The sequence below is a fragment of the Oncorhynchus masou genome, chromosome 8, assembly GCF_036934945.1.
Source record: "Oncorhynchus masou masou isolate Uvic2021 chromosome 8, UVic_Omas_1.1, whole genome shotgun sequence".
NCBI classification, from domain to species: Eukaryota; Metazoa; Chordata; class Actinopteri; order Salmoniformes; family Salmonidae; genus Oncorhynchus; species Oncorhynchus masou.
In genome coordinates, this window is record NC_088219.1 from 3,917,755 (window position 1) to 4,061,933 (window position 144,179).

The 144,179-nt window shown below is 44.8% G+C and overlaps 2 protein-coding genes across 3 annotated transcripts; both read right to left on the bottom strand.

Annotated features, from left to right (window-relative positions):
- Positions 1-17,187: 17,187 nt before the first annotated feature.
- On the bottom strand, positions 17,188-109,710 carry ltn1 (listerin E3 ubiquitin protein ligase 1). Its single transcript, XM_064971319.1, has 34 exons — positions 109,567-109,710; positions 108,894-109,100; positions 103,550-103,648; positions 103,404-103,463; positions 102,993-103,163; positions 99,997-100,049; positions 99,342-99,522; positions 98,746-98,919; positions 94,041-94,231; positions 93,452-93,599; positions 89,785-90,048; positions 88,254-88,568; positions 87,895-88,046; positions 87,061-87,154; positions 84,660-84,885; positions 83,756-83,827; positions 77,276-77,443; positions 76,453-76,606; positions 75,751-75,901; positions 75,287-75,524; positions 74,711-74,867; positions 73,052-73,162; positions 68,933-69,060; positions 64,285-64,420; positions 58,561-58,705; positions 56,201-56,414; positions 52,329-52,566; positions 51,395-51,472; positions 41,158-41,344; positions 32,999-33,164; positions 32,544-32,764; positions 27,328-27,522; positions 22,722-22,889; positions 17,188-19,117 (listed from the first exon to the last, which is right to left on the bottom strand). The coding sequence occupies exons 1-34, from the start codon at positions 109,606-109,608 to the stop codon at positions 19,055-19,057; spliced, it is 5,367 nt and encodes a 1,788-aa protein (XP_064827391.1). The 5' UTR covers positions 109,609-109,710; the 3' UTR covers positions 17,188-19,054.
- A 6,538-nt stretch (positions 109,711-116,248) lies between these two features.
- cct8 (chaperonin containing TCP1, subunit 8 (theta)) lies at positions 116,249-137,361 on the bottom strand. 2 transcript variants are annotated; one of them, XM_064971320.1, is made up of 14 exons: positions 137,198-137,360; positions 134,933-135,023; positions 134,229-134,308; positions 133,802-133,951; positions 132,369-132,549; positions 129,695-129,756; positions 128,953-129,090; positions 128,089-128,267; positions 127,264-127,330; positions 120,827-120,914; positions 120,497-120,684; positions 118,945-119,109; positions 118,449-118,658; positions 116,249-116,548 (listed from the first exon to the last, which is right to left on the bottom strand). In XM_064971320.1, exons 1-14 carry the CDS (start codon positions 137,255-137,257, stop codon positions 116,477-116,479), a joined length of 1,731 nt encoding a protein of 576 aa, XP_064827392.1. In that variant the 5' UTR covers positions 137,258-137,360; the 3' UTR covers positions 116,249-116,476. The 2 variants fall into 2 exon arrangements, with proteins under 2 accessions (XP_064827392.1, XP_064827393.1); XM_064971321.1 differs by lacking the exon at positions 116,249-116,548 and adding an exon at positions 117,336-117,460 and having other exon boundaries at positions 118,539-118,658; positions 137,198-137,361.
- Between the last annotated feature and the right edge of the window lie 6,818 nt (positions 137,362-144,179).

Below are 144,179 nucleotides of genomic sequence, written 5' to 3' on the forward strand. Positions count from 1 at the left end.
CCTGCCGCCTCTACACTCTAACCACTAGGCTACCCTGCCGCCTCTACACTCTAACCACTAGGCTACCCTGCCACCTCTACACTCTAACCACTAGGCTACCTGCCTCCCCTCCACTCTAACCACTAGGCTACCTACCTCCTCTACACTCTAACCACTAGGCTACCTGCCACCTCTACACTCTAACCACTAGGCTACCCTGCCACCTCTACACTCTAACCACTAGGCTACCCTGCCACCTCTACACTCTAACCACTAGGCTACCCTGCCGCCTCTACACTCTAACCACTAGGCTACCCTGCCACCTCTACACTCTAACCACTAGGCTACCCTGCCACCTCTACACTCTAACCACTAGGCTACACTGCCACCTCTACACTCTAACCACTAGGCTAACTGCCACCTATCCACTAGGCTACCTGCCGCCTCTACACTCTAACCACTAGGCTACCCTGCCGCCTGACGAATAGCTAATAATATCCAGTAGCGTATTAAAAACGGCCGAGCTGGTTGAGCAAAGTGCCTCTCCCTGATGGAGACGCTCTCCTGTCCATCGCACCTCCGCAACCCTTTCACACTCCAGGGCTCCATGTTTAAACATTTAACCAGGTAAAACCCATCGAGGTTCAAATCCTATTTTGCGACCTGACAAGAAGGCAAAACTGTGGAAACGGCATCGTGTCCAAAAACTACACACACGACAAAAAATGTCACAAGTTAAAAAGACACAACTGAAGATTAGAAACAACTGCAGTTGTCACAAACAGTGTTGTCGATCTTTAAAAAAACACAGGCAAAGACACCAACTCCGCTAACTTTAAAACATTCTGAAACATGTTCCAGCATGAAGGGGCTTTATGGGGGGAAACATATGGTTTTTCCCCCATCTCAGTTCTCGCTTTAGGAACAGACAAGGACAGCAGCAACTGTGACTGAAGACTGTATTGAGTGACTGGTCTGGTCGGTAAAGACCAGAGATACAAAGGGAGTTGTCCCATCAATGCTTCGTACATAAAGAGTGTACCAGTGCTTTAGCCTCCTGGTGGAGAGAGAGGTCCATTACACCATAGCATGCAGATCACAGTGATGGGTGAGCGATCGAGCATTGGTAATACATCTTAAAGCAACATGACACACTGTGTCCAGAGTTTTCAAGGTACTTGCTGAGGCCTGCATATAGACAATGTCAACATAATCCAACACCGATTTGACTGAAGTGGTTTGAACAAGATCCTTTCTGACTAACGTTGAAAAGCAAAATGTGTTCCTGTTAATGGAAACCCAATTTCAACTTCAGTTTCTTGGTCAAGGTATCAACGTGCCATTTAAAATTCAACTTTTTTAATCTAACCAAATCCCAAGATACTTTATAGGAAGTGAACCTATCAATTTGCTGGCCTGTTATAGTTCAAATCTGCAACTGACTCCATCAGTTCATTTCAGGGAAGAGAAAACCATAAACACACAAGTTTCAATTGGAAAAAAAAAGCTGCCTTTTAATAACATCAAAGGCCGACTGTAAGTCCTGAAAAGCCTCGTCAATATTAGACGCTACAATCAATAATTGTGTCATCGGCATACAGATGGAGATTTGCAGAGTCAACAGTCTTTACCTATATCATTTATCTACAGTGTAAAAAAAGGATCGGACCTAAAATTGAGCCTTGGGGAACTCCTTTTGTAAGCCTTCGAAACTCAGATTTCATACCTTCCTGTGCTATACACTGTGTTCAGTCAGAAAGGTAGTTCTCGAACCGATCCATTGCATCGACACTTAAACCACATTTTCTTTAGTCTATTCGACAGCAGGGTCAACGGTGTCGAAGGCCTTCGATATGTCAATAAAAAAGTGAAACACAGGGATTTTTCTTGTCCTGAGCATCTAGAATATCACCTACAACCTTACTTACAGCAGTAATTGTACTATGCTTGGCTCTAAAACCCAACAGTAATTGCACTATGCTTGGCTCTAAAACCCAACAGTAATTGTACTATGCTTGGCTCTAAAACCCAGCAGTAATTGTACTATGCTTGGCTCTAAAACCCAACAGTAATTGTACTATGCTTGGCTCTAAAACCCAACAGTAATTGTACTATGCTTGGCTCTAAAACCCAGCAGTAATTGTACTATGCTTGGCTCTAAAACCCAACAGTAATTGTACTATGCTTGGCTCTAAAACCCAACAGTAATTGTACTATGCTTGGCTCTAAAACCCAGCAGTAATTGTACTATGCTTGGCTCTAAAACCCAGCAGTAATTGTACTATGCTTGGCTCTAAAACCCAACAGTAATTGTACTATGCTTGGCTCTAAAACCCAGCAGTAATTGTACTATGCTTGGCTCTAAAACCCAGCAGTAATTGTACTATGCTTGGCTCTAAAACCCAACAGTAATTGTACTATGCTTGGCTCTAAAACCCAACAGTAATTGTACTATGCTTGGCTCTAAAACCCAGCAGTAATTGTACTATGCTTGGCTCTAAAACCCAACAGTAATTGTACTATGCTTGGCTCTAAAACCCAACAGTAATTGTAGTATGCTTGGCTCTAAAACCCAACAGTAATTGTACTATGCTTGGCTCTAAAACCCAACAGTAATTGTAGTATGCTTGGCTCCAAAACCCAACAGTAATTGTACTATGCTTGGCTCTAAAACCCAACAGTAATTGTACTATGCTTGGCTCTAAAAACCCGACTGGAATTCAGATATAACTGAGTTATTATGAAGAAAGTCTTTGAACTGGTGAGTTCTCCAGGTTTTCTAAAACCTTTGCCAGCGCAGAGTGTAGATACGGGACGACAGTTCTCCAACTGGGACGGATCTCCACTTTTATGTAAAAGCACGACATGGGCTGCTTTCCAGACTTTCGGAATGGTATTACTCTCCAATGAAATATTTAATATATGAGAGAGAGGGGCAGCAATGATCTCTGCACCAATTGTTTGAAAATGTGGGTTGAATTCATCCGGGCCAGCCTCTGTCTTTATATCAATACATTTGAGTTCCTTTACAACTTCTGAAAGCTCAATCTTGGTAAAAATGAAATAGATGACACGTAGGCCGGCACGCGGCAGTTTCATTCACAGACTCATTTGAGATGTTAGGAAAGAGTTCATTATCAAATAAATGTCCAGCTTTAGCAAAATGCTCATTAAACATGTCAAACAGTTTATCCTTGTGAGTCACATCCATTGAATTTGAGGTCAATTTCAACAGAAGGCCAGAGGAGTTAGTGTTACCATTCATGGATTTAAACGGTTTTCCATAATTTGGTCGGGTTATTGAGGTTTTCCTTGGTAGATTCGTAATAAAAGCTCGATGTGCATTTCTGTATTAACAAGGTACACTTATTTCTCAGAGCCCTGAATAACTGCCATTCGGCCTGGGAATTACCCCTTTCTGGCTTTGGCCCACTGTGTATTTATGGGATCCAATCAGATAATACTCCTGTAAACCAGGAACTGTCTCTACCTCCTTACCCGGTACTTTCTGAGAGGGGCGTAATAATCGCAGATAGTAGAAAACAAGGAATGAAAATAGGAGAATTCCTCTTCGATATCTGTAATAAGTGCAATCCTATCCTATCTATGAAGTTCATGAGAGGGGCTGCTCACAGAACTAACAAAAATGTTTGGCTATGAACCGAGAGGACACTTTGGGGATTTTAGTGTCTCTAATGCAAGCAACTGCACAATGATCACTTAAATCATTAGCGATAATACCAACGGCGGAGTATTTATGAGGATTGTTCGTTAGAATAACATCAAATAAGTGCTGATTTAGAGATGTCTTTGGGATTGAATTTTGTGACTTGCATTTATAATTTGAGTAAAATGTAAATTTATTGCACAGTATGGCCCCTTATGGCCTCGGAGTTTGGAGATAACCAATCGCAGTTTAAATCGCCCATAAGGACCATTTCACCCCCCCCCCCCCCCAACCACGCATCAGCACAGCCGGAGAATCCAGGGATTCTACTTTTGCAGATGGAGATCTATAACATCCTATCAAATCTAAAGTTCACAGCTTTTGATAACTGCAGTTTCAATGCTTAAAAACTCACTGTTTTGCTTTAGATAAAGACCTTAGTTCAGTAACCACACATCTGTCTTTAAAAAAATAGACGGATATACCCCCCCCTACCCTGGTACATTGTCGTTCACATCGATAAACATTATTACCATCCAAGTCTATAGACTGATTTAGAACAGATTTCTTAAGCCAGGTCTCGGACAGTACTAAGATATCTGGGCAGCAGTGTGAACCCAGACTTTCATCATGTCCATGTTCTGCATCTGACTCCTCACATTAATATGCATCAGTCCCAACCCTGATCAAGTTTTAAAATCATTTGGAGAGGGAAGTTCATCCATAGCCAATGGGACTGGGTTTGGGAGACTGTTTCCTGATTCATAGCCAATGGGACTGGGTTTGGGAGAATGTTTCCTGATTCATAGCCAATGGGACTGGGTTTGGGTGAATGTTTCCTGATTCATAGCCAATGGGACTGGGTTTGGGTGAATGTTTCCTGATTCATAGCCAATGGGACTGGGTTTGGGAGAATGTTTCCTGATTCATAGCCAATGGGACTGGGAGAATGTTTCCTGATTCATAGCCAATGGGACTGGGTCTGGGAGAATGTTTCCTGATTCATAGCCAATGGGACTGGGTTTGGGAGAATGTTTCCTGATTCATAGCCAATGGGACTGGGTTTGGGAGAATGTTTCCTGATTCATAGCCAATGGGACTGGGTTTGGGTGAATGTTTCCTGATTCATAGCCAATGGGACTGGGTTTGGGTGAATGTTTCCTGATTCATAGCCAATGGGACTGGGTTTGGGTGAATGTTTCCTGATTCATAGCCAATGGGACTGGGAGAATGTTTCCTGATTCATAGCCAATGGGACTGGGTCTGGGAGAATGTTTCCTGATTCATAGCCAATGGGACTGGGTTTGGGAGAATGTTTCCTGATTCATATCCAATGGGACTGGGTTTGGGAGAATGTTTCCTGATTCATAGCCAATGGGACTGGGAGAATGTTTCCTGATTCATAGCCAATGGGCCTGGGAGAATGTTTCCTGATTCATAGCCAATGGGACTGGGAGAATGTTTCCTGATTCATAGCCAATGGGCCTGGGAGAATGTTTCCTGATTCATAGCCAATGGGCCTGGGAGAATGTTTCCTGATTCATAGCCAATGGGACTGGGAGAATGTTTCCTGATTCATAGCCAATGGGACTGGGAGAATGTTTCCTGATTCATAGCCAATGGGACTGGGTTTGGGTGAATGTTTCCTGATTCATAGCCAATGGGACTGGGAGAATGTTTCCTGATTCATAGCCAATGGGACTGGGTTTGGGTGAATGTTTCCTGATTCATAGCCAATGGGACTGGGAGAATGTTTCCTGATTCATAGCCAATGGGCCTGGGAGAATGTTTCCTGATTCATAGCCAATGGGCCTGGGAGAATGTTTCCTGATTCATAGCCAATGGGCCTGTGAGAATGTTTCCTGATTCATAGCCAATGGGACTGGGAGAATGTTTCCTGATTCATAGCCAATGGGACTGGGAGAATGTTTCCTGATTCATAGCCAATGGGACTGGGAGAATGTTTCCTGATTCATAGCCAATGGGACTGGGAGAATGTTTCCTGATTCATAGCCAATGGGACTGGGAGAATGTTTCCTGATTCATAGCCAATGGGACTGGGAGAATGTTTCCTGATTCATAGCCAATGGGACTGGGAGAATGTTTCCTGATTCATAGCCAATGGGACTGGGTGAATGTTTCCTGATTCATAGCCAATGGGACTGGGTTTGGGTGAATGTTTCCTGATTCATAGCCAATGGGACTGGGAGAATGTTTCCTGATTCATAGCCAATGGAACTGGGTTTGGGAGAATGTTTCCTGATTCATAGCCAATGGGACTGGGAGAATGTTTCCTGATTCATAGCCAATGGGACTGGGTTTGGGTGAATGTTTCCTGATTCATAGCCAATGGGACTGGGAGAATGTTTCCTGATTCATATCCAATGGGACTGGGTTTGGGTGAATGTTTAGTGATTCATAGCCAATGGGACTGGGTTTGGGAGAATGTTTCCTGATTCATAGCCAATGGGACTGGGTTTGGGTGAATGTTTCCTGATTCATAGCCAATGGGACTGGGTTTGGGAGAATGTTTCCTGATTCATAGCCAATGGGACTGGGTTTGGGAGAATGTTTCCTGATTCATAGCCAATGGGACTGGGAGAATGTTTCCTGATTCATAGCCAATGGGACTGGGTTTGGGTGAATGTTTCCTGATTCATAGCCAATGGGACTGGGTTTGGGAGAATGTTTCCTGATTCATAGCCAATGGGACTAGGAGAATGTTGCCTGACACCAAAAAGCAGAAGAATAAAACACCTTGATTTATTTATTCTTAAAATCGCACTTGCTTTTAGATGATTTTGAATAATCCAAACTACAGTTTTGAGCCAGATCAAACCCTGTAGATTTTATGTCCATGTCACAGTAGGAGTCAAATGGTAACACAACGGGATCCCTCTGAAAGATAACAGCTGCTCTACTATCAGTCAAAGCAGGGTGGCGCTAGCGGTCTCTCTGGGGTACGGAGATGAGATTGGCTTTGATCATTTAGACAACACAGTGAGCTATAACCCATGTAGGCAGAAATTAAAACAATTTGTACAAAAATACCCATTTTAACCACTGAATCCAACATTTCACTAAAACAAAAAGAAAACATTTTCTCCCCTGCCTCTCCCTCGTCTCTCCCCCGCCTCTCCCTCGTCTCTCCCCCGCCTCTCCCTCGTCTCTCCCTCCTCTCCCCCCCACTTCTCACCCGTCTCCCCCCCACTTCTCACCCGTCTCCCCCCCACTTCTCACCCGTCTCTCCCCCACTTCTCACCCGTCTCTCCCCCACTTCTCACCCGTCTCTCCCCCACTTCTCACCCGTCTCTCCCCCACTTCTCACCCAGTCTCTCCCCCACTTCTCACGCAGTCTCTCCCCCACTTCTCACGCAGTCTCTCCCCCACTTCTCACCCACTTCTCACCCAGTCTCTCCCCCACTTCTCACGCAGTCTCTCCCCCACTTCTCACGCAGTCTCTCCCCCACTTCTCACCCAGTCTCTCCCCCACTTCTCACCCAGTCTCTCCCCCACTTCTCATCCAGTCTCTCCCCCACTTCTCACCCAGTCTCTCCCCCACTTCTCACCCAATCTCTCCCCCACTTCTCACCCAGTCTCTCCCCCACTTCTCACGCAGTCTCTCCCCCACTTCTCACGCAGTCTCTCCCCCACTTCTCACCCACTTCTCACCCAGTCTCTCCCCCACTTCTCACGCAGTATCTCCCCCACTTCTCACCCACTTCTCACCCAGTCTCTCCCCCACTTCTCACCCAGTCTCTCCCCCACTTCTCACCCATTCTCTCCCCCACTTCTCCCCCAGTCTCTCCCCCACTTCTCCCCCAGTCTCTCCCCGACTTCTCACCCAGTCTCTTCTTCTCTTTTGGATCTACTCGCTGTGTTCTATCTATTCTCTGATATAATATTCTTTAGAATCATCTAAACCTCAATGTCTGGCGTGGTTTTTCTCCCAGACCAACGAGTACCTCAGTCCGACCTGCCTGTCTGCTACAACAGAGTAGCAGCCTGAGGCACAGAGAGCAGGAGCGTGACTGGGACAAGTCCTGTCACCTGCAACTGGGTCTGAATGCTAACTAGGCTAGATCAGGACTAACCTCATTCTAAAACGGGTCAGTAAGGTCTGAATGCTAACTAGGCTAGGTCAGGACTAACCTCATTCTAAAACGGGTCAGTAAGGTCTGAATGCTAACTAGGCTAGATCAGGACTAACCTCATTCTAAAACGGGTCAGTAAGGTCTGAATGCTAACTAGGCTAGGTCAGGACTAACCTCATTCTAAAACGGGTCAGTAAGGTCTGAATGCTAACTAGGCTAGATCAGGACTAAACTCATTCTAAAACGGGTCAGTAAGGTCTGAATGCTAACTAGGCTAGGTCAGGACTAACCTCATTCTAAAACGGGTCAGAAAGGTCTGAATGCTAACTAGGCTAGGTCAGGACTAACCTCATTCTAAAACGGGTCAGTAAGGTCTGAATGCTAACTAGGCTAGGTCAGGACTAAACTCATTCTAAAACGGGTCAGTAAGGTCTGAATGCTAACTAGGCTAGGTCAGGACTAACCTCATTCTAAAACGGGTCAGTAAGGTCTGAATGCTAACTAGGCTAGGTCAGGACTAACCTCATTCTAAAACGGGTCAGTAAGGTCTGAATGCTAACTAGGCTAGGTCAGGACTAACCTCATTCTAAAACGGGTCAGTAAGGTCTGAATGCTAACTAGGCTAGGTCAGGACTAACCTCATTCTAAAACGGGTCAGTAAGGTCTGAATGCTAACTAGGCTAGGTCAGGACTAACCTCATTCTAAAACGGGTCAGTAAGGTCTGAATGCTAACTAGGCTAGGTCAGGACTAACCTCATTCTAAAACGGGTCAGTAAGGTCTGAATGCTAACTAGGCTAGGTCAGGACTAACCTCATTCTAAAACGGGTCAGTAAGGTCTGAATGCTAACTAGGCTAGGTCAGGACTAACCTCATTCTAAAACGGGTCAGAAAGGTCTGAATGCTAACTAGGCTAGATCAGGACTAACCTCATTCTAAAACGGGTCAGTAAGGTCTGAATGCTAACTAGGCTAGGTCAGGACTAACCTCATTCTAAAACGGGTCAGTAAGGTCTGAATGCTAACTAGGCTAGGTCAGGACTAACCTCATTCTAAAACGGGTCAGTAAGGTCTGAATGCTAACTAGGCTAGGTCAGGACTAACCTCATTCTAAAACGGGTCAGTAAGGTCTGAATGCTAACTAGGCTAGGTCAGGACTAACCTCATTCTAAAACGGGTCAGTAAGGTCTGAATGCTAACTAGGCTAGGTCAGGACTAAACTCATTCTAAAACGGGTCAGTAAGGTCTGAATGCTAACTAGGCTAGGTCAGGACTAACCTCATTCTAAAATGGGTCAGTAAGGTCTGAATGCTAACTAGGCTAGATCAGGACTAACCTCATTCTAAAACGGGTCAGTAAGGTCTGAATGCTAACTAGGCTAGATCAGGACTAAACTCATTCTAAAACGGGTCAGTAAGGTCTGAATGCTAACTAGGCTAGGTCAGGACTAACCTCATTCTAAAACGGGTCAGTAAGGTCTGAATGCTAACTAGGCTAGATCAGGACTAAACTCATTCTAAAACGGGTCAGTAAGGTCTGAATGCTAACTAGGCTAGGTCAGGACTAACCTCATTCTAAAATGGGTCAGTAAGGTCTGAATGCTAACTAGGCTAGATCAAGACTAACCTCATTCTAAAACGGGTCAGTAAGGTCTGAATGCTAACTAGGCTAGATCAGGACTAAACTCATTCTAAAACGGGTCAGAAAGGTCTGAAAGATATATATATATATTTTTTTTTAATATGTCTTGATTGCCTATATATGTCTTTCCACCCCAGTTAATACTTGGTGGAAGCAACCATTACAGCTGCGAATAATTTCTACCAACTTTGCACAACTCTTAGGGCAAGATATGACCCTTGTTTTTCTCCAAATTGTTCAAGCCCCAGTAAATTTGTTTGGGAATCATTGATGGACAGCAGTATTCAAATCGTATCTATTATTTTCAAGCAAATTGAAGTTAGGAGTGAGACTAGAGCACTCAGGAACACTCGACACCACTTGGAAAGTCGGCGTGTCTGTCTACAGCATGAACATCCCAGGGTTTTCAGAAGACAGAGGTGGGTTTTCTATAACTTCTTACCTGGGCTTTGCTTCTTTCATATTTCTTTTCATCCAAACAAACTCTAAAAAGAAAGTACGAAAGTCACACTGATTATTCTCCCAAACATTAAAAGGGTCTAGCAAACAACATTTCAGCACATTTTTCTTCTTCTTCAGGTTGTGAAGACAGTGGAATTAGCGTCGCCATTGAACACAGTGGGAGAGGTGTGTCATGGTAATTAAGGCAATGAGGGATGGGAAAAGTGGAAATGTTAAAAAAAATAAAAATAAAAATGTTTTACAGCATGTCAAGATGTTAAATACAATTAATTACATCATCTAATATCAACATGATTAGATAAAATAAAATACATCATGTTAATATCATTAAGTTATTGTGTGCAGGGTGTCGTCTTTCAGATGGGACGTTAAACGGGTGTCCTGACTCTCTGAGGTCACTAAAGATCCCATGGCACTTATCGTCAGAGTAGGGGTGTTAACCCCGGTGTCCTGGCTAAACTCCCAATCTGGCCCTCAAACCATCACGGTCACCTAATAATTCTCAGTTTTACAATTGTCTCATTCATCCCCCTCCTCTTCTCGCCTGCTGTCACTATTCCCCAGGTCGTTGCTGTAAATGAGAATGTGTTCTCACTCAACTTACCTGGTAAAATAACAGTAATATAAATGCGTTAAAAATGTAACTGGATCTCCTACATAAAAAGACGGACACCTAGTGGTTTGAATATTGACTGAGCTCAACCCAGTGAACATATTTTGGGGCGGCAGGGTAGCCTAGTGGTTAGAGCGTTGGACTAGTAACCAGAAGGTTGCAAGTTCAAACCCCCGAGCTGACAAGGTACAAATCTGTCGTTCTGCCCCTGAACAGGCAGTTAACCCACTGTTCCTAGGCCGTCATTGAAAATAAGAATTTGTTCTTAACTGACTTGCCTAGTTAAATAAAGGTAAAAAAAAAAATTTGCCCACAGCTTATTAGCCTACAATGCATAATGATAGATATATTTAAATTTATTTATGCTTTATTTAACTAGGCAAGTCGGTTAAGAAACAAATTCTTATTTACAATGACGGCCAAACCCAGACGACGCTGGGCCAATTGTGCGCCACCCTATGGGACTACCAAACACGGCCGGATGTGATACAGCCTGGATATCGAACCAGGGACTGTAGTGACACCTCTTACACTGAGATGCAGTGCCTTAGACCGCTGCGCCACTCGGGAGCCCATATCGTGTTTCCCATGTTGATTATGTTCATTCTACATTATTGCATGAACCACAAAAAGATATGACATTGAATCAAATCCCAAAAGGGTATTAAATGCAACAATTATTGATGATTATTAACACAATGTATTTTATTGAATCGTGTTGACATCAGATCATGTAATTCATTGGCCCATGTATTCGACGTCTCACTTGACATGCTGTAAAACGCATTTGTTTCCATCCCTCAGTGCCTTAATTACCAAGACACACCTCTCCCACTGTGTTCAATGGCGGCGCTAATTCCACTGGTTGTCTATACTGACCTGGGCAAAAAAAAGAGAACTGCGTGCTGAAACTTTGCTTGCTAGACCCATTAAATGATTAGCAACATAATTGGAAACAGTATTGTTTTGGCAGCATCATGTTATGGGTATTATTTGCACTGACAAGGGACTGGGGAGTTTGTTAGGATCAAAAGCCCAGGTAAAAAAAAGTTCACAGGAAATACAGTCTTTCAGAATTCAGAAAAACCCTGGGATAGTTTGGTGTAGAGTTAGTTAGTATCTTATTCAACATGATTCACAGCTGTAAAGGCTGCTAAAAGGACCTTCTACCAAGTATGAACTCTGGGGTGTTTGAATACATATGCAAATCGATACATTCACAATGGACAATTTTCAACAACAACAGAAAATTATTCTGCGCACTTTGAAAATGTAGGTTGTGCAGATTGATAGGGGAAAATCATCTAATGCACTCTCTTCAGGACGGAATGTTAAGGCAGCAACATGTCAAGACCGTGGCTATGGAGACGCTCTCACCCAGGAATTTCATGATATGTAGACATGACGTGACCATGCTGCCATCTAGAGTCCATAGCCTGGTACTTCACCCATCTAGAGTCCATAGCCTGGTACCCATCTACGGTCCATAGCCTGGTACTTCACCATCTAGGGTCCATAGCCTGGTACCCATCTAGGGTCCATAGCCTGGTACTTCACCCATCTAGAGTCCATAGCCTGGTACCCATCTAGAGTCCATAGCCTGGTACCCATCTAGAGTCCATAGCCTCGTACTTCACCCATCTAGAGTCCATAGCCTGGTACCCATCTTGGGTCCATAGCCTGGTACCCATCTAGAGTCCATAGCCTGGTACCCATCTAGAGTTCATAGCCTGGTACTTCACCCATCTAGAGTCCATAGCCTGGTACCCATCTAGAGTCCATAGCCTGGTACCCATCTAGGGTCCATAGCCTGGTACCCATCTAGGGTCCATAGCCTGGTACCCATCTAGGGTCCATAGCCTGGTACCCATCTAGAGTCCATAGCCTGGTATCCATCTAGAGTCCATAGCCTGGTATCAATCTAGGGTCCATAGCCTGGTACTTCACCCATCTAGAGTCCATAGCCTGGTACCCGAGTCCATAGCCTGGTACTAAACCCATCTAGGGTCCATAGCCTGGTATCCATCTAGAGTCCATAGCCTGGTATCCATCTAGAGTCCATAGCCTGGTACTTCACCCATCTAGAGTCCATAGCCTGGTATCAATCTAGGGTCCATAGCCTGGTACCCATCTAGGGTCCATAGCCTGGTACTTCATAGCCTGGTACCCATCTAGAGTCCATAGCCTGGTATCAATCTAGAGTCCATAGCCTGGTAGCCATCTAGGTTCCATAGCCTGGTACCCATCTAGAGTCCATAGCCTGGTACCCATCTAGGGTCCATAGCCTGGTACTTCACCCATCTAGGGTCCATAGCCTGGTATCCATCTAGGGTCCATAGCCTGGTACCCATCTAGGGTCCATAGCCTGGTACCCATCTAGGGTCCATAGCCTGGTATCCATCTAGGGGCCATAGCCTGGTACCCATCTAGAGTCCATAGCCTGGTACCCATCTAGAGTCCATAGCCTGGTACCCATCTAGGGTCCATAGCCTGGTACCCATCTAGGGTCCATAGCCTGGTATCCATCTAGGGGCCATAGCCTGGTATCCATCTAGGGTCCATAGCCTGGTATCCATCTAGGGTCCATAGCCTGGTACCCATCTAGGGTCCATAGCCTGGTACCCATCTAGGGTCCATAGCCTGGTACCCATCTAGGGTCCATAGCCTGGTACTTCACACATCTAGAGTCCATAGCCTGGTATCCATCTAGGGGCCATAGCCTGGTACCCATCTAGAGTCCATACACGAGACAGAAATCCATCTAGGGGCCATAGCCTGGTACCCATCTAGAGTCCATAGCCTGGTATCAATCTAGAGTCCATAGCCTGGTAGCCATCTAGGTTCCATAGCCTGGTACCCATCTAGAGTCCATAGCCTGGTACCCATCTAGGGTCCATAGCCTGGTACTTCACCCATCTAGGGTCCATAGCCTGGTATCCATCTAGGGTCCATAGCCTGGTACCCATCTAGGGTCCATAGCCTGGTATCCATCTAGGGGCCATAGCCTGGTACCCATCTAGAGTCCATAGCCTGGTACCCATCTAGAGTCCATAGCCTGGTACCCATCTAGAGTCCATAGCCTGGTACCCATCTAGGGTCCATAGCCTGGTATCCATCTAGGGGCCATAGCCTGGTATCCATATAGGGTCCATAGCCTGGTATCCATCTAGGGTCCATAGCCTGGTACCCATCTAGGGTCCATAGCCTGGTACCCATCTAGGGTCCATAGCCTGGTACCCATCTAGGGTCCATAGCCTGGTACCCATCTAGGGTCCATAGCCTGGTACTTCACACATCTAGAGTCCATAGCCTGGTACCCATCTAGAGTCCATACACGAGACAGAAATCCATCTAGGGGCCATAGCCTGGTACCCATCTAGAGTCCATAGCCTGGTATCAATCTAGAGTCCATAGCCTGGTAGCCATCTAGGTTCCATAGCCTGGTACCCATCTAGAGTCCATAGCCTGGTACCCATCTAGGGTCCATAGCCTGGTACTTCACCCATCTAGGGTCCATAGCCTGGTATCCATCTAGGGTCCATAGCCTGGTACCCATCTAGGGTCCATAGCCTGGTATCCATCTAGGGGCCATAGCCTGGTACCCATCTAGAGTTCATAGCCTGGTACCCATCTAGGGTCCATAGCCTGGTACCCATCTAGAGTCCATAGCCTGGTACCCATCTAGGGTCCATAGCCTGGTACCCATCTAGGGTCCATAGCCTGGTATCCATCTAGGGGCCATAGCCTGGTATCCATCTAGGGTCCATAGCCTGGTATCCATCTAGGGTCCATAGCCTGGTACCCATCTAGGGTCCATAGCCTGGTACCCATCTAGGGTCCATAGCCTGGTACCCATCTAGGGTCCATAGCCTGGTACCCATCTAGGGTCCATAGCCTGGTACTTCACACATCTAGAGTCCATAGCCTGGTATCCATCTAGGGGCCATAGCCTGGTACCCATGTAGAGTCCATACACGAGACAGAAATCCATCTAGGGGCCATAGCCTGGTACCCATCTAGGGTCCATAGCCTGGTACCCATCTAGGGTCCATAGCCTGGTACCCATCTAGGGTCCATAGCCTGGTACTTCACACATCTAGAGTCCATAGCCTGGTATCCATCTAGGGGCCATAGCCTGGTACCCATCTAGAGTCCATACACGAGACAGAAATCCATCTAGGGGCCATAGACTGGTACCCATCTAGGGTCCATAGCCTGGTACCCATCTAGGGTCCATAGCCTGGTACTTCACACATCTAGAGTCCATAGCCTGGTATCCATCTAGGGGCCATAGCCTGGTACCCATCTAGAGTCCATACACGAGACAGAAATCCATCTAGGGGCCATAGCCTGGTACCCATCTAGGGGCCATAGCCTGGTACCCATCTAGGGGCCATAGCCTGGTACCCATCTAGGGGCCATAGCCTGGTACCCATCTAGGGGCCATAGCCTGGTACCCATCTAGGGTCCATAGCCTGGTACTTCACCCATCTAGAGTCCATAGCCTGGTACCCATCTAGAGTCCATAGCCTGGTACCCATCTAGAGTCCATAGCCTGGTATCCATCTAGAGTCCATACACGAGACAGAAATCCATCTACTTCTTAATTGACTGTAGAAAAGTAGTCATTAATTCAGTCGTCTACATCGCTGTGTAATCGAGCACATAAGCCTATGATCTGTGGATCTGTGAAATGCACTGTAAATAACATGTTGACTTGAAGCTGTGTGTGTGTGTGTGTGTGTGTGTGTGTGTGTGTGTGTGTTGAAGGGTCTCAGTATAAATATGTATGCATAGATCAATAGGCATTAAAAAGGTCAATGCCAGGCGATGAGGGATCGCTCAGTAAATACACTGTAATTCATTATGAAGGCTTATGTTCTCACACACACACACACACACACACACACAAGTTTCAGTCTTCTATCCTCGTGAGGACCTAGAATTTATTCTATTCTCTCTTAGCCATACACCTAACTCAAACACTGACACCTTACCCTAACCCCTAAGCTTAGAATAGCCTTTTATTCTAAAAGGGGACATGGGAGAATTCACCTTGTTTTATTACCTATATCCTTTTGTGGACATCTGGGGATTTTAGGTCCCCACAAGGATAGAAGAACCAACACACACACACACACACGTCATCTTTATGATACCACGATGACACACCCACGATTGACTGTGACAACGGAAACATCTCCATCAGACAGACTAATTAAATACCACAGAGGGGAGGGGAGATCCAAGATGGCTGCCTATGAGCCACTTGGCACCAGCAGTCGCACAATAATTAGTCTCTTCCTGGAAACTGGTAACCAGGGTTAGTTTCCTGTAAGAGCCAAAATGGCCAACACCATTAAATTTTTTTTTTTAAACCTACAAGAGGAGTATGATTCTTTAAATATATATATATATATATATATATATATATATATATATCTTGAGAAAAAACTTCTGCAAAAGTTTAGCAACCACAGCACTTTTTGAAAGTGCTGACAAAGTAGGTGATGTGATATGTATACGAATTCATAATGTACCATGTATCGAAAGCTCTTTACCATTTGAAAACTGTCAGAAAAGTACGGTCGGTTGTCCCTATACATATATTCAATGGCCTTCGGGAAGTCTTGTCACTGCCAGAAGTAATAATATACATTTTCTTTTCAGCGTTCGCAGAGTAGACATTCGAACATTGTGCAAAATCCACGGGATTATTGAGAGAGACAGTTTGAGCTCTCCTGAGGTAAAATGGTGCCCAAAGTTTTCTCCTAAATAACTGAGTAACTTGGGAGGCCAACTGTCAGCAGCCGTCAAACATGGCTGAAAGGAAGGAGAGAAAACAGTCATTCCTCATCGCTGGCAAAGAACTGCTCTTACAGCAGACGGACTCATCTGACACATCATTAACCATAGAGGACATCCGTGTGTGTGTCAAAGAGAGAGAGAGATGTATTCAGAAAGTGTGTGTGTGTGTGTGTGAGAGAGAGAGAAAGAAAGAGTGTGTGTGTGTGTGTGTGTGTGTGTGTGTGTGTGTGTGTGAGAGAGAGAAAGAAAGAGTGTGTGTGTGTGTGTGTGTGTGTGTGTGTGTGTGTGTGTGTGTGTGTGTGTGTGTGTGTGTGTGTGTGTGTGTGTGTGTGGCGAGAGCCAGTAGAAGTGAACACATTTTCTCATTGTGATTATTCCTCAACATGTATCTTCTAATACTAATTTGATTATGGAGACTAACTAGAAAATTAACTAGAAAAACAGCTGTCCTCTGGCCCGCGAGAACAGCTGTCCTCTGGCCCGCGAGAACAGCTGTCCTGAACAGCTGTCCTCTGGTTGACAGGGTCACTAGAACAGCTGTCCTCTGGTTGACAGGGTCACTAGAACAGCTGTCCTCTGGTTGACAGGGTCACTAGAACAGCTGTCCTCTCGTCACTAGAACAGCTGTCCTCTCGTCACTAAAACAGCTGTCCTCTCGTCACTAAAACAGCTGTCCTCTCGTCACTAAAACAGCTGTCCTCTCGTCACTAAAACAGCTGTCCTCTCGTCACTAAAACAGCTGTCCTCTAGTCACTAAAACAGCTGTCCTCTAGTCACTAAAACAGCTGTCCTCTAGTCACTAAAACAGCTGTCCTCTAGTCACTAAAACAGTTGTCCTCTAGTCACTAAAGAGTAGTCAAAATATGTGCTTTGTGTCAAGGGGGGGGCGACAGCTGGAGAAGACGGATACAGAGACACACAGAGCCAGAGTTGTCTGTTTTACTGGGTTAATGAAGCATCATTTCAACACCACGAGAACAGTCAGATTACAACCAGACAGACAGAGGAATAGACATCATTCACGCTGTACCACATCAACAAGGCTGGAATAAAGAGCAGAGCAGATCCACTACCCCCCAGCGTGCCAGTCTGCGCTGTCACGCCGCCAAGTCTGTTGGCGTTGTCATGCCGACTCCTTGTAAATCTCTCATGTTTTGGCTTGACAATGAGCAATGGAGTTTGCAAGAGCACAAACAGATCCGGGGCGAGGCTATAGTTATCTCTCTCTCTCTCTGTTATTATACTGCGTTAAAATACAATCAAGTAATAGTATCTTTGTCATCATCACAAGAGAGATTTAAGTTTCTGATATATAAATCCTCTTTATTTTATCTCATATTAATCCACTTTGTGTTTCATCAGGCTGTATTACATTACATCACTGCGCTCTGTCAATCACACCAAATGACGAAGTGAATTGATTGCATCCTTCAGACTGAACATCCTGGTCGAGATCGCGCACCGACTTAGAAGCGCGGGCGTTGCACTGCATCATCAACCAATGGTTGCGTGCCACGTCATTGACCGTGCAGTCGGGCATCAGATTGCTATAACATGTGATGTGGTTAAACACATATCCTGACGTTGTGAGATTTGGCATGCGTCAGTAGTCTAGTCGGGGCAGGAAACACAACCCGTCTGTCCTCCGGTCCTCCGTCTGTCCCGTCACCGTCAGAGCTGATCCAATTCCTGGCTCCTTGGAACTCATTGGCTACTGGACATAAAACATTATTACATCTAAAAAAAAGATGTCTTTACGACTCAACTCTTAGCTCGAGTTAGAACCGCTGTCAAAAGAGCTTCTATTAGCGGTGGTTGCCAACTGTTGGGTCTAAACCCAAAGGTTTTGAATGGTGTCACGGGTTTCTGAGTGAAAATATTTATTTATTTTTTAAACATGTTTTTTTTTGGGGGGGGGGTTGTTGTTGTTGTTGAGATACTCGTCTGAATTGAAACAACTAATACCAGGTAGAAGGTATGTAAAAGATTATCGTTACATTTAAATAGTTTTAATACTCTGAAAATTAAAAATTTCTTCAATCTCAGTATTTTCAATTTAAAGCTATTAGCATATACAACCAAACTGTCTCTGTGCATCCATAGCAATGGAACAGTGACTGTGTATCCATGGTAACATAGTTTCAATATAAAGCTATTAGCTGTGTGATTTAGCAGGTTGTATTCTTCGTCAAGATCGTGAGCAATATGGAATTAATGACAAAAGGGGAAATCTAAATATAATTGCTACATTTACTGTCAAAATAGTATTTAAAATAGTTTTCCAAATTGCATTTTGGCGACAACAACAAGAAAATCACAATGTGAATATTGGATCGCGACAGAAAACCTGGATCAATTTGGGTCCCGGGATAAAACTATTGGGAAGCACTGATCTATAAGAAGGTTGTGGTGAGAGATACGTACAAATATACAACCAAACTGTCTCTGTGCAGCCATAGCAACGGAACAGTGACTCTGTGTATCCATGGTAACATAGTTTCAATTAGGTCTCTCTACACAGAGGGCAGGTGGACTTGTTGCTAGGAGAACATCTCTACACAGAGGGCAGGTGGACTTGTTGCTAGGAGAACATCTCTACACAGAAGGTAGGTGGACTTGTTGCTAGGAGAAGGTCTCTCTACACAGAGGGCAGGTGGACTTGTTGCTAGGAGAACATCTCTACACAGAGGGCACGTGGACTTGTTGCTAGGAGAAGGTCTCTCTACACAGAGGGCAGGTGGACTTGTTGCTAGGAGAAGGTCTCTCTACACAGAGGGCAGGTGGACTTGTTGCTAGAAGAAGGTCTCTCTACACAGAGGGCAGGTGGACTTGTTGCTAGAGGTAAACCACTTGTACTGGAGAAGAGAAGAGAGAGAAAGAGAGACAGCATGAGTAACGTGATAACGATCAGGGCTGTGGCGATCACAAAATGCTGTCAGCCGGTGATTGTCAAGCTAATAACAGGTCAGTCTCACGGTAATTGACCGTTAATTAACATAAACACATTTAGAATCTCCTGGGCTTCCACATATAGACAACAAGCCATGTTAAAAAGACTAATAAATCCATGTAATTTAGCCCACGCCTTTACAATAAATCCATTCTTTATTTTAGACGGGGTCTATAGAAACATGATATACAGAAAATGTAGTCTATTTCAGAAGAACAGAATAGGATGCTCTGAGTTGTCCTTATGTTCGGGTCCCGATCTGCCTATGCCAAATGGCTGTTCATTTAACAAACAAGATTTACTTACAATCCCGCAGCATTATTTTATATTATTTTATACTATGAAAAATACAATGAACAAAGCTGAATAAAATAAAATGATAATGCCTCGAATCTTCTTTGTGGCCGTAATGCACCCTAAAAAAAATCAAAGGCCTTTTTGCGGCCTGGAGTGCTGCGTTGTTCCCTTCTCCCCAAGAGTCCTGCGTTGTGCCCTTCTCCCCAAGGGTCCTGCATTGTGCCCTTCTCCCCAAGAGTCCTGCGTTGTGCCCTTCTCCCCAAGGGTCCTGCATTGTGCCCTTCTTCCCAAGGGTCCTGCGTTGTGCCCTTCTCCCCAAGAGTCCTGCGTTGTGCCCTTCTCCCCAAGGGTCCTGCGTTGTTCCCTTCTCCCCAAGAGTCCTGCGTTGTGCCCTTCTCCCCAAGGGTCCTGCATTGTGCCCTTCTCCCCAAGAGTCCTGCATTGTGCCCTTCTCCCCAAGGGTCCTGCGTTGTGCCCTTCTCCCCAAGGGTCCTGCGTTGTGCCCTTCTCCCCAAGGGTCCTGCGTTGTGCCCTTCTCCCCAAGAGTCCTGCGTTGTTCCCTTCTCCCCAAGGGTCCTGCGCTGTTCCCTTCTCCCCAAGAGTCCTGCGCTGTTCCCTTCTCCCCAAGAGGCCTGCGCTGTTCCCTTCTCCCCAAGAGCCCTGCGTTGTTCCCTTCTCTCCAAGAGCCCTGCGTTGTTCCCTTCTCCCCAAGAGTCCTGCGTTGTGCCCTTCTCCCCAAGAGTCCTGCGCTGTTCCCTTCTCCCCAAGGGTCCTGCGTTGTTCCCTTCTCCCCAAGGGTCCTGCGTTGTTCCCTTCTCCCCAAGGGTCCTGCGTTGTTCCCTTCTCCCCAAGAGTCCTGCATTGTGCCCTTCTCCCCAAGGGTCCTGCATTGTGCCCTTCTCCCCAAGGGTCCTGCGTTGTGCCCTTCTCCCCAAGGGTCCTGCGTTGTGCCCTTCTCCCCAAGGGTCCTGCGTTGTTCCCTTCTCCCCAAGGGTCCTGCGTTGTGCCCTTCTCCCCAAGAGTCCTTCCCTTCTTATCCAAATCAGAGGTACTTATTGAAGATATTGGAAAAACTGGCCACTTTTTGTCAGCCAACGAGATGAGTAGGCCTAACGGACAACAAAAGCACTAGCCTATGTCAATAGTACAAATAGTACCTATCCCCTCCAATAGTACAAAAGTTGACCTATTCTGTACGAGAAATAAATATTCCAAACATCGTCTGGGACAGTTGTGGGATGTGATCGATCCCAAACTAATTCAACCACTAGCATTAAAAACAAAACTGTTTTAGCCAATGAGGCTGATACAACAGATCAGAACATTTAGCTTAAAATGTTGATAAACTGCTAGGATATTTCCCCACGTTATAAGCGTAGCAATGCGAACATGATAGTAGGATATAAGCGCGAATGTTCGATTAGTGTAAAACACCATTATCAAAAGTGACCGCAAATAAGATATTACATGAGATGCTTTATTATAAAGGTGCATTTGAATGGTGAGAATTATCTTATCTTCCCCAAATGTTGAAACTCACACGTTGCTTATATTAGTTAGGCTCTACACCCCTTGTAAAGCGGATTAATGTGCTCCATTTTAAGATTATTTGGCCACGTTGGTTGTGATACAAACCTAATTAAAACATATAGGCCTATACTGCACGACCAAGCAAAAAGGCAGAAACTGCTGCTCATTTGCTACATTAAATACATGCTTAATCACGTGGACAAGTGTCCTGCATCGTATTGTGTTTAGGAGACAATGGGGGTCATGTTAGTCAGTAACTGGATAAAGTTACTGTGAAACCAAAGGTAAATTAAAAGCCATTTTTCTCAGTTCCACGCGATGAGCAGTTACTACCTTTTTGCTTGATAGGACAGAATGAGGCTACATGAGGCGACTATGATGCGAACAAGTTACCAAGAAAAAAAAAAAAGAAAGGCTTTGTTTCTTATTCTGGGCAACATTCAAGTGCTAATATTTCATTCACAAGTGCTAATATTTCATTCACAAGTGCTAATATTTCATTCACAAGTGCTAATATTTCATTCACAAGTGCTAATATTTCATTCACAAGTGCTAATATTTCATTCACAAGTGCTAATATTTCATTCACAAGTGCTAATATTTCATTCACAAGTGCTAATATTTCATTCACAAGTGCTAATATTTCATTCACAAGTGCTAATATTTCATTCACAAGTGCTAATATTTCATTCACAAGTGCTAATATTTCATTCACAAGTGCTAATATTTCATTCACAAGTGCTAATATTTCATTCACAAGTGCTAATATTTCATTCACAAGTGCTAATATTTCATTCACAAGTGCTAATATTTCATTCACAAGTGCTAATATTTCATTCACAAGTGCTAATATTTCATTCACAAGTGCTAATATTTCATTCACAAGAGCTAATATTTCATTCACAAGAGCTAATATTTCATTCACAAGTGCTAATATTTCATTCACAAGTGCTAATATTTCATTCACAAGTGCTAATATTTCATTCACAAGTGCTAATATTTCATTCACAAGTGCTAATATTTCATTCACAAGTGCTAATATTTCATTCACAAGTGCTAGGCTAACATTGTCACCCATCAGACTATTCTTGATTTAATCTCGTCTTTACATATACTAAATAATATACACGTGTGACATTTGTTTTGATTTAGAATGGACCATTATTGCGCACCTGTGTCAGTGGGGAAAATACGTGAAATACGAAAATCTCTGCACTTAAATAGCTGCTTTTTTTGTGGTTTATTTTCATGCCAGCCAGGTAGGCTATAACTCCTGTTGTAAAGAGAAGCCATGTGCTTACTACTAGGACAGTTGAGAAATAAATATAAGAGGCCTAGCCCATAGAAAACTGATGGGATCCTCCTCTTTTTAGTAGAGGTGTGTGTGTGTGTGTGTGTGTGTGTGTGTGTGTGTGTGTGTGTGTGTGTGTGTGTGTGTGTGTGTGTGTGTGTGTGTGTGTGTGTGTGTGTGTGTGTGTGTGTCCTCACTCTGAGGAACACGAGCTCATGGGGTCTCATGAATTGTTTGATTTTTTTTTTTAAATACATTTTGTATTGATGTCTAATTACAGTGACTAAATGTGTCATGTGGAATTTGACTGCCTTCATGACCGCCGGGGTGGCGTGTGTGCGTGCGTGCGTGCGTGCGTGCGTGCGTGCGTGTGTGAATATCAGTCTCTCACCAGACAAGCAGAGTGGAATTTTTTCTTGCAGGTGCGGCAGGCCTTCTTGGGCAGAGAGTAGTTGGATCCATGGATCACAGAGAAACAGATCATACAATCCTCTACTCCCTCGAACCTCTTATCCACGTTGGTCTTCCACAGAGCCAGGCCCTCCATTATACTGCCGTTCTATCATAAACAAAAACAGAGACGGGGAACATGATACTTACATAGCGCAGCACTTAACAGCACAAGTGTGAGGTGACCCCTCAATGGAAAGGGGAGACTCTACGACCCCTACAAGTGTGAGGTGACCCCTCAATGGAAAGGGGAGACTCTACGACCCCTACAAGTGTGAGGTGACCCCTCAATGGAAAGGGGAGACTCTACGACCCCTACAAGCGTGAGGTGACCCCTCAATGGAAAGGGGAGACTCTACGACCCCTACAAGTGTGAGGTGACCCCTCAATGGAAAGGGGAGACTCTACGACCCCTACAAGCGTGAGGTGACCCCTCAATGGAAAGGGGAGACTCTACGAAAGGGGAGACTCTCTTCTACGGAAGATAGTTTTGTGTCTACAACAAAAACGGGTTACAAATTTGTAAAAATAAATATATATATATATACACACTACATGACCAAAAGTATGTTGACAACTTTTGACCAGGTACTGTGTGTGTGTGTGTGTGTGTGTGTGTGTGTGTGTGTGTGTGTGTGTGTGTGTGTGTGTGTGTGTGTGTGTGTGTGTGTGTGTGTGTGTGTGTGTATATATATATATATCTCACACACACTGAACAAAAATATCAAAACAACATGTAAAGTGTCTCATGTTTCATGAGCTGGGATAAAAACATCCCAGAAATGTTCCTTACGCACAAAAGGCTTATCTCTCAAAGAATGTTGTTTACATCCCCTGTTAGTGAACATTTCTCCTTTGCCAAGAGAGTCATAATAGACACATCCACCTGACAGGAAGCTGGTGCTGGGGACAATTAAAGGCTACTCTAAAATGTGCAGTGTGTTACCTGGTGTGTGTGTGTGTTACCTGGTGTGTGTGTGTGTGTGTGTGTTACCTGGTGTGTGTGTGTGTTACCTGGTGTGTGTGTGTGTGCTACCTGGTGTGTGTGTGTGTGTGTGTATGTGTGTTACCTGGTGTGTGTGTTACCTGGTGTGTGTGTGTGTGTGTGTGTGTGTGTTTACCTGGTGTGTGTGTGTTACCTGGTGTGTGTGTGTGTTACCTGGTGTGTGTGTGTGTGTGTTTTACCTGGTGTGTGTGTGTGTGTGTTACCTGGTGTGTGTGTGTGTTACCTGGTGTGTGTGTGTGTGTTACCTGGTGTGTGTTACCTGGTGTGTGTGTGTTACCTGGTGTGTGTGTGTGTTACCTGGTGTGTGTGTGTGTGTGTGTTACCTGGTGTGTGTGTGTGTGTGTGTTACCTGGTGTGTGTGTGTGTGTGTGTTACCTGGTGTGTGTGTGTGTGTGTTACCTGGTGTGTGTGTGTGTGTGTTACCTGGTGTGTGTGTGTGTGTTACCTGGTGTGTGTGTGTGTGTGTTACCTGGTGTGTGTGTGTGTGTGTGTGTTACCTGGTGTGTGTGTGTGTGTGTGTGTGTTACCTGGTGTGTTTGTGTGTTACCTGGTGTGTGAGTGTGTTTTACCTGGAGTGTGTGTGTGTGTATTACCTGGTGTGTGTGTGTGTTACCTGGTGTGTGTGTGTGTGTGTTACCTGGTGTGTGTGTGTGTTACCTGGTGTGTGTGTGTGTGTGTTACCTGGTGTGTGTGTGTGTGTGTGTGTGTTACCTGGTGTGTGTGTGTGTTACCTGGTGTGTGTGTGTGTGCTACCTGGTGTGTGTGTGTGTGTGTATGTGTGTTACCTGGTGTGTGTGTGTGTTACCTGGTGTGTGTGTGTGTGTGTTACCTGGTGTGTGTGTGTTACCTGGTGTGTGTGTGTGTTACCTGGTGTGTGTGTGTGTGTGTGTGTTACCTGGTGTGTGTGTGTGTGTGTGTGTGTGTTTTACCTGGTGTGTGTGTGTGTGTGTGTTACCTGGTGTGTGTGTGTGTGTGTGTGTTACCTGGTGTGTGTGTGTGTTACCTGGTGTGTGTGTGTGTTACCTGGTGTGTGTGTGTGTGTGTGTTACCTGGTGTGTGTGTGTGTGTGTGTTACCTGGTGTGTGTGTGTGTTTTACCTGATGTGTGTGTGTGTTACCTGGTGTGTGTGTGTGTTACCTGGTGTGTGTTACCTGGTGTGTGTGTGTTACCTGGTGTGTGTGTGTGTTACCTGGTGTGTGTGTGTGTGTGTGTTACCTGGTGTGTGTGTGTGTGTGTGTTACCTGGTGTGTGTGTGTGTGTGTTACCTGGTGTGTGTGTGTGTGTTACCTGGTGTGTGTGTGTGTGTGTGTTACCTGGTGTGTGTGTGTGTGTGTTACCTGGTGTGTGTGTGTGTGTGTTACCTGGTGTGTGTGTGTGTTACCTGGTGTGTGTGTGTGTGTGTTACCTGGTGTGTGTGTGTGTGTTACCTGGTGTGTGTGTGTTACCTGGTGTGTGTGTGTGTGTGTGTTACCTGGTGTGTGTGTGTTACCTGGTGTGTGTGTGTGTGTGTGTGTGTTACCTGGTGTGTTTGTGTGTTACCTGGTGTGTGAGTGTGTTTTACCTGGAGTGTGTGTGTGTGTATTACCTGGTGTGTGTGTGTGTTACCTGGTGTGTGTGTGTGTGTGTACCTGGTGTGTGTGTGTGTTACCTGGTGTGTGTGTGTGTGTTACCTGGTGTGTGTGTGTGTGTGTGTTACCTGGTGTGTGTGTGTGTTACCTGGTGTGTGTGTGTGTGCTACCTGGTGTGTGTGTGTGTGTGTGTATGTGTGTTACCTGGTGTGTGTGTGTGTTACCTGGTGTGTGTGTGTGTGTGTGTGTTACCTGGTGTGTGTGTGTTACCTGGTGTGTGTGTGTGTTAACTGGTGTGTGTGTGTGTGTGTGTGTTACCTGGTGTGTGTGTGTGTTTTACCTGGTGTGTGTGTGTGTGTGTGTTTTACCTGGTGTGTGTGTGTGTTTTACCTGGTGTGTGTGTGTGTGTGTGTGTTTACCTGGTGTGTGTGTGTGTGTTACCTGGTGTGTGTGTGTGTTTTACCTGATGTGTGTGTGTGTGTGTGTTACCTGGTGTGTGTGTGTGTTACCTGGTGTGTGTTACCTGGTGTGTGTGTTACCTGGTGTGTGTGTGTGTTACCTGGTGTGTGTGTGTGTGTGTGTGTGTTACCTGGTGTGTGTGTGTGTTACCTGGTGTGTGTGTGTGTGTGTTACCTGGTGTGTGTGTGTGTTACCTGGTGTGTGTGTGTGTTACCTGGTGTGTGTGTGTGTTACCTGGCGTGTGTGTGTGTGTTACCTGGTGTGTGTGTGTGTGTGTGTTAGTGTGTGTGTTACCTGGTGTGTGTGTGTGTGTGTTACCTGGTGTGTGTGTGTGTGTGTTACCTGGTGTGTGTGTGTGTGTGTGTGTGTTACCTGGTGTGTTTGTGTGTTACCTGGTGTGTGTGTGTGTGTTACCTGGTGTGTGTGTGTGTGTTACCTGGTGTGTGTGTGTGTTACCTGGTGTGTGTGTGTGTGTTACCTGGTGTGTGTGTGTGTGTTACCTGGTGTGTGTGTGTGTGTGTTACCTGGTGTGTGTGTGTGTGTGTTTTACCTGGTGTGTGTGTGTGTGTGTTACCTGGTGTGTGTGTGTGTGTTACCTGGTGTGTGTGTGTGTTTTACCTGATGTGTGTGTGTGTGTGTGTGTTACCTGGTGTGTGTGTGTGTTACCTGGTGTGTGTTACCTGGTGTGTGTGTGTGTTACCTGGTGTGTGTGTGTGTTACCTGGTGTGTGTGTGTGTGTGTTACCTGGTGTGTGTGTGTGTTACCTGGTGTGTGTGTGTGTGTGTGTTACCTGGTGTGTGTGTGTGTTACCTGGTGTGTTTGTGTGTTACCTGGTGTGTGTGTGTGTGTGTTACCTGGTGTGTGTGTGTGTGTTACCTGGTGTGTGTGTGTTACCTGGTGTGTGTGTGTGTGTGTTACCTGGTGTGTGTGTGTGTGTGTGTTACCTGGTGTGTGTGTGTGTGTGTGTGTTACCTGGTGTGTTTGTGTGTTACCTGGTGTGTGAGTGTGTTTTACCTGGAGTGTGTGTGTGTGTATTACCTGGTGTGTGTGTGTGTGTGTGTGTGTGTGTGTGTTACCTGGTGTGTGTGTGTGTTACCTGGTGTGTGTGTGTGTGTTACCTGGTGTGTGTGTGTGTGTGTTACCTGGTGTGTGTGTGTGTGTTACCTGGTGTGTGTGTGTGTTACCTGGTGTGTGTGTGTTACGTGTGTGTGTGTGTTACCTGGTGTGTGTGTGTGTTACGTGTGTGTGTGTGTTACCTGGTGTGTGTGTGTTACCTGGTGTGTGTGTGTGTGTGTTACCTGGTGTGTGTTACCTGGTGTGTGTGTGTGTGTTACCTGGTGTGTGTGTGTGTTACCTGGTGTGTGTTACCTGGTGTGTGTGTGTTACCTGGTGTGTGTTACCTGGTGTGTGTTACCTGGTGTGTGTGTGTGTGTGTTACCTGGTGTGTGTTACCTGGTGTTTGTGTGTTACCTGGTGTGTGTTACCTGGTGTATGTGTGTGTGTGTGTGTGTTACCTGGTGTGTGAGGTATGTACTGAGCTGTAACATCCAGTTCCTCCATTGTTGTACAGCGACCCCCACCCTCCTGCCGCTCTCGACTGTGATCGAGCCCAGAGGATAGTTCTGTGGTAGCTGGATCACCAGCTCTATGAAGATATCATCCACTGAGTAGGTGGCGATCACCTCCCGCGCTGCCGAACGAGCCTTCACCTGGGACACGGGGAGAGAGAGAGAAGTTAACTCCTCTCCGTTGATGATATCACAACAACAACAAAAAGATTTAAAAACTCTCAGACTGTGTGAGTTCGACTGTTCTCTCTGCTACCATACGGCAAGTGGTACCAAAAGGAGCCAATAGGACCCTGAACATTTTCTACCCACAAGCCATGAGACTTCTATAGCTAGTGAAATAGTTAACCAAATAGCTCACCAAATAGCTCACCAAATAGCTCACCAAATAGCTCACCAAATAGCTCACCAAATAGCTCACCAAATAGCTCACCAAATAGCTATCCAAACTTTCTGCATTGAACCTTTTTGCACAAACTTGTTTTTGTACTCGTCATGTACGCTGCTGCGACTATTTATTGTTTATCCTGTTGCCTCGTCACTCATTGTGTTGTGTGACAAAACGGCACATTTTTAGAGTGGTCTTTTTTGTTGTTGTTGCCCAGCACAAGGTGCACCTGTGTAATGACCGTGCTTTTAAATCAGCTTCTTGATACGCCACATTTGTGTACAAAAGAGAGAAATAAGCATTTTGTGTGTAAGGAAAATGTCTGGGATCTTTAATTGAAGCTCATGAACACTTTATATGTTTATATTTTTGTAAAACAGATGTATCTGTTAACAGGGTTACTAAAACAGCTGTAATTTATTACATTTGTTTATTTAACCTATAACTAGGCAAGTCAGTTAAGAACAAAATTCTAATTTACAATGACGGCCTTTCGGGTTACAAGTCCAGCGCTCCACGAGGCTCCCTGCCGCCCCTCCACTCTAACCACTATTTACTGGTATCAGAATGTATTAACTCGCTTTGTTTGCTCTGACTCGGTACATTTATTAGCTCGCTAGCGATTAGCGTTAGCGGCTAACACGATTTAGCCACAACTTGCTAAGAAAAGACAAACTAGCTGCTTCCAGATGTAAGAAACACACAAACGAATTCTAGAACACTATTTATATTTAAGATGCAAAGTGGAAACAGCATCGTTGTCATCAACATTGTCTCATGTGCTGCATTGGCCACGCAGACTGGGCGCAAGTGTATTGTGATCGAGCAACAGCAAAGTTTACACTGTGTAGTGATGAGCATTCTTTTTGGTGAGCCGGTTGATTTAGTTCCATTCACGTAAAAGAGACAACTCATTTGAATCCCAAATGGCTCTTTGTAAAAAATAAAATTAAAAATCTTACGACAAAAAACGGGGTACTACGTCAGCCATTGCCAGAAGTTCTATGTACCCATGAGGGGGCTGGGCTTCATGCAGGCTGTACAGTCTCACGGACCAACCGTGAGAGAGAAGCATCCATACATGTATTCGGGTAAAATAATCTAGTTAGCTATATTTTCAGGTATGACACGTTTCTAATTCAGTCAGAAAGTTGTTAACTAACGCTCTGGATAACATGTAAAATGGTCAGAGTGAGCTGTTCTCTCATTTGTGTCTGGAAGAAGATAGCAAGCTAGCCAACGTTAGCCAGCTAGATTGGGTGCTTGACTGCTGTTGTTAGGTCAGAACGGTCGGATCAGCCCTACTCCTCAGCCAGAGCGTCCAGTGTGCGCGCTGAATGCACAGAGAGCGAAACACTCTGAATTCACAAACATACGATCTGACAACACTCTGAATTTACGAACTGACAAGCTGACAACGCTCTGAATTCACAAACATACGATCTGACAACGCTCTGAATTCACAAGCATACGATCTGACAACACTCTGAATTCACAAATGCCCATTGTAAATTTAATCTGGAGTGCCAGAGTGTACAAACACACATAGTATAAACCAGCCTTTAGTCTTGAAATCTTTGCTTGTTTAGTACACTACCGTACTCACTCTGTTTAGCACATGGCCTCACATGTGGATCCTTAAAGAGATGGGTGGGGCTAAAGGCGTAAGAGGGTGTGAACGATGCTGAATGGGTGGGGCTCAGGCTTAGGGGGTGTGAAAGATGCTGAATGGGTGGGGCTCAGGTTTAGGAGGGTGTGAACGATACTGAATGTGGTATACATTTACATTTAAGTCATTTAGCAGACGCTCTTATCCAGAGCGACTTACAAATTGGATAGACAAAGAAGAGCTCTCCAGTAGGTGGACTAAAACATTCAAGGGTCATTTTCTCAAGTGGGGTTACAATTTTATACTTTCCCAGTAACCTATATTGTTTTCTTGCTCTGTCTTTTATCCAATGTCAAAAAAACACAATTTCAAATGTTTCTACATAAGACCGAATCAAGCCAGTCGGTCACATATAGCAGTAAGAGAGGCAAGGGTTACCTAGCGGTGTAAACGCCCACTCAACCAGGGGTCTGGCAGCGTTTTGAGCTGTTTAAAGGGTTGAATATAGGAGACATGTGTGCTAAGGTGAGTTGAAATCACCACACTGTGTGAGTTTCTTAATCTCTTGTATGTCACTGCACCCAGTGTGCTTACAACGGGGACAGGGCAAATGTCACTAGACAGCACGTCGTGTACGCAATGCCACATCTGGCGTGGGTCTGGGGGGGGGGGGGGTCTGACAGGGGCCGTTTCATTTAGTATCCGTTGGGTGTCGGCTTAGGCCGTGATTGCATTTCCCCATAGTATGTTGTACCAAAGTTGACCGAATAAGAGGGAACGTAACGTCATGACTATAACTACTCTTCCTTGAAGGAGATGAAATGAGTTAGAGCGCCTGTTTAATGTCCCCCCGCTCCGCCCGTTCCTGGGCTTGGTGAAGAGCTGTTTTTTTAAATTGAAAGAATAAATCCAAACCTCAAACGTATCATCTGTGGAAAGCGGGGCTTCTAGGGAGCTGCGGATTTTCATTGGTTTTGTCAGGCGTGTATCCTTCAACTGAAGTCGCGAGAGTGTGACTCTCTCCATATTATGTTGGAGCTCGTTTCCCTCCTTCAGGGAACAGTAGTTACAGAGCCTTCAGATAGTATTCATACCCCTTGACTTATTCCACATTGTGTTGTGTTACAGCCATAATTATTTATTGAAAATTATATATAGAAAAGAAATCTAATTTACTTCAGTATTTCACACCTTTGGCGGCGTTTTACAGCTTTTGTTGTCATCGGTATGACAATCAGCGTTACACATCTGGATTCTTTCTCAAGCTCTGTTATGTTAGATGGGGAAAGGCGGTGAACAGCAATCTTCAAGTCTTTCCACAGATTTCCAATGGGCTTTTGGCTGGACCACTCCAAGGACTTTCAACATTCTTGCTCAGAAGCCATTCCAGCGTTGCTTTGGCAACGCTTGGGGTCATTGTCCTGTTGGAATGTGAATCTTCGCCCCGAGTCTAAGGTCGTTTGCATCAAGGATTTGCCTGTATTTGGCTCCATTCATTTCCCCCTCTATCCTTACCAGTCTCCCAAGTCCCTGCCGATGAAAAGCATCCCCACAGCATGATGCTGCCACCGCCATGCTTCACAGTAGGGATGGTGTTAGATGGGTGATGAGCTGTACCTGGTTTTCTCCAGACATGGCGCTTGCATGCATTCAGACCAAAGAGTTACATTTTTGTCTCCTCAGACCACAGAATCTTTTGCCTAATGATCGGTCTTTCATGTGCCTTTTTTTGTGAACTCCAGGAGTGCTGTCATGGGGCGGCAGGTAGCCTAGTGGTTAGAGTGTAGAGGAGGCAGGGTAGCCTAGTGGTTAGAGTGTAGAGGCGGCAGGGTAGCCTAGTGATTAGAGTGTAGAGGTGGCAGGGTAGCCTAGTGGTTAGAGTGTAGAGGCGGCAGGGTAGCCTAGTGATTAGAGTGTAGAGGTGGCAGGGTAGCCTAGTGGTTAGAGTGTAGAGGCGGCAGGGTAGCCTAGTGGTTAGAGTGTAGAGGGGGCAGGGTAGCCTAGTGGTTAGAGCGTTGGACTAGTAACCGGGAGGTTGCAAGTTCAAACCCCCGAGCTGACAAGGTACAAATCTGTCGTTCTGCCCCTGAACAGGCAGTTAACCCACTGTTCCCAGACCGTCATTGAAAGTAAGAATTTGTTCTTAACTGACTTGCCTAGTTAAATAAAGGTTAAAAAAAATAAAATTTAAATAAAAAATGTGCCTTTTTCCTCAGGAGTGGCCTCCGCCTCTCCCAGAAACTCCCAGATTGGTGAAGTACTCCGGACACCGTGGCATTTTGGCCGGTTCTCCCATAGAGTCCAGGCCACTCTCCCAGATTGGTGAAGTACTCCGGACACCGTGGCATTTTGGCCGGTTCTCCCATTTCAGCCAAGGAACTCTGCAGTTATGTCAGTGTGGTCATTGGGTTCCTCCACGATCCAAGACTTTCTTGCCCGGTTCTTCAGTTTGATCGGACGGCTGGCTAGTTTCCTATTTTTTTTTTTCAATTTCCCCAGTGATGGAGACGACCACTGTGCTCTTGGAAACTTTAAAAAAAAAAAAAAAATACTTAAAAAAAAAATGGTTGTATACCCCTTCCTCAGATATATGACTCATCACAGTTCTATGTCAGAGATCTACAGGCAGTTCCCTTGTGACTTCATGAGATGGTTTCTACTCTGATATGCACCAGGTGTTTCTATAGAAATCATGCTCAAACTATTTAAATTGGCCACAGGTGGAACTCCTATCAAAGGAAATTAGATGCACCTGGGTGTCCATTTGGAGTGTCATAGAAAAAAAAGGGGGTTTGAATACTTATGTAAATTGGATATCTGTATTTCATTTTCAATTATCAAACATTTCTCAAATCATGTTTTCACTTTGTTATTACGAGAAGAGAAAAAAAACTGTACATTTGATCCATTTTGAATTCAGGCAGTAAAAACAAAAGGGGGTATGAATACTTTCTGAAGGCCCCCTCTACCACACACTCACCCTCTCCCTCTCCCTCGTCCTCTCCCTCGTCCTCTCCCTCGTCCTCTCCCTCGTCCCCTCCTCGCCCCCTCCCCCTCCCTCCCTCCCTCCCTCCCTCCCCCCCCCTCCCTCCCCCCTCCCTCCCTCCCTATCCTTCTCCCTCCCTCCCTCCCCCCCCTCCCTCCCTCCCTCCCTCCCCTACTCACAGTCATGCTGTCGAAGGTCTGTGTGCTGGCGTGTACAGAGGAGATCTCCTGAGCAGAGAGGACAGGCGAGACGTATCGTCCTGTGAACTTATCCACCGTGTGGCTAACTCTCTTCTCCTGACTGGTCCACCACAACCTAACCATGGCAGGCAGGTCCTGTACCGCACTGTAGTACACACAACACGCCAGGTGGGAGAGCTCATATTGGATACCGGACGACTCTGTGGAGACAGACAGAGAATTAAAGACAGAGAAAGAGAGAGAAAGAGAGAGACAGAGAAAGAGAGACCAAGAAAGAGAGAGAGACAGAGACCGAGAGAGAAAGAGAGAGACAGAGAGACAGACAGAAAGACATAAAAACAGACAGACAGAGAGTGAGAGAGAGAGGAGAGAGAGAGAGAAACAGAGAGACAGACGTGTGTGTGTGAGTGTGTGTGTGTGTGTGTGCTACCCACTGTTGACGTCCAGAGAGAGGCTCTCTGTGAAGAATGTCTTGGTCTCCTTGGAGACAGGCTCCACCCCCTGGCCGATGTAGGCGGGGTTTTCAGGCATCAGTCTGAACAGGTGGAGGAGGAGCTTGTGGAGGGACTTCTTTAGATAGAGAGAGTACTGGACACGCAGCTGGAGAGAGAGAACACACAGGTCAGCTTCTTTAGATAGAGAGAGGACTGGACACGCAGCTGGAGAGAGAGAACACACAGCTCAGCTTCTTTAGATAGAGAGAGTACTGGACACGCAGCTGGAGAGAGAGAACACACAGGTCAGCTGCTTTAGATAGAGAGAGGACTGGACACACAGGTTAGCATAGAACACTTCTTCAGATAGAGACAGTAGACTGACACACTAATCCTTCCTTTGTCCTTGTTTCCTTGTTTCCTCCCTACTCAAAGCTCAACGGCGTTCAGAAAGAAGGGCCCGGGATCCTCTCCTGCAGTGAGCTTTGAGAGGGGAGGGGAGAAACGAGGAAAAAGACTACTGACAGGGAGTTTGAAGTTTTTCCGATTTTGAAGAGGACAAGATGGAACGATATGACACTCACACCAGGGTTACGGTAATAATATCTATATGTACACAACTGCCTCAATTACCCCTGCACATCGACTCACACCCTAAACTGTTTTAATGTACAATTTTCAAGTTTAAAAACATAGAGATGGCAGCCAAAGTCTGAATACAGTGAGGGTGAAAGACAGTAAACAAATAGACCTGTTGGGGAATACTTGGCGAGTTAGCTGGCTGGCTAGCTAGCCCCGCCGCTATAGACTTGGCTGGCTAGCTAGCCCCGCCGCTATAGACTTGGCTGGCTGGCTAGCCTCGCCGCTATAGACTTAGCTAGCCTCGCCGCTATAGACTTAGCTAGCCTCGCCGCTATAGACTAGGCTGGCTAGCTAGCCTCGCCGCTATAGACTTAATTGGCTAGCTAGCCTCGCCGCTATAGACTTAGCTGGCTAGCTAGCCTCGCCGCTATAGACTTAATTGGCTAGCTAGCCTCGCCGCTATAGACTTGGCTGGCTAGCTAGCCTCGCCGCTATAGACTTAGCTGGCTATACCCTGGTATTATGGAGACAGACCCCCAGATATACCCTGGTATTATGGAGACAGACCACCAGATATACCCTGGTATTATGTAGTTATGAGGGGACAGACCACCAGATATACCCTGGTATTATGTAGTCATTAGGAGCCAGAGCACCAGATATACCCTGGTATTATGTAGTCATGAGGAGACAGACCACCAGATATACCCTGGTATTATGGAGACAGACCACCAGATATACCCTGGTATTATGTAGTCATGAGGAGAGAGACCCCCAGATATACCCTGGTATTATGTAGTCATGTGGAGACAGACCACCAGATATACCCTGGTATTATGGAGACAGACCACCAGATATACCCTGGTAGTATGTAGTCATGAGGAGACAGACCACCAAATATACCCTGGTATTATGTAGTCAGGAGGAGACAGACCCCCAGATATACCCTGGTATTATGTAGTCATGAGGAGACAGACCACCAGATATACCCTGGTATTATAGAGAATTATGGAGAATTATGGATTTAGAGAATTATTATAGAGAATTATTATGGAGACAGACCACCAGATATACCCTGGTATTATGGAGACAGACCACCAGATATACCCTGGTATTATGGAGACAGACCACCAGATATACCCTGGTATTATGTAGTCATGAGGAGACAGACCACCAGATATACCCTGGTATTATGGAGACAGACCACCAGATATACCCTGGTATTATGGAGACAGACCACCAGACATACCCTGGTATTATGTAGTCATGAGGAGACAGACCACCAGATATACCCTGGTATTATGTAGTCATGAGGAGACAGACCACCAGATATACCCTGGTATTATGTAGTCATGAGGAGACAGACCACCAGATATACCCTGGTATTATGGAGACAGACCACCAGATATACCCTGGAATTACGTAGCCATGAGGAGACAGACCACCAGATATACCCTGGTATTATGGAGACAGACCACCAGATATACCCTGGTATTATGGAGACAGACCACCAGATACACCCTGGTATTATGTAGCTGAGGAGACAGACCACCAGATATACCCTGGTATTATGGAGTCATGAGGAGACAGAGACCACCAGATATACCCTGGTATTATGGAGACAGACCCCCAGATATACCCTGGTATTATGGAGACAGACCACCAGATATACCCTGGTATTATGGAGACAGACCACCAGATATACCCTGGTATTATGGAGACAGACCACCAGATATACCCTGGTATTATGTAGTCATGAGGAGACAGACCACCAGATATACCCTGGTATTATGGAGACAGACCACCAGATATACCCTGGTATTATGGAGACAGACCACCAGACATACCCTGGTATTATGTAGTCATGAGGAGACAGACCACCAGATATACCCTGGTATTATGGAGACAGACCACCAGATATACCCTGGTATTATGGAGACAGACCACCAGATATACCCTGGTATTATGTAGTCATGAGGAGACAGACCACCAGATATACCCTGGAATTACGTAGCCATGAGGAGACAGACCACCAGATATACCCTGGTATTATGGAGACAGACCACCAGATATACCCTGGTATTATGGAGACAGACCACCAGATACACCCTGGTATTATGTAGCTGAGGAGACAGACCACCAGATATACCCTGGTATTATGGAGTCATGAGGAGACAGAGACCACCAGATATACCCTGGTATTATGGAGACAGACCCCCAGATATACCCTGGTATTATGGAGACAGACCACCAGATATACCCTGGTATTATGGAGACAGACCACCAGATATACCCTGGTATTATGGAGACAGACCACCAGATATACCCTGGTATTATGGAGACAGACCACCAGATACACCCTGGTATTATGTAGTCATGAGGAGACAGACCACCAGATATACCCTGGTATTATGTAGTCATGAGGAGACAGACCACCAGATATACCCTGGTATTATGGAGACAGACCACCAGATATACCCTGGAATTATGTAGCCATGAGGAGACAGACCACCAGATATACCCTGGTATTATGGAGACAGACCACCAGATATACCCTGGTATTATGGAGACAGACCACCAGATATACCCTGGTATTATGTAGTCATGAGGAGACAGACCACCAGATATACCCTGGTATTATGGAGACAGACCACCAGATATACCCTGGTATTATGGAGACAGACCACCAGACATACCCTGGTATTATGTAGTCATGAGGAGACAGACCACCAGATATACCCTGGTATTATGGAGACAGACCACCAGATATACCCTGGTATTATGGAGACAGACCACCAGATATACCCTGGTATTATGGAGACAGACCACCAGATATACCCTGGTATTATGTAGTCATGAGGAGACAGACCACCAGATATACCCTGGTATTATGTAGTCATGAGGAGACAGACCACCAGATATACCCTGGTATTATGGAGACAGACCACCAGATATACCCTGGAATTACGTAGCCATGAGGAGACAGACCACCAGATATACCCTGGTATTATGGAGACAGACCACCAGATATACCCTGGTATTATGGAGACAGACCACCAGATACACCCTGGTATTATGTAGCTGAGGAGACAGACCACCAGATATACACTGGTATTATGGAGTCATGAGGAGACAGAGACCACCAGATATACCCTGGTATTATGGAGACAGACCCCCAGATATACCCTGGTATTATGGAGACAGACCACCAGATATACCCTGGTATTATGGAGACAGACCACCAGATATACCCTGGTATTATGGAGACAGACCACCAGATATACCCTGGTATTATGTAGTCATGAGGAGACAGACCACCAGATATACCCTGGTATTATGTAGTCATGAGGAGACAGACCACCAGATATACCCTGGTATTATGGAGACAGACCACCAGATATACCCTGGAATTATGTAGCCATGAGGAGACAGACCACCAGATATACCCTGGTATTATGGAGACAGACCACCAGATATACCCTGGTATTATGGAGACAGACCACCAGATACACCCTGGTATTATGTAGCTGAGGAGACAGACCACCAGATATACCCTGGTATTATGGAGTCATGAGGAGACAGAGACCACCAATTATACCCTGGTATTATGGAGACAGACCCCCAGATATACCCTGGTATTATGGAGACAGACCACCAGATATACCCTGGTATTATGGAGACAGACCACCAGATATAACCTGGTATTATGTAGTCATGAGGAGACAGACCACCAGATATACCCTGGTATTATGGAGCTGAGGAGACAGACCACCAGATGTACCCTGGTATTATGGAGACAGACCACCAGATATACCCTGGTATTATGTAGTCATGAGGAGACAGACCACCAGATATACCCTGGTATTATGGAGACAGACCCCCAGATATACCCTGGTATTATGGAGACAGACCACCAGATATACCCTGGTAATTAATATGGAGACAGACCACCAGATATACCCTGGTATTATGTAGCCATGAGGAGACAGACCACCAGATGTACCCTGGTATTATGGAGACAGACCCCCAGATATACCCTGGTATTATGTAGCCATGAGGAGACAGACCACCAGATGTACCCTGGTATTATGGAGACAGACCCCCAGATATACCCTGGTATTATGGAGACAGACCACCAGATATACCCTGGTATTATGTAGTCATGAGGAGACAGACCACCAGATGTACCCTGGTATTATGGAGACAGACCCCCAGATATACCCTGGTATTATGTAGCCATGAGGAGACAGACCACCAGATATACCCTGGTATTATGGAGACAGACCCCCAGATATACCCTGGTATTATGTAGCCATGAGGAGACAGACCCCCAGATATACCCTGGTATTATGGAGACAGACCCCCAGATATACCCTGGTATTATGTAGCCATGAGGAGACAGACCACCAGATGTACCCTGGTATTATGGAGACAGACCCCCAGATATACCCTGGTATTATGGAGACAGACCCCCAGATATACCCTGGTATTATGTAGCCATGAGGAGACAGACCACCAGATATACCCTGGTATTATGGAGCCATGAGGAGACAGACCACCAGATATACCCTGGTATTATGTAGCCATGAGGAGACAGACCACCAGATATACCCTGGTATTATGGAGACGGACCACCAGATATACCCTGGTATTATGTAGTCATGAGGAGACAGACCACCAGATATAACCTGGTATTATGTAGTCATGAGGAAACAGACCACCAGATATACCCTGGTATTATGGAGACAGACCACCAGATGTACCCTGGTATTATGTAGCCATGAGGAGACAGACCACCAGATATACCCTGGTATTATGGAGACAGACCACCAGATATACCCTGGTATTATGTAGTCATGAGGAGACAGACCACCAGATATACCCTGGTATTATGGAGACAGACCACCAGATATACCCTGGTATTATGGAGCTGAGGAGACAGACCACCAGATGTACCCTGGTATTATGGAGACAGACCACCAGATATACCCTGGTATTATGTAGTCATGAGGAGACAGACCACCAGATATACCCTGGTATTATGGAGACAGACCCCCAGATAAACCCTGGTATTATGGAGACAGACCACCAGATATACCCTGGTAATTAATATGGAGACAGACCACCAGATATACCCTGGTATTATGTAGCCATGAGGAGACAGACCACCAGATGTACCCTGGTATTATGGAGACAGACCCCCAGATATACCCTGGTATTATGTAGCCATGAGGAGACAGACCACCAGATGTACCCTGGTATTATGGAGACAGACCCCAGATATACCCTGGTATTATGGAGACAGACCACCAGATATACCCTGGTATTATGTAGTCATGAGGAGACAGACCACCAGATGTACCCTGGTATTATGGAGACAGACCCCCAGATATACCCTGGTATTATGTAGCCATGAGGAGACAGACCACCAGATATACCCTGGTATTATGGAGACAGACCCCAGATATACCCTGGTATTATGTAGCCATGAGGAGACAGACCCCCAGATATACCCTGGTATTATGGAGACAGACCCCCAGATATACCCTGGTATTATGTAGCCATGAGGAGACAGACCACCAGATGTACCCTGGTATTATGGAGACAGACCCCCAGATATACCCTGGTATTATGGAGACAGACCCCCAGATATACCCTGGTATTATGTAGCCATGAGGAGACAGACCACCAGATATACCCTGGTATTATGGAGCCATGAGGAGACAGACCACCAGATATACCCTGGTATTATGTAGCCATGAGGAGACAGACCACCAGATATACCCTGGTATTATGGAGAAGGACCACCAGATATACCCTGGTATTATGTAGTCATGAGGAGACAGACCACCAGATATAACCTGGTATTATGTAGTCATGAGGAAACAGACCACCAGATATACCCTGGTATTATGGAGACAGACCACCAGATGTACCCTGGTATTATGTAGCCATGAGGAGACAGACCACCAGATATACCCTGGTATTATGGAGACAGACCACCAGATATACCCTGGTATTATGTAGTCATGAGGAGACAGACCACCAGATATACCCTGGTATTATGGAGACAGACCACCAGATATACCCTGGTATTATGGAGCTGAGGAGACAGACCACCAGATGTACCCTGGTATTATGGAGACAGACCACCAGATATACCCTGGTATTATGTAGTCATGAGGAGACAGACCACCAGATATACCCTGGTATTATGGAGACAGACCCCCAGATAAACCCTGGTATTATGGAGACAGACCACCAGATATACCCTGGTAATTAATATGGAGACAGACCACCAGATATACCCTGGTATTATGTAGCCATGAGGAGACAGACCACCAGATGTACCCTGGTATTATGGAGACAGACCCCCAGATATACCCTGGTATTATGTAGCCATGAGGAGACAGACCACCAGATGTACCCTGGTATTATGGAGACAGACCCCCAGATATACCCTGGTATTATGGAGACAGACCACCAGATATACCCTGGTATTATGTAGTCATGAGGAGACAGACCACCAGATGTACCCTGGTATTATGGAGACAGACCCCCAGATATACCCTGGTATTATGTAGCCATGAGGAGACAGACCACCAGATATACCCTGGTATTATGGAGACAGACCCCCAGATATACCCTGGTATTATGTAGCCATGAGGAGACAGACCCCCAGATATACCCTGGTATTATGGAGACAGACCCCCAGATATACCCTGGTATTATGTAGCCATGAGGAGACAGACCACCAGATGTACCCTGGTATTATGGAGACAGACCCCCAGATATACCCTGGTATTATGGAGACAGACCCCCAGATATACCCTGGTATTATGTAGCCATGAGGAGACAGACCACCAGATATACCCTGGTATTATGGAGCCATGAGGAGACAGACCACCAGATATACCCTGGTATTATGTAGCCATGAGGAGACAGACCACCAGATATACCCTGGTATTATGGAGAAGGACCACCAGATATACCCTGGTATTATGTAGTCATGAGGAGACAGACCACCAGATATAACCTGGTATTATGTAGTCATGAGGAAACAGACCACCAGATATACCCTGGTATTATGGAGACAGACCACCAGATGTACCCTGGTATTATGTAGCCATGAGGAGACAGACCACCAGATATACCCTGGTATTATGGAGACAGACCACCAGATATACCCTGGTATTATGTAGTCATGAGGAGACAGACCACCAGATATACCCTGGTATTATGGAGACAGACCACCAGATATACCCTGGTATTATGGAGACAGACCCCCAGTCATGAGGAGAAACTTAAAATGTCTGTTGTGTATTTCCATCTGTGGAATGTTTAGATAAAGCCTAGAATAAAAGAAAAGGGGGGACCTATAATTAAATTGTAAAAGAACGACCTCCTACACAGCAAATGGTACGTGTGTGTTGATTTATTTATCCCTATTTATGCACTGCACAGAACACCAGAATAATTATTACGTTTGTTTACATGTCAATTAATCGCTAAGGGATGGGTTACTCACTCACTCACTCACTCACTCACTCACTCACTCACCCCAGCTGTAGACTTACGTGGGAGGGAGAAGCCTTGAAGAAGGACAGCAGTAGTTTCCAGGCCAGCAGGTAGGCCAGGATACAGGAGTATTCCACAGAGAGAGGTTGAACCACTGCAAACTCCCCGACACACACTCCAACCATGATGCTCTCACACAACTCCTCACACGTAGACAGGAGGGTCATCAGAGCTGCCGGGGGAGACCTACACACACACACAGAAAGCACAGAGTTAAATATACACACACAAACACACATCGTTAGAAAACACAGACACAAAGATATTTTAGCAAATAACTCCAACTAAGGTCTGTTCTTCGGGCAGAGGCAAAGCCAAGGGAAACAGCCCTTACGAGTTAACACACGATAATTCCTGGGTTTAAGCCTAGCATTTAGTAATACCAGTACCAAACTAAATGTTTATATTAACCCCCACTGTACCAAACTAAATGCTTATATTAACCCCGCTGTACCAAACTAAATGCTGGGTTTATATTAACCCCGCTGTACCAAACTAAATGCTTATATTAACCCCGCTGTACCAAACTAAATGCTTATATTAACCCCCGCTGTACCAAACTAAATGCTTATATTAACCCCCGCTGTACCAAACTAAATGCTTATATTAACCCCCGCTGTACCAAACTAAATGCTGGGCTTATATTAACCCCCGCGGTATCAAACTAAATGTTATATTAACCCCGCTGTACCAAACTAAATGCTTATATTAACCCCCGCTGTACCAAACTAAATGCTGGGCTTATATTAACCCCCGCTGTACCAAACTAAATGCTTATATTAACCCCCGCTGTACCAAACTAAATGCTTGGCTTATATTAACCCCCGCTGTACCAAACTAAATGCTGGGTTTATATTAACCCCCGCTGTACCAAACTAAATGCTAGGTTTATATTAACCCCCGTTGTACCAAACTAAATGCTTATATTAACCCCCGCTGCACCAAACTAAATGCTAGGTTTATATTAAGCCCCGCTGTACCAAACTAAATGCTAGGCTTATATTAACCCCTGCTGTACCAAACTAAATGCTTATATTAACCCCCGCTGTACCAAACTAAATGCTGGGCTTATATTAACCCCCGCTGTACCAAACTAAATGCTGGGCTTATATTAACCCCCGCTGTACCAAACTAAATGCTTATATTAACCCCGCTGTACCAAACTAAATGCTGGGCTTATATTAACCCCCGCTGTACCAAACTAAATGCTTATATTAACCCCCGCTGTACCAAACTAAATGCTAGGTTTATATTAACCCCCGCTGTACCAAACTAAATGCTTATATTAACCCCCGCTGGACCAAACTAAATGCTGGGTTTATATTAACCCCCGCTGTACCAAACTAAATGCTGGGCTTATATTAACCCCGCTGTAACAAACTAAATGCTTATATTAACCCCCGCTGGACCAAACTAAATGCTGGGTTTATATTAACCCCCGCTGTACCAAACTAAATGCTGGGCTTATATTAACCCCCGCTGTACCAAACTAAATGCTTATATTAACCCCCGCTGCACCAAACTAAATGCTAGGTTTATATTAACCCCCGCTGTACCAAACTAAATGCTTATATTAACCCCCGCTGGACCAAACTAAATGCTGGGTTTATATTAACCCCCGCTGTACCAAACTAAATGCTGGGTTTATATTAACCCCCGCTGTACCAAACTAAATGCTGGGCTTATATTAACCCCGCTGTACCAAACTAAATGCTGGGCTTATATTAACCCCCGCTGTACCAAACTAAATGCTGGGTTTATATTAACCCCCGCTGTACCAAACTAAATGCTTATATTAACCCCCGCTGTACCAAACTAAATGCTGGGTTTATATTAACCCCCGCTGTACCAAACTAAATGCTTATATTAACCCCCGCTGCACCAAACTAAATGCTAGGTTTATATTAACCCCCGCTGTACCAAACTAAATGCTTATATTAACCCCCACTGTACCAAACTAAATGCTTATATTAACCCCCGCTGTACCAAACTAAATGCTTATATTAACCCCCGCTGTACCAAACTAAATGCTTATATTAACCCCCGCTGTACCAACTAAATGCTTATATTAACCCCCACTGTACCAAACTAAATGCTTATATTAACCCCCGCTGTACCAAACTAAATGCTTATATTAACCCCCGCTGTACCAAACTAAATGCTTATATTAACCCCCGCTGTACCAAACTAAATGCTTATATTAACCCCGCTGTACCAAACTAAATGCTTATATTAACCCCGCTGTACCAAACTAAATGCTTATATTAACCCCCGCTGTACCAAACTAAATGCTTATATTAACCCCCGCTGTACCAAACTAAATGCTTATATTAACCCCCGCTGTACCAAACTAAATGCTTATATTAACCCCCGCTGTACCAAACTAAATGCTAGGTTTATATTAACCCCGCTGTACCAAACTAAATGCTAGGTTTATATTAACCCCCGCTGTACCAAACTAAATGCTAGGTTTATATTAACCCCCGCTGTACCAAACTAAATGCTTATATTAACCCCCGCTGTACCAAACTAAATGCTAGGTTTATATTAACCCCCGCTGTACCAAACTAAATGCTAGGTTTATATTAACCCCCGCTGTACCAAACTAAATGCTTATATTAACCCCCGCTGTACCAAACTAAATGCTTATATTAACCCCCGCTGTACCAAACTAAATGCTAGGTTTATATTAACCCCGCTGCACCAAACTAAATGCTGGGTTTATATTAACCCCCGCTGTACCAAACTAGATGCTGGGTTTATATTAACCCCGCTGTACCAAACTAAATGCTGGGCTTATATTAACCCCCGCTGTACCAAACTAAATGCTGGGCTTATATTAACCCCCGCTGTACCAAACTAAATGCTGGGCTTATATTAACCCCCGCTGTACCAAACTAGATGCTGGGTTTATATTAACCCCCGCTGTAACAAACTAAATGCTGGGCTTATATTAACCCCCGCTGTACCAAACTAGATGCTGGGTTTATATTAACCCCCGCTGTACCAAACTAAATGTTATATTAACCCCCGCTGTACCAAACTAAATGCTGGGCTTATATTAACCCCCGCTGTACCAAACTAAATGCTTATATTAACCCCCGCTGTAAATGCTTAACTAAATGCTGGGCTTATATTAACCCCGCTGTACCAAACTAAATGTTATATTAACCCCGCTGTACCAAACTAAATGCTTGGCTTATATTAACCCCGCTGTACCAAACTAAATGCTTGGCTTATATTAACCCCGCTGTACCAAACTAAATGCTGGGTTTATATTAACCCCCGCTGTACCAAACTAAATGCTAGGTTTATATTAACCCCCGCTGTACCAAACTAAATGCTTATATTAACCCCCGCTGTACCAAACTAAATGCTTATATTAACCCCCGCTGTACCAAACTAAATGCTAGGTTTATATTAACCCCCGCTGCACCAAACTAAATGCTGGGTTTATATTAACCCCCGCTGTACCAAACTAGATGCTGGGTTTATATTAACCCCCGCTGTACCAAACTAAATGCTGGGCTTATATTAACCCCCGCTGTACCAAACTAAATGCTTATATTAACCCCCGCTGTACCAAACTAAATGCTTATATTAACCCCCGCTGTACCAAACTAAATGCTAGGTTTATATTAACCCCGCTGTACCAAACTAAATGCTGGGTTTATATTAACCCCGCTGTACCAAACTAAATGCTGGGTTTATATTAACCCCGCTGTACCAAACTAAATGCTTATATTAACCCCCGCTGTACCAAACTAAATGCTGGGTTTATATTAACCCCGCTGTACCAAACTAAATGCTGGGTTTATATTAACCCCCGCTGTACCAAACTAAATGCTTATATTAACCCCCGCTGTACCAAACTAAATGCTTATATTAACCCCCGCTGTACCAAACTAAATGCTAGGTTTATATTAACCCCCGCTGCACCAAACTAAATGCTGGGTTTATATTAACCCCCGCTGTACCAAACTAGATGCTGGGTTTATATTAACCCCCGCTGTACCAAACTAAATGCTGGGCTTATATTAACCCCCGCTGTACCAAACTAAATGCTGGGCTTATATTAACCCCCGCTGTACCAAACTAAATGCTGGGCTTATATTAACCCCCGCTGTACCAAACTAGATGCTGGGTTTATATTAACCCCCGCTGTAACAAACTAAATGCTGGGCTTATATTAACCCCCGCTGTACCAAACTAGATGCTGGGTTTATATTAACCCCCGCTGTACCAAACTAAATGTTATATTAACCCCCGCTGTACCAAACTAAATGCTTATATTAACCCCCGCTGTACCAAACTAAATGCTGGGCTTATATTAACCCCCGCTGTACCAAACTAAATGTTATATTAACCCCCGCTGTACCAAACTAAATGTTATATTAACCCCGCTGTACCAAACTAAATGCTTGGCTTATATTAACCCCCGCTGTACCAAACTAAATGCTTGGCTTATATTAACCCCCGCTGTACCAAACTAAATGCTAGGTTTATATTAACCCCCGCTGTACCAAACTAAATGCTAGGTTTATATTAACCCCCGCTGTACCAAACTAAATGCTTATATTAACCCCCGCTGTACCAAACTAAATGCTTATATTAACCCCCGCTGTACCAAACTAAATGCTAGGTTTATATTAACCCCCGCTGCACCAAACTAAATGCTGGGTTTATATTAACCCCCGCTGTACCAAACTAGATGCTGGGTTTATATTAACCCCCGCTGTACCAAACTAAATGCTGGGCTTATATTAACCCCCGCTGTACCAAACTAAATGCTGGGCTTATATTAACCCCCGCTGTACCAAACTAAATGCTGGGCTTATATTAACCCCCGCTGTACCAAACTAGATGCTGGGTTTATATTAACCCCGCTGTAACAAACTAAATGCTGGGCTTATATTAACCCCCGCTGTACCAAACTAGATGCTGGGTTTATATTAACCCCCGCTGTACCAAACTAAATGTTATATTAACCCCCGCTGTACCAAACTAAATACTGGGCTTATATTAACCCCCGCTGTACCAAAATAAATGCTTATATTAACCCCCGCTGTACCAAACTAAATGCTGGGCTTATATTAACCCCCGCTGTACCAAACTAAATGTTATATTAACCCCCGCTGTACCAAACTAAATGCTGGGCTTATATTAACCCCCGCTGTACCAAACTAAATGCTTGGCTTATATTAACCCCCGCTGTACCAAACTAAATGCTTGGCTTATATTAACCCCCGCTGTACCAAACTAAATGCTGGGTTTATATTAACCCCCGCTGTACCAAACTAAATGCTGGGTTTATATTAACCCCCGCTGTACCAAACTAGATGCTGGGTTTATATTAACCCCCGCTGTACCAAACTAAATGCTGGGCTTATATTAACCCCCGCTGTACCAAACTAAATGCTGGGCTTATATTAACCCCCGCTGTACCAAACTAAATGCTGGGCTTATATTAACCCCCGCTGTACCAAACTAGATGCTGGGTTTATATTAACCCCCGCTGTACCAAACTAAATGCTGGGCTTATATTAACCCCCGCTGTACCAAACTAGATGCTGGGTTTATATTAACCCCCGCTGTACCAGACTAAATGCTTATATTAACCCCGCTGTACCAAACTAAATGCTTATATTAACCCCCGCTGTACCAAACTAAATGTTATATTAACCCCCGCTGTACCAAACTAAATGCTGGGCTTATATTAACCCCCGCTGTACCAAACTAAATGCTGGGCTTATATTAACACCCGCTGTACCAAACTAAATGCTTATATTAACCCCCGCTGTACCAAACTAAATGCTGGGCTTATATTAACCCCCGCTGTACCAAACTAAATGTTATATTAACCCCCGCTGTACCAAACTAAATGCTTGGCTTATATTAACCCCCGCTGTACCAAACTAAATGCTTGGCTTATATTAACCCCCGCTGTACCAAACTAAATGCTTGGCTTATATTAACCCCCGCTGTACCAAACTAAATGCTGGGTTTATATTAACCCCCGCTGTACCAAACTAAATGCTGGGCAAGAAACATGGGGGAATAATGGCTAGCTTGGGACAGAGGTTTGACATTTGAAATGGAGTTAGGGAATCATGGCATTTTGCGTTAATTATCGTGACTAACTATCTAGCAACCAATCAGAATTCAAGATCCAAACTCACCGTTTTATAAACAGACATCCTGTGCACACACACCGATACAGATATACACACACACACACACACATCGTGAAAACACACATTTTAGGAACACACATCGCCTTCAGGAAGTATTCACACCCCTTGACTTTTTCCACATTTTGTTGCGAAACAGCCTGAATTTATAATGAATTTTTAAAAAATAGTTTTTTTATTTTTTATTTTTTTATTTTTGTCACTGGCTAATATAAGAAGTTAACATGATTTTTGAATGAATATAGTCATTTAGGTCAACATTGGATCATTCAGAGATCCTCACTGAACTTCTGGAGAGAGTTTGCTGCACTGAAAGTAAAGGGGCTGAATAATTTTGCACGCCCAATTTTTCAGTTTTTGATTTGTTAAAAAAGTTTGAAATATCCAATAAATGTCGTTCCACTTCATGATTGTGTCCCACTTGTTGATTCTTCACAAAAAAATACAGTTTTATATCTTTATGCTTGAAGCCTGAAATGTGGCAAAAGGTCGCAAAGTTCAAGGGGGCCGAATACTTTCGCAAGGCACTGTATCTCTAATTTTATACAGATTTGACCTAAGAACAGGTAGGTTTTCCAATGCCTTCGCAAAGACGGGCACCTACTGGTAGATTTTGTTATAAATGTTTTAATTAACCTTTAACCTTTAACTAGGCAAGTCTGTTAAGAACTAATTCTTATTTACAATGACAGTTGTCATTTAGTTAGTTTAATGAGTCCGCCAGATCAGAGGCGGTAGCGATGACCAGGGAACTTCTTTTGATAACCGCGTAAATTGGACCATTTGTCCTGCTAAGCATAAGAGTGCTTTTGGGTGTCAGAGAAAAAAAATATGGTCTTCAAAAGTACAATATTTTTATTAGGAATGTAGTGAAGTAAAAAATAAAAAGTTGTCAAAAAGTTAAAATTGTAAAAAAAAAATAATAAAAAAAAAAAATTGCAATAGTAAATTTCAATATCCCCCAAAAACTACTTAAGTAGTACTTTAAAAATATTTTTACTTAAGTACTTTACACCACTGGTTGCCGGCGTCCATCCTAACTCAGTTGCCGGAGAGGAAGGAAACTGCTCAGTGATTTCACCCTGAGGCCAACGGTGACCGTTAAAACAGCTAGACTTTAATGGCTGTGATAGGAGAAAACTGAGGATGGATCAACAACATTGTAGTTACTCCACAATACTAACCTAAATGACAGAGTTAAAAGAAGGAAGCCTGTTCAGAATATAAAATATTCCAAAACATGCCTCCTGTTTGCAACTAGGCACTAAAGCAATACTGCAAAAAAATATGGCAAAACAATTAACTTTTTGTCCTGAATACAAAGTGTTATGTTTGGAGAAAATTCCAATACAAAAACATTACTGAGTCCTACTCTCTATATTTTCAAGCATAGTGGTGGCTGGCATATAGTTAAGGAACTGGGGAGTTTTTCCAGGATAAAAAATAAACAGAATGGGGCTAAATCAGCACAAAATCCTAGAAGAAAACCTGGTTCAGTCTGCTTTCCACCAGACACTGGGAGACTAATTCACCTTTCAGCAGGACAATAACCGACAACACAAGGCCAAATCTACACTGGAGTTGCTTACCAAGAAGACACTGAATGTTCCTGAGTGGCCCGAGTTACAGTTTGGACTGAAATCTACATGAAAATTGTTGCCTAGCAACGATCAACAACCAATTGTGACAGTGCTTGAAGAATTTAAAAAATTATAAAATGGGTAAAAGTTGCCCAATCCAGGTGTGGAAAAGCTCTTAGAGACTCAGCCAGAAAGACTCACAGCTGTAGTCACTGCTAAAGGTGCTTTTACAAAAGTATTGCCTCAGGGGTGTGAATACTTATGTAAATTAGATATCTATATTTAATTTTCAATAAATTCACACATTTATTTTTATTTTTTTTAAGTTTTCAGTGTCATTAAGGGGGATTTTTTTTTATCCATATCAATCTATGCACAATACCCAATAATAACAAAACCAAAAGAGGTTTATGGATATTTTAGCATTTACATTTTTACATTTAAGTCATTTGGCAGACGCTCTTATCCAGAGCGACTTACAAATTGGTGAATTCACCTTCTGACATCCAGTGGAACAGCCACTTTACAATAGTGCATCAAAATCATTTAAGGGGGGGGTGAGAAGGATTACTTTATCCTATCATAGGTATTCCTTAAAGAGGTGGGGTTTCAGGTGTCTCCGGAAGGTGGTGATTGACTCCGCTGTCCTGGCGTCGTGAGGGAGTTTGTTCCACCATTGGGGGGCCAGAGCAGCGAACAGTTTTGACTGGGCTGAGCGGGAACTGTACTTCCTCAGTGGTAGGGAGGCGAGCAGGCCAGAGCAAACGTATTAAAAGTTTAAAAAACTGAAATACCTTACTTAAGTATTCAGACCCTTTGCTATGAGACTCTAAATTGATCTCAGGTGCATCCTGTTTCCATTGATCATCCTTGAGATGTTTCTACAACTTGATTGGAGTCCACCTGTGATAAATTCAATTGATTGGACATGATTTGGAAAGGCTATCTATATAAGGTCCCACAGTTGACAGTGCATGTCAGAGCAAAAACCAAGCCATGAGGTCAAAGGAGTTGTCTGTAAAGCTCTGAGACAGGATTGTGTCGAGGCACAGATCTGTGGAAGGGTACCAAAACATTTCTGCAGCATTGACGGTCCCCAAGAACACAGTGGCCTCCATCATCCATCACATGGAAGAAGTTTGAAAGACTCTTCCTAGACCTGGCCGCCTGGTCAAACTGAGCAATCGGGGGAGAAGGGTCTTGGGCAGGGAGGTGACCAGAACTCAATGGCCACTTCGACAGAGCTCTAGTTCCTATGTGGAGATGGGAGAACCTTCCAGAAGGACAACCATCTCAGCAGCACTCCACCAATTAGGCCTTTGTGGTAGAGTGGCCAGACCGAAGCCACTCCTCTGTAAAAAGCACATGCCCCTGCTTGGAGTTTGCCAAAAGGTAACCAAGACTCTCAGACCATGAGAAACAAGATTCTCTGGTCTGATGAAACCAAGATTAAACTCTTTGGCCTGAATGCCAAGCGTCACGTCTGGAGGAAACCTGGCACCATCACTATGGCGAAGCATGGTGGTGGCAGCATCATGCTGTGGGGATGTTTTTCAACGGCAGGGACTGGGAGAGTAGGCAGGATCGAGGGAAAGATGAACAGAGTATAGTACAGAGAGATCCTTGATAAAAAAACCTGCTCCAGAGCGCTCAGGACCTCAGACTGGGGCGAAGGTTCATCTAAAAACCTGTTTTTGCCTTGTCATTATGGGGTATTGTGATGTTATCATGGGGTATTGTGATGTCATTACGGGGTATTGTGATGTCATTATGGGGTATTGTGATGTCATTATGGGGTATTGTGATGTCATTATGGGGTATTGTGATGTTATTATGGAGTATTGTGATGTCATTATGGGGTATTGTGATGCCATTATGGGGTATTGTGATGTCATTATGGGGTATTGTGTACATTGATGAAGGGGGATAAAACGATTTAATCAATTTTATATATAATAAGGTTGTAACGTAACGAAATGTGGGAAAAAGTCCAAGGGTCTGAATACTTTCCGAGTGCCACTGTAGATAAGCTAGTCTATTGGCCATATTATGACCATTGCCCAAGCTAGTTTGAATAGCAGGAGCCACGTTATGACTGATGGCTGGAGGCAGCAAACAATGTACCCATGGCCTGCTGCCATTTACAATCTGATAGCAATGTTTCTGGGACCAGAAAAAAAATGTATTGGTGAATTATATTAATAATGCATTGAACTGCATCCATCTATTCTGACAAAATGCCTTACTGTACGTCATGGAAGGTAGAATCAAAAATAATCGATTAAAAAATATATATATTTTAAACCTCTTATAAAGATAGTTTTGTAGCATAACCTGGTAATTTGATATTTTGGGCTGATATTATGATCGTCTGTAAAAGTAGTTAAAACGCTGTGATTTCCACTTTCCACTAACAGATGGACGTTCCATAGAGAAACACACCCACTCGGGGCTGTTACACTCACAGACACGGTTCCTCTCCATCGTCCTCTGGCTTGGTGTCGTCTCCCTCTCCATCACACTCTGGGAGAGTAGGCATTACCCTGGGACAGACAGACAGACGGACAGGTCATGCTCCTTGACACTGAATCAACGAGCGAGCTCAGGAGGTTTGTCGTATGGGTAGGCATTCACGTACCGTGCAAGAGTTGTCAACAAGTTCGAACAAACATGTTCCGTGGCAGTGAACACACAGACAGACATTTGTAATACATTGATTTGTTCTCTCTCGTACTTGTCTAGCCTGTGGTAGACAGTGTGTTCTAATCTTACTTGTCTAGAATGTGGTAGACAGTGTGTTCTAATCTTACTTGTCTAGTATGTGGGAGACAGTATGTGGTAGACAGTGAGTTCTAATCTTACTTGTCTAGAATGTGGTAGACAGTGTGTTCTAATCTTACTTGTCTAGAATGTGGTAGACAGTGTGTTCTAATCTTACTTGTCTAGAATGTGGTAGACAGTGTGTTCTAATCTTACTTGTCTAGAATGTGGTAGACAGTGTGTTCTAATCTTACTTGTCTAGAATGTGGTAGACAGTGTGTTCTAATCTTACTTGTCTAGAATGTGGTAGACAGTGTGTTCTAATCTTACTTGTCTAGTATGTGGGAGACAGTATGTGGGAGACAGTATGTTCTAATATTACTTGTCTAGAATGTGGTAGATAGTGTGTAATATATCCTACTTGTCTAGAATGTGGTAGACAGTGTGTTCTAATCTTACTTGTCTAGAATGTGGTAGACAGTGTGTTCTAATCTTACTTGTCTAGAATGTGGTAGACAGTGTGTTCTAATCTTACTTGTCTAGAATGTGGTAGACAGTGTGTTCTAATCTTACTTGTCAAATATGTGGGAGACAGTGTGTGGGAGACAGTGTGTGGGAGACAGTGTGTTCTAATCTTACTTGTCTAGAATGTGGTAGACAGTGAGCTGAAGCGGTCTGGCTTTGAACAGCAACAAAGGAGTTAGTGTGTTGAGTAGGGTCTGCAGTGCCTCAGGTAGGCTTGTCTTTTGGTCTGCCACGAACCGCGCTGGCAAGGAATTATGGGTAAGCTGCTGCAGCGGGACGTAGGTCAGAGCCATGCCCACAGACCGCAGGACAGCCAATGGGAACAGTGGATCGTCTGGCTCCTTGAAGGCCTCTACGGAAGGGGAGAAAGGATAACAAGGGTTTAAAATTAGACAAGAAAATGTATTGTCGGAAATCTCACCTTGAGGGTTACTATGGGATTAGTATGAATGTGATACTGCTTCATAATGACAGTCTACCCCCCCTCACCTCATACACACCCTGACCCCCCCTCACCACCTCATACACACCCTGACCTCCGATCACTACCACCCCACCCTGACCCCCACACCACAAACACACCCTGACCCCCCTCACCACATACACACCCTGACCCCCCTCACCACCTCATACACACCCTGACCTCCGATCACTACCACCCCACCCTGACCCCCACACCACAAACACACCCTGACCCCCCTCACCACATACACACCCTGACCCCCATCACCACCTCATACACACCCTGACCTCCGATCACTAACACCCCTCCCTGACCCCCCACCACAAACACACCCTGACCCCCCCTCACCACATACACACCCTGACCCCCCACCACAAACACACCCTGACCCCCCTCACCACATACACACCCTGACCCCCCTCACCACCTCATACACACCCTGACCTCCGATCACTACCACCCCACCCTGACCCCCCCACCACAAACAAACCCTGACCCCCCCCCACCACATACACACCCTGACCCACCATCACCACCTCATACACACCCTGACCTCCGATCACTACCACCCCACCCTGACCCCCCACCACAAACACACCCTGACCCCCCTCACCACATACACACCCTGACCCACCATCACCACCTCATACACACCCTGACCCCCCCCCTCACCACCTCATACACACCCTGACCTCCCCTCACTACCTCATACACACCCTGATCCCCCCTCACCACCTCATACACACCCTGACCCCCCTCAACACCTCATACACCCTGACCCCCCTCACCACCTCATACACACCCTGACCCCCCTCACCACCTCACACACCCTGACCCCCCTACCACATACACACCCTGACCCCCCACCACAAACACAACCTGACCACCTACCACCTACCCTACCTACCCTGACCCCCCACCACATACATACCCTGACCCCCCACCACATACACACCCTGACCCCCCTCACCACCACATTCACACCCTGACCCCCCTCACCACCTCATACACACCCTGACCCCCCACCACATACACACCCTGACCCCCACACCACATACACACCCTGACCCCCCATCACCACCACATACACACCCTGACCCCCCCACCACAAACACACCCTGACCCCCCCCACCACAAACACACCCTGACCCCCCCACCACAAACACACACTGACCACCCCCACCACACACACCCCTGACCCCCCATCACATACACACCCTGACCCCCCCCACCACATACACACCCTGACCCCCCCCACACCACATACACACCCTGACCCCCCATCACATACACACCCTGACCCCCCCACCACATACACACCCTGACCCCCCACCACATACACAACCTGACCCCCTCCACCACATACACACCCTGACCCCCCCCCACCACGTACACACCCTGACCCCCCTCACCACCTCATACACACCCTGACCCCCCTCACCACCTCATACACACCCTGACCCCCCCTCACCACCTCATACACACCCTGACCCCCCTCAACACCTCATACACCCTGACCCCCCTCACCACCTCACACACCCTGACCCCCGCACCACATACACACCCTGACCTCCACACCACATACACACCCTGACCCCCCCACCACCACATACACACCCTGACCCCCCTCACCACCTCACACACCCTGACCCCCCTCACCACCTCATACACACCCTGACCCCCCACCACATACACACCCTGACCCCCACACCACATACACACCCTGACCCCCCACCACATACACACCCTGACCCCCACACCTCATACACACCTTGACCCCCCTCCCTCACCACCTCATACAAACCCTGACCCCCTCACCACCTCATACACACCCTGACCCCCCTCACCACCTCATACACACCCTGACCCCCCTCACCACCTCATACACACCCTGACCCCCCTCACCACCTCATACACACCCTGACCCCCCCCTCACCACCTCATACACACCCTGACCCCCCTCACCACCTCATACACACCCTGACCCCCCTCAACACCTCATACACCCTGACCCCCCTCACCACCTCACACACCCTGACCCCCGCACCACATACACACCCTGACCTCCACACCACATACACACCCTGACCCCCCCACCACCACATACACACCCTGACCCCCCTCACCACCTCACACACCCTGACCCCCCTCACCACCTCATACACACCCTGACCCCCCCACCACATACACACCCTGACCCCCACACCACATACACACCCTGACCCCCCCACCACATACACACCCTGACCCCCACACCTCATACACACCTTGACCCCCCTCCCTCACCACCTCATACAAACCCTGACCCCCCTCACCACCTCATACACACCCTGACCCCCCTCACCACCTCATACACACCCTGACCCCCCTCACCACCTCATACACACCCTGACCCCCCTCACCACCTCATACACACCCTGACCCCCCTCACCACCTCATACACACCCTGACCCCCCTCAACACCTCATACACCCTGACCCCCCTCACCACCTCATACACACCATGACCCCCCTCACCACCTCACACACCCTGACCCCCCTACCACATACACACCCTGACCCCCCACCACAAACACAACCTGACCACCTACCACCTACCCTACCTACCCTGACCCCCCCCACCACATACATACCCTGACCCCCCACCACATACACACCCTGACCCCCCTCACCACCACATTCACACCCTGACCCCCCTCACTACCTCATACACACCCTGACCCCCCCCCCTCACTACCTCACACACCCTGACCCTCCCTCACCACCTCATACACACCTTGACCCCCCTCACCACCTCATACACACCCTGACCCCCCTCACCACCTCATACACACCCTGACCCCCCACCACATACACACCCTGACCCCCACACCACATACACACCCTGACCCCCCATCACCACCACATACACACCCTGACCCCCCCCACCACAAACACACCCTGACCCCCCCACCACAAACACACCCTGACACCCCCCCACCACAAACACACACTGACCCCCCCACCACACACACCCTGACCCCCATCACATACACACCCTGACCCCCCCACCACATACACACCCTGACCCCCCCCACACCACATACACACCCTGACCCCCCCATCACATACACACCCTGACCCCCCCACCACATACACACCCTGACCCCCCACCACATACACACCCTGACCCCCCACCACATACACAACCTGACCCCCTCCACCACATACACACCCTGACCCCCCCCCCACGTACACACCCTGACCCCCCCCCACCACATACACACCCTGACCCCCCCCACCACATACACACCCTGACCCCCCCACCACATACACACCCTGACCCCCCCCACCACATACACACCCTGACCCCCCCACCACATACACACCCTGACCCCCCCCCCACATACACACCCTGACCCCCCCCCCACCACATACACACCCTGACCCCTTCCACCACATACACACCCTGACCCCCTCCCACCACATACACACCCTGACCCCCCCACCACATACACACCCTGACCCCCCCCTCCCATCCTTACCGGTGATCTTGCCAGGCATGGGCAGCATCAGGCTGTATATCCCCTCTATGAAGAAGTCGTTCCACTCTGCGGTCAGCTCTGAGGGCAGTAGGTCATCCACACCAGGCGGGGGCGCTGTGAAGAACTGGTTCAGCTGCACGATCAGCTCACAGGTCTCACACACCAACAACTGCACCCAGGGGTTCCACAGACACCCCACATTATCGCTAGTCGTCTGGAGGGAGGGCGAGAGGGAGGGAGTGTGTAATGCTCACATCCACTATAAGGCCATGGTACTTGCCTACGGATCAGCAAGAGGAACTGCCCCCCCCTACCTTCTGGCTCTGCTCCAACCCTACACCCCAACCTGAGCACTCTGTTCTGCCAGCTCCGCTCTCTTGGCCTTCCCACCCTTACGGGGGTCTTCTCTGCCTTCTCTGGTGCCTCAATGGCGGAACCAGCTTCCCCCTCAAGCTAAGAAAGCAGAGTCCCTGCCCATCTTCTGAAAACCTCTTCAACCAGTATTTTAAATAAACATCTGTCACTTTTACCCCCCCCCCCCCCCACACACTTTTCTTTCCCCTACTAGGACTGACTACTCCAGCTAACGTCTCTATCTGGAGATGAATGTACTGACTATGACTGGTCCACCTAGCTATCTGGAGATGAATGTCCTGACTATGACTGGTCCACCTAGCTATCTGGAGATGAATGTACTGACTATGACTGGTCCACCTAGCTATCTGGAGATGAATGTACTGACTATGACTGGTCCACCTAGCTATCTGGAGATGAATGTACTGACTATGACTGGTCCACCTAGCTATCTGGAGATGAATGTACTGACTATGACTGGTCCACCTAGCTATCTGGAGATGAATGTACTGACTATGACTGGTCCACCTAGCTATCTGGAGATGAATGTACTGACTATGACTGGTCCACCTAGCTATCTGGAGATGAATGTACTGACTATGACTGGTCCACCTAGCTATCTGGAGATGAATGTACTGACTATGACTGGTCCACCTAGCTATCTGGAGATGAATGTACTGACTATGACTGGTCCACCTAGCTATCTGGAGATGAATGTACTGACTATGACTGGTCCACCTAGCTATCTGGAGATGAATGTACTGACTATGACTGGTCCACCTAGCTATCTGGAGATGAATGTACTGACTATGACTGGTCCACCTAGCTATCTGGAGATGAATGTACTGACTATGACTGGTCCACCTAGCTATCTGGAGATGAATGTACTGACTATGACTGGTCCACCTAGCTATCTGGAGATGAATGTACTGACTATGACTGGTCCACCTAGCTATCTGGAGATGAATGTACTGACTATGACTGGTCCACCTAGCTATCTGGAGATGAATGTACTGACTATGACTGGTCCACCTAGCTATCTGGAGATGAATGTACTGACTATGACTGGTCCACCTAGCTATCTGGAGATGAATGTACTGACTATGACTGGTCCACCTAGCTATCTGGAGATGAATGTACTGACTATGACTGGTCCACCTAGCTATCTGGAGATGAATGTACTGACTATGACTGGTCCACCTAGCTATCTGAAGATGAATGTACTGACTATGACTGGTCCACCTAGCTATCTGGAGATGAATGTACTGACTATGACTGGTCCACCTAGCTATCTGGAGATGAATGTACTGACTATGACTGGTCCACCTAGCTATCTGAAGATGAATGTCCTGACTATGACTGGTCCACCTAGCTATCTGGAGATGAATGTACTGACTATGACTGGTCCACCTAGCTATCTGCAGATGAATGTACTGACTATGACTGGTCCACCTAGCTATCTGCAGATGAATGTCCTGACTATGACTGGTCCACCTAGCTATCTGGAGATGAATGTCCTGACTATGACTGGTCCACCTAGCTATCTGGAGATGAATGTACTGACTATGACTGGTCCACCTAGCTATCTGGAGATGAATGTACTGACTATGACTGGTCCACCTAGCTATCTGGAGATGAATGTCCTGACTATGACTGGTCCACCTAGCTATCTGGAGATGAATGTACTGACTATGACTGGTCCACCTAGCTATCTGCAGATGAATGTACTGACTATGACTGGTCCACCTAGCTATCTGGAGATGAATGTACTGACTATGACTGGTCCACCTAGCTATCTGGAGATGAATGTACTGACTATGACTGGTCCACCTAGCTATCTGCAGATGAATGTCCTGACTATGACTGGTCCACCTAGCTATCTGCAGATGAATGCGCTGACTGTAAGTCACTCTGGATACGAGTGTCTAATAAATGACGAGGATGGGTATATGTAGAGCCAGGACTATTTGCTTGTCATGGTCACATGGTCTGGGCAGCCATTTTACCTCTAGCCAGGCCAGCATGGAGCAGAGCAGGAAGTCCCACTGGCTGCCCCCGAGGATTGTGGGAAAATGAGTCACCAACCGGGACAGGAAACGCATCATCTCCACGCTGAGAGACAGCTGGGACGCGGTCGTCTTGGACAGGTCACTGGAACACAGAGGGTAAAGGGTTTTAACAGACCACTGGAACACAGAGGGTAAAGGGTTTTAACAGGAACACAGAGGGTAAAGGGTTTTAACAGGAACACAGAGAGTAAAGGGTTTTAACAGACCACTGGAACACAGAGGGTAAAGGGTTTTAACAGGAACACAGAGGGTAAAGGGTTTTAACAGGAACACAGAGGGTAAAGGGTTTTAACAGACCACTGGAACACAGAGGGTAAAGGGTTTTAACAGGAACACAGAGGGTAAAGGGTTTTAACAGGAACACAGAGGGTAAAGGGTTTTAACAGGAACACAGTGGGTAAAGGGTTTTAACAGACCACTGGAACACAGAGGGTAAAGGGTTTTAACAGGAACACAGAGGGTAAAGGGTTTTAACAGGAACACAGTGGGTAAAGGGTTTTAACAGGAACACAGTGGGTAAAGGGTTTTAACAGACCACTGGAAACACAGAGGGTAAAGGGTTTTAACAGACCACTGGAACACAGAGGGTAAAGGGTTTTAACAGGAACACAGAGGGTGAAGGGTTTTAACAGACCACTGGAACACAGAGGGTAAAGGGTTTTAACAGGAACACAGAGGGTAAAGGGTTTTAACAGGAACACAGAGGGTAAAGGGTTTTAACAGGAACACAGTGGGTAAAGGGTTTTAACAGACCACTGGAAACACAGAGGGTAAAGGGTTTTAACAGACCACTGGAACACAGAGGGTAAAGGGTTTTAACAGGAACACAGAGGGTAAAGGGTTTTAACAGGAACACAGAGGGTAAAGGGTTTTAACAGGAACACAGTGGGTAAAGGGTTTTAACAGACCACTGGAACACAGAGGGTAAAGGGTTTTAACAGGAACACAGAGGGTAAAGGGTTTTAACAGGAACACAGTGGGTAAAGGGTTTTAACAGACCACTGGAACACAGAGGGTAAAGGGTTTTAACAGGAACACAGTGGGTAAAGGGTTTTAACAGACCACTGGAACACAGAGGGTAAAGGGTTGTAACAGGAACACAGAGGGTAAAGGGTTTTAACAGGAACACAGAGGGTAAAGGGTTTTAACAGACCACTGGAACACAGAGGGTAAAGGGTTTTAACAGGAACACAGAGGGTAAAGGGTTTTAACAGGAACACAGTGGGTAAAGGGTTTTAACAGACCACTGGAACACAGAGGGTAAAGGGTTTTAACAGGAACACAGAGAGTAAAGGGTTTTAACAGGAACACAGTGGGTAAAGGGTTTTAACAGACCACTGGAACACAGAGGGTAAAGGGTTTTAACAGGAACACAGAGGGTAAAGGGTTTTAACAGGAACACAGTGGGTAAAGGGTTTTAACAGACCACTGGAACACAGAGGGTAAAGGGTTGTAACAGGAACACAGAGGGTAAAGGGTTTTAACAGGAACACAGAGGGTAAAGGGTTTTAACAGGAACACAGAGGGTAAAGGTTTTTAACAGACCACTGGAACACAGAGGGTAAAGGGTTTTAACAGGAACACAGTGGGTAAAGGGTTTTAACAGACCACTGGAACACAGAGGGTAAAGGGTTTTAACAGGAACACAGAGGGTAAAGGGTTTTAACAGGAACACAGAGGGTAAAGGGTTTTAACAGGAACACAGTGGGTAAAGGGTTTTAACAGACCACTGGAACACAGAGGGTAAAGGGTTTTAACAGGAACACAGAGGGTAAAGGGTTTTAACAGGAACACAGTGGGTAAAGGGTTTTAACAGGAACACAGTGGGTAAAGGGTTTTAACAGACCACTGGAAACACAGAAGGTAAAGGGTTTTAACAGACCACTGGAACACAGAGGGTAAAGGGTTTTAACAGGAACACAGAGGGTAAAGGGTTTTAACAGACCACTGGAACACAGAGGGTAAAGGGTTTTAACAGGAACACAGAGGGTAAAGGGTTTTAACAGGAACACAGAGGGTAAAGGGTTTTAACAGACCACTGGAACACAGAGGGTAAAGGGTTTTAACAGGAACACAGAGGGTAAAGGGTTTTAACAGGAACACAGTGGGTAAAGGGTTTTAACAGACCACTGGAACACAGAGGGTAAAGGGTTTTAACAGGAACACAGAGGGTAAAGGGTTTTAACAGGAACACAGAGGGTAAAGGGTTTTAACAGGAACACAGAGGGTAAAGGGTTTTAACAGACCACTGGAACACAGAGGGTAAAGGGTTTTAACAGGAACACAGTGGGTAAAGGGTTTTAACAGACCACTGGAACACAGAGGGTAAAGGGTTTTAACAGGAACACAGAGGGTAAAGGGTTTTAACAGGAACACAGTGGGTAAAGGGTTTTAACAGACCACTGGAACACAGAGGGTAAAGGGTTTTAACAGGAACACAGAGGGTAAAGGGTTTTAACAGGAACACAGAGGGTAAAGGGTTTTAACAGGAACACAGAGGGTAAAGGGTTTTAACAGGAACACAGTGGGTAAAGGGTTTTAACAGACCACTGGAAACACAGAGGGTAAAGGGTTTTAACAGACCACTGGAACACAGAGGGTAAAGGGTTTTAACAGGAACACAGTGGGTAAAGGGTTTTAACAGACCACTGGAACACAGAGGGTAAAGGGTTTTAACAGGAACACAGAGGGTAAAGGGTTTTAACAGACCACTGGAACACAGAGGGTAAAGGGTTTTAACAGGAACACAGAGGGTAAAGGGTTTTAACAGGACCACTGGAACACAGAGGGTAAAGGGTTTTAACAGGAACACAGAGGGTAAAGGGTTTTAACAGGACCACAGAGGGTAAAGGGTTTTAACAGACCACTGGAACACAGAGGGTAAAGGGTTTTAACAGGAACACAGAGGGTAAAGGGTTTTAACAGGACCACAGAGGGTAAAGGGTTTTAACAGGAACACAGAGGGTAAAGGGTTTTAACAGACCACTGGAACACAGAGGGTAAAGGGTTTTAATAGACCACTGGAACACAGAGGGTAAAGGGTTTTAATAGACCACTGGAACACAGAGGGTAAAGGGTTTTAACAGGAACACAGAGGGTAAAGGGTTTTAACAGGAACACAGAGGGTAAAGGGTTTTAACAGGACCACAGAGGGTAAAGGGTTTTAACAGACCACTGGAACACAGAGGGTAAAGGGTTTTAACAGGAACACAGAGGGTAAAGGGTTTTAACAGGAACACAGTGGGTAAAGGGTTTTAACAGACCACTGGAACACAGAGGGTAAAGGGTTGTAACAGGAACACAGAGGGTAAAGGGTTTTAACAGGAACACAGAGGGTAAAGGGTTTTAACAGGAACACAGAGGGTAAAGGTTTTTAACAGACCACTGGAACACAGAGGGTAAAGGGTTTTAACAGGAACACAGTGGGTAAAGGGTTTTAACAGACCACTGGAACACAGAGGGTAAAGGGTTTTAACAGGAACACAGAGGGTAAAGGGTTTTAACAGGAACACAGAGGGTAAAGGGTTTTAACAGGAACACAGAGGGTAAAGGGTTTTAACAGGAACACAGTGGGTAAAGGGTTTTAACAGACCACTGGAACACAGAGGGTAAAGGGTTTTAACAGGAACACAGAGGGTAAAGGGTTTTAACAGGAACACAGAGGGTAAAGGGTTTTAACAGGAACACAGTGGGTAAAGGGTTTTAACAGACCACTGGAACACAGAGGGTAAAGGGTTTTAACAGGAACACAGAGGGTAAAGGGTTTTAACAGGAACACAGTGGGTAAAGGGTTTTAACAGGAACACAGTGGGTAAAGGGTTTTAACAGACCACTGGAAACACAGAAGGTAAAGGGTTTTAACAGACCACTGGAACACAGAGGGTAAAGGGTTTTAACAGGAACACAGAGGGTAAAGGGTTTTAACAGGAACACAGAGGGTAAAGGGTTTTAACAGACCACTGGAACACAGAGGGTAAAGGGTTTTAACAGGAACACAGAGGGTAAAGGGTTTTAACAGGAACACAGTGGGTAAAGGGTTTTAACAGACCACTGGAACACAGAGGGTAAAGGGTTTTAACAGGAACACAGAGGGTAAAGGGTTTTAACAGGAACACAGAGGGTAAAGGGTTTTAACAGGAACACAGAGGGTAAAGGGTTTTAACAGACCACTGGAACACAGAGGGTAAAGGGTTTTAACAGGAACACAGTGGGTAAAGGGTTTTAACAGACCACTGGAACACAGAGGGTAAAGGGTTTTAACAGGAACACAGAGGGTAAAGGGTTTTAACAGGAACACAGTGGGTAAAGGGTTTTAACAGACCACTGGAACACAGAGGGTAAAGGGTTTTAACAGGAACACAGAGGGTAAAGGGTTTTAACAGGAACACAGAGGGTAAAGGGTTTTAACAGGAACACAGAGGGTAAAGGGTTTTAACAGGAACACAGTGGGTAAAGGGTTTTAACAGACCACTGGAAACACAGAGGGTAAAGGGTTTTAACAGACCACTGGAACACAGAGGGTAAAGGGTTTTAACAGGAACACAGTGGGTAAAGGGTTTTAACAGACCACTGGAACACAGAGGGTAAAGGGTTTTAACAGGAACACAGAGGGTAAAGGGTTTTAACAGACCACTGGAACACAGAGGGTAAAGGGTTTTAACAGGAACACAGAGGGTAAAGGGTTTTAACAGGACCACTGGAACACAGAGGGTAAAGGGTTTTAACAGGAACACAGAGGGTAAAGGGTTTTAACAGGACCACAGAGGGTAAAGGGTTTTAACAGACCACTGGAACACAGAGGGTAAAGGGTTTTAACAGGAACACAGAGGGTAAAGGGTTTTAACAGGACCACAGAGGGTAAAGGGTTTTAACAGGAACACAGAGGGTAAAGGGTTTTAACAGACCACTGGAACACAGAGGGTAAAGGGTTTTAATAGACCACTGGAACACAGAGGGTAAAGGGTTTTAATAGACCACTGGAACACAGAGGGTAAAGGGTTTTAACAGGAACACAGAGGGTAAAGGGTTTTAACAGGAACACAGAGGGTAAAGGGTTTTAACAGGACCACAGAGGGTAAAGGGTTTTAACAGACCACTGGAACACAGAGCCATTAAAGAGTTCACTCCATTTGAACATGGTGAACTTTCCATCACTAAATGGCTGCTGTGCATCTCATCAGAGAGAGAGAAATGGAGACAGAGAGGGAAGAGCACAACATGACAGAGAGTATGCAAAACAAACAGAGACAAACAGCTAGAGAGACGAGCCAGCCATACAATGACGAGCCAGGCAGACAGATCCAGCCAGGCAGATAAAGACAGACAGAGACATGGACAGAGAGAAAGATTAAAAAATAAATAAAATAGCTTTCTCGCTAAATTTGGTGCAATGGGATGTTGTACCATGGTCCCTAACAAAAAACTGACAGAGCGACAGTCAAACAGGCAGAAAGACAGACCCAGACAGATTCAACTAGCTAGCCAGCCAGACAGATTCAGCTAGCCAGCCAGCCAGATTCAGCTAGCCAGCCAGCCAGACAGATTCAGCTAGCCAGCCAGCCAGACAGATTCAGCTAGCCAGCCAGACAGACAGATTCAGCTAGCTTGCCGGGCATACAGATTCAGCTCGCCAGCCAGACAGACAGGTATGGTCCCTCCTACCTGCTGAATAGGAACCAGTCTTCTTTGCTGTTTCTCCATTCCATCATGGTGGCCAGTACAGCTATTAGCAGCTCCTCCTGCACTGGTGTCGAGGCCTTGAGACAGCACAAAAGCACCGACACACACCCACAAACACCTAGAGGACCACAGAGATTACACACACCCTCACTTTGATATCGGGCTTGTGTATTCATTCCCATATCTACTAAAAGAAACAGAACATCATGTTTTGGTCATGAATAGCTACAGTAGGTTCTCGCATTTCACAATGGCCTGTAATCACTAGTTATTACTGCTAAACAAAATGCCTTTTCAGGGGAGATTCTTGTTGTTTGGTTTACTGCTTGAACAGCCTCTGAGATCATATTTGGTTATCAATGCAAAATAGGCTATTTTGATGATTGGCCGATACACTGAGTATACAAAACATTAAGAACACCTGCTCTTTCCATGAAATCCACACTTCAAATCAGTGTAGATGAAGGGGAGGGGAAAGGTTAAAGAAGGATTTTAAGCCTTGAGACATGGATTGTGTATGTGTGCCATTCAGAGGGTGTATGGGCAAGACAAAATATTTCAGTGCCTTTAAAAGGGGTATGGTAGAGGGTGTCAGGCGCCTCGGTTTGTGTCAAGAACTGCAACGCTGCTGGGTTTTTCACACTCAACAGTTTCCCGTGTATATCAAGAATGGTCTACCACCCAAAAGGACATCCAGCCAACTTGACACAACTGTGGGAAGCATTGGAGTCAACATAAGCCAGCATCCCTGTGGAATTCAAATACAATTTCTGTTAGCACTGAAATCCCTCCGAAACACGGCCCCCGACGACGGAGGAAAGAACGATACGGCCCCCGGCGACAGGGGAAAGAACGATGCGGCCCCCGACGACGGAGAAAAGAATGATACTGCCCCCGGCGACGGAGGAAAGAACGATACTGCCCCCGGCGACGGAGGAAAGAACGATACTGCCCCCGGCGACGGAGTAAAGAACGATACGGCCCCCGGCGACGGAGTAAAGAACGATACTGCCCCCGGCGACGGAGGAAAGAACGATACTGCCCCCGGCGACGGAGGAAAGAACGATACTGCCCCCGGCGACGGAGGAAAGAACGATACTGCCCCCGGCGACGGAGTAAAGAACGATACTGCCCCCGGCGACGGAGGAAAGAACGATACTGCCCCCGGCGACGGAGTAAAGAACGATACTGCCCCCGGCGACGGAGTAAAGAACGATACTGCCCCCGGCGACGGAGGAAAGAACGATACGGCCCCCGGCGACGGAGGAAAGAACGATACGGCCCCCGGCGACGGAGGAAAGAACGATACGGCCCCCGGCGACGGAGGAAAGAACGATACGGCCCCCGGCGACGGAGTAAAGAACGATACTGCCCCCGGCGACGGAGTAAAGAACGATACGGCCCCCGGCGACGGAGGAAAGAACGATACTGCCCCCGGCGACGGAGTAAAGAACGATACTGCCCCCGGCGACGGAGGAAAGAACGATACGGCCCCCGGCGACGGAGGAAAGAACGATACTGCCACCGGCGACGGAGGAAAGAACGATACTGCCCCCGGCGACGGAGGAAAGAACGATACTGCCCCGGCGACGGAGGAAAGAACGATACTGCCCCCGGCGACGGAGGAAAGAACGATACTGCCCCGGCGACAGGGGAAAGAACGATGCGGCCCCCGGCGACGGAGGAAAGAACGATGCGGCCCCCGGCGACGGAGGAAAGAACGATACTGCCCCCGGCGACGGAGGAAAGAACGATACTGCCCCCGGCGACGGAGGAAAGAACGATACTGCCCCCGGCGACGGAGGAAAGAACGATGCGGCCCCCGGCGACAGAGGAAAGAACGATGCGGCCCCCGGCGACAGGGGAAAGAACGATGCGGCCCCCGGCGACGGAGGAAAGAATGATACTGCCCCCGGCGACGGAGGAAAGAATGATACTGCCCCCGGCGACGGAGGAAAGAACGATACTGCCCCCGGCGACGGAGGAAAGAACGATGCGGCCCCCGGCGACGGAGGAAAGAACGATGCGGCCCCGGCGACGGAGTAAAGAACGATGCGGCCCCGGCGACAGGGGAAAGAACGATGCGGCCCCGGCGACGGAGGAAAGAACGATACTGCCCCGGCGACGGAGGAAAGAACGATACTGCCCCCGGCGACGGAGGAAAGAACGATACTGCCCCCGGCGACGGAGGAAAGAACGATACTGCCCCCGGCGACGGAGGAAAGAACGATACTGCCCCCGGCGACAGGGGAAAGAACGATGCGGCCCCCGGCGACGGAGGAAAGAACGATACGGCCCCCGGCGACGGAGGAAAGAACGATACTGCCCCCGGCGACGGAGGAAAGAACGATACGGCCCCCGGCGACGGAGGAAAGAACGATACTGCCCCCGGCGACGGAGGAAAGAACGATACTGCCCCCGGCGACTGAGGAAAGAACGATGCGGCCCCCGGCGACAGAGGAAAGAATGATACTGCCCCCGGCGACGGAGTAAAGAACGATGCGGCCCCCAGCGACGGAGGAAAGAATGATACTGCCCCCGGCGACGGAGGAAAGAACGATACTGCCCCCGGCGACGGAGGAAAGAACGATGCGGCCCCCGGCGACAGAGGAAAGAACGATGCGGCCCCCGGCGACGGAGGAAAGAACGATGCGGCCCCCGGCGACGGAGGAAAGAACGATGCGGCCCCCGGCGACAGGGGAAAGAACGATGCGGCCCCCGGCGACAGGGGAAAGAACGATGCGGCCCCCGGCGACGGAGGAAAGAATGATACTGCCCCCGGCGACGGAGGAAAGAACGATACTGCCCCCGGCGACGGAGGAAAGAACGATGCGGCCCCCGGCGACAGAGGAAAGAACGATGCGGCTCCCGGCGACAGAGGAAAGAACGATGCGGCCCCCGGCGACAGAGGAAAGAACGATACTGCCCCCGGCGACGGAGGAAAGAACGATATGGCGCATCTCTATTTTCAGGTAGTACAAAAGTACGTGGAATGTCGAGGCACGTTACAAGGAGCCGCTCCTTCTGTGATGAAAAACGACGTTGCAACACTCTGCACTACCTCCGGTCTCCGTTAAGGTCAGGGGTTAAGGTCAGGGGTTAAGGGCAGGAGTTAAGGGCAGGGGTTAAGGGAAAATAGGATCTTGAATGGGACTCAACAGTTTGGTCCCCACAAGTATAGTAAAACACACAAATGTTTGTTCTTACATGATCAGCCATGGAAATAAAAGTGCTGAAAATATATGTTGGCTCACTATTTAAAAAGAAAATGGAGAACAAACTATAGGAGGAAAAATACCGGCGTTTTGGCGCAGGTACAGTAGATTAGCTATAACACTGCCTAGCAAAATAAAATATATATATAGAAAAATAGAAAAAAAATATATATATATATATAAAAATATATAATGTATATATATATATAAAAATATATAATGTATATATAAAGTATATATATATATATAAAGTATATATATAAAGTATATATATAAAGTATATATATAAAGTATATATATATATATATATATATATATATATAAAAGTATATATATATATATATATATATATATATATATATATATATAAAGTATATATATATATATATATATATATATATATAATATATATATAAAAATATATAAAATATATCTATATATATATATTTTTTGCAAAATAGATTCTAAGTATATATATATAATATAGCCCAAAAATAATATTGCAATATGTAACTGCATATATCCCCCCCCCCCCTCCCGACATCACTATATTTTATCCATATGATTGGCCGTTCAGTCAAGCACCACCGCGCGATCACGTCACAACTTCCTGAGCAAAAAGAACCCCATTTCGATTTACAAAAAGGAATTCTTCAATAGTGAACATAGGCCGGTAGGTAGACTAGTCGTCAGAGGCGAGCCAGCAACCGGAGGGTTGCCCGTTCGAATCCCGGGTCCGACGGGGAAATATCTGTCTAAGAATTGAGCTGGTTTCAACGAGACGGTCGTTGGTTTCAAGTCGTCAAACGTTTAGTATTCTCTTTTCCTAGCCTGCAACGACGACATCAAGCCGGTGACTCTACACACTTGTTGGATGCAATTTGCTGTTTGTTTTGGTTGTGTATCAAATTATCTTGTTGCCAATAGAAATGAATGGTAAGTAAATGTGTTGTCATTAGGAGTTACTTTTATTGTAAATAAGAATAGAATGTGTTTCTAAAACACAGGCCCACCTGTGGTTACACCCCCTGCCCAGTCATGTCAAATCCATAGATTAGGGTTGAATGAATTCATTGAAATGGACCGATTTCCTTATACGAACCGTAACTCAGTAAAAAAAAAAAAGGTTGAAATTGTTGCATGTTGTGTTTATATTTTTTTGTTCAGTATAATAACCAAATGTAGCCTACTGCTGAATCAAATGAAATTGTGTTTTATTGTCACATACAGCAGACACGTGCAGTGAAATGTCTTCAATAGAGAGAGAAAGCATGCCAACCTGCAGGCTTGACACCGATGCATTTTAACTACACCGTGTCAGGGCCAGTAGAAATTATTTTCTGTCCAGCGAGAGAAAGGTAACAGGCACTGGAGTGTCTGTGTGTGACAGAGAGTGAATCTATGTGTGTTCTTACTGTGGTCCTCCTGCCAGTTGAGTATGCCAGCGGTAGCCAGGGAAATGACACGTTCTCTCTCCTCTGTGGTCAGATAGGGACACAGCACCTGTAGAGTACTGAGCCTGCTCTCTGACAGGGGGAACAGACTGACACACACACACACACACACAGATATTAGAACCATTCTTAGTGCTCTCTGCAAACCTGACTGTTTCCTTGAATGAAAGGAGAACAGGCCTGTTCCCAAACCTAGTGTTCCCAAACCTAGTGTCCCCAAACCTAGTGTCCCCAAACCTAGTGTCCCCAAACCCAGTGTCCCCAAACCCAGTGTCCCCAAACCCAGTGTCCCCAAACCCAGTGTCCCCAAACCCAGTGTCCCCAAACCCAGTGTCCCCAAACCCAGTGTTCCCAAACCCAGTGTCCCCAAACCCAGTGTCCCCAACCCCAGTGTCCCCAACCCCAGTGTCCCCAAACCCAGTGTCCCCAAACCCAGTGTCCCCAAACATAGTGTCCCCAAACATAGTGTCCCCAAACCCAGTGTTCCCAAACCCAGTGTCCCCAAACCCAGTGTCCCCAACCCCAGTGTCCCCAACCCCAGTGTCCCCAAACCCAGTGTCCCCAACCCCAGTGTCCCCAACCCCAGTGTCCCCAACCCCAGTGTCCCCAAACCCAGTGTCCCCAAACCCAGTGTCCCCAAACCCCAGTGTCCCCAACCCCAGTGTCCCCAAACCCAGTGTCCCCAAACATAGTGTCCCCAAACATAGTGTCCCCAAACCCAGTGTTCCCAAACCCAGTGTCCCCAAACCCAGTGTCCCCAACCCCAGTGTCCCCAACCCCAGTGTCCCCCAACCCAGTGTCCCCAAACCCAGTGTCCCCAACCCCAGTGTCCCCAACCCCAGTGTCCCCAAACCCAGTGTCCCCAACCCCAGTGTCCCCAACCCCAGTGTCCCCAACCCAGTGTCCCCAAACCCCATTGTCCCCAAACCCAGTGTCCCCAAACCCATTGTCCCCCAACCCCAGTGTCCCCAACCCCAGTGTCCCCCAACCCAGTGTCCCCAACCCCAGTGTCCCCAAACCCAGTGTCCCCAACCCCAGTGTCCCCAACCCCAGTGTCCCCAACCCGTGTCCCCAAACCCAGTGTCCCCAACCCCAGTGTCCCCAACCCAGTGTCCCCAAACCCCATCGTCCCCCAACCCATTGTCCCCCAACCCAGTGTCCCCAAACCCATTGTCCCCCAACCCAGTGTCCCCAAACCCAGTGTCCCCAAACCCAGTGTCCCCAAACCCAGTGTCCCCAAACCCAGTGTTCCCAAACCCATTGTCCCCCAACCCAGTGTCCCCAAACCCATTGTCCCCCAAACCCAGTGTTCCCAAACCCAGTGTCCCCAAACCCAGTGTCCCCAAACCCAGTGTCCCCAAACCCAGTGTCCCCAAACCCAGTGTCCCCAAACCCAGTGTCCCCAAACCCAGTGTCCCCAAACCCAGTGTCCCCCAACCCCAGTGTCCCCCAACCCAGTGTCCCCCAACCCCAGTGTCCCCCAACCCCAGTGTCCCCCAACCCAGTGTCCCCCAACCCAGTGTCCCCCAACCCAGTGTCCCCCAACCCAGTGTCCCCCAACCCAGTGTCCCCAAACCCAGTGTCCCCCAACCCCAGTGTCCCCAAACCCTGTGTCCCCCAACCCCAGTGTCCCCAAACCCAGTGTCCCCCAACCCCAGTGTCCCCAAACCCAGTGTCCCCCAACCCAGTGTCCCCCAACCCAGTGTCCCCCAACCCAGTGTCCCCCAACCCAGTGTCCCCAGCACTTGTGTTTGAAAGACAATGACTGACACCTGGGATATCTGATCTCTGACCTGTCAGGGTTAAAGTGGTACTGATATCTGATATCTGGCCTGTCAGGGTTAAAGTGGTGCTGATATCTGACCTGTCAGGGTTAAAGTGGTACTGATATCTGACCTGTCAGGGTTAAAGTGGTACTGATATCTGACCTGTCAGGGTTAAAGTGGTACTGATATCTGACCTGTCAGGGTTAAAGTGGTACTGATATCTGATATCTGACCTGTCAGGGTTAAAGTGGTACTGATATCTGATATCTGGCCTGTCAGGGTTAAAGTGGTGCTGATATCTGATATCTGACCTGTCAGGGTTAAAGTGGTGCTGATATCTGACCTGTCAGGGTTAAAGTGGTACTGATATCTGACCTGTCAGGGTTAAAGTGGTACTGATATCTGATATCTGGCCTGTCAGGGTTAAAGTGGTACTGATATCTGATATCTGACCTGTCAGGGTTAAAGTGGTACTGATATCTGACCTGTCAGGGTTAAAGTGGTACTGATATCTGGCCTGTCAGGGTTAAAGTGGTACTGATATCTGACCTGTCAGGGTTAAAGTGGTACTGATATCTGACCTGTCAGGGTTAAAGTGGTGCTGATATCTGATATCTGACCTGTCAGGGTTAAAGTGGTACTGATATCTGATATCTGGCCTGTCAGGGTTAAAGTGGTACTGATATCTGACCTGTCAGGGTTAAAGTGGTACTGATATCTGACCTGTCAGGGTTAAAGTGGTACTGATATCTGACCTGTCAGGGTTAAAGTGGTACTGATATCTGGCCTGTCAGGGTTAAAGTGGTACTGATATCTGATATCTGACCTGTCAGGGTTAAAGTGGTACTGATATCTGATATCTGACCTGTCAGGGTTAAAGTGGTACTGATATCTGACCTGTCAGGGTTAAAGTGGTACTGATATCTGATATCTGGCCTGTCAGGGTTAAAGTGGTACTGATATCTGGCCTGTCAGGGTTAAAGTGGTACTGATATCTGACCTGTCAGGGTTAAAGTGGTACTGATATCTGACCTGTCAGGGTTAAAGTGGTGCTGATATCTGACCTGTCAGGGTTAAAGTGGTACTGATATCTGACCTGTCAGGGTTAAAGTGGTACTGATATCTGACCTGTCAGGGTTAAAGTGGTACTGATATCTGATATCTGACCTGTCAGGGTTAAAGTGGTACTGATATCTGATATCTGACCTGTCAGGGTTAAAGTGGTGCTGATATCTGACCTGTCAGGGTTAAAGTGGTACTGATATCTGACCTGTCAGGGTTAAAGTGGTACTGATATCTGATATCTGACCTGTCAGGGTTAAAGTGGTGCTGATATCTGACCTGTCAGGGTTAAAGTGGTACTGATATCTGATATCTGACCTGTCAGGGTTAAAGTGGTACTGATATCTGATATCTGACCTGTCAGGGTTAAAGTGGTACTGATATCTGACCTGTCAGGGTTAAAGTGGTACTGATATCTGACCTGTCAGGGTTAAAGTGGTGCTGATATCTGACCTGTCAGGGTTAAAGTGGTACTGATATCTAACCTGTCAGGGTTAAAGTGGTACTGATATCTGATATCTGGCCTGTCAGGGTTAAAGTGGTACTGATATCTGACCTGTCAGGGTTAAAGTGGTACTGATATCTGACCTGTCAGGGTTAAAGTGGTACTGATATCTGATATCTGACCTGTCAGGGTTAAAGCGGTAGTGATATCTGGCCTGTCAGGGTTAAAGTGGTACTGATATCTGGCCTGTCAGGGTTAAAGTGGTACTGATATCTGGCCTGTCAGGGTTAAAGTGGTACTGATATCTGATATCTGACCTGTCAGGGTTAAAGTGGTAGTGATATCTGGCCTGTCAGGGTTAAAGTGGTACTGATATCTGACCTGTCAGGGTTAAAGTGGTACTGATATCTGACCTGTCAGGGTTAAAGTGGTACTGATATCTGATATCTGACCTGTCAGGGTTAAAGTGGTAGTGATATCTGGCCTGTCAGGGTTAAAGTGGTACTGATATCTGGCCTGTCAGGGTTAAAGTGGTACTGATATCTGATATCTGACCTGTCAGGGTTAAAGTGGTAGTGATATCTGATATCTGACCTGTCAGGGTTAAAGTGGTACTGATATCTGACCTGTCAGGGTTAAAGTGGTACTGATATCTGATATCTGACCTGTCAGGGTTAAAGTGGTACTGATATCTGGCCTGTCAGGGTTAAAGTGGTACTGATATCTGGCCTGTCAGGGTTAAAGTGGTACTGATATCTGATATCTGACCTGTCAGGGTTAAAGTGGTACTGATATCTGATATCTGACCTGTCAGGGCTGCCACAGAGTGTGTTGATGGTGCCAGCTGTTTCAGCCACGTGGTTGGTGTGTATGTAGTTCTGTAGAGTCAGAGACCACAGTCCCCCCTCCTCTAGTGATCTGAGGTGACAGGTACAATAAGGACAAAGGTTTAGACAGAGACCATCAGTCCTGTTATTTCAATAGAACAAACATCTGTAGTTCTGTAGAGTCATTACATTTTTTTATTTTTTTATTTCACCTTTATTTAACCAGGTAGGCAAGTTAAGAACAAGTTCTCATTTACAATTGCGACCTGGCCAAGATAAAGCAAAGCAGTTTGACACATACAACGACACAGAGTTACACATGGAGTAAAACAAACATACAGTCAATACTACAGTATAAACAAGTCTATATACGATGTGAGCAAATGAGGTGAGATAAGGGAGGTAAAGGCAAAAAAAGGCCATGGTGGCGAAGTAAATACAATATAGCAAGTAAAACACTGGAATGGTAGATTTGCAATGGAAGAATGTGCAAAATAGAGATAGAAATAATGGGGTGCAAAGGAGCAAAATAAATAAATTAAATACAGTAGGGAAAGAGGTAGTTGTTTGGGATAAATTATAGATGGGCTATGTACAGGTGCAGTAATCTGTGAGCTGCTCTGACAGCTGGTGCTTAAAGCTAGTGAGAGAGATAAGTGTTTCCAGTTTCAGAGATTTTAGTAGTTCGTTCCAGTCATTGGCAGCAGAGAACTGGAAGGAGAGGCGGCCAAAGAAAGAATTGGTTTTGGGGGTGACTAGAGAGATATACCTGCTGGAGCGTGTGCTACAGGTGGGAGATGCTATGGTGACCAGCGAGTTGAGATAAGGGGAGACTTTACCTAGCAGGGTCTTGTAGATGACATGGAGCCAGTGGGTTTGGCGACGAGTGATGCGTATCTAATTACCATTTTATTTTTTAAACATCTTTCACAGAAAAAATGCTGTCCCGAAACTCCGCGTAAACCGAAACTCGCGTGAAGCCGAAACTCCGCGTAAACCGAAACTCCGCGTAATCCGAAACTCACGTAAGAATATCAAGAAATTTAGCCCAAATATGTCAAATGTGGTTTTGGGACTAAAATACTGTATATGTTTGCTGGTACATCTGTCCAAATGAAAGACAGCCAGCCATATGTCAGCTATGGGGATTGGACCTGTTTCTTTCAAATGTACCCTTCAATTTTCACCTAAAATGACATACCCAAATCTAACTGCCTGTAGCTCAGGCCCTGAAGCAAGGATATGCATATTCTTGGTACCATTTGTTTGGAAACACTTTGAAGTTTGTGGAAATGTGAAATGAATGTAGGAGAATAGAACACATTAGATCTGGTAAAAGATAATACAAAGAAAAAAAACATGTTTGTTTGTACCATCATCTTTGAAATGCAAGAGAAAGGCCATAATGTATTATTCCAGCCCAGGAACAATTTAGATGTTGGCCACTAGATGGCAGCAGTGTGTGTGTGTGCAACATTTTAGACTGATCCAATGAACCATTGCATTTCTGTTCAAAATGTTGTATCAAGACTGGCCAAACGTGCCTAATTGGTTTATTAATGCATTTTGATGTTCATAACTGTGCACACTCCTCAAACAATAGCATGGTATTATTTCACTGTAATAGCTACATGTTTACCTGCTGTAGAGTGTGTCCAGTATATCAGTGGCTGGTCCTTGATTGTCTATACGGTCTGTTAGGTCCCAGTCCTTCAACATAGTGTAGTACTCTGTTACTAGAGCAGGGCTGTAGTCCATCTCCCTGCACCACTGCACCGCATACAGTAGCTCACAAACTGAGAAAGAAAAGAAAAGAAAAGGAAAGAAAGAAAGAAAGAAAGAAAGAAAGAAAGAAAGAAAGAAAGAAAGAAAGAAAGAAAGAAAGAAAGAAAGAAAGAAAGAAAGAAAGAAAGAAAGAAAGAAAGAAAGAAAGGAGAGGAAGGAGAGGAAGGAGAGGAAGGAGAGGAAGGAAAGAAAGAAAGGAGAGGAAGGAAAGAAAGAAAGGAGAGAAAGTTGTTTCTCCAGTTTTCAACAAGTCAACCTTTTCTTCAGTCGTCTAACTGAATGGTATTGAAATTAAAATGAGACGTTCTAAAATGAATTGAATGTTCTGAATTGAATGCCCTGAATTGAATGTCCTGAATTGAATGTCCTGAATTGAAAAGAACAAAAGTCAACTGAACTGAAAATAACTGAAGTGAACTTCAAGCCTCACCTGTGTGTTTGAAGTCTTTCATGTAGTCTCCTGCCCCCTCCTGGTCGTCTGGACACACTGCAGCCATAGCAGCACCAGCAGTAACAGTCATATCTGTGTTATAGACCACTCTGGTCAGCAGGGCACACACACACAGGTGGGCAGGCAGTCTGCTTGAGCCTCTGACCTTCCAGACCTCCATACAGGGGTAGTCACAGACCATCCTCAGACGTCCAGACAGCAGGGGAGACCTCACCCACTGAGACGAGAGGAGAGAGGGGGATAAGGGGACAATATACGAGAAGGACCAGGAAAGGGAAGTAGGAGGTAACAAGCGTTACCAAATTACCAAATGATTGGTTTTGTTCCAATCATTGTGTTCCAATCAGACTGATAGCAGATTCCACTAATAGTCGTCTACAGTGAAGAACATGATGAGTCAGTTGGTTTGTGTTACATCTAGGAATGTGATTGGCTGGTCGTACCTGAGGGGGCAGGGCCCGTCTGATCTTGCTCCACTCTGATTGGCTGGGAGTCAGGAAGGAGAGGAACTGAGAGAGGAGGGCGGAGCCTCGCTGACCAACAGATCTCAGTGAGTCAGCTAGCCTCTGGACTGCTAGAATCAATACCTGCAGACTGATTTTAACAACACATAGAACATCAGACCTAGAACCAACACCTGCAGACTGATAGAACAACACATAGAACATCAGACCTAGAACCAACACCTACAGACTGATCGAACAACACATAGAACCAACACCTGCAGACTGATAGAACACATAGAACATCAGACCTAGAACCAACACCTGCAGACTGATAGAACACACAGAACATCAGACCTAAAACCAACACCTGCAGACTGATAGAAAACACATAACATCAGACCTAGCACCAACACCTGCAGACTGATAGAACATCAGACCAAGAACCAACACCTGCAGACTGATAGAACACACAGAACATCAGACCTAGAACCAACACCTGCAGACTGATAGAACATCAGACCAAGAACCAACACCTGCAGACTGATAGAACACACAGAACATCAGACCTAGAACCAACACCTGCAGACTGATAGAACATCAGACCTAGAACCAACACCTGCAGACTGATAGAACATCAGACCAACAGCTAGAAGCATGTAGAAAAACATAAGTTGAACCACATAGATAAACTCTGTTTACCTTTTGACTCCCAGGGAGGAGGTGAGCAGCTGGGTTTTGACCCAGAATGCAGCGCTGTATAGGAAGCTACCCTCCTTCACCTCTGACCCCGAGTGATGGACCAATGAGAGGACACCGGCATGACACGCCTGACTCAGCTTCTTCAGCAGGGAGTCTGGGGGGAGAGAGAGAGAGAGAGCTGTACTTAAGTCCATGTAAGGTATCTAAGGTGTATGTGTGTACCTGAGAGATGCAGGGTGTCATTTCAGTTAAACTCAGGGTATGGCAAAGTAATGGGGGGGGGGGTTACATTTGATAAAAGTTAAGCTCATTTACTAAATTTACATAATTAAATAAATGTAGACTGCAATATACATGAGCATCTCCCTCTTCCATGTAATGAAGTACGACCGCAACCAATCACAGCCACACAAACAGAACTGGGAGGTGGGTCAGACAGCAGAGTGAGCTTCCCTGTCACCGCTGAGTTTATGACTGACAGGCAGCTTGTCCTATCAATAGATTGCTAGAAGTCGACTGACAGGCAGCTTGTCCTATCAATAGATCACTAGAAGACGACTGACAGGCAGCTTGTCCTATCAATAGATAACTAGAAGACGACTGACAGGCAGCTTGTCCTATCAATAGATAGCTAGAAGACGACGGACAGGCAGCTTGTCCTATCAATAGATAGCTAGAAGACGCATATCTTTCATTCTAGCGGGAGAAGGCTTTTAAATGAAAAGAAGCCTAGTTAAATTTATTGAAATTTGAAAAGGTTGAAAGTCGACGCTAATGGAAAACATTGTGTGTCTGGTCCCGTGTGTGTGTGTGCGTGTCTTACCTGACAGGTGTGTGTGTGTCGGGTCCTGTGTGGTGAGTGTGAAGACCGTCAGCAGTAGCTCCTCAGCGGAGGCCAGGAGGAGGCAGTGTGTTACGGAGGTGAAGAACGTGGAGGCCACATCACAGATGAGACACACCAGCGGCTCCAGATTACCCCTCTCAGACAGACCTACAGTACAATACTATATACAATATTACTGCAATACTATACAATATTACTGCAATACTATACTATACTATATACAATATTACTGCAATACTATATACAATATTACTGCAATACAATAATAATATATACAATATTACTACAATACAATACTATATACAATATTACTGCAATACTATACAATACTATATACAATATTACACAATATACAATATTACTGCAATACTATACAATACTATATACAATATTACTGCAATACAATAATAATATATACAATATTACTACAATACAATATTATATACAATATTACTGCAATACAATACAATATACAATATTACTGCAATACAATACAATACTATATACAATATTACTGCAATACTATACAATATTACTGCAATACTATACAATATACAATATTACTGCAATACTATACAATACTATACAATACTATATACAACATACTAACATACTGTATACTGGATACTTAATGAGTACCCATTCTAACATACTGTATACTGGATACTTAATGAGTACCCATTCTAACATACTGTATACTTAATGAGTACCCATACTAACATACTGTATACTGGATACTTAATGAGTACCCATTCTAACATACTGTATACTGGATACTTAATGAGTACCCATACTAACATACTGTATACTACTTAATGAGTACCCGTACTAACATACTGGATACTTAATGAGTACCCATTCTAACATACTGTATACTACATACTTAATGAGTACCCATACTGTATACTACATACTTAATGATACTTAATACTTCATTCTTTTTGCGCGTTCAGAGCGTTTGTAAATGTGTTTCGCTTTGGGAGCGTTTCAGAGCGCACACTGGACGCTCTGGCTGAGGAGTAGAGTTCATACGAGCGTTCAACGGCAGTCAAGCACCCAAGCTAACTAGCTAGCTAGCTAGCTACATCCAGACACAAATAAGAGATCACCTCACTCTGTGATCATTTTATTCTCCCGAGCAGAGCTGGTTATCCAGAGCGTTGGGTAACTGCACTATTGTAAAGTGGCTGTTCCACTGGATGTCAGAAGGTGAATTCACCAATTTGTAAGTCGCTCTGGATAAGAGCGTCTGCTAAATGACTTAAATGTAAATGTAAATATTACTGCAATATAATACTATATACAATATTACTGCAATACAATAAAATACTATACACAATATTACTGCAATACTATACAATACTATACACAATATTACTGCAATACAATACTATATACAATATTACTGCAATACTATACAATATACAATATTACTGCAATACTATACAATACTATATACAATATTACTGCAATACAATAATATATACAATATTACTACAATACAATACTATATAGAATATTACTGCAATACTATATACAATATTACTGCAATACAATAATAATATATACAATATTACAACAATACAATAATAATATATACAATATTACAACAATACAATAATAATATATACAATATTACTACAATACTATATACAATATTACTGCAATACAATACAATGTACAATATTACTGCAATACTATACAATACTATATACAATATTACTGCAATACTATACAATATACAATATTACTGCAATACTATACAATATACAATATTACTGCAATACAATACTATATACAATATTACTGCAATACAATACAATAATATAAACAATATTACTGCAATACTATACAATACTATACACAATATTACTGCAATACAATACAATACTATATACAATATTACTGCAATACAATAATAATATATACAATATTACTACAATACTATACAATAATATATACAATATTACTACAATACAATATTACTGCAATACTATACAATACTATATACAATATTACTGCAATACTATACAATATTACTGCAAAACTATACAATATTACTGCAATACTATACAATATACAATATTACTGCAATACTATACAATACTATATACAATATTACTGCAATATAATACTATATACAATATTACTCCAATACAATAAAATACTATACACAATATTACTGCAATACTATACAATACTATATACAATATTACTGCAATACTATACAATATACAATATTACTGCAATACTATACAATACTATATACAATATTACTGCAATACAATAATATATACAATATTACTACAATACTATATACAATATTACTGCAATACTATACAATACTACATACAATATTACTGCGATACAATAATAATATATACAATATTACAATACAATAATATATACAATATTACTGCAATACTATACAATACTATATACAATATTACTGCAATACTATACAATATACAATATTACTGCAATACTATACAATACTATATACAATATTACTGCAATACTATACAATACTATATACAATATTACTGCAATATAATACTATATACAATATTACTCCAATACAATAAAATACTATACACAATATTACTGCAATACTATACAATACTATACACAATATTACTGCAATACAATACAATACTATATACAATATTACTGCAATACTATACAATATACAATATTACTGCAATACTATACAATACTATATACAATATTACTGCAATACAATAATATATACAATATTACTACAATACAATACAATATACAATATTACTGCAATACTATACAATATACAATATTACTGCAATACTATACAATATACAATATTACTGCAATACTATATACAATATACAATATTACTGCAATACTATATACAATATTACTGCAATACAATACTATATACAATACTACTGCAATACAATATACAATATTACTGCAATACAATACAATACTATACACAATATTACTGCAATACTATAAAATACTATACACAATATTACTGCAATACAATATAATACTATATACAATATTACTGCAATACAATAATAATATATACAATATTACTGCAATACAATATAATACTATATACAATATTACTGCAATACAATAATAATATATACAATATTACTGCAATACTATACAATAATATATACAATATTACTGCAATACAATACTATATACAATATTACTGCAATACTATACAATAATATACAATATTACTGCAATACAATACAATAATATACAATATTACTGCAATACAATACAATATACAATATTACTGCAATACTATACAATACTATATACAATATTACTGCAATACTATACAATATACAATATTACTGCAATACTATACAATACTATACTATATACAATATTACTGCAATACAATACTATATACAATATTACTGCAATACAATACAATAACATACTATATACAATATTACTGCAATACAATACAATAATATATACAATATTACTGCAATACAATACAATACTAATATATACAATATTACTGCAATATAATACAGAACTATTAAAATACAATAATAATAATAATATATACAATATTACTGCAATACAATAATACTATATACAATATTACTGCAATATAATACAATACAGAACTATTAAAATACATGTTGATATACCCAATATACTTATATACTTGATATACAGTTTATTAGGTACACCCTTCTAGTACCAGGTCAATAATAATAATAATATATACAATATTACTGCAATATAATACAATACAGAACTATTAAAATAAAATAATGTTGATATACAGTTTATTAGGTACACCCTTCTAGTACCGGGTCAGACCCCCTCCCCCTTTGCCTCCAGAACAACCTGAATTCTTCAGGCTTGGAAAAAGTTGCTCAAATGGTATCAAGGGACCTAACGTGTGCCAGAAACACATTCCCCACACCATTACACCACCAGCCACCTTGTTGACAACAAGGCAGGATGGGACCATGGACTCACGCTGCTTACTCCAAATCAACATAATGTAACAGGACCCTGGTCAGACCAGGAAGTGTTTATCCACTTCAGAATGATCCGGCATTGGTGATCACTGGGGCCGCTTCTACTTGTTTTTAGCTGATAGGAGTTGAACCAGGTGTGGCCGTCTGCTGCAGTAGCCGAGATGCGTTCCGAAGATGCCGTTCTGCACGCCATTGTTGTACCGCGCTGTTATTTGTCTGTTCGTGGCCCGCCGATTGGCTTGCAAGATTCTTTCCCTTGGCCTTGGACCTCTCATCAACGCGCTGTTTTCGCCCACAGGACTGCCGCTGACTGGATGTTTGTCAAGCTATTTTTCGGGGGGAGGGAAACCCTTGATACAGTCGTGCGTGAAAAGCCCAGGAGGCCGTTTCTGAGATACTGGAACTGGTGCGCCTGGCACCGACGATCGTCCCACGCTCTTAGGCCACTCGTTTTGTCCCATTTTAAAGTTCAATGGAACAGTAACTGAATGTCTTGATGCCTGTCTGCCTGCTTTATATAGCAAGACACGTGACTCACTGTCTGTAGGAGAGAACCATTTTGGTGAACGGGATGGTGTACTTACCTAAGTGTACAATACTGCTACAATACAATGAAATACTGTTGACATACAATAATAATATAATAAAGCTACAATATTTTACTAATCATACTTTACAATATGTTACACTACTTTAATACACAATTTAATACGGGACATGTTTATTGTCCATTTGTTACAGCAAACAACGGAAATACACTACATGTGCTTTGTCAAACATCTCATTCCAAAATGGCCATTAATATGGAGTTGGTCCCCTATAACATCCTCCACTCTTCTGGGAAGGCTTTCCACTAGATGTTGTAACATTGCTGTGGGGACTATGCTTCCACTCAGCCACAAGACCATTAGTGAGGTGATTAGGCCTGGCTCGCAGTCAGCGTTCCAATTCATCCCAAAGTTGTTCAATGGGGTTGAGGTCAGGGCTCTGTGCAGACCAGTCATGTTCTTCCACACCGATCTCGACAAACCATTTGTCTATGGACCTCGCTTTGTGCGCGGGGGCATTGTTATGCTGAAACAGGAAAGGGCCTTCTCCAAACTGTTGCCACCAAGTCGGAAGCACAGAATCATCTAGAATGTCATTGTATGCTGTAGCGTTAAGATTACCCTTCAACGGAACTAAGTGGCCAAACCCGAACCATGAAAAACATCCCCAGACCAATATTCCTCCTCCACCAAACTTTACAGTTGGCACTATGCATTGGGGCAGGTAGCGTTCTCCTGGCATTCGCCAAACCCAGATTCGTCCATCAGACTGTCAGATGGTGAAGCTTGATTCATCACTCTACAGAACGCGTTTCCACTGCTCCAGAGTCCAATGGCAGAGAGCTTAACACCACTCCAGCCAAAGCTTGGCATTGTGCATGGTGATCTTAGGCTTGTGTGCGGCTGCTCGGCCATGGAAGCCCATTTCAAAAAATAAAACATTTTTTTGTTGTATTTATTGATTGAGATACAGCCTGTTGAGAATGACGTCACAACGCCAGGAACATTTGAGAATGACGTCACAACGCCAGGAACATTTGAGAATGACGTCACAACGCCAGGAACATTTGAGAATGACGTCACAACGCCAGGAACATTTGAGAATGACGTCACAACGCCAGGAACATTGTGAATGACGTCACAACCGACAACGCCAGGAACATTTGAGAATGACGTCACAACGCCAGGAACATTTGAGAATGACGTCACAACTCCAGGAACATTTGAGAATGACGTCACAACTCCAGGAACATTTGAGAATGACGTCACAACTCCAGGAACATTTGAGAATGACGTCACAACTCCAGGAACATTGAGAATGACGTCACAACTCCAGGAACATTGAGAATGACGTCACAACGCCAGTAACATTGAGAATGACGTCACAACGCCAGTAACATTGAGAATGATGTCACAACCGACAACGCCAGGAACATTGTGAATGACGTCACAACGCCAGGAACATTGAGAATGATGTCACAACCGACAAACGCCAGGGACATTGTGAATGACGTCACAATCCGACAAACGCCAGGAACACCGAGAATGACGTCACAACCGACAAACGCCAGGAACACCGAGAATGACGTCACAACCGACAAACGCCAGGAACATTGAGAATGATGTCACAACCGACAAACACCAGGAACACCGAGAATGACGTCACAACCGACAAACGCCAGGAACACCGAGAATGACATCACAACCGACAAACGCCAGGAACACCGTGAAATGTTGAACGCTGTGCACGGCATTTATATTTTCCTGCTGTACCGAACCCAACCGCGGGTTTGATGAACCGTTACACCCTTTTAACATACACGGTTGAGAGGAGCACAGGGTCAAAATCCACAGGGCAGTAGTGCTGGATGGAAGAGAATGTATTGAGCTCCAGGGCACAACATACAGACCTTTAGCCGCGGACAGGGTGGCATGGAGCTTGGCTATCATCTTCTCCACGTACACAGCTCCTATCAGGGGCTCTGGGGAGAAAGACACGAGAGTGGGGTTGGGATAATCAGGCTTTTTTTTCTCTTCAGCAAAGGAAGTTCAAGGAGCAACCCAAATGTTTTTTCCCGGGCACCTAAGGCAATACAATGTAAAAAAAAAATATATATATATATATATATACACACAGGGCTCAAAATTGTCTTTTTTTTTTCATTGTTCACACTTGTGCTCCTAACTTGAAAAAAGTTAGGAGCACCACATTACAAGTTAGGAGCACCACATTACAAGTTAGGAGCACCACATTACAAGTTAGGAGCACCACATTAAAAGTTAGGAGCACCACATTACAAGTTAGGAGCACCACATTAAAAGTTAGGAGCACCACATTAAAAGTTAGGAGCACCACATTAAAAGTTAGGAGCACCACATTAAAAGTTAGGAGCACCACATTAAAAGTTAGGAGCACCACATTAAAAGTTAGGAGCACCACATTACAAGTTAGGAGCACCACATTAAAAGTTAGGAGCACCACATTAAAAGTTAGGAGCACCACATTAAAAGTTAGGAGCACCACATTAAAAGTTAGGAGCACCGGAAATGCAATTGAGATGCAATACATTGGAAAATTATACACAGTCTCGTAAAAAAAAAATATTAGGTTTGTGATAACGACATGCAAAAGATTTGATCAATTCATTGATTGCTGTGATCATTGATCTCCTGAAGAAGCTATCCTTTAGCTATCTTTAGCGATGCACCGATATTACATTTTTGTTCGATACCGATATCCAATATTTTATGTGTGTGTGTGTGTGTGTGTGTGTGTGTGTGTGTGTGTGTGTGTGTGTGTGTGTGTATTCTCACCATTATTATGATGCTGAGACAGTGCTAGGCTGATCAGAGCCCAGCTGTCCCTATTAGGGGCGGAGCCGGAGCCTTTTAGTCCCGCCTCACACAGCTCCTCAGCCAACCCCAGCAGCCGCTCACCCAGAACGGAGCCCTTAAACCAATCACCACACGCCTGCAGAGATACAGGGTCAGCACACGCCTTTTGTATGATCTGGAGAAGAACTCCCCATTTTAGATCCATCTGTAGGTGAGACAGAGAACAGGGCTAGGACCATCTCTAACCAGCATACTATTGAGATACAGAGATAAGAGCTAGGGAATTGTCAGCGACAGAGCTAAGAGTTAGGGGGGAATTGGCAGCTACAGAGCTAGGGGGGAAATGGCAGCTACAGAGCTAAGAGTTAGGGGGGAATTGACAGCTATAGAGCTAGGGAATTGGCAGCTACAGAGTTAGGGGGGAATTGGCAGCTACAGGGCTAGGGGGAATTGGCAGCTACAGAGCTAGGGGGGAATTGGCAGCTACAGAGCTAGGGGGGAATTGGCAGCTACAGAGCTAGGGGGGAATTGGCAGCTACAGAGCTAGGGGGAATTGGCAGCTACAGAGCTAGGGGGAATTGGCAGCTACAGAGCTAGGGGGAATTGGCAGCTACAGAGCTAGGGGGGAATTGGCAGCTACAGAGCTAGGGGGAATTGGCAGCTACAGAGTTAGGGGGAATTGGCAGCTACAGAGTTAGGGGGGAATTGGCAGCTACAGAGCTAAGAGTTAGGGGGAATTGGCAGCTACAGAGCTAAGAGTTAGGGGGGAATTGGCAGCTACAGAGCTAAGAGTTAGGGGGGAATTGGCAGCTACAGAGCTAAGAGTTAGGGGGAATTGGCAGCTACAGAGCGAGGGAATTGGCAGCTACAGAGCTAAGAGTTAGGGGGGAATTGACAGCTACAGAGCTAGGGAATTGGCAGCTACAGAGTTAGGGGGGAATTGGCAGCTACAGGGCTAGATGGGAATTGGCAGCTACAGGGCTAGGGGGGAATTGGCAGCTACAGAGCTAGGGGGGAATTGGCAGCTACAGAGCTAGGGGGAATTGGCAGCTACAGAGCTAGGGGGAATTGGCAGCTACAGAGCTAGGGGGAATTGGCAGCTACAGAGCTAGGGGGAATTGGCAGCTACAGAGCTAGGGGGAATTGGCAGCTACAGAGCTAGGGGGAATTGGCAGCTACAGAGTTAGGGGGAATTGGCAGCTACAGAGTTAGGGGGAATTGGCAGCTACAGAGTTAGGGGGAATTGGCAGCTACAGAGTTAGGGGGGAATTGGCAGCTACAGAGCTAAGAGTTAGGGGGGAATTGGCAGCTACAGAGCTAAGAGTTAGGGGGGAATTGGCAGCTACAGAGCTAAGAGTTAGGGGGGAATTGGCAGCTACAGAGCTAAGAGTTAGGGGGAATTGACAGCTACAGAGCTAAGAGTTAGGGGGGAATTGGCAGCTACAGAGCGAGGGAATTGGCAGCTACAGAGCTAAGAGTTAGGGGGTATTGGCAGCTACAGAGTTAGGGGGTATTGGCAGCTACAGAGTTAGGGGGAATTGGCAGCTACAGAGCTAGGGAATTGGCAGCTACAGAGCTAGGGAATTGGCAGCTACAGAGCTAGGGAATTGGCAGCTACAGAGTTAGGGGGAATTGGCAGCTACAGAGCTAGGGGGAATTGGCAGCTACAGAGCTAGGGGGAATTGGCAGCTACAGAGCTAGGGGGAATTGGCAGCTACAGAGCTAGGGGGAATTGGCAGCTACAGAGCTAGGGGGAATTGGCAGCTACAGAGCTAGGGGGAATTGGCAGCTACAGAGCTAGGGGGGAATTGGCAGCTACAGAGCTAGGGGGGAATTGGCAGCTACAGAGCTAGGGGGGAATTGGCAGCTACAGAGCTAGGGGGGAATTGGCAGCTACAGAGCTAGGGGGGAATTGCCAGCTACAGAGCTAGGGGGGAATTGCCAGCTACAGAGCTAGGGGGGAATAGCCAGCTACAGAGCTAGGGGGAATTGCCAGCTACAGAGCTAGGGGGGAATTGCCAGCTACAGAGCTAGGGGGGAATTGCCAGCTACAGAGCTAGGGAATTGCCAGCTACAGAGCTAGGGAATTGCCAGCGACAGAGCTAAGAGTTAGGGGGAAATTGACAGCTACAGAGCTAAGAGTTATGGGGGAATTGGCAGCGACAGAGCTAGAGGGGAATTGGCAGCTACAGAGCTACGAGTTAGGGGGGAATTGACAGCTACAGAGCTAAGAGTTAGGGGGGAATTGGCAGCGACAGAGCTAGAGGGGAATTGGCAGCTACAGAGCTAAGAGTTAGGGGGGAATTGGCAGCTACAGAGCTAAGAGTTAGGGGGGAATTGACAGAGAGTTACATCAATGATAGTTAAGAGTTGACGTTACCGTGGTGATATGGTTGAGGATGCGTGTAGTCTCCTGTGGACTGCAACAGCGTAGAGAACTGAACACCATCTCTACCAGGTAGCTGGTGTCTCTCCTGTAATATAATATGAGTAAACTGAACGCCTCTGAACTTTAGTCACTGTTACTAGCCGGCTACCACCCGGTTTTACAGTCGAACCCTCTTCCTGGAGATCTACTGTCCTGTAGGTTTTACAGCCCAACCCTCTTCCTGGAGATCTAGTGTCCTGTAGGTTCAGTCCAACCTCTTCCTGGAGATCTACTTGGTTTTCCGGGTTTTGAAACTACAGGACAGTAGATCTCCAGGAAGAGGGTTGGACTGTAAAACCAACCGCCCTTGACAGCCATATTGATTGACAACCATATTGATTGACAGTCATATTGATTGACATCCATATTGATTGACAGCCATATTAATTGACAACCATATTGATTGATAGCTATATTGATTGACAGCCATATTGATTGACATCCATATTGATTGACATCCATATTGATTGACATCCATATTGATTGTTGACGTTCATGTGGATGTACACAACCAAAATACATTTCTAGTATAATTTTCTGCTTGTCAATCAATATGAGATTCCAGTAATAAATAGTAATTATCAAGACGCTTTTAAAGCACCTTATAACAATGAGATATTCACTACAGATCCTGGTTCGATTCCAGGCTGAATCACATCCGGCCGTGATTGGGTGTCCCATACGACGACGCACAATTGGCCCAGCGTCATTCGGCATATATAATATATATATATATAAATAAATAAAATATATACATATTTATATTTTAATGAATGTGTAAATGACCTGTCCTCCTGCCCCAGCCACAGCACCACATGCTCCAATAGAAACCGTACAGCAGGGTTACCGGGGGGGGGCACCCCACATCCCCCTCCTCCGTCTGCCTTCTGCTCATCCTCCCCTTTTAATTTCTCCTCTTCTGATGAGACGAGCAGCATCTGGGGGGGGGGGGAAACAAAAGAGAAATCATTATATAACTACGAGTTAGAATCAATATAATGCAAATGAAGTATGATGTTAAAAGGTGACTTCCTGCGATCCAATATGCAAAATATATCTGTGATTGATAATGTTACTGTGAAGAAAATAACAGTTTATCTCCAATAAGGAGGAAATTGACTCAAAGTAAAGGACGGAAGACTCACGGTGAAGACCCTGGGGGTATGGAAGGAGCGAAGAAGTAGAGAGAGGTACACCAGGTGTCTCTCTGAGTTCTTATCATTCACACGGGAGTAACTGATCTGTGCCTGCTGACAGACAATCTCCTCCAGGTGCCAGCTCTTCAGGGGGCCCTCGGCCGTCTCCTGGCCCAGCTCAGGGGCCTCCAGCTGGGCATACTTCAGCGCCACCTCCTCCTCTTCCTCTGGAGAACCAGAACTCTCTGGCTCAGAGAAACAGATCTTCACCGTTCTCTTCTTCTTGGTCTGCTTCCTGCCTGCACTCACTGGACTCTGCATCACCTGGAGGAGACATAGTTTGGATAGAAATAATAAGAGACAGAGAGCGAAAGACAGAGCAAGAGAGAAACAGAGACAGAAAGATGGAGACACAGAGCGGGACACACCGAGCGAAACAGACACACAGAGCGAAACAGACACACAGAGCGAAACAGACACACAGAGAGAAACAGACACACAGAGAGAGACAGACACACAGAGAGACAGACACACAGAGAGAGACAGACACACAGAGCGAAACAGACACACAGAGCGAAACAGACACACAGAGCGAAACAGACACACAGAGCGAAACAGACACACAGAGAGAAACAGACACACAGAGAGAGACAGACACACAGAGCGAAACAGACACACAGAGAGAGACAGACACACAGAGAGACAGACACACAGAGAGAGACAGACACACAGAGAGAGACAGACACACAGAGCGAAACAGACACACAGAGAGAAACAGACACACAGAGAGAGACAGACACACAGAGAGAGACAGACACACAGAGCGAAACAGACACACAGAGCGAAACAGACACACAGAGAGAAACAGACACACAGAGAGAGACAGACACACAGAGCGAAACAGACACACAGAGCGAAACAGACACACAGAGCGAAACAGACACACAGAGCGAAACAGACACACAGAGAGAAACAGACACACAGAGAGAGACAGACACACAGAGCGAAACAGACACACAGAGAGAGACAGACACACAGAGAGACAGACACACAGAGAGAGACAGACACACAGAGCGAAACAGACACACAGAGAGAAACAGACACACAGAGAGAGACAGACACACAGAGAGAGACAGACACACAGAGCGAAACAGACACACAGAGCGAAACAGACACACAGAGAGAAACAGACACACAGAGCGAAACAGACACACAGAGCGAAACAGACACACAGAGAGAGACAGACACACAGAGAGACAGACACACAGAGAGAGACAGACACACAGAGAGAGACAGACACACAGAGCGAAACAGACACACAGAGAGAAACAGACACACAGAGAGAGACAGACACACAGAGAGAGACAGACACACAGAGAGAGACAGACACACAGAGAGAGACAGACACACAGAGAGACAGACACACAGAGAGACAGACACACAGAGAGACAGACACACAGAGAGAGACAGACACACAGAGAGAGACAGACACACAGAGTGAAACACTTAGAGACAGACAAACAGGCAGGCAGACACACACCTGTAACAGCGAGGACATTCCTTCTAGGTCTTTCTGCTCCAGACTCTCACTCTGTACACGACGGGCGAACATCACTCTAAGCCCCTCCCAGAAGTCTGCCAGCAGCCTATCAAAGACAACCTCGTTCTCTCCCTCGCTAAGCACACCCACATCTTGAAGTCCAGCCCTCTTCTCCCAGGAGACGAGCATGTCCGTAACCAATGGGAAAAGGGGCCCGGCTTGGAGGGAGGGGCTTCCCAGGGCACTGTCGATGAGGGGGAGGAGCTATGGACAGAGAGGAAAGACAAATGATAATTCTGTGTATGTGCATGTTGTTACCTGTTGTTACCTGGTGTTACCTGTTGTTACCTGTTGTTACCTGGTGTTACCTGTTGTTACCTGGTGTTCTAGGAGCATGTTGTTACCTGTTGTTCTAGGAGCATGTTGTTACCTGTTGTTCTAGGAGCATGTTGTTACCTGGTGTTACCTGTTGTTACCTGTTGTTACCTGTTGTTACCTGGTGTTACCTGTTGTTACCTGTTGTTACCTGGTGTTACCTGTTGTTACCTGTTGTTACCTGGTGTTACCTGTTGTTACCTGTTGTTCTAGGAGCCTGGTGTTACCTGTTGTTACCTGTTGTTACCTGGTGTTACCTGTTGTTACCTGTTGTTACCTGTTGTTACCTGTTGTTACCTGGTGTTACCTGTTGTTACCTGTTGTTACCTGTTGTTACCTGTTGTTACCTGTTGTTCTAGGAGCATGTTGTTACCTGTTGTTACCTGGTGTTCTAGGAGCATGTTGTTACCTGTTGTTACCTGTTACCTGTTGTTACCTGGTGTTACCTGGTGTTACCTGTTGTTCTAGGAGCATGTTGTTACCTGTTACCTGTTGTTACCTGGTGTTACCTGGTGTTACCTGGTGTTCTAGGAGCATGTTGTTACCTGTTGTTACCTGGTGTTCTAGGAGCATATTGTTACCTGTTGTTACCTGTTGTTACCTGTTGTTACCTGGTGTTCTAGGAGCATGTTGTTACCTGTTGTTACCTGGTGTTCTAGGAGCATGTTGTTACCTGTTGTTACCTGTTGTTACCTGGTGTTCTAGGAGCATGTTGTTACCTGTTGTTACCTGTTGTTACCTGGTGTTCTAGGAGCATGTTGTTACCTGTTGTTCTAGGAGCATGTTGTTACCTGTTGTTACCTGTTGTTCTAGGAGCATGTTGTTACCTGTTGTTCTAGGAGCATGTTGTTACCTGTTGTTCTAGGAGCATGTTTTTACCTGTTGTTCTAGGAGCATGTTCTTTACCTGTTGTTCTAGGAGCATGTTATTACCTGTTGTTACCTGTTGTTCTAGGAGCATGTTGTTACCTGTTGTTCTAGGAGCATGTTGTTACCTGTTGTTCTAGGAGCATGTTGTTACCTGTTGTTCTAGGAGCATGTTGTTACCTGTTGTTCTAGGAGCATGTTGTTACCTGTTGTTCTAGGAGCATGTTGTTACCTGTTGTTCTAGGAGCATGTTTTTACCTGTTGTTCTAGGAGCATGTTGTTACCTGTTGTTCTAGGAGCATGTTGTTACCTGTTGTTCTAGGAGCATGTTGTTACCTGTTGTTCTAGGAGCATGTTGTTACCTGTTGTTCTAGGAGCATGTTGTTACCTGTTGTTCTAGGAGCATGTTGTTACCTGTTGTTCTAGGAGCATGTTCGTTACCTGTTGTTCTAGGAGCATGTTCTTTACCTGTTGTTCTAGGAGCATGGTGTTACCTGTTGTTCTAGGAGCATGTTCTTTATCTGTTGTTCTAGGAGCATGTTGTTACCTGTTGTTCTAGGAGCATGTTCTTTACCTGTTGTTCTAGGAGCATGTTGTTACCTGTTGTTACCTGTTGTTACCTGTTGTTCTAGGAGCATGTTGTTACCTGTTGTTACCTGGTGTTCTAGGAGCATGTTGTTACCTGTTGTTACCTGTTGTTACCTGGTGTTCTAGGAGCATGTTGTTACCTGTTGTTACCTGTTGTTACCTGTTGTTACCTGTTGTTCTAGGAGCATGTTGTTACCTGTTGTTACCTGGTGTTACCTGTTGTTCTAGGAGCATGTTGTTACCTGTTGTTACCTGTTACCTGTTGTTACCTGGTGTTACCTGGTGTTCTAGGAGCATGTTGTTACCTGTTGTTACCTGGTGTTCTAGGAGCATATTGTTACCTGTTGTTACCTGTTGTTACCTGTTGTTCTAGGAGCATGTTGTTACCTGTTGTTCTAGGAGCATGTTGTTACCTGTTGTTCTAGGAGCATGTTGTTACCTGTTGTTCTAGGAGCATGTTGTTACCTGTTGTTCTAGGAGCATGTTGTTACCTGTTGTTCTAGGAGCATGTTGTTACCTGTTGTTCTAGGAGCATGTTCGTTACCTGTTGTTCTAGGAGCATGTTCTTTACCTGTTGTTCTAGGAGCATGGTGTTACCTGTTGTTCTAGGAGCATGTTCTTTATCTGTTGTTCTAGGAGCATGTTGTTACCTGTTGTTCTAGGAGCATGTTCTTTACCTGTTGTTCTAGGAGCATGTTGTTACCTGTTGTTACCTGTTGTTACCTGTTGTTCTAGGAGCATGTTGTTACCTGTTGTTACCTGGTGTTCTAGGAGCATGTTGTTACCTGTTGTTACCTGTTGTTACCTGGTGTTCTAGGAGCATGTTGTTACCTGTTGTTACCTGTTGTTACCTGTTGTTACCTGTTGTTCTAGGAGCATGTTGTTACCTGTTGTTACCTGGTGTTACCTGTTGTTCTAGGAGCATGTTGTTACCTGTTGTTACCTGTTACCTGTTGTTACCTGGTGTTACCTGGTGTTCTAGGAGCATGTTGTTACCTGTTGTTACCTGGTGTTCTAGGAGCATATTGTTACCTGTTGTTACCTGTTGTTACCTGTTGTTCTAGGAGCATGTTGTTACCTGTTGTTACCTGTTGTTACCTGTTGTTACCTGGTGTTCTAGGAGCATGTTGTTACCTGTTGTTACCTGGTGTTCTAGGAGCATGTTGTTACCTGTTGTTACCTGTTGTTACCTGGTGTTCTAGGAGCATGTTGTTACCTGTTGTTCTAGGAGCATGTTGTTACCTGTTGTTACCTGTTGTTCTAGGAGCATGTTGTTACCTGTTGTTCTAGGAGCATGTTGTTACCTGTTGTTCTAGGAGCATGTTTTTACCTGTTGTTCTAGGAGCATGTTCTTTACCTGTTGTTCTAGGAGCATGTTATTACCTGTTGTTACCTGTTGTTCTAGGAGCATGTTGTTACCTGTTGTTCTAGGAGCATGTTGTTACCTGTTGTTCTAGGAGCATGTTGTTACCTGTTGTTCTAGGAGCATGTTGTTACCTGTTGTTCTAGGAGCATGTTGTTACCTGTTGTTCTAGGAGCATGTTGTTACCTGTTGTTCTAGGAGCATGTTGTTACCTGTTGTTCTAGGAGCATGTTGTTACCTGTTGTTCTAGGAGCATGTTGTTACCTGTTGTTCTAGGAGCATGTTGTTACCTGTTGTTCTAGGAGCATGTTGTTACCTGTTGTTCTAGGAGCATGTTGTTACCTGTTGTTCTAGGAGCATGTTGTTACCTGTTGTTCTAGGAGCATGTTCTTTACCTGTTGTTCTAGGAGCATGTTCTTTACCTGTTGTTCTAGGAGCATGTTGTTACCTGTTGTTCTAGCAGCATGTTCTTTACCTGTTGTTCTAGGAGCATGGTGCGTATCCGTGTGTGTTCCTCCTCCTCCCCAGTGTTCTGTAACAGAGTGTATCTCAAACACTCTACTGCCGACACCACTATAGCAGCACTCTCTGACGGACTGGACATAGCACGCTCACTGGACAAGCTGCAACGCACACACACACACACAGGGTTAAACACTTCAGCTGGACTCTCCGATGGGATAACACACACTCCCCCCGCCCTCTCCTCCACCACCCGCCCTCTCCTCCACCACCCTCCTTCTCCTCCACCACCCGCCCTCTCCTCCACCACCACCCCCCTTCCTCCTCCACCACCCCCCTTCCTCCTCCACCACCCGCCCTCTCCTCCACCACCCCCCTTCCTCCTCCACCACCCGCCCTCTCCTCCACCACCCGCCCTCTCCTCCACCACCCGCCCTCTCCTCCACCACCCGCCCTCTCCTCCACCACCACCCCCCTTCCTCCTCCACCACCCGCCTTCCTCCTCCACCACCCGCCCTCTCCTCCACCACCCGGCCTCTCCTCCACCACCCGGCCTCTCCTCCACCACCCGCCCTCTCCTCCACCACCCGCCCTCTCCTTACCCTTGTATGAGACAGCTGCAGAAGGTCGTGTAGAAGTCTAGGTTAGGTGTAGTGACCTCAGAGGGTAGTTTACTGATGAGGGGTAGCAGGTTAGGGTGGAGGGCTGTGGCTAAACCTTTACCCCCATCCTTTAACAGGGACCACAGTTTAGGCAGAACAGCCTTCCTGGCGTTGACATGACTCCAACAGTCCTGGAACAGAGACAGAGAGCGTGCTGGGTAACGATGACCCAGGAAAATGACACGTTGTCCATCAACTAATAAAGCCTATGATTTAATAAATGCAAAAGCCATTTTACAAACATCTGACTGAATTCTGAAGGTGTCGAGCATACTAGAAGAGGGATGGAGTTAGGTCTTCCTCTCGTGGTGCACAGTTATCTGACTTCTAGATCAATGGCATAGTTACATAAACAAGTTTGAGAGGCTGGAGGAGGGGCTAGAGGAGGGGCTAGAGGAGAGGCAAGAGGAGAGGCAAGAGGAGGGGCTAGAGGAGGGGCTAGAGGAGGGGCTAGAGGAGGGACTAGAGGAGGGACTAGAGGAGGGACTAGAGGAGAAGATGGAGTAGGGGCTAGAAGAGGGGCTAGAAGACGGGCTAGAGGAGGGGCTAGAAGAGGGGCTAGAAGAGGGGCTAGAAGAGGGGCTAGAAGAGGGGCTAGAAGAGGGGCTAGAAGAGGGGCTAGAAGAGGGGCTAGAAGAGGGGCTAGAAGAGGGGCTAGAAGAGGGGCTAGAAGAGGGGCTAGAGGAGGGGCTAGAGGAGGGGCTAGAGGAGGGGCAAGAGGAGGGGCTAGAGGAGGGGCTAGAGGAGGGGCTAGAAGAGGGGCTAGAAGAGGGGCTAGAAGAGGGACTAGAGGAGAAGATGGAGTAGGGGCTAGAAGAGGGGCTAGAAGAGGGGCTAGAAGAGGGGCTGCATCAATTCAGTAACAACAGACGAGCAGCATTTTGGGTAATGAGGAGGAAATCAAATGAATAGATAAATGAATTGACCTGGCGATTCATGTTTGCATCGGTTTTCTGATTATCGGTGAAGCCCTGTGGAAATTACCATCACCAAATACAATATATATATATATATATATATGTATGTACTTTTTGGGCTTTAAAATGTGTTTATTTCGATCAACTTCGATACCCACGTTGAATTATTTGGAAGTTCGCTACAAAATGGAGAATAAATTCAATACTGGTCCATTCTGACTACTAGATATTTAATTAAATAGTGATCCATTCTGACTACTAGATATTTAATTAAATAGTGATCCATTCTGACTACTAGATATTTAATTAAATAGTGATACATTCTGACTACTAGGTATTTAATGAATAGTGATCCATTCTGACTACTAGATATTTAATTAAATAGTGATCCATTCTGACTACTAGATATTTAATTAAATAGTGATCCATTCTGACTACTAGGTATTTAATTAAATAGTGATCCATTCTGACTACTAGGTATTTAATTAAATAGTGATCCATTCGGACTACTAGATATTTAATTAAATAGTGATCCATTCTGACTACTAGATATTTAATTAAATAGTGATCCATTCTGACTACTCGATATTTAATTAAATAGTGATCCATTCTGACTACTCGATATTTAATTAAATAGTGATCCATTCTGACTACTAGATATTTAATTAAATAGTGATCCATTCTGACTACTAGATATTGAATTAAATAGTGATCCATTCTGACTACTAGATATTTAATTAAATAGTGATCCATTCTGACTACTAGATATTGAATTAAATAGTGATCCATTCTGACTACTAGATATTTAATTAAATAGCGATCCATTCTGACCTCTAGATATTTAATTAAATAGCGATCCATTCTGACTACTAGATATTTACTTAAATAGCGATCCATTCTGACTACTAGATATTTAATTAAATAGCGATCCATTCTGACTACTAGATATTTAATGAAATAGCGATCCATTCTGACTACTAGATATTTAATGAAATAGCGATCCATTCTGACTACTAGATATTTAATGAAATAGCGATCCATTCTGACTACTAGATATTTAATGAAATAGTGATCCATTCTGACTACTAGATATTTAATTTAAATAGTGATCCATACTGACTACTAGATATTTAATTAAATAGTGATCCATTCTGACTACTAGATATTTAATTAAATAGTGATCCATTCTGACTACTAGATATTTAATTAAATAGTGATCCATTCTGACTACTAGATATTTAATTAAATAGTGATCCATTCTGACTACTAGATATTTAATTAAATAGTGATCCATTCTGACTACTAGATATTTAATTAAATAGTGATCCATTCTGATTACTAGATATTTAATTAAATAGTGATCCATTCTGACTACTAGATATTTAATTAAATAGTGATCCATTCTGACTACTAGATATTTAATTAAATAGTGATCCATTCTGACTACTAGATATTTAATTAAATAGTGATCCATTCTGACTACTAGATATTTAATTAAATAGTGATCCATTCTGACTACTATATATTTAATTAAATAGTGATCCATTCTGACTACTAGATATTTAATTAAATAGTGATCCATTCTGACTAGTAGATATTTAATTAAATAGTGATCCATTCTGACTAGTAGATATTTAATTAAATAGTGATCCATTCTGACTACTAGATATTTAATTAAATAGCGATCCATTCTGACTACTAGATATTTAATTAAATAGTGATCCATTCTGACTACTAGATATTTAATTAAATAGTGATCCATTCTGACTACTAGATATTTAATTAAATAGTGATCCATTCTGACTACTAGATATTTAATTAAATAGTGATCCATTCTGACTACTATATATTTAATTAAATAGTGATCCATTCTGACTACTAGATATTTAATTAAATAGTGATCCATTCTGACTAGTAGATATTTAATTAAATAGTGATCCATTCTGACTAGTAGATATTTAATTAAATAGTGATCCATTCTGACTACTAGATATTTAATTAAATAGCGATCCATTCTGACTACTAGATATTTAATTAAATAGTGATCCATTCTGACTACTAGATATTTAATTAAATAGTGATCCATTCTGACTACTAGATATTTAATTAAATAGTGATCCATTCTGACTACTAGATATTTAATTAAATAGTGATCCATTCTGACTACTAGATATTTAATTAAATAGTGATCCATTCTGACTAGTAGATATTTAATTAAATAGTGATCCATTCTGACTAGTAGATATTTAATTAAATAGTGATCCATTCTGACTACTAGATATTTAATTAAATAGCGATCCATTCTGACTACTAGATATTTAATTAAATAGTGATCCATTCTGACTACTAGATATTTAATTAAATAGTGATCCATTCTGACTACTAGATATTTAATTAAATAGTGATCCATTCTGACCACTACATTTGTGGTCACACAGGACTACATGCTGACACAGGCCAGCAGGCCACGGGAAGCTCGCTCCCTCATTCACACGGACGAAAGCTGCGGTGTCAACGAGCCTGTCAAATGGAGACGGAGTTGCTGACCAATGTCTATGGGACCGACCAGAATGGAGAACAGAGAGTCACCGTGTTCTCTATTTAACAGTGCTAACAGTCACTCTAAAAAGAGACGTAATTCTGATGATCGTATTTGCCGTCCATTTCTGTTTTTCCAATGTTGAACTGGCTCGGTTCTAGGTGACCTGGCACGGTTCTAGGTGACCTGGCTCGGTTCTAGGTGACCTGGCACGGTTCTAGGTGACCTGGCTCGGTTCTAGGTGACCTGGCTCGGTTCTCGGTGACCCGGCTCGGTTCTCGGTGACCCGGCTCGGTTCTAGGTGACCCGGCTCGGTTCTAGGTGACCCGGCTCGGTTCTAGGTGACCCGGCTCGGTTCTAGGTGACCTGGCTCGGTTCTCAGTGACCCGGCTCGGTTCTAGGTGACCTGGCTCGGTTCTCAGTGACCCGGCTCGGTTCTAGGTGACCTGGCTCGGTTCTAGGTGACCCGGCTCGGTTCTAGGTGACCCGGCTTGGTTCTCAGTGACCCGGCTCGGTTCTAGGTGACCCGGCTCGGTTCTCTGTGACCCGGCTCGGATCTAGGTGACCCGGCTCGGTTCTAGGTGACCCGGCTCGGTTCTAGGTGACCTGGCTCGGTTCTCAGTGACCCGGCTCGGTTCTAGGTGACCTGGCTCGGTTCTAGGTGACCCGGCTCGGTTCTAGGTGACCCGGCTCGGTTATAGGTGACCCGGCTCGGTTATAGGTGACCCGGCTCGGTTATAGGTGACCCGGCTCGGTTCTAGGTGACCTGGCTCGGTTCTAGGTGACCCGGCTCGGTTCTAGGTGACCTGGCTCGGTTCTAGGTGACCCGGCTCGGTTCTCGGTGACCCGGCTCGGTTCTAGGTAACGCTGAGCTTTCAAATGAAGCTTCTGCTGCACAGGTTAACAGTGGACTACCATCTGGTTCAGAGACATTAAAACCAGGTTTAACTCCATCAGGCAGGATGAAAAAGACTACAACGACCACGATCCTTTCCTAGTTACGGCCACGTTCACCATGATCCTTAGCAAAAAAAAGAATGTTGAGTGCCAATCAAATCCCTTTCAGAAATATGGCAGAGCTTGAAATAGTCCCGGGAGTTTTCCATAGAAATATGTGGATGACGTCAGCCCTAGCACTACGATCTACCTGTTTGAATGTCTGTGGTTAAACCACGCCCAGAAGACTTACTGTTAAGGTGGAGAGCGTGTGGAGCACAGCTTCCCAGAGAGGAGGCAGCACCACAGGGTCCGTGTCGTCTATAGACAGTAGAACAGCAGGACAGACTCTGGCAGCCTCCGTCTGCACCAGACCTGGTGTGAGTTCACACAGGGAAGACACCACCTCGAAGAAAGCACCACGCACCTGGAGAGAGAGACCAGAGGACACGTCGAGGAGGTTAGCACCTGGAGAGAGAGACCAGAGGACACGTCGAGGAGGTTAGCACCTGGAGAGAGAGACCAGAGGACACGTCGAGGAGGTTAGCACCTGGAGAGAGAGACCAGAGGACACGTCGAGGAGGTTAGCACCTGGAGAGAGAGACCAGAGGACACGTTGAGGAGGTTAGCACCTGGAGAGAGACCAGAAATACACGTCGAGGAGGTTAGCACCTGGAGAGAGAGACCAGAGGACACGTCGAGGAGGTTAGCACCTGGAGAGAGAGACCAGAGGACACGCCGAGGAGGTTAGCACCTGGAGAGAGACCAGAGGACACGCCGAGGAGGTTAGCACCTGGAGAGAGACCAGAGGACAGAGGTGTGTGTGTGTGTGTACCCCCATCTCCGTACCTGTGGGGTCTTGTGTCTGCTGTACTTCCAGAATTTGGCCTGGTTGAGGAGGTGTGTCAGTCTGTCCTGCAGGTTGTGTGCGTCTGTCTGGGGTAAGGAGGACAGCAGTCTCTTCACCCCAAGTAGAGAGCTGGTAAGCAGGCGGAGGAACTTCGCCTCCCTCTCCTCCTCTGGAACACTCCTCATAACACATCATCAACAGGTCAATGAATCAGTCTACCTCTGCTGCTGGCCAAACACATCATCAACAGGTCAATGAATCAGTCTCTACCTCTGCTGCTGGCCAAACACATCATCAACAGGTCATATCATCAGTCAGTCTCTACCTCTGCTGCTGGCCAAACACATCAACAGGTCATATCATCAGTCAGTCTCTACCTCTGCTGCTGGCCAAACACATCATCAACAGGTCATATCATCAGTCAGTCTCTACCTCTGCTGCTGGCCAAACACATCATCAACAGGTCAACTCATCAGTCTCAACCTCTGCTGCTGGCCTATCAGCCTCGAGCCAGGGTTATTCAGCCAGCACTACAGATCACAGCTTCTCTGGCATTATGGGTATGACTTCATTCTTCCTTATAGTCAAGGACCCTGCTTACTGTGGGTGCTAAACAGCAGTCATATGTTATATGAAAATAGATGAACTACTCACTGTGGGTCACTGAGGGTGTCTGCCGTCTCCTTCAGCAAGTTGTCTTGAAGTACCTGAAGTTCAACATCACAATCATCATCGTCTCTATCACAATCATCATCCTCTCTATCACAATCATCATCCTCTCTATCACAATCGCCATCATCGTCTCTATCACAATCGCCATCATCGTCTCTATCACAATCATCGTCATCGCAATCGTCTCTATCACAATCATCGTCATCGCAATCGTCTCTATCACAATCATCGTCATCGCAATCGTCTCTATCACAATCATCGTCATCGTCTCTATCACAATCATCGTCGTCGCAATAGTCTCTATCACAATCATCGTCGTCGCAATCGTCTCTATCACAATCACCATCGTCTCTATCACAATCACCATCGTCTCTATCACAATCACCATCGTCTCTATCACAATCACCATCCTCTCTATCACAATCACCATCCTCTCTATCACAATCACCATCCTCTCTATCACAATCACCATCCTCTCTATCACAATCACCGTCCTCTCTATCACAATCACCATCCTCTCTATCACAATCATCATCGTCTCTATCACAATCATCTTCGTCTCTATCACAATCGTCACTATCACAATCATCACCATCGTCACTATCACAATCATCGTCACTATCACAATCATCGTCACTATCACAATCATCGTCACTATCACAATCATCGTCACAATCACAATCATCATCGTCACAATCACAATCATCATCGCCACTCAGGTTAAAGACCTCTTCATCATTTTGATAATCATCTCCCTCAACACCATCCCACCTAACCCAACACCCCTCAATGTACTATAATATAGACTACTGACAGTGAGAACCTCTATAGTATAATATAGACTACTGACAGTGAAGACCACTCTCTATACTATAATATAGACTACTGACAGTGAAGACCTCTCTCTATACTATAATATAGAGTACTGACAGTGAAGACCACTCTCTATACTATAATATAGACTACTCACAGTGAAGACCTCTCTCTATACTATAGTATAGACTACTGACAGTGAGAACCTCTATACTATAATATAGACTACTGACAGTGAAGACCACTCTCTATAGTATAATATAGACTACTGACAGTGAAGACCACTCTCTATAGTATAATATAGACTACTCACAGTGAAGACCACTCTATAGTATAATATAGACTACTCACAGTGAAGACTACTCTATAGTATAATATAGACTACTCACAGTGAAGACCACTCTCTATACTATAATATAGACTACTGACAGTGAGAACCTCTATACTATAATATAGACTACTCACAGTGAAGACCTCTATAGTATAATATAGACTACTCACAGTGAAGACCACTCTCTATACTATAATATAGACTACTCACAGTGAAGACCACTCTATAGTATAATATAGACTACTCACAGTGAAGACCACTCTATAGTATAATATAGACTACTCACAGTGAAGACCACTCTCTATACTATAATATAGACTACTGACAGTGAGAACCTCTATACTATAATATAGACTACTCACAGTGAAGACCTCTATAGTATAATATAGACTACTCACAGTGAAGACCACTCTCTATACTATAATATAGACTACTCACAGTGAAGACCACTCTCTATACTATAATATAGACTACTCACAGTGAAGACCACTCTCTATAGTATAATATAGACTACTGACAGTGAAGACCACTCTCTATAGTATAATATAGACTACTCACAGTGAAGACCACTCTCTATACTATAATATAGACTACTCACAGTGAGAACCTCTATACTATAATATAGACTACTGACAGTGAAGACCACTCTCTATACTATAATATAGACTACTGACAGTGAAGACCACTCTCTATACTATAATATAGACTACTGACAGTGAAGACCACTCTCTATAGTATAATATAGACTACTCACAGTGAGAACCTCTATAGTATAATATAGACTACTCACAGTGAAGGCCACTCTCTATAGTATAATATAGACTACTCACAGTGAGAACCTCTATAGTATAATATAGACTACTCACAGTGAAGACCACTCTCTATAGTATAATATAGACTACTCACAGTGAAGACCACTCTCTATACTATAATATAGACTACTCACAGTGAAGACCACTCTCTATAGTATAATATAGACTACTCACAGTGAAGACCACTCTCTATAGTATAATATAGACTACTGACAGTGAAGACCACTCTATATACTATAATATAGACTACTCACAGTGAAGACCACTCTCTATACTATAATATAGACTACTGACAGTGAAGACCTCTCTCTATACTATAATATAGACTACTCACAGTGAAGACCTCTCTCTATACTATAGTATAGACTACTGACAGTGAGAACCTCTATACTATAATATAGACTACTCACAGTGAAGACCTCTCTCTATACTATAGTATAGACTACTGACAGTGAGAACCTCTATACTATAATATAGACTACTGACAGTGAGAACCTCTATACTACAATATAGACTACTCACAGTGAAGACCTCTCTCTATACTATAGTATAGACTACTGATAGTGAGAACCTCTATACTATAATATAGACTACTGACAGTGAGAACCTCTATACTATAATATAGACTACTGACAGTGAAGACCACTCTATAGTATAATATAGACTACTAACAGTGAAGACCACTCTCTATACTATAATATAGACTACTCACAGTGAAGACCACTCTCTATAGTATAATATAGACTACTCACAGTGAAGACCACTCTCTATAGTATAATATAGACTACTGACAGTGAAGACCACTCTCTATACTATAATATAGACTACTCACAGTGAAGACCACTCTATAGTATAATATAGACTACTGACAGTGAAGACCACTCTATAGTATAATATAGACTACTGACAGTGAAGACCACTCTATAGTATAATATAGACTACTCACAGTGAGAACCTCTACAGTATAATATAGACTACTGACAGTGAAGACCTCTCTCTATACTATAATATAGACTACTCACAGTGAAGACCTCGTCCTTGCAGAAGCTAAGAGCCTCAGCCTGTTTGCTGGGGGGGAAGGCAGCGCTGAAGGCCTGGCAGGCAGCAGAGGCAGCGGGAGGATAGCTGTCACACTGAGACAGCAGCCAGTGGCCCATCACACTCTTCAGGTAGGGAGCTAGACTACGCCGCACCTAGAGTTATACAGAGATCAATGGGTTATTCAGAGATCAATGGGTTATAGAGAGATCAATGGGTTACTCAGAGATCAATGGGTTACTCAGAGATCAATGGGTTATTCAAGTGTCTGTCCGTCTTGCTGTCTGTGTGTCTGTCTCTCTGTCCGTCTTGCTGTCTGTGTGTCCGTCTTGCTGTCTGTGTGTCCGTCTTGCTGTCTGTGTGTCCGTCTTGCTATCTATGTGTCTGTCTCCCACCTTCAGGACCAGTTGTACAAACGCCTGCTGGGTGGCCTCTCTCACACGTCGGTCGTGGTCCTGAAATCAACAACATCAGAGTTCACATACAATATGCAAACACTTGAGAGACCCCCCCCCCCCTCTAACATCTCACGAAGACTCACCATTGAGATCTTGCAGTAGATCCTGGGCCAGTAAGGCAGAACTCCTTTAACGACCTCTGAGTCCCGCTCCTGACACATTGCCCCAAACTCCTGCACTGCCTGTCGGAGAGAAACAGAGAGCAACATGTCAGAGCCTCCGGGACAGGGCTGGTGTGTGTGTCTGTGTGTGTCTGTGTGTGTGTGTGTCTGTGTGTGTCTGTGTGCACTAAGTCTAGAACATTCTTCTCCCAAGGGAACTGAAGCGACTGGTACTCTATCAGTCTTCATGGTACTCTATCAGTCTTCATGGTACTCTATCAGTCTTCATGGTACTCTATCAGTCTTCATGGTACTCTATCAGTCTTCATGGTACTCGATCAGTCTTTATGGTATGTTGGTACTCTATCAGTCTTCATGGTATGTTGGTACTCTATCAGTCTTTATGGTACTCTATCAGTCTTCATGGTACTCTATCAGTCTTCATGGTACTCTATCAGTCTTCATGGTACTCTATCAGTCTTCATGGTACTCTATCAGTCTTCATGGTACTCTATCAGTCTTCATGGTACTCTATCAGTCTTTATGGTATGTTGGTACTCTATCAGTCTTTATGGTATGTTGGTACTCTATCAGTCTATGGTACTCTATCAGTCTTCATGGTACTCTATCAGTCTTTATGGTATGTTGGTACTCTATCAGTCTTTATGGTATGTTGGTACTCTATCAGTCTTTATGGTACTCTATCAGTCTTCATGGTACTCTATCAGTCTTCATGGTACTCTATCAGTCTTCATGGTACGTTGGTACTCTATCAGTCTTCATGGTACGTTGGTACTCTATCAGTCTTCATGGTATGTTGGTACTCTATCAGTCTTTATGGTATGTTGGTACTCTATCAGTCTTTATGGTACTCTATCAGTCTTCATGGTACTCTATCAGTCTTCATGGTACTCTATCAGTCTTCATGGTACTCTATCAGTCTTCATGGTACTCTATCAGTCTTCATGGTACTCTATCAGTCTTCATGGTACTCTATCAGTCTTCATGGTACGTTGGTACTCTATCAGTCTTCATGGTACGTTGGTACTCTATCAGTCTTCATGGTATGTTGGTACTCTATCAGTCTTTATGGTATGTTGGTACTCTATCAGTCTTTATGGTACTCTATCAGTCTTCATGGTACTCTATCAGTCTTCATGGTACTCTATCAGTCTTTATGGTATGTTGGTACTCTATCAGTCTTTATGGTACTCTATCAGTCTTCATGGTACTCTATCAGTCTTCATGGTACTCTATCAGTCTTCATGGTACTCTATCAGTCTTCATGGTACTCTATCAGTCTTCATGGTACTCTATCAGTCTTCATGGTATGTTGGTACTCTATCAGTCTTTATGGTACTCTCTCAGTCTGTATGGTACTCTCTCAGTCTTTATGGTACTCTATCAGACTTCATGGTACTCTATCAGACTTCATTTACATTTACATTTAAGTCATATAGCAGACGCTCTTATCCAGAGCTTCATGGTACTCTATCAGACTTCATGGTACTCTATCAGACTTCATGGTACTCTATCAGTCTTCATGGTACTCTATCAGTCTTCATGGTACTCTATCAGTCTTTATGGTATGTTGGTACTCTATCAGTCTTTATGGTATGTTGGTACTCTATCAGTCTTCATGGTACTCTATCAGTCTTTATGGTACTCTATCAGTCTTTATGCTATGTTGCTACTCTATCAGTCTTTATGGTACTCTATCAGTCTTTATGGTATGTTGGTACTCTATCAGTCTTTATGGTATGTTGGTACTCTATCAGTCTTTATGCTATGTTGGTACTCTATCAGTCTTCATGGTACTCTATCAGTCTTCATGGTACTCTATCAGTCTTCATGGTACTCTATCAGTCTTCATGGTACTCTATCAGTCTTCATGGTACTCTATCAGTCTTCATGGTACTCTATCAGTCTTCATGGTACTCTATCAGTCTTCATGGTACTCTATCAGTCTTCATGGTACTCTATCAGTCTTCATGGTACTCTATCAGTCTTTATGGTACTCTATCAGTCTTTATGGTACTCTATCAGTCTTTATGGTACTCTATCAGTCTTTATGGTACTCTATCAGTCTTTATGGTATGTTGGTACTCTATCAGTCTTCATGGTACTCTATCAGTCTTCATGGTACTCTATCAGTCTTTATGGTACTCTATCAGTCTTTATGGTACTCTATCAGTCTTTATGGTACTCTATCAGTCTTTATGGTACTCTATCAGTCTTTATGGTACTCTATCAGTCTTTATGGTATGTTGGTACTCTATCAGTCTTCATGGTACTCTATCAGTCTTCATGGTACTCTATCAGTCTTCATGGTACTCTATCAGTCTTTATGGTACTCTATCAGTCTTTATGGTACTCTATCAGTCTTTATGGTACTCTATCAGTCTTTATGGTATGTTGGTACTCTATCAGTCTTTATGGTATGTCGGTACTCTATCAGTCTTTATGGTATGTTGGTACTCTATCAGTCTTTATGGTATGTTGGTACTCTATCAGTCTTTATGGTACTCTATCAGTCTTTATGGTATGTTGGTACTCTATCAGTCTTTATGGTATGTTGGTACTCTATCAGTCTTTATGGTATGTTGGTACTCTATCAGTCTTTATGGTATGTTGGTACTCTATCAGTCTTTATGGTACTCTATCAGTCTTTATGGTATGTTGGTACTCTATCAGTCTTTATGGTACTCTATCAGTCTTTATGGTACTCTATCAGTCTTTATGGTATGTTGGTACTCTATCAGTCTTTATGGTATGTTGGTACTCTATCAGTCTTTATGGTATGTTGGTACTCTATCAGTCTTTATGGTACTCTATCAGTCTTTATGGTATGTTGGTACTCTATCAGTCTTTATGGTATGTTGGTACTCTATCAGTCTTTATGGTATGTTGGTACTCTATCAGTCTTTATGGTATGTTGGTACTCTATCAGTCTTTATGGTACTCTATCAGTCTTTATGGTATGTTGGTACTCTATCAGTCTTTATGGTACTCTATCAGTCTTTATGGTACTCTATCAGTCTTTATGGTACTCTATCAGTCTTTATGCTATGTTGCTACTCTATCAGTCTTTATGGTACTCTATCAGTCTTTATGGTATGTTGGTACTCTATCTGTCTTTATGGTATGTTGGTACTCTATCAGTCTTTATGGTATGTTGACTGTATTTTATTTTAATCTGCCCATGTTTTTTTTAGAGTCAAATTCAAACAGTCACATTTTTTACCGCATTCTAGCGCAGATAAGCTTTTTTTAATCTCCTGCGCACATGAACGGTTTAGGAGCGGAGGGAGACATTTAGGAGAGGAGAGAGACATTTAGGAGAGGAGGTAGATGTTTAGGAGCGGAGGTAGACATGGACCGATGTGCTGGCTAGTGTAGGAGTGGAGGTAGACATGGACCGATGTGCTGGCTAGAGTAGGAGTGGAGGTAGATGTGGACCGATGTGCTGGCTAGTGTAGGAGTGGAGGTAGACATGGACCGATGTGCTGGCTAGTGTAGGAGTGGAGGTAGACATGGACAGATGTGCTGGCTAGTGTAGGAGTGGAGGTAGACATGGACAGATGTGCTGGCTAGTGTAGGAGTGGAGGTAGACATGGACCGATGTGCTGGCTAGTGTAGGAGTGGAGGTAGACATGGACAGATGTGCTGGCTAGTGTAGGAGTGGAGGTAGACATGGACAGATGTGCTGGCTAGTGTAGGAGTGGAGGTAGACATGGACAGATGTGCTGGCTAGTGTAGGAGTGGAGGTAGACGTGGACCGATGTGCTGGCTAGTGTAGGAGTGGAGGTAGACGTGGACCGATTTTTAATAAATCCATTGAATATACACCATCACAAAGAAACCCATTATTAAATAGTTTTAGGCAGGTCCTAAGAAACATTATAGACCCATAAAATATTCTGCTGTGTCGATTGATAATAAAATATATATTTTTTAAAACTCTACACAAACAAAAACATATTTTTCTAAATATTAGCTGGCTGGCTAGCATTTATGAGTCCAGCAAACACGTTTCCTCACATGCTAGGAACATATTTCCTCCAATGTTAGAATGAAAAGGTCTATTTCGTTGCCAAAACACACGTTTTATGGAGACTTGTGGGAGGACTGCTGATGACGTCACTCAACTGTATGTTCTTTCGGTAGTCTGATTGGTCCAGACTGAGGAGAAATCTGCATACGATGCATCCCTGACCACTCCCCTCTGAAGAGGTCAGACAGATCTGAACACAATCAGACCACAAAATGACTTTTTGGTGCGTCTACACCCGTCTTATCAAATGTGATCTTCGTATTCAGATAGCAAAAGTCACATGTAAGTGTTAAGTGTAGCGTGAAACGATGCTGAAATAGTTGACCACACGTGGGTAGGCTATTGATTCAAATCATATTATAAGGATTGGATTACTTTGGGAGTCAACAATTTGATGCCTTCAACTGCACTAGCCTACTTTATTACAATTCAGTGATATTTATTCCCACAGTAATTCGTTCTGGATACATCTCGCTGTGGTTTAGAAAACAGAGATTATTTTATTTTTTTTACCTTTATTTAACCAGGTAGGCAAGTTTAGAACAAGTTCTCATTTACAACTGCGACCGGGCCAAGATAAAGCAAAGCAGTTCGACACAGAGTTACACATGGAGGAAAACAAACATACAGTCAATAATACAATAGAAAAATAAGTATATATACGATGTGAGCAAATGAGGTGAGATAAGGGAGGTAAAGGCAAAAAAAGGCCATGGTGGCAAAGTAAATACAATATAGCAAGTAAAACACTGGAATGGTAGATTTGCAGTGGAAGAATGTGCAAAGTAGAGATAGAAATAATGGGGTGCAAAGGAGCAAAATAAATAAATAAATACAGTAGGGGATGAGGTAGTTGTTTGGGATAAATTATAGATGGGCTATGTACAGGTGCATGTGGAGAGACAGGTGAAGTGACACGCCTCACAACGTTTTACAACTGCCAGGATGAGTAGTAACGGGCGCTGCCTAGCAACCATCAAAAGCTTAAATAGTGCGTACCAATGCTGCCTCAGCATTACCAGCTACTAGATGACGCGTTATGGTCATTCCAGCATCTGCATTGGCTGTAAAGCCTCTGCTGAATTCAGGGCATTAATACTTCTGGAACTTCGTTTACAGGATGTACCGCCCCCACCTACCATCAACCAATCATGCCAATGTGGAGCCCTCCACATCGTTACAACATTTGGGAGGCGCGATGCAGTACAAAGGTTGATTTGGCCTCTGTAAAAGTGTATCTCTCTTTCCTTCTATTTCTCTAAGATCTTTTACCTTCAGTTTGGTGACTGTGTCTCTCTTAGATAGTTTCCTCAACACCAGGCGAAAGTCAGCATCAACCAGGTTGTCAATCTCCTCTGCCCCATGGACAGCAGGCACATAGCCCGGCTCTGTGGTCGTTGTGGTGCCGAACCCCACGAACCCGGGAACGACACCACTCTCCCGGGCCAGCAACTCGGCAGCCCGCCCGCTGCTGGACGGCTGGTGGTGGAAAATTGAGCGAAATGTCAGATTCACAACTGGAGTTGTTAGGTAGTTATTTAGCACATTGACCATAACATTGCCATAAGTAACACCGGGTAGCTCACTGACAAACTAGTCAATTGATTTCTAAGTTTGATTGTGTCAAACATGACATTCTGGAAAGTTGTGCTGGCGTGAACTTTGAATTGGCAAGTTAACGTTACCTAATGGGTCGGTGCCAACCGGGATCCTTGGGAATAGGACATCCCAACTCTGACCAACACACCATTGAAGTTGACATTTAAAACGGTATGGGTAAGAGGTTATGATTTAGGGTAGGGAAGTCCCAATGATCCCGGATATCACCCAGCTTGTCTAATGTTTTGTAGCTAGCTAAGCTAACTACACAGATATCATGACTAACGTTAGAATAGCGAGATAATGTATATCTGGCTCAATCGATAGCAGAGGCGAGGTAACTTACCCGGACGTTTCCTTTCGTTCGCTGTTTATTCTTTCCTCCCATGTTATGTATTTAATTTTTTTACAGATTTAGTTAACTTTCAAACATTAGATAACGAGCCAAAGATCAAAAAAAAAGCATGGGGTTTGGAAATGGAAAATACGTCACAACAGTTACCCGGAAAACCCGTAAAAAAATACCGGAAACACGTCATCATAGCGCAGCTAGATCTTGGAGCAAGATGTTTCACCGGCAGTGCAAAAAAAGACTCCTGAATCCTAGTCGACCACATAAAAACCAAAACAAATGTTTCACCGGATGTATAAATCTGAAGAATTTAAATGTGAAGAGAGAAAACCCAGTGGCCAACAAGTGGAGCGAGATGAAACTGGACCTACATTCTGCGGATCGTGGAAAATGACGATCTCAATATAGTTTTCTGTTCCCAAAGCAATAATCTGTTAAGAACAGAATACACTGAGTTTTGTAGACGTGACCCTATGACAACATGTTTGTTGTTTACAAGGAGTGCACGGGCGAAGTGACTTATTGCACATGTGTACCTCACAGTGAAGTTATTCACTAACGGGAATATGCAAATATTTATTTCTGAGTTCCAGTGAGGATTTCCTCCACTGAAAAATGTGTTACAGCTGTTGATAAGTTGATAAGGCATTAATAATAATATAGCAATTGTTTTCATGTCATAACATTAATATATATAAGGGGTGGGGGGGGGTCATAGCTATTTGCAATAAAATGAATGTTTAACCCTTTATCATGATTGGTGTCTTGATGGATTTGTCCAAAATCATGTGCCATAAAACATTACCTTTCTGTCCTTGCATTTATGGCAGTATAAGTTGTTGTTATATTAAGCATTAGGCAGTTAAATTAGATATTAAACTTGAACCTTGTAAAAATCTGACCGTTTTTTTTGTTGTTGTTGTACAGAGATCTCAGAAATACAGTGTAACTTCTGTAGTATGTATTGTCTCCGTATATTACAGGGTGAAAACCGTTTTCATGGGCACACAAATCCCAAACAATAAATGCAATGGCAAAAATCAAATGCTTCTAAAACCAAACCCCCCCAAAAAAGTAACCTTACCTTGATACAAAACCTAAATTGATGCTGTTATTAATAAGTGGTTCTTCAATAATTATGTATAATACTTGTTGGATGTTGGACTTGCTGCATACTCATTTAGCATTCAGCTGACATATTTTCAAACATTATCATCAGATCCAGGAAGGAGTTTTCTGAATGACAGTCTCGTGTTGAACAACAACAGTTCATGGAGAAACCAGCTTCCCCCTGAAACTAAGACAGCAGAGGTAATGGCCTGCATCTATTTTATTTCTTTACGCTCTTTGCATGCTTTGGGGGGGGGGCTATTTTAGGCCCAATATGTACAATTATATAATATTGAGGTCCTCAAAAATCACAATTTTAGAGCTTGAAAAATATTTTGTCTTGCCAATGTCTGTATGAACACTGCTTAAAGAATGTATAGTCCTAGACATGTTGTTGGATACAGTGGCATTCGGAAAGTATTCAGACCCCTTGACTTTTTCCACATTTTGTTACGTTACAGCCTTATTCTAAAATGGATTAAATTACAAGTATAAAGATCCCTTGCTATGCGACTCCACATTGATCTCAGAATGGTCCAGCCTGATCTTGCCTCCTGCCGGCTGCCTTTCAATTTTGAAGATATTTCTGTAAGGGGTCCTTATTGCAGTGTAATTACAAGAGTAATGACACTGTAACGAGCATTGTGGTTCATTGTAATAACTCAGTTACACTGTAGTAACAACATGTAACTGGTGATAATTGCAGTCTGTAATTACAGAGGTGCAACAACGAATGTTTGTTACCACGTTTGTTCCAAATGGGCAAGTTTCCACAAAATTCACCGATTTAGTGCTTCCTTTCTTCTCAGCTGCATCCAATTTAGTAATAACTATCACAAGGTTGTAATCTCTTGTGGACAGATTTATGTGACATTTCGTTGTGTTACAGCCTAAAATCAAAATGGATTAAAAAAATAAATAAATCTCACCCATCTAAACACAACACTTCAATGAAAACGTGTTTTTTTGCCATTTTTGCAAATGTATTGAAAATGTAATACATAAATATCTAATTTACGTAAGTATTCACACCCACGAGGCAATACTTTGTAGAAGCACTTTTTGCAGCGATTAATTCTGTGAGTCTTTCTGTCTGAGTCTCTAAGAGCTTTTCCACACCTGGATTGTGCAACATTTGCCCATTTTTATTATTTTCAAAATTTGTCAAGCTCAAAACTCAGGGACATTCACGGTCTTCTTGGTGAGCAACTCCAGTGTAGATTTGGCCTTGTATTTTAGGTTATTGTCCTGCTGAAAGGTGAATTCATCTCCCAGTGTCTGGTGGAAAGCAGACTGAATCAGGTTTTCCTCTAGGATTTTGTGCTAAGCTCCATTATTTTTCATTTTTAACCTGAAAAACTCCCAGGTCCTTAATAACGATTAAAAGCATACCCATAACATGATGCAGCCAACACTATACTTGAAAATATGAAGAGTGGTACTCAGTAATGTGTTGTATTGGACTTTCCCCAAACATAACACTTTGTATTCTAGACAAAAAGTGAATTGCTTTGCCAATTTTTTTTCAGTATTACTTTAGTGCCTTGTTGTATACAGGATGCATGTTTTGGAACATTTGTATTCTGTAAAGGCTGCCAATTTTTCAGACTGTCAATTAGGTTAGTATTGTGGAATAGCTACAATGTTGTTGATCCAAATAGCGTAGGGACGAAATCGAGTGGTTTGCGTCAAAAAACTGGGCCGCAACTCGGTAAGTTGAGTTTTTGCATCTAATGGTGCTACGATGCTCCGAGATTCATACTTTTAATTTGCGCTTTTACCCACATAATTTTGATCAAAAGGACAATAAGATACATCAAAATCAAATCAAACTTTATTTGCCACATGCGCCGAATACAACAAGTGTAGACTTTACCGTGTGTCACGCCCTGACCTTAGTTATCTCTGTTTTCTTTATCATTTTTGGTTCGGTCAGGGTGTGACGAGGGTGGGTATGCTAGGTATATGTAAGTCTATGGTGGCCTGAATTGGTTCCCAATCAGAGGCAGCTGTTTATCATTGTCTCTGATTGGGGATCATATTTAGCTGGCCATTTTCCCTTTTGGTTTTGTGGGTTCTTGTTCTACGTTTAGTTACCTGTCTGCACTAGCCATATTAGCGTCACGTATCGGTTTGCTCAGTTCATTAATAAATAGAGGGTAGTGAGGTCTGCACAACGCATCACCGGGGACAAACTACCTGCCCTCCAGGACATCTACACCACCCGATGTCACAGGAAGGCCATAAAGATCATCAAGGACAACAACCACCCGAGCCACTGCCTGTTCACCCCACTATCATCCAGAAGGTGAGGTCAGTACAGGTGCATCAAAGCTGGGACCGAGAGACTGAAAAACAGCTTCTATCTCAAGGCCATCAGACTGTTAAACAGCCACCACTAACATTGAGTGGCTGCTGCCAACACACTGACTCAACTCCAGCCACTTTAATAATGGGAATTGATGTAAAATATATCACTAGCCACTTTAAACAATGCTACTTAATATAATGTTTACATACCCTACATTATTTATCTCATATGTATACGTATATACTGTACTCTATATCATCTACTGCATCTTTATGTAATACATGTCTCACTAGCCACTTTAAACTATGCCACTTTGTTTACATACTCATCTCATATGTATATACTGTACTCGATACCATCTACTGCATCTTGCCTATGCCACTCTGTACCATCACTCATTCATATATCTTTATGTACATATTCTTTATCCCCCTACACTTGTGTGTATAAGGTAGTAGTTTTGGAATTGTTATCTAGATTACTTGTTGGTTATTACTGCATTGTCGGAACTAGAAGCACAAGCATTTCGCTACACTCGCATTAACATCTGCTAACCATGTGTATGTGACAAATACAATTTGATTTGAATTAAAATTTAAAAAAAATAATAAAAAGTAACACAATGAGAATAACAATAATGAGCATATACAGGGGGTACCGAGTCAGTGTGCAGGGGTACAGGCAAGTTGAGGTAATCTGTACATGTAGGTGGGGGTGAAGTGCCTATGCCTAGGTAACAAACAGCTGGTAGCAGCAGTGTACAAGAGGGGGGTCAAATAACTGCCTTCGTGGAGGACGTGATAACACCTTTGATTGGGATCTGTTTCCCTGTTTGTGGGTGTGGTTTGAAGGATCTACATTTGTAAGTGCCATTGCATTGAGCGCAGCCATTGGCTCAAATAGACGACTGTGCAGGGATATTTCGGGGGTGGTAAGTCAGAGTTTACCAATTGAATACAATATGTCACAATTGAATACAATATGTCACAATACATTATTTACCATTCATTTCTATTCTCTTCCGCTCAGACGCACCGTGGCGTTCGAGGCTTGGTCCATGGCAAAATGTTGTAGTATGACAGTTGTCTTTGTCAGTACTGAGATGACTATTATTTGAGCCTAAGAACATTTAATAAAGACATTCAGGTGGTCTGAACAACCGTAGCCTTCTACCTTGGTTTGATTTGAGTGCAACTGATGTCTAATGTCTCGACAATAAAATAAAAGCGAACTATTTCCCTTCACCTGTCTCAGAGTGTTCGGGAGAAGGAGGAGAGCGAGAGCTGGATATCATCATGATGTCTCTGGGATAGAGAGGAGGACCACAGAGTGATGGGGCAGCCTGGTCTCATACAGTAGACATAACATATTAAAATGAAATCTGAGACACTAAAATGTGTATGTTACGTTTGGTATGGTTACATAAGACAGGTTTGTTACTTAAAAAACAAAAGGAGGATGGTTGGTCTGGGCAGATGGGTAGACTTACAGTGCCTTGCGAAAGTATTCGGCCCCCTTGAACTTTGCGACCTTTTGCCACATTTCAGGCTTCCAACATAAAGATATAAAACTGTATTTTTTTGTGAAGAATCAACAACAAGTGGGACACAATCATGAAGTGGAACGACATTTATTGGATATTTAAAACTTTTTTAACAAATCAAAAACTGAAAAATTGGGCGTGCAAAATTATTCAGTTGGATGGGGAGTGTCGCTGCACAGCTATTTTCAGGTCATTCCAGAGATTTTCGATCGGGTTCAAGTCCGGGCTCTGGCTGGGCCACTCAAGGACATTCAAACTTGTCCCGGAGCCACTTCTGCTTTGTCTTGGCTGTGTGCTTAGGGTCGTTGTCCTGTTGGAAGTTGAACCTTCACCCCAGTCTGAGGTCCTGAGTGCTCTGGAGCAGGTTTTCATCAAGGATCTTTGTGTACTTCGCTCCATTCATCTTTCCCTCGATCCTGACTAATCTCCCTGTCACTGCCGCTGAAAAACATCTCCACAGAATGATGCTGCCACCACCACCATGCTTCACCGTGGGGATGGTATTGGCCATGTGATGAGCGGTGCCTGGTTTCCTCCAGATGTGACTCTTGGCATTCAGGCCAAAGAGTTCACTATCGGTTTCATCAGACCAGAGAATCTTGTCCCTCATGGTCTTAGTCTTTCGGTGCTGTTTGGCAAACTCCAAGCGGGTTGTCATGTGCCCTTTAATGAGGAGTGGCTTCGGTCTGGCCATTCTACCACAAAGGCCTGATTGGTGGAGTGCTGCAGAGATGGTTGTCCTTCTGGAAGGTTCTACTCTTCTCTCCACAGAGGAAATCTAAAGCTCTGTCAAAGTGACCATTGGGTTCTTGGGTACACCTCCCTGACCAAGGTCCTTCACCCCAATTGCTCAGTTTGACCTGGCGGCCAGCTCTAGGAAAAGTTGTGGTTCCAAACTTCTTCCATTTAAGAATGATGGAGGCCACTGTGCTCTTGGGGACCTTCAATGCTGCAGAACTGTTTTGGTACCCTTCCCCAGATCAGTGCCTCAACACAATCCTGTCTCGGAGCTCTACGGACAATTCCTTCAACCTCATAGCTTGGTTTTTGCTCTGACATGCACTGTCAACAAAGCGACCTTATAGAAACAGGTGTGTGCCTTCCCAAATCATGTCCAATCAATTGAGTTAACCACAGGAGGACTCCAATCTAGTTGTAGAAATGTCTCAAAAATAATTCACCTGAGATCATTTAAGTCTAATAGCCAAATACTTATACACGGTTCTGATTTTAATAAATGTGCAAATATTCAAAAAAATGTTTTCACTGTCATTATGGGGTATCCGTTGTAGATTGCAAGTTCAAATCGGCTATCACTCAAAAGCTCTTAGAGAGCTCAGACATGTTGAAATACAATTTCCAAACGGAGGTTGGAAGAACACTGAAAATGTAAAATGATTTTAGTGTAGAAGCCGTTTGAGAAAAGGATGGCCTGAAACTCTGGCCTGTTTTTGGTGGAATGGAGTATTGGCCTGCTTGGTGATAATGGGTCTATTAACCAATAAGAACATACCAAACCTCAGCCAATAAGAGCTCGTTTTCAATGTTCCCCACTCAGAAGACCAGACATTCCTAGCAAAATCTTTGCTTGCGAAATTGCACTTAGTTGAGAAGCCCCCCCCCCACAGTAAGATACTTGGTTGTCAGCCAGAGGGGATTTGACACTGCATTAATAAAATTAATAATTTAATTAATTAATAAAATAAAAACAATGACAGGAATGAAGTGCCTTTTATTTGAGACGAGAACATAAAAAGCAATACAGTGCCATCATCAATCCATCCATGTCATCTCTCCTTCCATCATACAGTAACCATGCAGGATGGTGTCTACACAATACGCCAAAACGCTTTGGACTTTAAATAAAAACATAGAAAAACCAGGTTGGGAGGGGGGGGCATAGTGGCAGGGGTTAGGTGGTCAAAGGGTAGAGGTCATGTTCAGTCATCTTCATCCCAGTCTTTCTTGCCTGTGGGGGCTTTGGGTCCACCTGCCGGTTTGGCCATGATGATCTGAGGAACACACACACACACACACACACACACACACACACACACACACACAGAGAGTCAGTCATTCTACCATGGTGAACATTGTTGTCGATCTGGTTTCCTGTCATCAAGCAGTATGCATTCACACACTGTTAGTTGCTCCACAAAACATCAAAACATGGTTATATCACAGCAGTGGGCGAGCATTCGCAAAAAAAATTAAGAAAATAAAGTTACGGTCGTGAACAACGTTATGGTTATTGTCACACGGTAGCGCTACACTCTCATTAACATGGTTATCTTGTTATATTTAAAAACACGACAGAGTATTCATGCCATTTCCCCATGACAAATACATACCACCCCCCACCCCACACACAAACAGTGCATATCCAAAACACACAAACACGACAGCAAGGTATCTGCAGGTTTCATGAAATTTAATTTTTTAACGTTTTAATGAAACTTGGAATGCAACTTAATATCGAGTGAGGTGGCTACAATTACGCAGCGACTCAACATGCAGGCAACACCGTAGACCTTCGAACACTGAATCTAAGACTTAAGGCCTTTAAATCAGATAAATGCATTTAAACCGCAGACACCCTGTGAGTGAGTGTCTCCCATGCCATTTGACCATCACACACAGTGAGTGCCCCCCCCCCCCCCTTCACACAGTGAGTTTTCCGTGCCCCCCTTCACACAGTGAGTGTTTCCGTGCCCCCCTTCACACAGTGAGTGTTTCCGTGCCCCCCGTCACACAGTGAGTGTTTCCGTGCCCCCGTCCCCCAGCACCTGTCAGTGTGTATTCTGTCCTGTTCAGAAAGGTTAGTGATGTGTGTCAAAATGTTCAGGCTCGTCTCCCTCGTCCTTGTCCCAGTGGCCTTGCTGTTTAGGAGCCCGGGGCCCACCTGCTGGCTTAGCCATGATAATCTACACACAAACCCCCCACCACCACAAACACACAGATTAACACAGATCTTGTACATTTTCTACAGGATCCTGATGAGAACTTGGGAAAGAGAAGTAAAGACAGCAATTAAAAAGATGAAAACAACATTTTACTCCGATTGACCTGCAATGAGAAGGTGTGTGTGTGTGTGTGTGTGTGTGTATATATATATAGCACGTCCAGTAGGAGCAGTGAAAGTGGTAGGGATGTGTACGCCCCCCCTTCAAGACAAATTGGACACGTCTCTAGATACATGGGCTCGGATACGATATACAGGAACTAAACTTTTAGTTCGGTTAAAAGGAACGAGTCGATGGGATTCGGGTCGATGTACAAACACATCCATCTTCTCCAAAATCTCCCGCAGGCGGAGCTCATGAGTCGACACGAGTAAATATCATCTATGGTGTAAGTAGGAACTGGGTGGTTTCGAGCTCAATGCTGATTGGCTGACCAGCCATGGTATATCAGGTAAAATACAAAAAAACAAACCGCTGATAACCCGTTTATAACAGCAATAAGGCACCTCGGGGGATTGTGATATATATAGCCAATATACCACGGCTAAGGACTGCATCCAGGCACTCCGCGGTGCGTCGTGCCTAAGAACAGCCCTTCGCCGTGGTGTATTGGGCGTATATACCACACCTCCTCAGGCCTCGTTGCATATGAGGTAGGCCCCAGAGACCAGCCACAGATGTACACTCGGATCTCACCGATCTGAAATCAAAACACGTGAGGTTGTAACGTATCAATGAACCCAGTCTGTGTACCTGGTCTACTCGGAGCACGGTGATGGTAGATAGTTTGATGCCCCAGTCTGTGTGAGTGTGTGTGTGTGTGTGTGTGTGTGTGTGTTGTAAGTGGCTGTTCCACTGGATGTCAGAAGGTGAATTCACCAATTTGTAAGTCGCTCTGGATAAGAGCGTCTGCTAAATGACTTAAATGTAAATGTAAATGTGTGTGTACCTGGTCTACTCGGAGCACGGTGATGGCAGCGTTGGTAGCCAGTTTGATGCCCCAGTCTGTGAGAGTGTGAGTGTGTGTGTGTGTGTGTACCTGGTCTACTCGGAGCACGGTGATGGCAGCGTTGGTAGCCAGTTTGATGCCCCAGTGTTTGACCAGGAAAGGCTCCAGGATCCCAGCTTCAAGCATGTCCTTCAGAGCAGCACCCTCTCCCTGTGAACACGTACATTTCACACAACCCGTCAGCTTTGTAAAGACACAATTTTTAAAAAGACACGCTATACACTTCCATGGAAATCAACAGAACCTCAATGTCATAAGGTGCACTGGATTTAATGAGCCTGGCGTGCCAGCAGAGCTTCTTTGGAAAACATCTGCCAACCTGGTACTCTGGGCAAACTAAACCAAGCGCACCTTATCAGGTATAAGAGGGGGAAAAATAAAACAATATAATAATAATATAAACAGGAAATGCAACAGGAAGGGACTTGTCACACACCTCGATGTCAAAGCCCATGTTCTTGTTGCCCTCGTGATGCACGGCGTACAGTTTGGAGATGAGCTCGTTTCCCTTGATGCCAGAGTTCTCTGCCAACGCCCTGGGCACGGCCTCAAAAGCCTCAGCAAACTTCTTAATGGCATACTGCTCCAGACCCGGACATGACTAGAGAGAGGGGAGGAGAGGGGGGGGGTCAGGCAAAGTTGTTAATGACACACTGCTCCAGACCCGGACATGACTAGAGAGAGGGGAGGAGAGGGGGGTCAGGCAAAGTTGTTAATGACACACTGCTCCAGACCCGGACATGACTAGAGAGAGGGGAGGAGAGGGGGGGGGTCAGGCAAAGTTGTTAATGACACACTGCTCCAGACCCGGACATGACTAGAGAGAGGGGAGGAGAGGGGGGGGGGGTCAGGCAAAGTTGTTAATGACACACTGCTCCAGACCCGGACATGACTAGAGAGAGGGGAGGAGAGGGGGGGGGGGGTCAGGCAAAGCAAAGTTGTTAATGACACACTGCTCCAGACCCGGACATGACTAGAGAGGGGGAGGAGAGGGGGGGGGGGGTCAGGCAAAGTTGTTAATGACACACTGCTCCAGACCCGGACATGACTAGAGAGAGGGGAGGAGAGGGGGGGGGGGTCAGGCAAAGTTGTTAATGACACACTGCTCCAGACCCGGACATGACTAGAGAGGGGAGGAGAGGGGGGTTCAGGCAAAGTTGTTAATGACACACTGCTCCAGACCCGGACATGACTAGAGAGAGGGGAGGGGTCAGGCAAAGTTGTTAATGACACACTGCTCCAGACCCGGACATGACTAGAGAGAGGGGAGGAGAGGGGGGGGGGGGGGGGTCAGGCAAAGTTGTTAATGACACACTGCTCCAGACCCGGACATGACTAGAGAGAGGGAGGGGGGGGGGGGGGGGGGGGTCAGGCAAAGTTGTTAATGACACACTGCTCCAGACCCGGACATGACTAGAGAGAGGGGAGGAGAGGGGGGGGTTCAGGCAAAGTTGTTAATGACACACTGCTCCAGACCCGGACATGACTAGAGAGAGGGGAGGGGGTCAGGCAAAGTTGTTAATGACACACTGCTCCAGACCCGGACATGACTAGAGAGAGGGGAGGAGAGGGGGGGGGGGGGGTCAGGCAAAGTTGTTAATGGCATACTGCTCCAGACCCGGACATGACTAGAGAGAGGGGAGGAGAGGGGGGTCAGGCAAAGTTGTTAATGACACACTGCTCCAGACCCGGACATGACTAGAGAGAGGGAGGAGAGGGGGGGGGGTCAGGCAGAGTTGTTAATGACACACTGCTCCAGACCCGGACATGACTAGAGAGAGGGGAGGAGAGGGGGGGGGGGTCAGGCAAAGTTGTTGATGACACACTGCTCCAGACCCGGACATGACTAGAGAGAGGGGAGGGGGTCAGGCAAAGTTGTTAATGACACACTGCTCCAAGACCGGAAACGACTAGAAAGGGAGTCATACTCGCTAAGTGTGTTTAAAACGACACATTCGTTAACACACACACACGTCCTCGTTCCGTACCTCTCCGTATGAAGTGATCTGTCTAGCCAGTTCAATCTCTGTAGCTCCGGCACCTGGCACCAGTCTCTTGTCTCGGACCAGAACCTTGAAGGTGTTGACCCCGTCGTCGATGGCTCGCTCGATATCATCCATGCGGTTGTCAGTGGATCCTCTAATTACCAGGGTGGAGATGGCACCATCCTCTTTCTCTGGGAAGGAGGAGGAAGAGAGGTGGAAAGAGAACGACTATGAGATGGCACCAGTGCAGACTGTGGTTCCCCGAAACACACAGAAATGACTTAAGTTTTTTTTTTAAACGACAAGACTTTTAGTCGGGAAGTCTGTTCTCACCGTGTTTGAAGACCACCACCTGAGTGTCTCCGACCTCATCCAGGTAGACACTGTCACAGTGACCCATTTCCTCTGGAGTGGGAGGGGTCTGGGGGGGGGCATAGGAATGGTAGTGTTTAGTTTCGACTTGGAAGAAGAACTTGAATTCATTTCTTTTACCGTGTCGATTTTCTGGGGCCAAGTTAACCTCCCCTTTTCATGTTAGAAAGTCAGGACCATCATGAGTTTAGGGAAAGAGTGTTATTCATTATTTTGGACATGTATTAAAATACGTTTGACCAATTCCAGTCCCCTTGCTTACGGGTCCTCCACAGGATCATTTTTAGGATGGGACCGAAAAGCTCAGTTCTGATGAAAAAAAAATTACAAAAAAAAAAATTATAAAAAAAAATGTATTTTTATAAATTAGTTTTTTCTTCTAATATGAATAAAGATATATTTTAGTGTTGAAGTCCCGCCTCCAAATCAGCCCAATAACAAACCCGAAGACAACCGATGCAGAATCGTAGCTATAAAATGAACAGAGGCCGAAGCAATGGGTTTGTCCATCTGTATTTATCCCCATGGACACGTGATTATTGTATCATACTATGAGGAAGAAACTACGCTACTGCCTCTTAACCTCTTACACCTATGGTGGCGCTATTTCATTTTTGGAAGAAAAACGTTCCCGTTTTAAACAAGATATTTTGTCACAAAAAGATGCTCGACTATGCATATAATTGCTACTGTTCGAAAGAAAACACTCTGACGTGTCCAGAAATACAAATATCTTCTCTGTGCGTGCCCTTTAACGTGAGCTTCAGGCAAAACCAAGATGACTTGGTATCCAGGAAATGACAAGGATTTTGAGGCTCTGTCTTTCATGATCTCCTTATATGGCTGTGAACGCAAGAGGAATGAGTCTGCCCTTTCTGTCGTTTCCCCAAGGTGTCTGCAGCATTGTGACGTATTTGTAGGCAGATCGTTGGAAGATTGACCATAAGAGACCACATTTACCACGTGTCCGCCCGGTGTCCTGCGCCGAAATTGGTGCGCAAAAGTCACCTGCCAGTATTTTTCCATGGGGCACAGAGAGAGAAGCAAGCTTCCACGAACTGCATGTCAATGAAGAGATATGTGAAAAAACACCTTGAGGATTGATTCCAAACAACGTTTGCCATGTTTCGGTCGATATTATGTAGTTAATCCGGAAAAAGTTTCACGTTGTAGGTGACTGCATTTTCGGTTCGTTTCGGTAGCCAAGCGCAATGTAGAAAACGGAACGATTTCTCCTACACACAGACGCTTTCAGGAAACACTGCGCATTTGGTATGTGGCTGGGAGTCTCCTCATTGAAAACATCAGAAGCTCTTCAAAGGTAAATGATTTTATTTATTTGGTTATCTGGCTTTTGTGAAAATGTTGCGTGCTACATGCTACACAAAATGCTATGCTAGCTTAGCATACTCACACAAATTAGTCAATTTCTATGGTTCAAAAGCATATTTTGAAAATCTGAGATGACAGTGTTGTTAAGAAAAGGCTAAGCTTGAGAGCAAACGCATTATTTTAATTTGCGATTTTCAGAAATCGTTAACGTTGCGTTATGCTAATGAGCCTGAGGCTTAGTCACAATCCCGGATCCGGGATGGGGAGTTTTAAGAGGTTAAGAGCTCTCTTTTAAGAGCTCTCTTTTAAGAGCTCTCTTTTAAGAGCTGTCCCTAAACCATGTTTTAACCTGTTACATCTATGGGGGCGCTATTTCATTTTTGGATAAAAAGACGTGCCCGTTTTAAGAGCAATATTTTGTCACAAAAAGATGCTTCACTATGCATATAATTGACAGCTTTGGAAAGAAAACACTGACGTTTCCAGAACTGCAAATATATTGTCAGTGAGTGCCCCAGAACAGATGCTACATGCAAAACCAAGATGAAACTTCAACCAGGAATTGAGTAGGATTTTTGAGGCTCTGTTTTTCATTGTCTCCTTATATGGCTGTGAATGCGCAAGGAATGAGCCTGCCCTATCTATCGTTTCCCCAAGGTGTCTGCAGCATTGTGACGTATTTGTAGGCATATCATTGGAAGATTGACCATAAGAGACTACATTTGCCAGGTGTCCGCCCGGTGTCCTCCGTCGAAATTGGTGCGTCATCTTCAACTGCACGTCTTTTTCCAAGCGATTCACCGGAGAAAGGAGACTACCACGAACGATATATCAATGAAGAGATATGTGAAAAACACATTGAGGATTGATTCTAAACAGCGTTTGCCGTGTTTCAGTCGATATTATGGAGTTAATTTGTAAAACAGTTTGCCGTTTTGATGACTGAATTTTCGTTTTTTTTGGTACCCAAACGTGATGCACAAAGAATCTTTCAGGAAAAACTGAACATTTGCTATGTAACTGAGTCTCCTCATTGAAAACATCCGAAGTTCTTCAAAGGTAAATGATTTTATTTGAATCCTTTTCTGGTTTTTGTGCAAATGTTGCCCGCTAAATGCTATGCTAGCTATCACAAATGCTTGTTTTGCTATGGTTCAAAAGCATATTTTGAAAATCTGAGATGACAGTGTTGTTAAGAAAAGGCTAAGCTTGAGAGCTAGCACATTCATTTAATTTAATTTGCGATTTTCATAAATAGTTAACGTTACGTTATGCTAATGAGCTTGAGGCTATAACTGGATACAGGTTTTTTTCATAGCCAAACGTGAACAAAACGGAGCGATTTGTCCTACATAAAGAATCTTTCAGGAAAAACTGAACATTTGCTATGTAACTGAGAGTCTCCTCATTGAAAACATCTGAAGTTCTTCAAAGGTAAATGATTTTATTTTAATGATTTTCTTGTTTTTGTGAAAATGTTGCTGGCTGAATTCTAGGCTTATAGCTATGCTAGCTATCAACACTCTTACACAAATACTTCTTTAGCTATGGTTGAAAAGCATATTTTGAAAATCTGAGATGACAGTGTTGTTAACAAAAGTCTAAGCTTGAGAGCAAATATATTTATTTCATTTAATTTGCGATTTTCATGAATAGTTAACGTTGCGTTATGCTAATGAGCTCGACGCAAGAAGTTAAACTAAAGCTGATTTTGTAAAACGACACAGTTTGACGGTAGTAGAGCAATAAACCTGGGTGGGGATGCACGTTTCCAATCGCTTCCAGGTTTAATTCTCTACTCCAGTCAACTGTGTCGTTTTACAAAATGAGCTGTAGTTTGTACATGTAATACAGACACAAAATAACCTATTATTAAAATAATGAATACTCCTCTTTCCGTAAACACACGATGGTCCAGACTTAACATAAAATGGGAGGTTAACAGGACAACAAAAGGACAAAACTGTTTTCATGGCACATGTAACTTTGAGTCTGGAGTGTAACATTCATCTTGCATAGATCACATACCAAGCCGACTGGGTTAAATCGGTAAACCAGTCTACTGTGGGGATATGATTTTGTTTAAACATGGTGAACCCAGTAACGGTGGCCAGATCCATCCTGGGAATAACTTTAGCAGCAGCGACTGTTGGCTAACACACCGCTGTCTGAGTTGAGAACCGTAGCCTAGCGGTTCAGAGCGCCGGGCCAGGTAGCCTAGGGGTTCAGAGAGCCGGGCCAGGTAGCCTAGCGGTTCAGAGCGCCCGGCCAGGTAGCCTAGCGGTTCAGAGCGACGGGCCAGGTAGCCTAGCGGTTCAGAGCGCCGGGCCAGGTAGCCTAGGGGTTCAGAGCGCCGGGCCAGGTAGCCTAGGGGTTCAGAGAGCCGGGCCAGGTAGCCTAGGGGTTCAGAGCGCCGGGCCAGGTAGCCTAGGGGTTCAGAGCGCCGGGCCAGGTAGCCTAGGGGTTCAGAGCCCGGGCCAGGTAGCCTAGGGGTTCAGAGCGCCGGGCCAGGTAGCCTAGGGGTTCAGAGAGCCGGGCCAGGTAGCCTAGCGGTTCAGAGCGCCGGGCCAGGTAGCCTAGGGGTTCAGAGAGCCGGGCCAGGTAGCCTAGCGGTTCAGAGCGCCGGGCCAGGTAGCCTAGCGGTTCAGAGCGCCGGGCCAGGTAGCCTAGCGGTTCAGAGCGCCGGGCCAGGTAGCCTAGCGGTTCAGAGCGCCGGGCCAGGTAGCCTAGGGGTTCAGAGCGCCGGGCCAGGTAGCCTAGGGGTTCAGAGCGCCGGGCCAGGTAGCCTAGCGGTTCAGAGAGCCGGGCCAGGTAGCCTAGCGGTTCAGAGCGCCGGGCCAGGTAGCCTAGGGGTTCAGAGAGCCGGGCCAGGTAGCCTAGGGGTTCAGAGAGCCGGGCCAGGTAGCCTAGGGGTTCAGAGCGCCGGGCCAGGTAGCCTAGGGGTTCAGAGCGCCGGGCCAGGTAGCCTAGGGGTTCAGAGCCCGGGCCAGGTAGCCTAGGGGTTCAGAGCGCCGGGCCAGGTAGCCTAGGGGTTCAGAGAGCCGGGCCAGGTAGCCTAGCGGTTCAGAGCGCCGGGCCAGGTAGCCTAGCGGTTCAGAGCGCCGGGCCAGTTAGCCTAGGGGTTCAGAGCGCCGGGCCGGGTAGCCTAGCGGTTCAGAGAGCCGGGCCGGGTAGCCTAGCGGTTCAGAGAGCCGGGCCGGGTAGCCTAGGGGTTCAGAGCGCCGGGCCGGGTAGCCTAGGGGTTCAGAGAGCCGGGCCAGGTAGCCTAGGGGTTCAGAGAGCCGGGCCAGGTAGCCTAGGGGTTCAGAGAGCCGGGCCAGGTAGCCTAGGGGTTCAGAGAGCCGGGCCAGGTAGCCTAGGGGTTCAGAGCGCCCGGCCAGGTAGCCTAGGGGTTCAGAGAGCCGGGCCAGGTAGCCTAGCGGTTCAGAGCGCCGGGCCAGGTAGCCTAGGGGTTCAGAGAGCCGGGTCAGGTAGCCTAGGTATTCAGAGCGCCGGGCCAGGTAGCCTAGGGGTTCAGAGCGCCGGGCCAGGTAGCCTAGGGGTTCAGAGCGCCGGGCCAGGTAGCCTAGGGGTTCAGAGCGCCGGGCCAGGTAGCCTAGGGGTTCAGAGAGCCGGGCCAGGTAGCCTAGCGGTTCAGAGCGCCGGGCCAGGTAGCCTAGGGGTTCAGAGCGCCGGGCCAGGTAGCCTAGGGGTTCAGAGCGCCGGGCCAGGTAGCCTAGGGGTTCAGAGCGCCGGGCCAGGTAGCCTAGCGGTTCAGAGCGCCGGGCCAGGTAGCCTAGGGGTTCAGAGCGCCGGGCCAGGTAGCCTAGCGGTTCAGAGCGCCGGGCCAGGTAGCCTAGCGGTTCAGAGCGCCGGGCCAGGTAGCCTAGGGGTTCAGAGCGCCGGGCCAGGTAGCCTAGGGGTTCAGAGCGCCGGGCCAGGTAGCCTAGGGGTTCAGAGCGCCGGGCCAGGTAGCCTAGGGGTTCAGAGCGCGGGCCAGGTAGCCTAGGGGTTCAGAGAGCCGGGCCAGGTAGCCTAGGGGTTCAGAGCGCCGGGCCAGGTAGCCTAGGGGTTCAGAGAGCCGGGCCAGGTAGCCTAGGGGTTCAGAGAGCCGGGCCAGGTAGCCTAGCGGTTCAGAGCGCCGGGCCAGGTAGCCTAGGGGTTCAGAGAGCCGGGCCAGGTAGCCTAGGGGTTCAGAGAGCCGGGCCAGGTAGCCTAGCGGTTCAGAGCGCCGGGCCAGGTAGCCTAGCGGTTCAGAGCGCCGGGCCAGGTAGCCTAGGGGTTCAGAGCGCGGGCCAGGTAGCCTAGGGGTTCAGAGCGCCGGGCCAGGTAGCCTAGGGGTTCAGAGCCCGGGCCAGGTAGCCTAGCGGTTCAGAGCGCCGGGCCAGGTAGCCTAGGGGTTCAGAGCGCGGGCCAGGTAGCCTAGGGGTTCAGAGAGCCGGGCCAGGTAGCCTAGGGGTTCAGAGCGCCGGGCCAGGTAGCCTAGGGGTTCAGAGAGCCGGGCCAGGTAGCCTAGGGGTTCAGAGAGCCGGGCCAGGTAGCCTAGCAGTTCAGAGCCGGGCCAGGTAGCCTAGCGGTTCAGAGCGCCGAGCCAGGTAGCCTAGGGGTTCAGAGCGCCTTTAAGTTGTTCTGGATAAGAGCATCAGCTAAATGACTCAATGTAAAATATGAAACTCCCGTCATGTCAACATAGCAGTGTCAGCGACAACCATGCATGTCAGTTCAGCGCACACTGTAACAGTAACGTATTCACTTGGAAATGTATTTATGAGGGAAAACATTTATGGAGCAATATTTTTCGTAGAACAGACATGATTCTGTATTAGGCTGTCATCACCTCAAGGAGGTCCATTGATGCAAGCCTTGCACGATTAATAAAACGAACCAATATATTTCTGTGTAGGTACCGACTGGTTTTCTGATCCACTCCCCTACTTTGTGTATCTGTATTCCCAGACACGTGAAATCCATAGATTAGAGCCTAATCAATACATTACAATGGACTGATTGCCTCATATGAAGGAAACGAACGATTGTGTACGAATACAGTCAACACCCATACAACCCTGTTAGTAAGGGGAACTCACCAGTCTCGGCAGGGCCACAGCGCCGACGGTCTTACACAGTCTCCTCAGATCCCATTTAGAGTTCAGCCTGCAGGAGACACGGGTTTAGTAACACAGAGAGACAGGACCCTGGAAGGACCAGCAGCTAAGGGTCAGTAGTTTTAGGAGCAGGTGGTTCACACCACCAGTAAGACCTACCAGCTACCCCATGGAACCCCCTGACTAAAACTCTCAAAACCAAGTTCATCGTAACTGACGAACAAGAGCAGACTGTCTTGGAATGTAGATTTTTAGGTACGAGTGAGTGCCCAATCTCTCCCCTACCCGACGACCGCGAGCCGGGACCCTGCCCGACGACCGCGAGCCGGGACCCTGCCCGACGACCGCGAGCCGGGACCCTGCCCGACGACCGCGAGCCGGGACCCTGCCCGACGACCGCGAGCCGGGACCCTGCCCGACGACCGCGAGCCGGGACCCTGCCCGACGACCGCGAGCCGGGACCCTGCCCGACGACCGCGAGCCGGGACCCTACCCGACGACCATGAGCTGACAACCATGAGCTGGGACCCTACCTGACGACCATGAGCCGGGACCCTACCTGACGACCATGAGCCGGGACCCTACCTGACGACCATGAGCCGGGACCCTACCTGACGACCATGAGCCGGGACCCTACCTGACGACCATGAGCCGGGACCCTACCTGACGACCATGAGCCGGGACCCTACCCGACGACCATGAGCTGGGACCCTACCCAACGACCATAACCTGACGACCATGAGCTGGGACCCTACCCGACGACCATGAGCTGGGACCCTACCCGACGACCATGAGCTGGGACCCTACCTGACGACCATGAGCTGGTACTTGTTGGCGTAGTGCAGCGCCATATCCGCCACTTTGCCACCCGTCACCACTACGTTGGCGCCTGCCTCAGCGATGGACTTGACTTGGGCTTCCATCATATCCTCCTCTCCCTTGCTGAAGTTAAGGAGCTCCTCCGCATTGTTTATCAACACTGTACCCTGCAGAGGGAGGGAAGGAGAGGGGGAGGGACAGACAACATCATTATTATTAATCAACACTGTACCCTGCAGAGGGAGGGAGGGAGCCAGAGGGAGGGAGAGAGCGAGCCAGGGGGAGGAAGAGAGCGAGCCAGGGGGAGGAAGAGAGCGAGCCAGGGGGAGGAAGAGAGCGAGCCAGGGGAGGAAGAGAGCGAGCCAGGGGGAGGAAGAGAGCGAGCCAGGGGGAGGAAGAGAGCGAGCCAGGGGGAGGAAGAGAGCGAGCCAGGGGGAGGAAGAGAGCGAGCCAGGGGGAGGAAGAGAGCGAGCCAGGGGGAGGAAGAGAGCGAGCCAGGGGGAGGAAGAGAGCGAGCCAGGGGGAGGAAGAGAGCGAGCCAGGGGGAGGAAGAGAGCGAGCCAGGGGGAGGAAGAGAGCGAGCCAGGGGGAGGAAGAGAGCGAGCCAGTGGGGAGGAAGAGAGCGAGCCAGGGGGAGGAAGAGAGCGAGCCAGTGGGGAGGAAGAGAGCGAGCCAGGGGGAGGAAGAGAGCGAGCCAGGGGAGGAAGGGAGCGAGCCAGGGGGAGGAAGGGAGCGAGCCAGTGGGGAGGAAGAGCGCGAGCCAGGGGGAGGAAGAGAGCGAGCCAGGGGGAGGAAGAGAGCGAGCCAGGGGGAGGAAGAGAGTCAGAGGGGTAACATTTATTTCCACCCTACCTTGGTTTCTGTGACCATGCAGTCGAAGGGGCAGGAGAAGACTGCGATCTTGGCGTCCTTAATTGACGTGACATCACCCTCCGTCTCCTTCTTGAACACCATCCCATGGAGCACCGAGGACGAATTCAGTCCACAGCCCTGCAGACACACCAGAGAGCAGATTAACAGACCCCACCCAACCAGTAATATCTTGCTGTGTTTTGTAAGCGCACATCTAAAATACCATTGTAATTTCTGCTTCTAAACTCCAGTGAGAATTCACCAATGGGCATTCCATCATCAGACAGCTCTCCCTGACTGATGTCTAGCTTCCTTTTTACTCTGGTAAAAATCCAAGATTCACTTCAAGCAAAACATTAGGACCAATTCAATCGTTTTTGCACTTAGTAATCGGATTTAAAAAAAGAAATATTATTATTTTCTGCTGAATGTTTGTGCACAGAAGTATGTCCTAAAGGAAAAGAACTCGAGCAGCACCTCCTTGATCACTCCACTGAAGCAACAACAAACATTTTTAAAAAAACACTTCACTTCAATATAAAATGCTGCTGGAAATAGTTTAAAATTGCAAAAAAAAAATTTTTTTACATGTCTGCATTTAGAAAATTCAGATTTCAAGCTTGACACGAGACAGATTAGACCAATCAAATAAAATAAATGTGTAAATGCAGATGGGACAAAAGCAACATACAAGGCAGACAGACCGAGACAATTCTGTATCAGTGTAATCAAGGACACTCACCAGGATCTTGCAAACTCTGACGTTGTCCACACTGAAGTTACCAGACTCGGGGAAGATGGAGACTAGAACGACAAAAATTACCATCCTATTTATTTGATACATTGGCCGTGCCTAAAAACATAACATTAAAAAATCATTATTTTCTTCATTCCTATCAAAGCCAATTGCAATGATGCAAACTGGTTAAGGCCTGGAGGGGAGGGGGGGATTGCACAGAAACACACAATAAATTCTTCAAAGTGATTGAAAAAAAGTGTGCTGCACAAAAAAAAACTGATATTCACACCTCTACAACACATGTCCGTGGAAGGTCAAATTCAAGGCCTTTCAAGTACTTTTTCCAAGCACTAATATTTATGTTCAAGGCCCATCAATGTGTAAATAGTTCAGATCGTGCAGTTGTTTCTGGTCGCCACCAGATGGCAGTATATCGTCGCAACCTCACGAGGGAAAATATATATATATATAAATAATATAAATAAAAAAGTTCAGCTCAATAAGTTGTTTCACTAGTTCTTTACGACATGAATGGTAACTTCAGTCAGTACCAATGTTTTCATTTGAGTAGTGAGGAGCAGAGTTTTGGGACAACACAGCTACCTGGTGAACACACACATTTCCTAGTCACATGACTACACAAATCCAGCTTAATGACTGTTTTTAATTGGGCATTAGAAAATCTACTAATTAATAGCTACGAAAAAGCATCTTGCTTCCAACGGGCAGCTTTAGTTAGTGTCACCTGTCGAGAGAAGGGGAGGAAAAACAGCACGTGAACGGTCACCAGAACCGGGCTCCAGAGTGCCGCAGCGGCCTAAGGCACTGCTAGAGGAGTGACTACAGACCCTGGTTCGATTCTGGGCTGTAACACAGCCGGACGTGTTTGTGAGTCCCATAGGGCGGCGCATAATTGGCCCAGTACCATCCGATGTTCGGGTTTCGGATGGGGTAGGCCGTCATCGTAAATAAGAATTTGTTCTTGACGGACTTGCCTAGTTAAATAAAGGTGAAATAAAACACTCTGACCTGACCAGTGCAAACCCAGTCCCGGAGGACCGAAACACTCCCAGTGTTTTGATTCTACCTGGTAGTTAACTGACCTGGCGTCCCAGGTCTGAATCAGCCCCCCGACTAGAAGGAGAGGATGACAACCAAAAGTGTTTTGGCCCTCGAGGACCGACGTTGACCACCCCTGCTGTAGGCTAAATCCTAAATAAATCGCCATTGATAAATTCTCTCCTGATTTGTCCACAGCTGTGTTTGAAGTATACACTATGCTTATTGGTCACAGTATGGATAATTAGTACGGCAAAATGTCGTATTAAATTCACCAAAATACGAAGAGGACACCATTTCTGTACTTTTATGGCCCATAATGCAATTATTCAGAAAATGGGCGTGTATTCGCAACATTTTCAGATTTGAAGAAATTGCCGGAAAATATGAAGTCTGACGAGAGCAAATCAAAAAATTAATTGAACTAACGACAAATGTTAAATGACATTTCAAATAAGTAACACGTCATGTCGGCTGACAATTTGTTAGCTAAGCTGTCCTTACGAACCGTGTAGCATATCATTACAGCAGTACGTACCGGTATGCTAGCTAGCTACCTCGTTAGTTGGCGACTTACACATCAACATTTCCAGTATATTATTAACTATCCGCTATTTAACTAACCACCCAACGTTTATTGACTTGATTATTCACGCCATTCATAGCTTAGTGGTATTGCCGCTGTGCGTTTCAATGGACATTGTTAATTCAAGACATCGACTACTGATACCAGAGATCTCTCGGGCACCGTTGAAAAAGCCGGCAAAAAAAAAAGAAACAAAATAAGCAGCAGCAGTTACCCAACGCTCTGGATAACCAGCTCTGCTCGGGAGAATAAAATGATCACAGAGTGAGGTGATCTCTTATTTGTGTCTGGATGTAGCTAGCTAGCTAGCCAGTTAGCTTGGGTGCTTGACTGCCGTTGAACGCTCGTATGAACTCTACTCCTCAGCCAGAGCGTCCAGTGTGCGCTCTGAAACGCTCCCAAAGCGAAACACATTTACAAACGCTCTGAACGCGCAAAAAGCATGAAGTATTAAGTATACAGTATGGGTACTCATTAAGTATGTAGTATACAGTATGTTAGAATGGGTACTCATTAAGTATCCAGTATGTTAGTACGGGTACTCATTAAGTAGTATACAGTATGTTAGTATGGGTACTCATTAAGTATCCAGTATACAGTATGTTAGAATGGGTACTCATTAAGTATCCAGTATACAGTATGTTAGAATGGGTACTCATTAAGTATCCAGTATACAGTATGTTAGTACGGGTACTCATTAAGTATCCACTATACAGTATGTTAGTATGGGTATGTAGTATACAGTATGTTAGAATGGGTACTCATTAAGTATCCAGTATACAGTATGTTAGTATGGGCACTCATTAAGTATGTAGTATGTTAGTATGTAGTATACAGTATGTTAGAATGGGTACTCATTAAGTATACAGTATGTTAGTATGGGTACTCATTAAGTATCCAGTATACAGTATGTTAGTATGGGTACTCATTAAGTATGTAGTATACAGTATGTCAGTATGTAGTATACAGTATGTTAGTATGTAGTATACAGTATGTTAGTACGGGTATTCGAACACAGCTCATGTCTCTTACCGCAGGCCTGAGCGATGAGGTTGGCCAGGAAGTCTTCGTTGCCATACTGTTTAGACATGACCGCCGGGCGGATCATAGCGGTGGCCTCCTCTACATCGTGAAGGTTCTTGGCCGAAGCACACACGCACTCTGGGAGGAGCTCCAGACTCTTCTTCATCGCCAGCTCATAGCCCTCAATCACCTGGGAGAGAGACACACACACACAGGGTTGTGTGTCAGGGAAGTCCTTGTCAAACAGGTACATACAGACACATCATAGACAGGTCGTTGTCCATTTGTCCTGAACTTTGCCGTTTTCATAGCGTGTTCCTATGGGTCAGCGTGTGGTGCTACGGGGTGGCAGGGTAGCATAGTGGTTAGAGTGGAGGGGCGGCAGGTAGCCTAGTGGTTAGAGTGGAGGGGCGGCAGGGTAGCCTAGTGATTAGAGCGTTGGACTAGTAACCGTAAGGTTGCAAGTTCAAACCCCCGAGCTGACAAGGTACAAATCTGTCGTTCTGCCCCTGAACAGGCAGTTAACACACTGTTCCCAGGCCGTCATTGAAAATAAGAATTTGTTCTTAACTGACTTGCCTAGTAAAATAAAGGTCAAATAAATACAGGATTCAGGATTATTTTGACAAAAGCAACGTAAATAAATAATAAATAATCGTTGCGGCAGATACAGGACAAACGTTTAAAAGAGAGACCCCTTCGATCTGTTTGACAGGAGGTAGGATTTATATTTTGTTCTAACTTTATTGCGACAAATGCTAGAATACCGTTTTCAAATAAAACGATAATTGCAGAATACTTCTTAAGGTATGCCGGGGGCATGTGATGTCATCGCGTCACTATAAGCCCCCACTCCGCATTTAATTCTAAATGCTTACCGCTCGCAAAAAATATATTTGTTTACAGTTGTCGTTGTTGCAGAACATGGATTGCCCTGCCTTTCAAGAAAGCCTGAATTACTACACCCTGCTTCTCTGATTGGCTGGAAAGTTAAACCAACCAATTTTAAAAAAAGATCTACAGGAGTGTAAGTCTCACCATGGCACGGATCGTTGCGATATGTTGGCACATGAGATTTACTAGAATATGGCCAATAGTAGTTCTTTATTCAATTCTATCCACGCTGGATTTCACAGGCTACCTGAGACATGAAACCTCTAGGTGGGAGGGATACATACTGTTGGCAATTTATGAATATGCAAATGGATAATGGGAAACACTTCAACCACTACATTTGTATTGGACACTGTAGTTTTTTGTTTTTGCTAAAATATAAAGTGTTATTTTTTATATATTATATTTTATAGGTTTGACGTCATCATGTCCAGCTGTTTTTAATCAACACAAGATATTTAAATTAAAAACGCACCCTAGCAGGCAATCGTCACCTCTATTTTCAATACAAACCTTGTAATGACAATGGAAACACAGCTCGTGCGTACCTCTGACACAGAAAGCCCCATGCGCAGCAGCTCCTCAGCCAGCTCCAGCAGTGCTCCAGCGAACACCAGGACAAAGTTGGTCCCGTCCCCCACCTCTTGCTCCTGCATGTGGGACGCCATCACGACCATCTTGGCTGCTGGGTGCTGCACCTGGAGGAAGAACCACACACAGGGAACGGTTACGTTACGAAGCCCGTTGTCTTACGAAGGTTTATGACCATTCCTGGAGTCGTCATCGAACTCCAGTCAATAAGAACTACTGGTTGAGCAGAATGTCTCCCCTCCAGCTCTCTGAGGATGGTAGTGTGTCTGTGTTGTAGTGTGTGTGGGGTAGTGTGTGTTTTCACATCTCACCTCCAGCTCTCTGAGAATGATAGTGTGTGTTGTAGTGTGTGTGTGGTAGTGTGTGTGTGTTTCCACATCTCACCTCCAGCTCTCTGAGGATGGTAGCAGCATCGTTGGTCACAAACAGCTTCTCCAGGTGGTTGATCACCATCTTGTTCATGCCTGAAGATTAAACAGGAAAAAGGTCAAGAAAACAATCTCTCGTTTAGGACAGAATCAGACAGACACGGATATAGATGGTGTCCACACACACCAGACGCGATAACGACACGCAGCTTGAAAATATCCAAACAAACTCTGAACCAACTATATTAAATTGGGGACAGGTCGAAACACGTGAAACATTCACGACCATTTAGCTAGCTAGCTTGCTGTTGCTAGCTCATTTGTCCTGGGATACAAATTCCGTCTTCTTTGGACTTTATATGGCGGTTGACAAACCAACTTTAAGGTTCATTACCACCACCAACTGGACTAGAGTGTGGACCTCAGTTCATCTTTCAATCACCCACTTGGGTATATGCTCCTAAAAACCAATGAGGAGATCGGAGAGGCGGGACTTGCAAAGCGCCAAGACCCCAAAAAACAAACAAAGTTATATTTTAGCGCCTGGCCATGGGGATGATCCTTTGATGCGTGCGAACAGTTTGGATGACATGATTGAATAACACACGTACATTTATTTTTTTGCAACGCAATGTGAGCGCCGTGGTCGACATGTTAGGATGTGTGTGTTCTAACATAAACGACAAAGGACAGGCAATTAGAGAGACAGAAAGATCTCACCGTTGGGTCCATAAGCAGTGCGGGTAGTCTGAGCCAGTTCCTTACAGGCCTGAATGTTCCTGAACACGGCTTCTTCCAGACCAGAGTAGTGCTGGGGGATGACCAAGCAAAAACACAAAAAACGGTAGTCAATACATTTTCCTTCCCACTCTTACACACATTTAAAAAAATCCCATTACTTTTACATTACTTCTCATGCCCAGTAAGAAAAAGCATGAAACATTTCTACACTCACTACTGTAAGTGGCTCTGGATGACAGCCTACTTAAATGACTCATGTAATGTAAAATGCTTACGCTACAAAATACACAGTACAGAAAATAACCTATTTCCCCAAACAAGGACAGTGAAAGACTGGATTTGATTGAAGAACAAACATTGGTACTCATTGTGCATATTAAGCTAGCTAATATTTATTTTTATTTTACTAGGTAAGTCAGTTAAGAACAAATTCTTATTTTCAATGACAGCCTAGGAACAGTGGGTTAACTGCCTGTTCAGGGGCAGAACGACAGATTTGTACCTTGTCAGCTCGGGGATTCAAACTTGCAACCTTTCGGTTACTAGTCCAACGCTCTAACCACTAGGCTACCCTGCCGCCCAAATATTCACATTGAGGATTTAGCTTTCCAATTAAACAATACCAGAGGCAAAAAAACGGTATATATTGATACGTCTGAAATAGACATTTCTGATTGTTTGTTCATTATTGTATCCATGTAAAAACCAGTTGACTCATAAATGAGTGTAAAAACCCGCAGTTCCGAGGCAATGCCTTATTAGGCACTAATCTGACCAGTAGCGCTGCTCTTCTCTGACGATTTACATTTTTTTTTACATATTTTTTATATCTACAGTTTATTTAGCTGTATTTTAAGTAGGCCAGAAGATACGAACCAATTTTTTTACACGTTTTGAACTAGGCCAGAAGGTACCAACCATACCCTTAAACTTGTTTACACTGCGATGCCATGGGGTCTGAACGCAAATCATGGATACATTAATTAAGACACTGCGCAGCATGCCGCAATACGGGTCGGGAAGACGTACCGATATGCCACTGTCCTCCAAATGATATCTTTATCCACACTGATCCATCGAGACGATTGAAAAGCTGCATGTTTCCCTGAAAACGGACCCTTTTTTTCGTCATTCTAACTAGCAGATGACACGTTGAACCAAAGGAATAGACCGTTTACGGCCGTTCGTAAAATGGCCTGGGTGGCTATTGCTAGATGGGATGCAAAGGGCCGTTTTCGGGGTGGGGGGTAGCAGCATTTCAATCTTCTCGATGTACCAGTGTGGCTAAAGGTACAGTGGCATATCCCACCCCTGCGTAATATCATCTTTAATGTAATCATGAACCCAGTGCAGCTCAGTGTAACCCTGAGTAGGGTCGGTATCTTCTGGAAACGAGCTGGCTAACTAATCCCGTTCACTAACAAGGAGCAGGGAGGCTATTAATGTTAGCTGGCTGAGGAGGTTCACCATTGTAGGGGCAACTAATAAGTGTAGCTAAACCCCACCTACAATTTATCTTCTTAAAATCTTATTTTAACCTTAACCCAAACCGCTAACATTTTGCCTAACCTTAAATTAAGACAGAGTTTATTTTGTGTTTGCATACATTTTTTAGGATAACCAGATTTTTGTGACTGTGGTAACCACTTTAGAGTGACAATGTCCTCATCTTAGCTCACTACAGTAGCTATCAACTACGCAGTGGCAAGATAATAGTAGCTGCACACTTAAAGTCGACAATATCCGAACTACCGTTTCTTATTATTACTGGTGTCATTTAAATCAAATAAAACTTCTGTTTTTTAAAGACAGACAGACGAGTATGAAGTTAGTTAATCTTTGTATGAATGAATGACAGCCCGCATGGGACGCTAGTTAGCTTACTATGCTACATAAATCAGATGCTGAGGCTTGTTAGCTATTAGCACTACATAGCAACCAACCACATGTTAGCAATGCGTGAAAACGCGTTTTTATCCCACCCACTTAAGAAAACCCGTTCCAGGACAACAATTACAACTGAGACATTTTAAACAATTTCCAAAAAAAGCAATATGAAAAAGTAACGAGGTTTGATACAACAACAAATATCACACACACAAAAACAGGGAGGGAAAATATTTCACGGCCTTGCGGCTTTCTAGAAGTCTCCACATGACTCGACACAGTGCGTACCTGAACTTCCCCGGTCACACTACCACTCTTTTGCTTTTAGGTTTAATTTTAACATTTATTTAATCTTACCTTTGCGCCATCCTTCAACATTTGGGCAAAGCCCGGTGCTTTCGGTACATGCATAGCCATTGTTAATGTTGTTTTTGCAACCTCTGTAACCAAGATGTGTTAGCGGCAGCGTGGAACTCGACAGTTGCACAAAGCCAGAAGAGAGATCCGGAAGTGCTCTGTCGAAAAGGCATCCACAACTACGGAGGGATGCACAGGACAAACATTACATTTGGCGTTTTCGAATTAAAAAGTGTATCCAGTGAACTCAACATGAGGGGGCGAGACGACGATACTGCCCTCTGACTCTCATTGTTAATACAGACAAACCATACTTGTTAACAACTACTGCTTTATGGACACAATCTGTAGTTTTCCAGTAAGCTAATTTTACATTTCTTTTTTAAACTATGGATGGACGGATGAGTCAAAATCAAATCAAAGTGTACTGGTCGCATGTAGTTTAGCAGATGTTATAGCGGATGCAGCTAGCTGGCGCCTGTCAAGTACACAAATCATTAAACATAAAAAAATACAAATACAAATTAAAGACTTCAAGAAAAGTCTAATTAACAACCAAAATAGCACTGTAACAGTAATCCAAATGCAAATTATACCGATGTACAACAGATTAATTTACTTAAAATATACTTAAAATGGTATGCACAGCAGTAGATATACAAAGAATGGTATGTGCAGCAGTAGATATGAGCTGTGTCAATAATCCAGTACATAAATAAATATGTGGTGTGTATAAACAGTAACTAAAATGCAGTAGTAGAAGAAGTACTGCATACCACTGCTGGCTTGCTTCTGAAGCTAAGCAGGGTTGGTCCTGGTCCCTGGATGGGAGACCAGATGCTGCTGGAAGTGGTATTGGAGGGCCACTAGGGGGCACTCTTTCCTCTGGTCTAAAAATATATATATATATCCCAATGCTCCAGGGCAGTGATTGGGGACACTGCCCTGTGTAGGGTGCCGTCTTTCGGATGGGACGTTAAACGGGTGTCCTGACTCTCTGAGGTCATTAAAGATCCCATGGCACTTATCGTAAGAGTAGGGGTGTTGACCCCGGTGTCCTGGCTAAATTCCCAATCTGGCCCTCAAACCATCACGGTCACCTAATAATTCCCAGTTTACAATTGGCGCATTCATCCCCCTCCTCTCCCCTGTAACTATTCCCCAGGTTGTTGCTGCAAATGAGAACATGTTCTCAGTCTACTTACCTCGTAAAACAATGGATAAAAAAAACTAGAATGAGCTATACAGCATTTAAATACACACTACTACTACTACTAGAATGAGCTATACAGCATTTAAATACGCACTACTACTAGTACTAGAATGAGCTATACAGCATTTAAATACACACTACTACTAGTACTAGAATGAGCTATACAGCATTTAAATACACACTACTAGTACTAGAATGAGCTATACAGCATTTAAATACACACTACTAGTACTAGAATGAGCTATACAGCATTTAAATACACACTACTACTACTAGGATGAGCTATACAGCATTTAAATACACACTACTAGTACTAGAATGAGCTATACAGCATTTAAATACACACTACTAGTACTAGAATGAGCTATACAGCATTTAAATACACACTACTAGTACTAGAATGAGCTATACAGCATTTAAATACACACTACTAGTACTAGAATGAGCTATACAGCATTTAAATACGCACTACTACTAGTACTAAAATGAGCTATACAGCATTTAAATACACACTACTAGTACTAGAATGAGCTATACAGCATTTAAATACACACTACTAGTACTAGAATGAGCTATACAGCATTTAAATACACACTACTAGTACTAGAATGAGCTATACAGCATTTAAATACACACTACTAGTACTAGAATGAGCTATACAGCATTTAAATACGCACTACTACTAGTACTAAAATGAGCTATACAGCATTTAAATACACACTACTAGTACTAGAATGAGCTATACAGCATTTAAATACACACTACTAGTACAAGAATGAGCTATACAGCATTTAAATACACACTACTAGTACTAGAATGAGCTATACAGCATTTAAATACACACTACTAGTACTAGAATGAGCTATACAGCATTTAAATACACACTACTAGTACTAGAATGAGCTATACAGCATTTAAATACACACTACTAGTACAAGAATGAGCTATACAGCATTTAAATACACACTACTAGTACTAGAATGAGCTATACAGCATTTAAATACACACTACTAGTACTAGAATGAGCTATACAGCATTTAAATACACACTACTAGTAATAGAATGAGCTATACAGCATTTAAATACACACTACTAGTACTAGAATGAGCTATACAGCATTTAAATACACACTACTAGTACTAGAATGAGCTATACAGCATTTAAATACACAGTGTGAAACAGGAAGTGTCCAGTGTTTTACAGTTTTACAGGTAAAATTTCACAACTCTTGGTAGAAAACTCCAAACAGATAATCAAAATTGTAGTTTATTTTCTTCTAAACTTTTCAATTGAAAGTACAGGACACAAAAATCACACTAACTTTTTTTCTCCAAATCTAATCAGTGTTTTATCTAGAAATACCTTTCATGTAAAATAATTCCCAATGCAATGCTCACAATACATTTTTTATATGATTCTCTTCTCATTTGTTTAAATATTTTTGACCATCAGTTAATCCAACTGCGCTTAATGATTAATCACTTAACCGTTCGGTAAACCTATAGATTCTTAACTGGTTTGAACTGGTTTGAACTGGTTTACTATATATGGATTTTGAGAACAACAGAAATTAAAGGTGTGTTTGTGAAGTGTAAACAATGACATGGATGATGCATGATAACCATACACAATACCCAACAATACATAATGACTAGTGGTTATTGCTAATTGATTTCACACAGTGGTAACCACAATTGGTCACCAGATAAAAGAGGGGGTGTGTGAACACTTGCAATTTCTTGAGATTTGATGCAACAACAAAACAAAAAAAGCAGGGATGAAAATATTTTACAGCCTAGCGCCATTCTAAATCTCTCCACATGACTTGACACAGTGCGTGAACACTTACAATTTATTTCAACATGTAGCAGGATAGACAGCAAGGGAGAGGAAGAAATGTATACTGCATCTAAAGTCAATCTCAGTTAGCTAACTAATGTTATAGTGCATTGAAAGTCAAATCTTATTTAGCTAACTGAAGTTATACTGCATCTAAAGTCAAATCTTATTTAGCTAACTGAAGTTATACTGCATCTAAAGTCAAATCTTATTTAGCTAACTGAAGTTGTACTGCACCTAGTCAATCTTAGTTGGTTTAAGTTATACTGCATCGAGTCAATCTTGTGAAATCACATTCACGACAAAAGGTTATCCTACAATTGTCTTTTGCCCTCTTTTGACATGAAACCGGGAGGCCCTTTCAATGAAGGGAAGTGAAGTGGGCGGAGGGGTGAACTGCATGGGTCGGCAGGGTAGCCTAGTGGTTAGAGAGTTATACTAGTGACCGGAAGGTTGCTAGTTCAAATCCCCGAGCTGACAAGGTACAAATCTGTCATTCTGCCCCTGAACAGGCAGTTAACCCAACGTCATTGAAAATAAGAATTTGTTCTTAACTGACTTGCCTAGTTAAATAAAGGTACAATTAAATTAATAATGTGGAGTTTAACAAAAGGGGGCATGACTTATTGAAGTAATTGTTCTCCAAACCTGAATTTAATCCTTGTGATGCACTAAGGTTCCATTTTTAGACCAGACTGACTTTATGACCAAAATTATCCTATTTACACTCTGTAATCAATTTATTTTGACACTAGAATACACGTTTTGGACTCATATTTACACATAGGCCGTTTTCAAAGGGTTTAGTTTAGTTGTCTTTGTTTTCATCGTTGCATGTACTCTGCACAAGGTGGCTGCTTTTTTACATAGAGATCCTTTAAAAGGATACTTCGGAATGTTGTCAATGAGGCCATTTATTTTCTTCCCCAGTGTCAGATGAGCACGTGGATATCATTTTTATTTCTCTGTGTCCAGTATGACGGAAGTTCGAGTTATTTTTGCAAGTCAATGCTAACTAGCGTTAGCGCAATGCTAACTAGCGTTAGCGCAAGCAATGCTAGCAGATAACCCATAGACTTTCAGCGAGCTAGTTAGGGTAGCTATCTAGCTAACGTGTCATCAGCTATGCTAGAAATGATAGGGATAATGATTATCAAAATATACATAACCATCGGTCTATGGTCTAGCTACCAGTATACTCACCACCACCTATTCCACATGACAGGTAGTTCTGGAAGGGCTGGCCAAGACCAGGTACTTACTGTATGGGGAACAAAATCAAATCAAATCAAATGTATTTGTCACATACACATGGTTAGCAGATGTTAATGCGAGTGTAGCGAAATGCATGTGCTTCTAGTTCCGACAATGCAGTAATCAACGAGTAATCTAACCTAACAATTCCAAAACTACTACCTTGTACACACAAGTGTGAAGGGATAAAGAATATGTATATAAAGATATATGAATGAGTGATGGTACAGAACGGCATAGACAAGATGCAGTAGATGGTATGAGATGAGTAATGTAGGGTGTGTAAACATTATATTAAGTGGCATTGTTTAAAGTGGCTAGTGATACATTTTTTACATGTATGGCAACAGCCACTCAATGTTAGTAATGGCTGTTTAACAGTCTGATGGCCTTGAGATAGAAGCTGTTTTTCAGTCTCTCGGTCCCTGCTTTGATGCACCTGTACTGACCTCGCCTTCTGGATGATAGCGGGGTGAACAGGTAGTGGCTCGGGTGGTTGTTGTCCTTGATGATCTTTATGGCCTTCCTGTGACATCGGGTGGTGTTGGTGTCCTGGAGGGCAAGAAGTTTGCCCCCGGTGATGCGTTGTGCAGACCTCACTACCCTCTGGAGAGCCATACGGTTGTGGGCGGAGCAGTAGCCGTACCAGGCGGTAAAAGTTTGTGAGTGCTTTTGGTGACAAGCCGAATTTCTTCAGCCTCCTGAGGTTGCCGCGCCTTCTTCACCACGCTGTCTGTGTGGGTGGACCAATTCAGTTTGTCGGTGATGTGTATGCCGAGGAACTTAAAACTTTATACCTTCTCCACTACTGTCCCGTCGATGTGGATAGGGGGATGTTCCCTCTGCTGTTTCCTGAAGTCCACGATCATCTCCTTTGTTTTGTTGACGTTGAGTGTGAGGTTATTTTCCTGACACCACACTCCGAGGGCCCTGACCACCTCCCTGTAGGCCGTCTCGTCGTTGTCGGTAATCAAGCCTACCACTGTAGTGGGTGAACGGTGAGTACAAGAGAGGGCTCAGAACGCACCCTTGTGGGGCCCCAGTGTTGAGGATCAGCGGGATGGAGATGTTGTTACCTCCCCTCACCCCCAGGGGGCGGCCCGTCAGGAAGTCCAGAGAGGTAGTTCTAGACAGGCTGGTCAAGACCAGGTACGTACTGTATGGGGAACACGTAACTTTGTAAATATAACACACTGTTGTTGTAATCATTAGGACCTATCAGAAAGAGTCTCTCTGTTGTCTGCTTGTGAGACGGAGCCTGACAAGCTGATAGAGTCCTGGCTTTAACAATCTCTTTGATGTCAGAATCTTTGTCTTTAGCCTTCTTTCCCATTAGTAGTTGAGATACCTACTCCTTCAATTTCTCTCTCTGTACCTTCAGGTAGGCTGGGCTCGGTGCTTCAGCGGTGGGCATCTCGTTTTCCTGGTTTTGTACGTCACATGTCGTCCGTATCTCTGCAGTCTGCCTGGTGCTTTCTGGAGCAACGTCTTGACGATTGTTTTCCAAAGGCTTGTTGTTTGACGCCATCTTGATCCATCTTGATCGGATCTCTATGCAGGTGTCGCCAGTAGCTGTTTCTTTCTTCATTTGAGCGTATCTCCTTTGACAGTGTGTGAGGGATCTTGACTCGTATTCGATTGGCTGACCATCACGCAGGATCACAGCTCCGAAAGCCTTCTGAGTTTGCGTCCACAGATAATGCTTTAACACTGTCTCATTGCTGATCAATTGTTTTTCAAGCTTTTGAAGCTCTGTTCCTGTGAAGACTTCCACCGAATGTCTCCTTTCAGAAGGTGCGCTGATCTCTGAGAGATTCGGGATGATCTTTTGCAAGATACTGCAACATTCCCATGAACCTCCGAAGCGTTGCTTTGTCGTCTGGCATTTCTTGTATTGCTCTGACTATTTCAGAGTCTCTTTTCAGGCCGTCTTTGCTTAACACATGTCCAATGTAGCGAACTTCTGTAAAGTGGTGTGTGAGGAGCTCATTTTGGCGTAATGATTTGTTTTCTCTGACATGTTTTGCATAACTGACTGGACACTTCTTTTAATGTGAGCGTTCTCCCCGCGACCTCTCTTTCACTAGCTGTTGCACGGTCTTTGTCTTTTGTTGTTGTTGTTGTTGTTGCCATTTCTGTGTTTTCTTTTTGCTTATGCCCCTTTGTGAACGGGTCGTCTCGACTTCACCTTGAAATATTTTCAGCTGGCTCTGGCTCACTTCACGAGCATGGCAAATGTCTGTTGCTTTTAGCAAGCAGGAGATTTGGTTCTCTGAGTAATCTGCTTCGCACTTGACAATTTGTGATTCTACACGCAATTCTGTCCCTTTTCAGTGACTCTGTAAATTGTTGAAACTCAGTCTTTTGCTTTTTTTATTTATTTTTTAGATCAATTTCAGAAAAGCATCAATTGATTCTGTTTGCAATCTGGTAAAAAAGACATGGCACATTCCTCGACTCACAGTACATTTGGGAAAAGTTATTTTAATAAATCCAAGTCATCTACATCATCGTTACAAAATCAAAATGTATTGAATACCTTGCTTGCATCATCTCTGGCTACACATTTTCACTTTTGGGATTTCTCAGAGATGCCATTGGCGATGGTATAAAAGTTGAATTTCTGGATCCACACTCTCTAATTTTGGCCTAGATTTCCCTCTAGGTTCAGAGTAT

Excerpts from the sequence above, each read along its gene's own strand:
- ltn1 (XM_064971319.1), bottom strand. The coding sequence starts at position 109,608 with ATGGGAGGAAAGAATAAACAGCGAACGAAAGGAAACGTCCGG. Across the intron at positions 83,828-84,659 it reads GTCTCAGCATCATAATAATG|AGCCCCTGATAGGAGCTGTG; the intron begins GTGAGAATACAC and ends CTTTCTCCCCAG. Across the intron at positions 75,525-75,750 it reads GACGGGCCCTGCCCCCTCAG|TGGGTGAGGTCTCCCCTGCT; the intron begins GTACGACCAGCC and ends CTCTCGTCTCAG.
- cct8 (XM_064971320.1), bottom strand. The coding sequence starts at position 137,257 with ATGGCTATGCATGTACCGAAAGCACCGGGCTTTGCCCAAATGTTGAAG. Across the intron at positions 129,091-129,694 it reads TCAGAGTTTGCAAGATCCTG|GGCTGTGGACTGAATTCGTC; the intron begins GTGAGTGTCCTT and ends GTGTGTCTGCAG. Across the intron at positions 127,331-128,088 it reads TACCAGCTCATGGTCGTCAG|GCTGAACTCTAAATGGGATC; the intron begins GTAGGGTCCCAG and ends TGTCTCCTGCAG.